General features: G+C 45.5%; 3 protein-coding genes across 3 annotated transcripts; 1 reads left to right on the top strand and 2 right to left on the bottom strand.

Moving 5' to 3' along the window:
• Positions 1 to 35186: 35186 nt before the first annotated feature.
• Positions 35187 to 99911, top strand: LOC311118417 (solute carrier family 35 member F3-like; the record flags this gene model as incomplete). Its single annotated transcript, XM_084193219.1, has 9 exons — positions 35187 to 35270; positions 72179 to 72405; positions 72558 to 72679; positions 80225 to 80333; positions 80607 to 80717; positions 93681 to 93806; positions 98413 to 98605; positions 98836 to 98925; positions 99673 to 99911. The coding sequence occupies exons 1-9, from the start codon at positions 35195 to 35197 to the stop codon at positions 99909 to 99911; spliced, it is 1293 nt and encodes a 430-aa protein (XP_084049345.1). The 5' UTR covers positions 35187 to 35194.
• Positions 99912 to 103355: 3444 nt separating this feature from the next.
• Positions 103356 to 112570, bottom strand: LOC311118419 (5-hydroxytryptamine receptor 1D-like; the record flags this gene model as incomplete). The annotated part of the gene is made up of 5 exons (XM_084193221.1): positions 103356 to 105885; positions 106166 to 106288; positions 108137 to 108252; positions 109222 to 109382; positions 112405 to 112570. 5 exons carry the CDS (start codon positions 112568 to 112570, stop codon positions 104619 to 104621), a joined length of 1833 nt encoding a protein of 610 aa, XP_084049347.1. The 3' UTR covers positions 103356 to 104618.
• A 377-nt stretch (positions 112571 to 112947) lies between these two features.
• Positions 112948 to 122854, bottom strand: LOC311118418 (putative methyltransferase TARBP1). Its single transcript, XM_084193220.1, has 3 exons — positions 122569 to 122854; positions 122253 to 122389; positions 112948 to 114450 (listed from the first exon to the last, which is right to left on the bottom strand). Exons 1-3 carry the CDS (start codon positions 122758 to 122760, stop codon positions 114282 to 114284), a joined length of 498 nt encoding a protein of 165 aa, XP_084049346.1. The 5' UTR covers positions 122761 to 122854; the 3' UTR covers positions 112948 to 114281.
• Between the last annotated feature and the right edge of the window lie 4646 nt (positions 122855 to 127500).

Genomic DNA, 127500 nt, shown 5'->3' with positions numbered 1-127500 from the left:
AAGTCTAAGATACATTATGGGAAAATGTCTAAACTAAAGCGACGTTTACCTAAACAGTGAATTCAACCTCACAATACTATACAGGAAGCTGCCCACTGGGCACAGACGTGAATTCAACGTCTATTCCCTGTTGGTTCAACGTAATTCCATTGAACTGAAGTGGAAACAGCGTTTATTCAACCAGTGTGTGCCCAGTGGGTGTGTCCTCTTCATACAGGACCACCTGGTTGTGCCTGGTTGGCCAGAACAAGCTGATTTGAAAATAACTGTGTGAAAATGTGAGTTAAGGACAGAGGGGGAAATGAATGAGAAAGTGTTGCTAAGGGATAGACAAAAAATGATTCTGCATGAATAAGCATGACTAGGACTAAACGCTTGAAACTGAGGCTTGATAAAGAATACAGCTTTTATAATGAGCAACAGGAGAAACGGAGTCCCCCTTTAACTTGAACTGCACACACACACACACACACACACACACACGCACACACACACACACACACACACACACACACACACACACACACACACACACACACACACACACATATAAAACCACTTTCAGTGGTTTTCACAAATAGACTAAGTCTAAAGTCTAAAGTGGCTCTAAAATATAGAGCATCTATCTTGTTGTGTCCCAGATGGCACCCTATTCCTTATATAGTGCACTACTTTTGACCAGGGCCCATTTGCAGGGTGAAATGAATTTAGGGTGATTACTGAAGAGTAGGATGGGTTATTATTTCAGGTCACATTTGTGTAGGAGGTGCAGCGCTCCTCATTTCACATATTGGCAACACATCCCACGTATCATTTGGCCACGATGCATTACTTCACTTTATCATATTAACTGGCGTTATTTACGGAAAACAATGGTTTTCCTTATTATTTCTGGTGACATAGCTCTCCATTTTGTTGGTGTGATGAATTGCTATTCTTTGCCTTTATTTACGGAAATTGTTGTTTGTTTTCTTCCAAATTCGTTAGAAGGGCTCTCCGCTCTCTGATCCAGGTGTGAGCTTGGGCTTTGGACTATACAACGTTGAGACACACAACACAGAAAACAGCTTTGCCTTAGTAAACCATATGGAGAATTGAATGGGTTTTTTGTTTTCTCACAATACTGTTAGATTGATATAGTCTCCACACTGAGGGCTGAGGAGTAGATTTGGGGGAGGGCTTTGGGGGCATCTCAATTGCATTTCCTTGATTCCTCGCGTCATCTCTCCTTGCATCCTTCTCAAAACCCATTGGATGAGAAGGTCAGAGGGGAGGGACATCTGAACTTCACATCCAATGAATTTTGAGGAGGCAAAGAGAGAGGACGTAAGGAATCAAGGAAATGCAATTGAGACTCCCCCTAGATTCATCTCAGAGAGTCAGAAGGCTATCCTCTGTTGTTCTAATCGAGTGCACTATAAAGGGAATAGGTTGCCATTTTGGACACAATCTGAAGCCAATCTGATAATAACATCAAATAAAAACATTCTGATTATCCATGAATGAAGTTCTCACCTCCCTCCTTGGTTTGGCACCTCATCCTCAGCTAGTAGCATCCATGAATGAAGTCCTCACCTCCCTCCTTGTCTTGGCACCTCATCCTCAGCTAGTAGCATCCATGAATGAAGTCCTCACCTCCCCCTTGTCTTGGCACCTCATCCTCAGCTAGTAACATCCATGAATGAAGTCCTCACCTCCCTCCTTGTTTTGGCACCTCATCCTCAGCTAGTAGCATCCATGAATGAAGTCCTCACCTCCCTCCTTGTTTTGGCACCTCATCCTCAGCTAGTAGCATCCATGAATGAAGTCCTCTCCTACCTCCTTGTCTTGGCACCTCATCCTCAGCTAGTAGCATCCATGAATGAAGTCCTCACCTCCTCCTTGTCTTGGCACCTCATCCTCAGCTAGTAGCTATTCTACTCCTCTAATTACTAGAATGTTCTCCTCACAACAGCTGTATGTGTAGACTGAGCTACACCACTTCTGTCCCAGTCTAGTGTGAAGTTATGGCAGGTGTGTTTTGTAGCTTTAGTCTGTGAGCTATGCCGGTAGGTTCCTTGCCCGTGTAGTGTGCGGTCGGTGTGTGTGCGTGTGTGTGTGTGTGTGTGTTGCGTGCGTGAAGTGTGTGTGCGTGTGCGCTCATTCCATGCTGGTGTGTTTTGTTACAACTTGTTCCCTGACTAAGTGTGAATTATTTACCACAAAACCAATTTTACCATGCAGCAATGTTAGGATCGAGCTTCAATACCTTCCCTCTACCTCCATCACTAGCTCTGCCAGAGGGAACTGTGTAAAACCAGTCTACATGGTTCTTCAAAGGGTTCTCCAATGGGGACAGCCGAAGAACCCATTTAGGTTCTAGATAGCACCTTTCTTTCTGAGTGTACCATGCAGCAGCCCCATGTTAGGACCAAACCCCAACGCTGCCCCTCCATCTCCTCTCCTCCATGTTAGGACCAAACCCCAACGCTGCCCCTCCATCTCCTCTCCTCCATGTTAGGACCAAACCCCAACGCTGCCCCTCCATCTCCTCTCCTCCATGTTAGGACCAAACCCCAACGCTGCCCCTCCATCTCCTCTCCTCCATGTTAGGACCAAATCCCAACGCTGCCCCTCCATCTCCTCTCCTCCATGTTAGGACCAAACCCCAACGCTGCCCCTCCATCTCCTCTCCTCCTTTCTACACCTTTTCTCACCCAAGTAACACTCCAGCCTCTCATTCTAAGTCCTCTCCATCACTCCAACCTAAAATGTATGAATGAATCGTCTGCTAAACGGCATATATTATATTACTTATTTGTGTTATAATTTAGCCTTTTAAAGCCTGTTGGGTATTAATTCAATATGTATTCCCCTGGTCTAATTTGCCTCTGTACTGGCAGTAACAGTTTGGGCTGTCTCGATCTCCCGACGGAGGGGTGTGTGTGTGTGTGTGTGTGTGTGTGTGTGTGTGTGTGTGTGTGTGTGTGTGTGTGTGTGTGTGTGTGTGTGTGTGTGTGTGTGTGTGTGTGTGTGTGTGTGCGTTTGTGCATTTGTGCGTGTCTGTGTGGCTGTAAAATGAGTCACCCTCTCGGGGCTGGCTGTGCCTGAGTATGACAGGGAGACAATTAGCCCTGACTCCAGAGGGTAGGGAAGTGACACGGGCAGGGAAGGGAAGTGACATGAGGCACCAAGAAGTCATTTCTCCACTGTCCTCTTCACTGTCCAACAGGGCCTGTCTCTGTCCTCGTCACTGTCCAACAGGGCATGTCTCTGTCCTCTTCACTGTCCAACAGGGCCTGTCTCTGTCCTCTTCACTGTCCAACAGGGCCTGTCTCTGTCCTCTTCACTGTCCAACAGGGCCTGTCTCTGTCCTCGTCACTGTCCAACAGGGCCTGTCTCTGTCCTCTTCACTGTCCAACAGGGCCTGTCTCTGTCCTCTTCACTGTCCAACAGGGCCTGTCTCTATCCTCTTCACTGTCCAACAGGGCCTGTCTCTGTCCTCTTCACTGTCCAACAGGGCCTGTCTCTGTCCTCTTCACTGTCCAACAGGGCCTGTCTCTGTCCTCTTCACTGTCCAACAGGGCCTGTCTCTGTCCTCGTCACTGTCCAACAGGGCCTGTATCTGTGGCCCAGGAAGTAAGCCTTGTCCCAGCCAGAATCACCCATAGGAGAGGAGACTATCACCTGTGTCTGTAGCATGAGGCAGCTTGATGTACCAGGACACTAGTCTGGACAGGACACTAGTCTGGACAGGACACTAGTCTGGACAGGACACTCTCTGGACAGGACACTAGTCTGGACAGGACACTAGTCTGGACAGGACACTCTCTGGACAGGACACTAGTCTGGACAGGACACTCTCTGGACAGGACATTAGTCTGGACAGGACACTAGTCTGGACAGGACACTCTCTGGACAGGACACTAGTCTGGACAGGACACTCTCTGGACAGGACACTCTCTGGACAGGACACTAGTCTGGACAGGACACTCTCTGGACAGGACACTAGTCTGGACAGGACACTCTCTGGACAGGACACTAGTCTGGACAGGACACTCTTTGGACAGGACACTAGTCTGGACAGGACACTAGTCTGGACAGGACACTCTCTGGACAGGACACTAGTCTGGACAGGACACTAGTCTGGACAGGACACTAGTCTGGACAGGACACTCTCTGGACAGGACACTCTCTGGACAGGACACTAGTCTGGACAGGACACTAGTCTGGACAGGACACTAGTCTGGACAGGACACTTGTCTGGACAGGACACTCTCTGAACAGGACACTAGTCTGGACAGGACACTCTCTGGACAGGACACTAGTCTGGACAGGACACACTCTGGACAGGACACTAGTCTGGACAGGACACTCTCTGGACAGGACACTAGTCTGGACAGGACACTCTCTGGACAGGACACTAGTCTGGACAGGACACTAGTCTGGACAGGACACTCTCTGGACAGGACACTAGTCTGGACAGGACACTAGTCTGGACAGGACACTAGTCTGGACAGGACACTAGTCTGGACAGGACACTCTCTGGACAGGACACTAGTCTGGACAGGACACTAGTCTGGACAGGACACTCTCTGCACAGGACACTAGTCTGTACAGGACACTAGTCTGGACAGGACACTCTCTGGACAGGACACTAGTCTGGACAGGACACTCTCTGGACAGGACACTAGTCTGGACAGGACACTAGTCTGGACAGGACACTAGTCTGGACAGGACACTAGTCTGGACAGGACACTCTCTGGACAGGACACTAGTCTGGACAGGACACTCTCTGGACAGGACACTCTCTGGACAGGACACTAGTCTGGACAGGACACTCTCTGGACAGGACACTAGTCTGGACAGGACACTCTCTGGACAGGACACTAGTCTGGACAGGACACTCTCTGGACAGGACACTAGTCTGGACAGGACACTAGTCTGGACAGGACACTCTCTGGACAGGACACTAGTCTGGACACGACACTAGTCTGGACACGACACTAGTCTGGACAGGACACTAGTCTGGACAGGACACTCTCTGGACAGGACACTCTCTGGACAGGACACTTGTCTGGACAGGACACTCTCTGGACAGGACACTAGTCTGGACAGGACACTCTCTGGACAGGACACTAGTCTGGACAGGACACACTCTGGACAGGACACTAGTCTGGACAGGACACTCTCTGGACAGGACACTCTCTGGACAGGACACTAGTCTGGACAGGACACTAGTCTGGACAGGACACTCTCTGGACAGGACACTAGTCTGGACAGGACACTCTCTGGACAGGACACTAGTCTGGACAGGACACTCTCTGGACAGGACACTAGTCTGGACAGGACACTAGTCTGGACAGGACACTCTCTGGACAGGACACTAGTCTGGACAGGACACTAGTCTGGACAGGACACTCTCTGGACAGGACACTAGTCTGGACAGGACACTCTCTAGACAGGACACTAGTCTGGACAGGACACTAGTCTGGACAGGACACTCTCTGGACAGGACACTAGTCTGGACAGGACACTAGTCTGGACAGGACACTCTCTGGACAGGACACTAGTCTGGACAGGACACTAGTCTGGACAGGACACTAGTCTGGACAGGACACTCTCTGGACAGGACACTAGTCTGGACAGGACACTAGTCTGGACAGGACACTCTCTGGACAGGACACTAGTCTGTGGCCCATTGGACAGCTGTTAAAACTAATGTGACATTGAATCCCAGGTCAGCCATACAGGAATGGTCTCGGTTCCATTTGGGCATCTTTTATATTCTATGAACTGTGGTTGTCTATGGATGATGAATGAAAGCCATTAGGTATTGTCTTTGACTAGATGTAGGTGAATCTTCAGATGGTTGCAGGTGCACTTAATCATATAAAGCAACATGGCAGTTACTAGACTCTCTACATGTATCACCTCTGGATTGCTGGACTGAATGACTGTGGAATGGATGTTGAGTTAGTAAGACTTGAATCATGAAGGCAGCCAGGCGTTTCAAGTTTTGCTTTTAAATCCCTCTCTCTGTTCAGTAGTGATGGTGTAGTGTAGAGAGTAAACAGCAGACAAAGTGATCCAGTCAAGCCACTGTGATTGATTGGAAAGACTCAGTACTCATAGTACATAGTGCACAGTCACAGACTCAATATAATGGACAGACTCAGTACTCATAGTACATAGTGCACAGTCACATACTGAATAGAATGGACAGACTCAGTACTCATAGTACATAGTGCACAGTCACAGACTGAATAGAATGGACAGACTCAGTACTCATAGTACATAGTGCACAGTCACAGACTCAATATAATGGACAGACTCAGTACTCATAGTACATAGTGCACAGTCACATACTGAATAGAATGGACAGACTCAGTACTCATAGTACATAGTGCAAAGTCACAGACTCAATATAATGGACAGACTCAGTACTCATAGTACATAGTGCAAAGTCACAGACTGAATAGAATGGACAGACTCAGTACTCATAGTACATAGTGCAAAGTCACAGACTGAATAGAATGGACAGACTCAGTACTCATAGTACATAGTGCACAGTCACAGACTGAATAGAATGGACAGACTCAGTACTCATAGTACATAGTGCAAAGTCACAGACTGAATAGAATGGACAGACTCAGTACTCATAGTACATAGTGCACAGTCACAGACTGAATAGAATGGACAGACTCAGTACTCATAGTACATAGTGCACAGTCACAGACTCAATATAATGGACAGACTCAGTACTCATAGTACATAGTGCACAGTCACATACTGAATAGAATGGACAGACTCAGTACTCATAGTACATAGTGCAAAGTCACAGACTCAATATAATGGACAGACTCAGTACTCATAGTACATAGTGCACAGTCACATACTGAATAGAATGGACAGACTCAGTACTCATAGTACATAGTGCAAAGTCACAGACTCAATATAATGGACAGACTCAGTACTCATAGTACATAGTGCAAAGTCACAGACTGAATAGAATGGACAGACTCAGTACTCATAGTACATAGTGCAAAGTCACAGACTGAATAGAATGGACAGACTCAGTACTCATAGTACATAGTGCACAGTCACAGACTGAATAGAATGGACAGACTCAGTACTCATAGTACATAGTGCAAAGTCACAGACTGAATAGATTAAAACAATGTGGTGATGTAGATTCATTGATCTGACTTCTACAGGGGTGTGATAGGAGTCAACAGACTAATTGTTTGAGAAAAAACATGAAGTTAGTGGGCCCAAAAGACAAAGTCCAGACACCGTACGATCACACATAAAGTCTGTGAAAAAGTCTGTTATTTCCCTAGACAACCCAGCCGCAAGACAAGAACAATTATAAAACCAATGTTTGGAGTTAAATTTCCAATCTCTATTACTCTCCCTTCTATCTCTCCTCCCCCCTATCTCTCCTCTCCTCTCCTCTTTCTCCTCTCATCTCTCTCTCCTCCTCTCTATCTCTCCTCCCCTGCTATCTCTCCTCCCCTTCAATCTCTCCTCCCCTTCAATCTCTCCTCCCCTCTATCTCTCCTCCCCTCTATCTCTCCCCCCCTCTATCTCTCCTCCCCTCTATCTCTCCTCCCCTCTCTCTCCTCCCCCTCTATCTCTCTATCTCTCCTCCCCCTCTATCTCTCCTCCCCTCTATCTCTCCTCCCCGCTCTCTCCTCCCCTCTATCTCTCCTCCCCGCTCTCTCCTCCCCTCTATCTCTCCTCCCCTTCTATCTCTCCTCCCCTTCTATCTCTCCTCCCCTCTATCTCTCCTCCCCTCTCTCTCCTCCCCTCTATCTCTCCTCCCCTCTCTCTCCTCCCCTCTATCTCTCCTCCCCTCTATCTCTCCTCCCCTTCTATCTCTCCTCCCCTCTATCTCTCTCCCCCTCTATCTCTCCTCCCCTCTTCCCCTCTATCTCTCCTCCCCTCTAACTCTCCCCCTCTATCTCTCCTCCCCCCTCTCTCCTCCCCTCTATATCTCTCTTCCCCTTCTAGCTCTCCTCCCCTTCTATCTCTCCTCCCCTTCATCTCTCCTCCCCTCTATCTCTCCTCCCCTCTCTCTCCTCCCCTCTATCTCTCCTCCCCTCTATCTCTCCTCCCCCTATCTCTCCTCCCTTCTATCTCTCCTCCCCTTCTATCTCTCCTCCCCCTCTATCTCTCCTCCCCTCTATCTATCATCCCCCTCTCTCTCCTCCCCTCTATCTCTCCTCCCCTCTATCTCTCCTCCCCTCTATCTCTCCTCCCCCTCTATCTCGCCTCCCCTCTTTCTCTCCTCCCCTTCTATCTCTCCTCCCCCTCTATCTCTCCTCCCCCTCTATCTCTCCTCCCCCTCTATCTCTCCTCCCCTCTGTCTCTCCTCCCCTTCTATCTCTCCTCCCCTCTGTCTCTCCTCCCCTCTATCTCTCTCTTCCAGTCATAGGCTGTTTCATGTCAGCAGGGAGAGCAGGGTGAAATTGGAACGTAAATCCAGGGAGAAAAGGAGAGAGAGAGAGGCGAGAGAGAGAGAGAAAGAGAGAGAGAAATTGAGAGTGAGAGGGAGAGAGAGAGTGAGAGAGAGAGAGAGAGCGAGAGAGAGAGAGTAGAAATTGAGAGAGAGGGAGCGAGAGAGAGAGAGAGAGTGTGTGTGTGTGAGAGAGAGAGAGAGAGACAGAGCGAGAGAGAGAGAGAGAGAGAGAGAGAGAGAGAGAGAGAGAGAGAGAGAGAGAGAGAGAGAGAGAGAGAGAGAGAGAGAGTGCCTTACTGTGTGACAGATCCTCTCCACAGTGTTTCTCATGCATGTTCACTAGTCTCAACTAGCCACAGTACCTCTACATCTACCCTGCTTCTCTGGCAGCACCATTTCTATTGATTAGTTTTTCTCCCAAGCTGTTTCTGCCCTGCAACATCCAGAACCAGAGCAGGTGTTCCAGTCAGTAGGTGTTTCAGAGCAGGTGTCAGCAGCAACAGATGGGGCCAGAGTGACCCCTGCAGGTATAGCTATGTCACTGCAGCTACCATCGAGCTGTGGGCTGACGAATATCCTCTCAGTGTTTCCCCTGAAAATGTTTTACCATGCTAATTACCATGCTAATCCTATTTTTGAGAGTGGTGGCAACAATTTAGCAATGGCGGCCCGCCACTGCTAAATTAATATAGGGGAAACACTCCCTCTCTCCCCCACTGACTGTCTCCCTCTCTCACCACTGACTGACTCCCTCTGTCCCCCACTGACTGACTCCCTCTCTCACCACTGACTGACTCCCTCTGTCCCCCACTGACTGACTCCCTCTCTCACCACTGACTGACTCCCTCTGTCCCCCACTGACTGACTCCCTCTCTCACCACTGACTGACTCCCTCTGTCCCCCACTGACTGACTCCCTCTCTCCCCCACTGACTCTTCCTCTCTCCCCCACTGACTGTCTCCCTCTCCCCCCCACTGTCTCCCTCTCTCCCTCACTGTCACCCTCTCTCCCCCACTGTCTCCCTCTCTCCCCACTGACTGTCTCCCTCTCTCCCCACTGACTGTCTCCCTCTCTCCCCCACTGACTGTTTCCCTCTCTCCTCCACTGACTCTCTCTCTCTCCCCCAAACTGTCACTGTACCTCATATATAATATACAGTATACTGTATATCTCCTTCTGCTGTCTCCTACTGACACTGTACCTCATATATAATATATATCACCCTCTGCTGTCTCCTACTATCACTGTACCTCATATATAATATATATCTCCTGCTGTCTCCTACTGTCACTGTACCTCATATATAATATATATCTCCTGCTGTCTCCTACTGTCACTGTACCTCATATATAATATATATCACCCTCTGCTGTCTCCTACTGTAACTGTACCTCATATATAATATATATATCCTTCTGCTGTCTCCTACTGTCACTGTACCTCATATATAATATATATCTCCCTCTGCTGTCTCCTACTGTCACTGTACCTCATATATAATATATATCTCCCTCTGCTGTCTCCTACTGTCACTGTACCTCATATATAATATTTATATCCCTCTGCTGTCTCCTACTGTCACTGTACCTCATATATAATATATATCTCCCTCTGCTGTCTCCTACTGTCACTGTACCTCATATATAATATATATCTCCCTCTGCTGTCTCCTACTGTCACTGTACCTCATATATAATATATATCTCCTTCTGCTGTCTCCTACTGTCACTGTACCTCATATATAATATATATCTCCCTCTGCTGTCTCCTACTGTCACTGTACCTCATATATAATATATATCTCCCTCTGCTGTCTCCTACTGTCACTGTATCTCATATATAATATATATCTCCCTCTGCTGTCTCCTACTGTCACTGTACCTCATATATAATATATATCTCCTGCTGTCTCCTACTATCACTGTACCTCATATATAATATATATCTCCCTCTGCTGTCTCCTACTGTCACTGTACCTCATATATAATATATATCTCCTGCTGTCTCCTACTGTCACTGTACCTCATATATAATATATATCTCCCTCTGCTGTCTCCTACTGTCACTGTACCTCATGTATAATATATATCTCCTGCTGTCTCCTACTATCACTGTACCTCATATATAATATATATCACCCTCTGCTGTCTCCTACTGTCACTGTACCTCATATATAATATATATCTCCTGCTGTCTCCTACTATCACTGTACCTCATATATAATATATATCTCCTGCTGTCTCCTACTGTCACTGTACCTCATATATAATATATATCTCCCTCTGCTGTCTCCTACTGTCACTGTACCTCATATATAATATATATCTCCTGCTGTCTCCTACTATCACTGTACCTCATATATAATATATATCTCCTGCTGTCTCCTACTGTCACTGTACCTCATATATAATATATATCTCCCTCTGCTGTCTCCTACTGTCACTGTACCTCATATATAATATATATCTCCTGCTGTCTCCTACTGACACTGTACCTCATATATAATATATATCTCCCTCTGCTGTCTCCTACTGTCACTGTACCTCATATATAATATATATCTCCTTCTGCTGTCTCCTACTGTCACTGTACCTCATATATAATATATATCTCCCTCTGCTGTCTCCTACTGTCACTGTACCTCATATATAATATATATCTCCCTCTGCTGTCTCCTACTGTCACTGTACCTCATATATAATATACAGTGGGGGAAAAAAGTATTTAGTCAGCCACCAATTGTGCAAGTTCTCTCACTTAAAAAGATGAGAGAGGCCTATAATTTTCATCATAGGTACACGTCAACTATGACAGACAAATTGAGAGAAAGAAAATCCAGAAAATCACATTGTAGGATTTTTTATGAATTTATTTGCAAATTATGGTGGAAAATAAGTATTTGGTCACCTACAAACATGCAAGATTTCTGGCTCTCACAGACATGTAACTTCTTCTTTAAGAGGCTCCTCTGTCCTACACTCGTTACCTGTATTAATGGCACCTGTTTGAACTTGTTATCAGTATAAAAGACACCTGTCCACAACCTCAAACAGTCACACTCCAAACTCCACTATGGCCAAGACCAAAGAGCTGTCAAAGGACACCAGAAACAAAATTGTAGACCTGCACCAGGCTGGGAAGACTGAATCTGCAATAGGTAAGCAGCTTGGTTTGAAGAAATCAACTGTGGGAGCAATTATTAGGAAATGGAAGACATACACAAGACCACTGATAATCTCCCTCGATCTGGGGCTCCACGCAAGATCTCACCCCGTGGGGTCAAAATGATCACAAGAACGGTGAGCAAAAATCCCAGAACCACAGGGGGGACCTAGTGAATGACCTGCAGAGAGCTGGGACCAAAGTAACAAATCCTACCATCAGTAACACACTACGCCGCCAGGGACTCAAATCCTGCAGTGCCAGACGTGTCCCCCTGCTTAAGCCAGTACATGTCCAGGCCCGTCTGAAGTTTGCTAGAGTGCATTTGGATGATCCAGAAGAGTATTGGGAGAATGTCATATGGTCAGATGAAACCAAAATATAACTTTTTGGTAAAAACTCAACTCGTCGTGTTTGGAGGACAAAGAATGCTGAGTTGCATCCAAAGAACACATTTACATTACATTTACATTTACGTCATTTAGCAGACGCTCTTATCCAGAGCGACTTACAAATAGGTACCTACTGTGAAGCATGGGGGTGGAAACATCATGCTTTGGGGCTGTTTTTCTGCAAAGGGACCAGGACGACTGATCCGTGTAAAGGAAAGAATGAATGGGGCCATGTATCGTGAGATTTTGAGTGAAAACCTCCTTCCATCAGCAAGGGCATTGAAGATGAAACGTGGCTGGGTCTTTCAGCATGACAATGATCCCAAACACACCGCCCGGGCAATGAAGGAGTGGCTTCGTAAGAAGCATTTCAAGGTCCTGGAGTGGCCTAGCCAGTCTCCAGATCTCAACCCCATAGAAAATCTTTGGAGGGAGTTGAAAGTCCGTATTGCCCAGCGACATCCCCAAAACATCACTGCTCTAGAGGAGATCTGCATGGAGGAATGGGCCAAAATACCAGCAACAGTGTGTGAAAACCTTGTGAAGACTTACAGAAAACATTTGACCTGTGTCATTGCCAACAAAGGGTATATAACAAAGTATTGAGAAACTTTTGTTATTGACCAAATACTTATTTTCTACCATATAATTTGCAAATAAATTCATAAAAAATCCTACAATGTGATTTTCTGGATTTTTTTTCCTCATTTTGTCTGTCCTAGTTGACTTGTACCTATGATGAAAATTACAGGCCTCTCTCATCTTTTTAAGTGGGAGAACTTGCACAAGTGGTGGCTGACTAAATAATTTTTTCCCCCACTGTATATCTCCTGCTGTCTCCTACTGTCACTGTACCTCATATATAATATATATATCTCCATCTGCTGTCTCCTACTCTAACTGTACCTCATATATAATATATATATCCTGCTGTCTCCTACTGTCACTGTACCTCATATACAGTGGGGGAAAAAAGTATTTAGTCAGCCACCAATTGTGCAAGTTCTCCCACTTAAAAAGATGAGAGAGGCCTGTAATTTTAATAATAGGTACAAGTCAACTAGGACAGACAAAATGAGGAAAAAAAATCCAGAAAATCACATTGTAGGATTTTTTATGAATTTATTTGCAAATTATGGTGGAAAATAAGTATTTGGTCAATAACAAAAGTTTCTCAATACTTTGTTATATACCCTTTGTTGGCAATGACACAGGTCAAACGTTTTCTGTAAGTCTTCACAAGGTTGTCACACACTGTTGCTGGTATTTTGGCCCATTCCTCCATGCAGACCTCCTCTAGAGCAGTGATGTTTTGGGGCTGTCGCTGGGCAACACAGACTTTCAACTCCCTCCAAAGATTTTCTATGGGGTTGAGATCTGGAGACTGGCTAGGCCACTCCAGGACCTTGAAATGCTTCGTACGAAGCCGCTCCTTCGTTGCCCGGGCGGTGTGTTTGGGATCATTGTCATGCTGAAAGACCCAGCCACGTTTCATCTTCAATGCCCTTGCTGACGGAAGGAGGTTTTCACTCAAAATCTCACGATACATGTCCCCATTCATTCTTTCCTTTACACGGATCAGTCGTCCTGGTCCCTTTGCAGAAAAACAGCCCCAAAGCATGATGTTTCCACCCCCATGCTTCACAGTAGGTATGGTGTTCTTTGGATGCAACTCAGCATTCTTTGTCCTCCAAACACGACGAGTTGAGTTTTTACCAAAAAGTTATATTTTGGTTTCATATGACATTCTCCCAATCCTCTTCTGGATCATCCAAATGCACTCTAGCAAACTTCAGACGGGCCTGAACATGTACTGGCTTAAGCAGGGGGACACGTCTTGCACTGCAGGATTTGAGTACCTGGCGGCGTAGTGTGTTACTGATGGTAGGCTTTGTTACTTTGGTCCCAGCTCTCTGCAGGTCATTCACTAGGTCCCCCCATGTGGTTCTGGGATTTTTGCTCACCGTTCTTGTGATCATTTTGACCCCACGGGGTGAGATCTTGCGTGGAGCCCCAGATCGAGGGAGATTATCAGTGGTCTTGAATGTCTTCCATTTCCTAATAATTGCTCCCACAGTTGATTTCTTCAAACCAAGCTGCTTACCTATTGCAGATTCAGTCTTCCCAGCCTGGTGCAGGTCTACAATTTTGTTTCTGGTGTCCATTGACAGCTCTTTGGTCTTCGCCATAGTGGAGTTTGTAGTGTGACTGTTTGAGGTTGTGAACAGGTGTCTTTTATACTGATAACAAGTTCAAACAGGTGCCATTAATACAGGTAACAAGTGGAGGACAGAGGAGCCTCTTAAAGAAAAAGTTACAGGTCTGTGAGAGCCAGAAATCTTGCTTGTTTGTAGGTGACCAAATACTTATTTTCCACCATAATTTGCAAATAAATTCATAAAAAATCCTACAATGTGATTTTCTGGATTTCTTTTTCTCAATTTGTCTGTCATAGTTGACGTGTACCTATGATGAAAATTACAGGCCTCTCTCATCTTTTTAAGTGGGAGAACTTGCACAATTGGTGGCTGACTAAATACTTTTTTTCCCCACTGTATAATATATATCTCCCTCTGCTGTCTCCTACTGTCACTGTACCTCATATATAATATATATCTCCCTCTGCTGTCTCCTACTGTCACTGTACCTCATATATAATATATATCTCCCTCTGCTGTCTCCTACTGTCACTGTACCTCATATATAATATATATCTCCTGCTGTCTCCTACTATCACTGTACCTCATATATAATATATATCTCCTGCTGTCTCCTACTGTCACTGTACCTCATATATAATATATATCTCCCTCTGCTGTCTCCTACTGTCACTGTACCTCATATATAATATATATCACCCTCTGCTGTCTCCTACTGTCACTGTACCTCATATATAATATATATCTCCCTCTGCTGTCTCCTACTGTCACTGTACCTCATATATAATATATATCACCCTCTGCTGTCTCCAACTGTCACTGTACCTCATATATAATATATATCTCCTTCTGCTGTCTCCTACTGTCACTGTACCTCATATATAATATATATCACCCTCTGCTGTCTCCTACTGTCACTGTACCTCATATATAATATATATCTCCCTCTGCTGTCTCCTACTGTCACTGTACCTCATATATAATATATACAGTGGGGAGAACAAGTATTTGATACACTGCCGATTTTGCAGGTTTTCCTACATACAAAGCATGTAGAAGTCTGTAATTTTTATCATAGGTACACTTCAACTGTGAGAGACAGAATCTAAAACAAAAATCCAGAAAATCACATTGTATGATTTTTAAGTAATTCATTTGCATTTTATTGCATGACATAAGTATTTGATCACCTACCAAACAGTAAGAATTCCGGCTCTCACAGACCTGTTAGTTTTTCTTTAAGAAGTCCTCCTGTTCTCCACTCATTACCTGTATTAACTGCTCCTGTTTGAACATTACCTGTATAAAAGACACCTGTCCACACACTCAATCAAACAGACTCCAACCTCTCCACAATGGCCAAGACCAGAGAGCTGTGTAAGGACATCAGGGATAAAATTGTAGACCTGTACAAGGCTGGGATGGGCTACAGGACAATAGGCAAGCAGCTTGGTGAGAAGGCAACAACTGTTGGCGCAATTATTAGTAAATGGAAGAAGTTCAAGATGACGGTCAATCACCCTCGGTTTGGGGCTCCATGCAAGATCTCACCTCGTGGGGCATCAATGATCATGAGGAAGGTGAGGGATCAGCCCAGAACTACACGGCAGAACCTGGTCAATGACCTGAAGAGAGCTGGGACCACAGTCTCAAAGAAAACCATTAGTAACACACTACGCCGTCATGGATTAAAATCCTGCAGCGCACGCAAGGTCCCCCTGCTCAAACCAGCGCATGTCCAAGCCCGTCTGAAGTTTGCCAATGACCATCTGGATGATCCAGAGGAGGAATGGGAGAAGGTCATGTGGTCTGATGAGACAAAAATAGAGCTTTCTGGTCTAAAATCCACTCGCCGTGTTTGGAGGAAGAAGAAGGATGAGTACAACCCCAAGAACACCATCCCAACCGTGAAGCATGGAGGTGGAAACATCATTCTTTGGGGATGCTTTTCTGCAAAGATGAGAGGACGACTGCACCGTATTGAGGGGAGGATGGATGGGGCCATGTATCGCGAGATCTTGGCCAACAACCTCCTTCCCTCAGTAAGAGCATTGAAGATGGGTCGTGGCTGGGTCTTCCAGCATGACAACGACCCGAAACACACAGCCAGGGCAACTAAGGAGTGGCTCCGTAAGAAGCATCTCAAGGTCCTGGAGTGGCCTAGCCAGTCTCCAGACCTGAACCCAATAGAAAATCTTTGGAGGGAGCTGAAAGTCCGTATTGCCCAGCGACAGCCCCGAAACCTGAAGGATCTGGAGAAGGTCTGTATGGAGGAGTGGGCCAAAATCCCTGCTGCAGTGTGTGCAAACCTGGTCAAGACCTACAGGAAACGTATGATCTCTGTAATTGCAAACAAAGGTTTCTGTACCAAATATTAAGTTCTGCTTTTCTGATGTATCAAATACTTATGTCATGCAATAAAATGCATATGAATTACTTAAAAATCATACAATGTGATTTTCTGGATTTTTGTTTTAGATTCTGTCTCTCACAGTTGAAGTGTACCTATGATAAAAATGACAGACCTCTACATGCTTTGTAAGTAGGAAAACCTGCAAAATCGGCAGTGTATCAAATACTTGTTCTCCCCACTGTATCACCCTCTGCTGTCTCCTACTGTCACTGTACCTCATATATAATATATATCTCCCTCTGCTGTCTCCTACTGTCACTGTACCTCATATATAATATATATCTCCTGCTGTCTCCTACTGTCACTGTACCTCATATATAATATATATCTCCTGCTGTCTCCTACTGTCACTGTACCTCATATATAATATATATCTCCCTCTGCTGTCTCCTACTGTCACTGTACCTCATATATAATATATATCTCCATCTGCTGTCTCCTACTGTCACTGTACCTCATATATAATATATATCACCCTCTGCTGTCTCCTACTATCACTGTACCTCATATATAATATATATCTCCCTCTGCTGTCTCCTACTGTCACTGTACCTCATATATAATATATATCTCCCTCTGCTGTCTCCTACTGTCACTGTACCTCATATATAATATATATCTCCCTCTGCTGTCTCCTACTGTCACTGTACCTCATATATAATATATATCTCCCTCTGCTGTCTCCTACTATCACTGTACCTCATATATAATATATATCTCCCTCTGCTGTCTCCTACTGTCACTGTACCTCATATATAATATATATCTCCTGCTGTCTCCTACTGTCACTGTACCTCATATATAATATATATCTCCCTCTGCTGTCTCCTACTGTCACTGTACCTCATATATAATATATATCTCCTGCTGTCTCCTACTGTCACTGTACCTCATATATAATATATATCTCCCTCTGCTGTCTCCTACTGTCACTGTACCTCATATATAATATATATCTCCCTCTGCTGTCTCCTACTGTCACTGTACCTCATATATAATATATATCTCCTGCTGTCTCCTACTGTCATTGTACCTCATATATAATATATATCTCCCTCTGCTGTCTCCTACTGTCACTGTACCTCATATATAATATATATCTCCCTCTGCTGTCTCCTACTGTCACTGTACCTCATATATAATATATATCACCCTCTGCTGTCTCCTACTATCACTGTACCTCATATATAATATATATCTCCCTCTGCTGTCTCCTACTGTCACTGTACCTCATATATAATATATATCTCCCTCTGCTGTCTCCTACTGTCACTGTACCTCATATATAATATATATCTCCCTCTGCTGTCTCCTACTATCACTGTACCTCATATATAATATATATCTCCCTCTGCTGTCTCCTACTGTCACTGTACCTCATATATAATATATATCTCCTGCTGTCTCCTACTGTCACTGTACCTCATATATAATATATATCTTCTTCTGCTGTCTCCTACTATCACTGTACCTCATATATAATATATATCTCCCTCTGCTGTCTCCTACTGTCACTGTACCTCATATATAATATATATCTCCCTCTGCTGTCTCCTACTGTCACTGTACCTCATATATAATATATATCACCCTCTGCTGTCTCCTACTATCACTGTACCTCATATATAATATATATCTCCCTCTGCTGTCTCCTACTGTCACTGTACCTCATATATAATATATATCTCCCTCTGCTGTCTCCTACTATCACTGTACCTCATATATAATATATATCTCCCTCTGCTGTCTCCTACTGTCACTGTACCTCATATATAATATATATCTCCCTCTGCTGTCTCCTACTGTCACTGTACCTCATATATAATATATATCACCCTCTGCTGTCTCCTACTATCACTGTACCTCATATATAATATATATCTCCCTCTGCTGTCTCCTACTGTCACTGTACCTCATATATAATATATATCTCCCTCTGCTGTCTCCTACTGTCACTGTACCTCATATATAATATATATCTCCCTCTGCTGTCTCCTACTATCACTGTACCTCATATATAATATATATCTCCCTCTGCTGTCTCCTACTGTCACTGTACCTCATATATAATATATATCTCCTGCTGTCTCCTACTGTCACTGTACCTCATATATAATATATATCTCCTTCTGCTGTCTCCTACTATCACTGTACCTCATATATAATATATATCTCCCTCTGCTGTCTCCTACTGTCACTGTACCTCATATATAATATATATCTCCCTCTGCTGTCTCCTACTGTCACTGTACCTCATATATAATATATATCACCCTCTGCTGTCTCCTACTATCACTGTACCTCATATATAATATATATCACCCTCTGCTGTCTCCTACTGTCACTGTACCTCATATATAATATATATCACCCTCTGCTGTCTCCTACTATCACTGTACCTCATATATAATATATATCTCCCTCTGCTGTCTCCTACTATCACTGTACCTCATATATAATATATATCTCCCTCTGCTGTCTCCTACTGTCACTGTACCTCATATATAATATATATCTCCCTCTGCTGTCTCCTACTGACACTGTACCTCATATATAATATATATCTCCTTCTGCTGTCTCCTACTGTCACTGTACCTCATATATAATATATATCTCCCTCTGCTGTCTCCTACTATCACTGTACCTCATATATAATATATATCTCCCTCTGCTGTCTCCTACTGTCACTGTACCTCATATATAATATATATCTCCCTCTGCTGTCTCCTACTGTCACTGTACCTCATATATAATATATATCTCCTTCTGCTGTCTCCTACTATCACTGTACCTCATATATAATATATATCTCCTTCTGCTGTCTCCTACTGTCACTGTATCTCATATATAATATATATCTCCCTCTGCTGTCTCCTACTGTCACTGTACCTCATATATAATATATATCTCCTGCTGTCTCCTACTGTCACTGTACCTCATATATAATATATATCTCCTTCTGCTGTCTCCTACTATCACTGTACCTCATATATAATATATATCTCCTTCTGCTGTCTCCTACTGTCACTGTACCTCATATATAATATATATCTCCCTCTGCTGTCTCCTACTGTCACTGTACCTCATATATAATATATATCTCCCTCTGCTGTCTCCTACTGTCACTGTACCTCATATATAATATATATCTCCTGCTGTCTCCTACTGTCACTGTACCTCATATATAATATATATCTCCCTCTGCTGTCTCCTACTGTCACTGTACCTCATATATAATATATATCTCCTGCTGTCTCCTACTGTCACTGTACCTCATATATAATATATATCTCCCTCTGCTGTCTCCTACTGTCACTGTACCTCATATATAATATATATCTCCTGCTGTCTCCTACTGTCACTGTACCTCATATATAATATATATCTCCCTCTGCTGTCTCCTACTGTCACTGTACCTCATATATAATATATATCTCCTGCTGTCTCCTACTGTCACTGTACCTCATATATAATATATATCTCCTTCTGCTGTCTCCTACTATCACTGTACCTCATATATAATATATATCTCCCTCTGCTGTCTCCTACTGTCACTGTACCTCATATATAATATATATCACCCTCTGCTGTCTCCTACTATCACTGTACCTCATATATAATATATATCTCCCTCTGCTGTCTCCTACTGTCACTGTACCTCATATATAATATATATCTCCCTCTGCTGTCTCCTACTGTCACTGTACCTCATATATAATATATATCACCCTCTGCTGTCTCCTACTATCACTGTACCTCATATATAATATATATCTCCCTCTGCTGTCTCCTACTGTCACTGTACCTCATATATAATATATATCTCCCTCTGCTGTCTCCTACTGTCACTGTACCTCATATATAATATATATCTCCCTCTGCTGTCTCCTACTGTCACTGTTCCTCATATATAATATATATCTCCTGCTGTCTCCTACTGTCACTGTACCTCATATATAATATATATCTCCTGCTGTCTCCTACTATCACTGTACCTCATATATAATATATATCTCCCTCTGCTGTCTCCTACTGTCACTGTACCTCATATATAATATATATCTCCTTCTGCTGTCTCCTACTATCACTGTACCTCATATATAATATATATCTCCTTCTGCTGTCTCCTACTGTCACTGTACCTCATATATAATATATATCTCCTTCTGCTGTCTCCTACTATCACTGTACCTCATATATAATATATATCTCCTTCTGCTGTCTCCTACTGTCACTGTACCTCATATATAATATATATCTCCTTCTGCTGTCTCCTACTGTCACTGTACCTCATACACTGATCAAAAATATAAACGCAAAGTGTTGGTTCCATGTTTCATGAGCTGAAATAAAAGCACAAAAATTCACAAAAAGCTTATTTCTCTCCACTTTTATGCACAAATTTGTTTACATCCCTGTTAGTGAGCATTTATCCTTTGCCAAGAAAGATCATCCATCCACCTGACAGGTGTGGCATATTAAGTAGCTGATTAAACAGCATAATCATTACACAGGTGCACCTTGTGTTGGGGACAATAAAAGACCACTCTAAAATGTGCAGTTTTGTCACACAACACAATGCCACAGATTTCTCAAGTTTTGAGGGAGCGTGCAATTGGCATGCTGACTGCAGGAACGTCCACCAGAGCTGTTGCCAGAAAATGTAATGTTAATTTGTTTACCTAACCACTGTTTCAAATGCTAACTTTTTTGCATTTGTGGCACAAATCCAAAGGATGTCAATGGTACCTAAATTAGCACTTTCGCGCTTCATGTCCTAATCAAAGTCTTACTCCAGTGTTTTACTCCAGTACAGAGCTACTGTAGTGTTTTATTCCAGTACAGAGCTACTGTAGTGTTTTATTCCAGTACAGAGCTACTGTAGTGTTTTATTCCAGTACAGAGCTACTGTAGTGTTTTACTCCAGTACAGAGCTACTGTAATGTTTTATTCCAGTACAGAGCTACTGTAGTGTTTTATTCCAGTACAGAGCTACTGTAGTGTTTTATTCCAGTATAGAGCTACTGTAGTGTTTTACTCCAGTACAGAGCTACTGTAGTGTTTTACTCCAGTATAGAGCTACTGTAGTGTTTTATTCCAGTACAGAGCTACTGTAATGTTTTATTCCAATACAGAGCTACTGTAGTGTTTTATTCCAGTACAGAGCTACTGTAATGTTTTATTCCAGTACAGAGCTACTGTAATGTTTTACTCCAGTATAGAGCTACTGTTTGTAGTACTCCAGTACAGAGCTACTGTAATGTTTTACTCCAGTATAGAGCTACTGTTTGTAGTACTCCAGTACAGACCACCTCAATGATTTCATACTAATGCATCTACATTACATATAGCTCATATTCATTTAAAGATAATCACTAACCGGAACAGTTCTCATTATCATGAGAAGCTTTTATCTGATTTTGTCTTGAACATATTCTGGTAACGAGCGAGGCTTTCACATCAAAGTGAGATCACAGCACCCTGCCAAGCTGGAACATAATTGCTGCTATTTAGGACCATAATTGGACCATTTGCATAAAAGATGTTAGAAAATATCACTAAGATCAGACAAGTCTGAAGTGCAACTGTGAATTTGAATGAAACTATAGAGAAAGAAAAATACGGAAAGAGAAAAATAGAGAGAGAGAGAGAGAGAGAGAGAGAGAGAGAGAGAGAGAGAGAGAGAGAGAGAGAGAGAGAGAGAGAGAGAGAGAATTGAGAATGTTACGCATTAATGTGTATGGAAAGTTATTGGAGAGTCAAACAGATTTCAGCACCATGGATAGCTCCTAGCACCAACAACACAAAGGATGAAATGCATGGATAGACATTCAAGGTTGTTATACAGTGAAATGCTACCTCACTGAGTGTTAACTAAAATAGTTATGCTGAATTCTGTGTTAGTTATGTGACAAGGTAGAGATGAAATGATATGCAGCACCAGGGCCTGTATTTATAAAGCATCTCAGATTAGGAGTGCTGATCTAAGATCAGGTCCCCCCTGGTCATGTGATCTTATTTATTATTATCTAAAAGGGTAAACTGATCCCAGATCAGCACTCCTGCTCTGAGATGCTTTATGAATACGGGCCCAGAAGGCTTGGCATGGTCCTAAGGAGTGAGTGATTCCATATTCTGTCAACAGAGGGTGCTAGTGTGTGATAAATGGAAACGGAAGGCTGCGAGGTGAAGTTTCAGCCAGGTCACCCGTGATACAAGTCAGGATTAGACGTCCATCCATGTCTGAGGACGTAGGGAGATGATGTAGAAACTGGCCACTAGGGGCAACAGTGAGCGCTTTTACCTTCAGGTAGGTTTCAGATTTGCTTGGGTGTTGTGGAAGAGGGATCTGCCTCTGGTGCAGAAGGTTGCATGTTTGAATCCAGCGATAGAAAGTTGTTTTTGAGATTTTTGTTTTAAGCCTATCCAAAACCTTAAACGTTACCTTAACCATTCGGAGTTAATGCCTAAACATAACCTTAAACACTTCAAAATTTGACTTTGGAACAACTTTGAAATTGGACATTTGAGAAACATGGATGAACGTCTAATTCTGACGTGAGACTGTGAGAGCTAGTTGAAAGTTTACCCTGGGTACAGATCAGCTTCACCTCCCCCGATCATACACTTAATCATTCATGGGGGAAATACCAAACTGACCGAAGATCAGCATCTAGGGGCAACAATCAACATACTCTAAATAGAAGTGTCACATTCTGCCAGGCAGCAAACTTGAATAAGAACCTCCATAAAGTGTAACTAGCAGAGCTGAAGATAAAACGTAACATCTGTCCATAATCACCATTTGATGTGTTGAGCATATTGTCCATTGTCTATGTCCTACTGAATAAAAGATGTAGCACAGAAAAAGGCCAGTATTCAGATTCACACAGTAAGTCAGGGGATGCAGCTGTGGACAGGAGACGATCCTTCTCCCAACAGTCTGTGTGTGTGTGTGTGTGTGTGTGTGTGTGTGTGCGCGTACATGCGTGTGTGTCTGTGTGTTTGCATGCGTGTATGTGTGCGTGCGATTTTGTTTGTGTGTGTGTGTGATTTATAGTATCTGTGACACGGGCTGCAGGGACGTGTCCTTACCTGTCCTCAAGATGTCTGTCCCTGTCATATTGCCAAATCCACTTCCTGCCTGTCAGGTGGAGGAGTCCCACACCACCTCACATCACCTCTCACGGTCACTCTCTGTCTCACGCTGTAGTTACCCATCTTCCTACAGAACACATAACCCTACAGTATTAGCTACGGTATATCATGCACCTTTTTATTTAGTATTTAGTATTTATTAGGATCCCCATTAGCTGCTGCCAAGGCTCTTCCTGGGGTCCACACGGGGTTAAAACAGTTACATCACAACAAAACACCACAACAGCCTACATCGTAAATAAAATAATACATCATACAATAAATGATTAAATTATTAGTCTAATATTACACATTTACAATATAAATCCACAATATTACAATGTGTTAGAGTGTGTGTTAGAGTGTGTGTGTACAGTCGTGGTCAAAAGTTTTGAGAATGACACAATTATTGTTCTTCACAAAGTTCGCTGCTTCAGTGTTATGAGATATTTTTGTCAGATGTTACTATGGTATACTGAAGTATAATTATGAGCATTCCATAAGTGTCAAAGGCTTTTATTGACAATTACATGAAGTTTATGCAAAGAGTCAATATTTGCAGTGTTGACCCTTCTTTTTCAAGACCTCTGCAATCCGCCCTGGCATGCTGTCAATTAACTTCTGGGCCACATCCTGACTGATGGCAGCCCATTCTTGCATAATCAATGCTTGGAGTTTGTCAGAATTTGTGGGGTTTTGTTTGTCCACCCGCCTCTTGAGGATCGACCACAAGTTCTCAATGGGATTAAGGTCTGGGGAGTTTCCTGGCCATGGACCCAAAATGTTGATGTTTTGTTCCCAGAGCCACTTAGTTATCACTTTGCCTCATGGCAAGGTGCTCCATCATGCTGGAAAAGGCATTGGTCGTCACCAAACTGTTCTTGGATGGTTGGGAGAAGTTGCTCTCGGAGGATGTGTTGGTACCAGGAGCAATTAGGGTTAAGTGCCTTGCTCAAGGGCACATCGACAGATTTTTCACCTAGGCGGCAGGTAGCTTAGTGGTTAAGAGCGTTGTACCAGTAACCGAAAGGTCACTGGTTCTAATCCCCAAGCTGACTAGGTGAAAAATCTGTCGATGTGCCCTTGAGCAAGGCACTTAACCCTAATTGCTCTGGATAAGAGCGTCTGCTAATTGACCAATTTATTCATGGCTGTGTTCTTAGGCAAAATTGCGAGTGAGCCCACTCCCTTGGCTGAGAAGCAACCCCAGACATGAAGGCAGTCTGAGGGAGTTTTTCTGAGGGAGTTTGTCTGAGGGAGTTGACACTGAGGACGGAGGAGGAAGTAATGAGTTCTGTAATGTGATGAGGTCTTTGACCCATGACTTCTACTGTAGAGCTGGTGTTCTGTTAGGCCTCACTCTGGGCTCTCTCTCTCTCTCTCTCTCTCTTCCTCATCCCCCCCCCTCTCTCTCTCTCTCGCTCTCTTCCTCATCCCCCCCCCTCTCTCTCTCTCTCTCTCTCTTGTGTTGGGCCTGTCTCTGGGATGGACCAGAAAACAGCTTCCCCTCTCACTCTAACTCACCACCAGTGACTCCCAAAGAGGCTCTGCCTAATCAGAGGATCAGATATGATTATGTTCGCTCCTCTGGATGTGTGTGTGTGTCAGTCCAGTCCGACTGCCCTCCGTTCCCTAGTGTCTGGGGATTGACTTTGGAGCATTTTCAGTGGTCTCGTTTAGCATCTGACTGTTACTGATAGAGAGAGAGAGAGAGAGAGAGAGAGAGAGAGAGAGAGAGGAGCTAGGGAGGTGGAGAGAGGAGGAGAGAGGAGAGGAGAGGTAGATACATAAAAAGGAAAGGGAGAGATTCCAGGAAGTGAGTCATAGACTTATATCACTGACTGAATACGGAGGAAGATCAAACCCATCCACACACAAGCCTCCAGATGACTACACACACACACACACATACTCCCCACCTCAACACCCACCCCTCACTCCCCTGTTGTTTTTCCTCCTCCTCCTTGCCTAGGCATCCTTTCAACCACTATTCTGAGACAGCGAGAGGATAAAAATATAAGAAGCTATTTTTCTTTTCATGCATGGTTATTAGCCTCACAAGGCAGGGTATGGGAAGTGAACCGTTTTTCCAAGTCAAAGCTAGCTAATCTTCTGTAACTCCACCAGGCATCATTACTACATTCTCTCTGATAAAAACGGATAATACTAGCACCTGTAATTGCTATCAACAAGTGAGCCATAAATGCTATAATATAATATGTTTCAATCAATTACGTGTTAACTGCAAGTTAGCTAGGCATGGCTAGGCAAGGGGCAATCTGCGATTGGTACATCCATTTTTGTACTTGAATAAATACTGATATATACCCATTGATTCTCGAAGAATATAACTTCAGCCTAATGAGCTTATAGTAAAATGTTCGTACCTCATCAGAACCCAAAATATAACCTTGTTTTACTCTATTGGTTGTAAACAAACACTGTATAGCCTCAAAAAGCCTTCAAAACTATAATGTTGATGTCATGGATGGTCAGTCCTTGCATCCAGAGCTCTGTCTATGAATTTGAGTCGTTACATTTATCCAGCCATATCCATCAGCTGTCAAACAGTGGCGGGGTGCCTGCTATTGTCGTTTGAAGTGCAGATTGCCCCTTTAAATGCACATATATTTGCCCATACAGTTCAATCACAGATTCTAGGCTCTCCTAAACACGGCAGTGAGAAGATACATCCCCTTCCATTCCTGCCTATTTCACACCATCACCATGGGAAGATTTTAAACCTATTAGTACCATCCAGAGAACATTCCCTTCTGACTCCTTTTATCTGGGCGTCAGCTCCCCTGTGGGTCTGGGGCAGGATGCAGGGATGCAGGGACATAGCCAACGGGGAGAGGTGTTGGCCCGGGAGAGGTGTTCATGTTCAGGCCATATAATCCTCTCAATATTTGGTGGAGCATCCAGAGAGCTCATTAGAGACCTGGCTGGGAGTGGAGCTGTCTGTCTCACTGGGACTCAAGAGCAGAGCAGCACAGCACTTAATAACACCTGTTTATATCTACTGGGAGAGAGGGAGAGAGGGGAGAGTGAGAGATAGGGGGGGGAGAGAATACTGTACATATTCAATCCTCAGTGAGTGATGGCTTCTATAACTTCTGACAGCTCATTTCCTCCTTTCTGATTAACGTCAACTCCTCCCAATCTTCTCCAGCCCAACCATAGCTCACAGGAATAGGAATGTGAGATGTTATTTACGGAGGCAACACACAACACACAGAGGCAATACACACACAAATACATACTCACACACACACACACACTCACACACGCACCCACATACACAGACACACGCACACAAACACACACACACCCACATACACAGACACACGCACACAAACACACACACGCACACACTTCATCATCATCATAGCTCATAGGAATGAGAGCAGAGGGGAAGTGAGATGTTACCTTGGCGGGCTACAGTCTGTCTTTCAATCAGTCTGTCTGTCCTGTCAGAGAGAGAGCTGGTTTGTGATTGGATTAATGACCTCACAAGACACCACTGGGAGTGAGGCTGCATGGAGAAAACCAATTACGGCAATCACTAGTCCCTTTGAATTAAATTAACAAGAGACATGCTGCTCGACAGGGGCTGCATCCCAAATGGACCCTATTCCCTAGCTAGTACACTACTTTTGAGCAGAGCGCTATGGGGCCTGGAATATAGGGAACATGGTGCCATTTGGGACGCACCCAGCTTTTATATTGATCTTTACCCGGTCTGAGCGATTGCATGTGAAACTGTTACACACTGTTTTAGAAGTCAATTATGTATTGTATATGACTCTAAATGCTGTGAAGAATGCTAGGCTATAGTTAAGTGATAATGCCCGAGAAGCCAGTGTTTGGAGGATATACAGTGGGGGAAAAAAGTATTTAGTCAGCCACCAATTGTGCAAGTTGTCCCACTTAAAAAGATGAGAGAGGCCTGTAATTTTCATCATAGGTACACGTCAACTATGACAGACAAAATGAGAAAAAAAAAATCCAGAAAATCACATTGTAGGATTTTTAATGAATTTATTTGCAAATTATGGTGGAAAATAAGTATTTGGTCAATAACAAAAGTTTCTCAATACTTTGTTATATACCCTTTGTTGGCAATGAAACAGGTCAAACGTTTTCTGTAAGTCTTCACAAGGTTTTCACACACTGTTGCTGGTATTTTGGCCCATTCCTCCATGCAGATCTCCTCTAGAGCAGTGATGTTTTGGGGCTGTCGCTGGGCAACACGGACTTTCAACTCCCTCCAAAGATTTTCTATGGGGTTGAGATCTGGAGACTGGCTAGGCCACTCCAGGACCTTGAAATGCTTCTTACGAAGTCACTCCTTCGTTGCCCGGGCGGTGTGTTTGGGATCATTGTCATGCTGAAAGACCCAGCCACGTTTCATCTTCAATGCCCTTGCTGATGGAAGGAGGTTTTCACTCAAAATCTCATGATACATGGCCCCATTCATTCTTTCCTTTACACGGATCAGTTGTCCTGGTCCCTTTGCAGAAAAACAGCCCCAAAGCATGATGTTTCCACCCCCATGCTTCACAGTAGGTATGGTGTTCTTTGGATGCAACTCAGCATTCTTTGTCCTTCAAACACGACGAGTTGAGTTTCTACCAAAAAGTTATATTTTGGTTTCATCTGACATTTTCCCAATCCTCTTCTGGATCATCCAAATGCACTCTAGCAAACTTCAGATGGGCCTAGACATGTACTGGCTTAAGCAGGGGGACACGTCTTGCACTGCAGGATTTGAGTCCCTGGCGGCGTAGTGTGTTACTGATGGTAGGCTTTGTTACTTTGGTCCCAGCTCTCTGCAGGTCATTCACTAGGTCCCCCCGTGTGGTTCTGGAATTTTTGCTCACCGTTCTTGTGATCATTTTGACCCCACGGGGTGAGATCTTGCGTGGAGCCCCAGATCGAGGGAGATTATCAGTGGTCTTGTATGTCTTCCATTTCCTAATAATTGCTCCCACAGTTGAGTTCTTAAAACCAAGCTGCTTACCTATTGCAGATTCAGTCTTCCCAGCCTGGTGCAGGTCTACAATTTTGTTTCTGGTGTCCTTTGACAGCTCTTTGGTCTTGGCCATAGTGGAGTTTGGAGTGTGACTGTTTGAGGTTGTGGACAGGTGTCTTTTATACTGATAACAAGTTCAAACAGGTGCCATTAATACAGGTAACGAGTGGAGGACAGAGGAGCCTCTTAAAGAAGAAGTTACAGGTCTGTGAGAGCCAGAAATCTTGCTTGTTTGTAGGTGACCAAATACTTATTTTCCACCGTAATTTGCAAATAAATTCATTAAAAATCCTACAATGATGATTTTCTGGATTTTTTTTCTCAATTTGTCTGTCATAGTTGACGTGTACCTATGATGAAAATTACAGGCCTCTCTCATCTTTTTAAGTGGGAGAACATGCACAGTTGGTGGCTGACTAAATACTTTTTTTTCCCCACTGTATTGGCACAGGTGTTGTCGGGCCAGCAAACCGTGCCAATATATCCTCCAAACACCGGCTTCAAGGACATTATCACTTTTATACAACGGGTTACCAACATAATCAAATAATGATTGACATATTTTCATTAAAAACATTATTTTCATGTATTTATTTAAACTATTAAATCCTTCCACAAGATATAGTCCCAACACAAATCTAGGGTTGCTACCCAAGCCGGATGGTCGTTCGTTCTATCGGTTCGGTTGCCAGAGACACGACCCAGTCGTTGTCTTTTTGTTCTGTATCCCTGTCGTTCGTTCGAAATGTTCCATTGCTATACTGGCTGGCAACGTTCCTATCCCTTCCTTGCTAGCTAGCCAACTACGGCTAACTTACAGTCAGGTCAAACACTGCAGCCAGAATAACAACAGTAGCTGCATTTGCATTTGTTTAAGCTGTTTGGATGCATCCATAACAATGAGCTAATGAGGCGCGTTTTCGCCTGGTATAGAAAATGTGCTCTCTTGTTAGGACACAGTTGTTCAGCGGAGCTAGCCAACAACACAGCTAACACAATCACTTCAAACTGAAGCTGGACTTAATTTCCTTTTACCTTTTTTCAACTGACATTTCTTTGTATTTCTCCATAAAACTGATGCCAGCTGATTCATGATTTCGACTGGCTGAGAAACGCTGCCTGCCTGTCTGTCTCGTCCTGACTCCCGACACGTTCATTACTATGGGACAGCAGGAGATCGAATTCTGAACACTGAAACAATGTTGCAAATGACGGAGAGACAGACATTTATACAAATCTCTTGAAAACGAAATGTTAGTCTAAAAGAAATGTGAGATAATGTCTAGATGCTTTTATAGTGGAGATCAAGTTTATAAGTTGCCAGGCTGGGCTGATGAGACAGTGGATTGCACAGTCAGATGGAACAGAGTAAATAGACATTTTAACGTCATAGATTTAGCCGTTGGTAACTTGTGGAATAGACACCGGCTGGAATGTGGTTTTGACCAATCAGCATTCAGGACAAGACCCACCCGTTGTATAACAGTCTGTTATACAGCCCATTCACCCTGCTACTGTAATGGTGTTTGGGTGTAAACAGGGTCTAGCTCAACCAGATAAGTAGTGCTCTATATAAAAGCTCTTGGCTGTTTTCTAATGGGGTTTTCTAATGGGGTTTTCTAATGGGGGTTTTCTAATGGGGGTTTTCTGTGAAAAACACAGTGCAGGATCAGCTTTTCCACACACAGGCAGGCACGAGTGTGAACGCAGACACACGTGCACACAAGTACACACACACACAATAACATCCGGACATGCCAATCCTTCTGTAGCCTGCAGGATCGTGAGGTGAGTGACTCTCTCTTATTGGCTCCTGAGGATGTTTATAGTGTGCTTACATTGTCCATCAAACATCCTGATCCCTCTCCCCTCTCTCTCTCTTTCTCTCTCTCTCTCTCTCTCCTCATCCATCCATCCATCCATCCATCTCTCTCTCTCTCTCTCTCTCTCTCTCTCTCTCTCTCTCTCTCTCTCTCTCTCTCTCTCTCTCTCTCTCTCTCTCTCTCTCCTCATCCACCCCTCTCTCTTTCTCTCTCCATCTCTCTCTCTTCCCCTCTCTCCCCCCCCCCCCCCCCCCCGTCCCCCCCCCCCCCCCGTCCCGTCCCGTCCCTCTCTCTCTCTCTCCTCGTCCATCAGCTCTCATCCTCTGTTTCTGTCTCTTCCCCCTAACCCAAACACAGACCCTGACACTGACGCACGGGGAGCAGTGGAAAATGGAAGAAACCGTCCAATAAATTATATTAGTGGGAACAACCTGTAAAGAGAGGACTGGGGAAGAGGGTTTGGCTTTGGAAAGGAAAGGAAAATGCTCTTCTTGCACTAGGGACTCTTTTACAGTCGTGTAGGAAATGGTGAAATGGTGTGTAAGAAAGGCAACAGTGAATAGTAGTTAGTTAGTAGAGCAAGAGATTCATTTCCTTGAACCTCTAGCCTAGCACTTGGTGAGAACTTTGTCTCTAGTGACAGTCTCTTCAAATAAATGTTAGCACACGTGAGATTTGATTCTGTGTTCCAAGGTAAGTGAGTTGGGAGAGAGAGGACTGGGGAAGAGGCAGGTTTGAGTGTCTGGTGTGTTTTTTAGAGCTACGTGGTTGCGTCCCAAATGGCATTATATTCCCTATATAGTTCACTACTTTTGACCAGGGATGAATAAAAAAATCTATGGATCTAGCTTGAAGGTCCAGATTTGAATTTGAGGGATATAGTGCATAGGGTGCCATTTTGGACGCATGCCTTGTCCTAGTTATCAGGTCAGGGGATTCTAGCCTTGAGAATCTAGGGAAAAAGGAGTCAAGCCAGTGAATTATTCAGAGTTGCTTCTTTTAGTCGTGTACACACTCCCCCCACAGCTTTTACACACGCGCATGCACGGGCGCACACACACACACACACACACACACACACGTGCATGCACCCACATACGTGGGCGTGCACACCCACACACACAGACACACACAACCATACACACATAGAGGTTGTCGGGAGGGGGGGGGGGGGGGGCACACACACACTCCGCACAGGTTATCCTCAGTCAGTGGGTCAGAGCTGTCATTCATGAATGATGTGCTGTTGTGAATGCTGTGTGTCTGTCGTTGTGAATGTTGTGTGTCTGTCGTTGTGAATTATGTGTGTCTGTCGTTGTGAATGATGTGTGTCTGTCGTTGTGAATGATACGTGTCTGTCGTTGTGAATGATGTGTGTCTGTCGTTGTGAATGATGTGTGTCTGTCGTTGTGAATGATGTGTGTCTGTCATTGTGAATGATGTGTGTCTGTCGTTGTGAATGATGTGTGTCTGTTGTTGTGAATGATGTGTGTCTGTCGTTGTGAATGATGTGTGTCTGTCGTTGTGAATGATGTGTGTCTGTCATTGTGAATGATGTGTGTCTGTCGTTGTGAATGATGTGTGTCTGTTGTTGTGAATGATGTGTGTCTGTCGTTGTGAATGATGTGTGTATGTCATTGTGAATGATGTGTGTCTGTCATTGTGAATGATGTGTCTGTCGTTGTGAATTATGTGTGTCTGTCGTTGTGAATGATGTGTGTCTGTCGTTGTGAATGATGTGTGTCTGTCATTGTGAATTATGTGTGTCTGTCGTTGTGAATGATGTGTGTCTGTTGTTGTGAATGATGTGTGTCTGTCGTTGTGAATGTTGTGTGTCTGTCGTTGTGAATTATGTGTGTCTGTCGTTGTGAATTATGTGTGTCTGTCGTTGTGAATGATACGTGTCTGTCGTTGTGAATGATGTGTGTCTGTCGTTGTGAATGATGTGTGTCTGTCGTTGTGAATGATGTGTGTCTGTCATTGTGAATGATGTGTGTCTGTCGTTGTGAATGATGTGTGTCTGTTGTTGTGAATGATGTGTGTCTGTCGTTGTGAATGATGTGTGTATGTCATTGTGAATGATGTGTGTCTGTCATTGTGAATGATGTGTCTGTCGTTGTGAATTATGTGTGTCTGTCGTTGTGAATGATGTGTGTCTGTCGTTGTGAATGATGTGTGTCTGTCATTGTGAATGATGTGTGTCTGTCGTTGTGAATGATGTGTGTCTGTTGTTGTGAATGATGTGTGTCTGTCGTTGTGAATGATGTGTGTCTGTCGTTGTGAATGATGTGTGTCTGTCGTTGTGAATTATATGTGTCTGTCATTGTGAATGATGTGCCTGTCGTTGTGAATGATGTGTGTCTGTCATTGTGAATGATGTGTGTCTGTCGTTGTGAATGATGTGTGTCTGTCGTTGTGAATGATGCATGTCTGTCGTTGTGAATGATGTGTGTCTGTCGTTGTGAATGATCTGTCTGTCGTTGTGAATGATGTGTGTCTGTCATTGTGAATGATGTGTGTCTGTCGTTGTGAATGATGTGTGTCTGTCGTTGTGAATGATGTGTGTCTGTCGTTGTGAATGATGTGTGTCTGTCGTTGTGAATGATGTGTGTCTGTCGTTGTGAATGATGTGTGTCTGTCATTGTGAATGATGTGTGTCTGTCGTTGTGAATGATGTGTGTCTGTCATTGTGAATGATGTGTGTCTGTCGTTGTGAATGATGTGTGTCTGTCGTTGTGAATGATGTGTGTCTGTTGTTGTATCCTCCAGTGGGTTTAGGAAGAGCAATATGAAAGATAATGAGTGGTGGGGAAGTGGCAGTCAGCAGGGTATTGATCAAATATGTTGAGGAACAACAAGGAGACTATTTCAACTTAGATTCTAAGGTTTAATATGGCCTAAATACAATTTGATTTATTAGATTTATAAGGTGTTGCTATTTAGGTAATGCCTTGTAAATAACATGCTTCTTTGGCAACTTCAATAGACCCTACTACTAGTAATAACACATTGTAATAATGGCAGGTATATTTTTCAACAAGAGCAAAAGCCAAACAAATTCCAGTGGGATAATATATATCAGTATTAAGTGGTTTTATTTTCTCACACTGTGTAAAATCGGTGTGCTAGATGAAATCTGCTGCGTAAACAGCCTGGTCTCATAGACTAAATGTAACATATTACAAGTAAATCAGCGACACTCAAATTAGTATGATATTTTACGTTTGGTATGGTTACATAAGACAGATGGTTACTTAGGGAAAAAATAAAAGTAGGGTGGTTGGTTGGGCGTTTAACACAAACATCTAGAAACCCAAAGGTTGTGAGTTCAAATCTCATCACAGACAATTTTAGCTAATTAGCAACTTTTCAACTACTTAGAATGTTAGCTAATCCTTCCCCTAACCCTAACCTTAACCCTTTAACCTAACTCCTAAATTTAACCCTAATCTTAACCCTAACCCCTAGCCTAGCTAACGTTAGCCAGCTAGCTAATGTTAGCCTCCTAGCCACCTAGCTAGAATTTGTAACATATCATACGTTTTGCAAATTCGTAATATTTAATATGTTTGGCAAATTCGTGGCATATTGATTGTATGTTTTTGCAAATTTGTAACATATAATACGAAATTGGTGATAGACATCCACAAATTAATACATACCATAACATATCATACTAAATGAAGTTTCCAGATTTACATACAGAATAATACGAAATGCTCTGAGACCAGGTTGGCGTAAATTGTATTTTTTCAAGATTCTATTGGGGAAAACTGCCTCCCCATGCAAGCCTGGTGTCTTCATATATCCCTTGTATAGGATGGATAGGCTACAGTATCTTTTCCCTCTGCATCAGCCCCAGTCTCATCAGATCACTCACACTATCCCTGCCACTCCAATGCACAGCAGTTACACCACGGCCCGCCGTGATCGATCCTTCCTCTCTGTTCCAAGCTGCAACCGGCTCTGAGTCACCAACCACCCGCCCCCTGGAACAGCGCTTCAGGGAGTCTGGTGGGCTGGCAGCGGGTAGCGGGCACGGCAGGTCTGGCTTGGGACGGGCAGGGGGGTCCAGGGGAGGATAGATAAATGAAAGTGAGGGAGATGGTGGATGCCAGAGGCACGCGTGCCGTAGCAAATTGCAGCAATTGTCTCTACTGTATTGCATGTGAAGAGAGCGCGAGAGAGAGAGCGAGAGAGAGAGAGAGAGGGAGAAAGAGAGAGAGAGAGAGAGAGAGAGAGAGAGAGAGAGAGAGAGAGAGAGAGAGAGAGAGAGAGAGAGAGAGAGAGAGAGAGAGAGAGAGAGAGAAAGAGAGAGAGAGAGCTCAGCCTCACGCCTTGGCAGGATACTGCAGAACCGGGGAAGGGAGGGGGGAATGAGGGAGGGGAATCGAATTAAAAGAAGAAAAATAAAAAGCGACTGAGGGAGAGCTGTGGAACCGAGGGGCCGGATGTGGATGCACGAGAGAGGACGAGAGAGATAGTGGAAGACTACCGAGCCGAGGTTTAAAGAAGAGTAACAGAAGAAGCATCTAAAGTTCCACAGTCAGTCAAAGAAGAGATTGGTACCACACCAGCTTCAGGGATGTAGGCGAAGAGGGGAGAGCTCAGCCTTTCCGAGCTCATCACTATGAAGAAACATTCGGCCAGGGTTGCCCCGCTGTCCGCTTGCAACAGCCCCGTGCTCACCTTAACGAAAGTAAAAGGTAGGGAGAACTCCGTTCCGTGACTTGACTTGGGTCGTGCTTAAAGCCCGATGTGGTATTTGTCTACCTAGTATTTGTAGCCTATTTTACATTCACCCTTGAAACCTAAATCTTGTAGTGTCCAAGGTTAGGCTTGTAAAGCCTACAAGTTTGGTGTTGTGTGACTGTGGCAGAGAAACTTGGGTCAGTCAGGGGTGATGAATGGTGTTCGTGAACAAGTTGTCCGCTTTGAAGCACCGATTAACTTTTATAGATGTACCGTCGCGTGCCAAGACGCTTTGGATTACCAACGGAATGAAATCCCCCCCCCCCCCCCCCCCCCCCCCTTTACCCTTCACGGTAATTAGAGATGCGTGCAGTAAGACTTTATCGTAATAGACCATCAATGCTTCCAATTACACTTTTAACTACCCTGGGAAAATGTCTAGATCATTTTGGGAGATAATAACGTTGTTGCAGTCATTTATTCGCACAATCTCTTGTTTTGCTGTGTTGTGTAAAAGCCAGACTGTATTCTGTTCTGCACTTTCAAAACGGTAATTAATTAATTTCCCACCAACCTCATCTGCATAATCGTCACAAAATATAATAACACATTAAAATAGATTTGGCGAGGCCTGTAAAATGCAAATCAGACAACAGATTTATGGCCAATGGAAGTTTTGTCCTGTGCAAAATGCAGCGGGCCATTGAAGTGTCGCGCTGCTTGTCCATCATGAGTGAGTGCATGTGGGGAGCATGAAGTTGTTATTGTAGCAGAACAGGGCAGGGACACCCCTCCTCACGCACGCACACACACACATGCACACACACACACACACACACACACACGCACACACACACACACACACACACACACACACACACACACACCCCACACACACACACACACACACACACACACACACACACACACACACTCACACACACATATATATATATTTTTTTATTTTTATTTTTTATTGATAGGCCCCAATGGGATAAAAATGCTACCCAAACTCCTTGCTCTGGCCAAACGCTACGCCACGCCCACGGATGTTAGTTTCTTCTCAGCAATGACTCTGGATCTGAGTACCTCCCCAACGATTTCTAGAACACAAACACATTCTAACCATTCTGATTGGTCCCAGAAACCGATGGGTTTGGGCCATAGCCAGAACACATGTGGGTAAAGCGATGTTTTGAAAATTCATCATTGGCTTTGATACTCACCACAAACGACTTCAACGACGTAAACCTTTATGAACCCTACCAGTAAACAGGTAGTAAACCTTTATGAACCCTACCAGTAAACAGGTAGTAAACCTTTATGAACCCTTAAACAGGTAGTAAACCTTTATGAACCCTACCAGTAAACAGGTAGTAAACCTTTATAACCCTACCAGTAAACAGGTAGTAAACCTTTATGAACCCTACCAGTAAACAGGTAGTAAACCTTTATGAACCCTACCAGTAAACAGGTAGTAAACCTTTATGAATCCTACCAGTAAACAGGTAGTAAACCTTTATGAACCCTACCAGTAAACAGGTAAGTAAACCTTTATGAACCCTACCAGTAAACAGGTAGTAAACCTTTATGAACCCTACCAGTAAACAGGTAGTAAACCTTTATGAACCCTACCAGTAAACAGGTAGTAAACCTTTATGAACCCTACCAGTAAACAGGTAGTAAACCTTTATGAACCCTACCAGTAAACAGGTAGTAAACCTTTATGAACCCTACCAGTAAACAGGTAGAAAACCTTTATGAACCCTACCAGTAAACAGGTAGTAAACCTTTATGAACCCTACCAGGAAACAGGTAGTAAACCTTTATGAACCCTACCAGTAAACAGGTAGTAAACCTTTATGAACCCTACCAGCAAACATGTAGTAAACCTTTATGAACCCTACCAGTAAACAGATAGTAAACATGTAGTATAATGGCTAAGATTAGGATCTTAGATCAGTGTGGGGCAACTTGTCCCCGGAGTCTCAACCAGAGGCTTACTTTACATTATTCACTCTGTAAAATACCTATTCCTTTTATGTCAGACCAATGCTTCCAATGCTTTCTTTGCCTCCTCCTTGGTTAAGTTGCTGTGTGTGTCCTTCCTTCTAGCGTTACCAGTGACCCACAGAGCATTCTAGTGTGTTTTAGAGTTCCACTATGATCACAGAACATTCTAGTGTGTTTTAGAGTTCCACTATGATCACAGAACATTCTAGTGTATATCCTAGAGTTTACAATAATAATAATGTATTGTTATTAACTTCTGTAGCGCTTTTCATAACAGAAATCTCAAAGCACTTCATAAGCAAAAACCAAATAAGCAATATATCATGACAGGTCAACCAATAGTGGTCAAGTCTTTGAATGATGCATCCTCTGCAGATGAATAGGGTCAGTTCATGGCTTGAGCGGATGGAGCTGGTCAGATGATCTTGTAGAGGGCAAGTCTGGGAACCAGCCTGACTCGTATAGCCACTGGACTTTTGTTTTTAGCAGACGCTCTTATCCCTCTTATCCAGAGCGACTTACAGGAGCAATTAGGGTTAAGTGCCTTGCTCAAGGGCACATCGACAGATTTTTCACCTAGTCGGCTCTGGGATTAGAACCAGCGACCTTTCGGTTACTGGCACAACGCTCTCCTCTTCCACTCTGTGAAGCACCCACTTGGGTGATGCCACGGCAGCTCTTGGCGCCAGAAAGCTGACCACACAAAGTTCAGAATAGTAGCCAGTCATCCTCTCTACGAGCCCTCTACCTCACCACTGCTGTAGTCCTCTATCTCCCATTCCTCTCACACTTCAAGCGAATCCTCACATTATTTTTTCAAAAGATCAGGAACTGGCAGCCAGGTGACATAAAAAAGCTGGTAATGTGTCCAGATGCATTTTTCAAACAAAAACATTAGCCAGCTAGTTAGCTAGCTAGCTAGCCAAGCCAAAAAGAGTTGACCTATCAGTCAATCTGTAAGTCCAGCATACTACTAGAAGAAGAAGCTCCACTACTAGAAGATTACAGGAGTACACAGAGGAAACTAAGCATTTCCTGTTGAGATCGTAAGGAAGAGGACGGACTAATTACAGTTTCGCATTCACAGCTGGATGTTGAGTGTGTGTGTGTGTGTGTGTGTGTGTGTGTGTGTGTGTGTGTGTGTGTGTGTGTGTGTGTGTGTGTGTGCATGCATGTGTCCTAAAGCTGTGTTTATATTGCTGAATGGCTCTACAGTCCCAGCGGTCTTTGATGTCTCCAAACCCTGTTGTCCCTGTGTGCTCCAGCAGCGTCTGAAGGGTGAGCGTCTCTCTCAGTGGGATTCCTCTCGTGCTGTTGTGTACAGAGAGACTGACACACACACACACACACACACACACACACACACACACACACACACACACACACACACATTTTGAATCTTGACCTGTAGACCTAGAGCTTTTGTAAAAGAAGCAAGCGTAGCGTCAGTGAATATTCATGAACCTTCTCTGTCCACCCTAGAGAAACTGTTTTACAGTACAGACTGACGTTATCTTTAGCTTTACAGAGGGACATGCAGTGAGAGAATTGGCATTTACTTTTTAATCAACTTTATGAAGTGGAGTAGTTTGATTGTCCCAATGGAGGATTTGTTTAGTAAGTGGACATTGAAGCACAGTCTCATACACATCAACACAGTTACTATGACACCGAAATAGATCCGTGTTCAGTGGCCTCACTGGCTTTGAAGAATGACCTGTCAGCCTTGGAGATATGAGGGTCAGGGTTCAATCTCCAGTGAAATCATATACGGTGTAGTTAGGAAAGAGGATAGAGATTTGTATTCCTATGTGTTTGATAGCCTAGTATATAGTTTGGCCAGTTTATTTTTGATGGATTGCCAGTTGCAGGAAAGAGAGGATGAGTCAGTGTCCACAGGAGAAGCTGACAAGTGTACATTGCTAGAGTGTATTGAAAGAGAAGGAGAGAAGATTAGAGGAGAGGAGAAGAGAGGGGGGACAGGAGAGGGAGAGGGGGAGGGAGAGGGGGAGGAGAGAGGTAGGGAAAGAGGAGGGAAAGTATTACAGAGTGTGGAGAGAAGATGAAAGGACAGAAGAGGAGAGGGTGATGGAAGAGAGGAGAGTACTGAACAAGACAGGAGAGAGTGAACGGAGGGAGGTATTGCAGGGGCATGACCGGGAGGAGAGTGTATGGAGACAATATCCTCTGTAGCTCAGTTGGTAGGGCATGGTGCTTGCACCGCCAGGGTTGTGGGTTCGATTCACGCCACCCATATGTAAACATGTATGCACGCATAAAAGTGTCTGCTAAATGGCATATGTTATTTATATATTAGAAGATGACAGGACAGGAGGGAGTGAGCAGAGGGAGGAGAAGAGGAGAGGGAGGAGGGCCGTTATTACAGAGCAGCAATAGAGATTTCCATGTGAACAGCCTGCTGAGGAGAGGACATGACAGACAGAGGAGAGAAGAGGACAGACAGGTGAGAGGACAGACAGACAGACAGGTAAGAGGACAGACAGACAGACAGGTGAGAGAACAGACGGACAGACAGGTGAGAGGACAGACAGACAGGTGAGAGGACAGACGGACAGACAGGTGAGATGACAGACAGACAGACAGGTGAGAGGACAGACAGACAGAGGAGAGAAGAGGACATGACAGACAGAGGAGAGAAGAGGACAGACAGACAGACAGGTGAGAGGACAGACAGACAGACAGGTGAGAGGACAGACAGACAGGTGAGATGACAGACAGACAGACAGGTGAGATGAGAGAAGAGGAGAGGACATGACAGACAGAGGAGAGAAGAGGACAGACAGACAGACAGGTGAGAGGACAGACAGACAGACAGGTGAGAGGACAGACAGACAGGTGAGATGACAGACAGACAGACAGGTGAGATGAGAGAAGAGGAGAGGACATGACAGACAGAGGAGAGAAGAGGACAGACAGACAGACAGGTGAGAGGACAGACAGACAGACAGGTGAGAGGACAGACAGACAGACAGACAGGTGAAATGACAGACAGACAGAGAGGAGAGGAGAGGAGAGGAGAGGAGAGGAGAGGAGAGGAGAGGAGAGGAGAGGAGAGGAGAGGAGAGGAGAGCAGCAGCTGAGATTGTCCTGTTTTAAACATCCTGCTCCCTCCGTGATGTCAACATACAGTACACCCACTCTGCAGGTGGAGTGAATCACAGGGCCCCTGCGTACAAATACCATTGTGTGTGTGTGGGTGTGGGTGTGTGCTCACCACTTTTCAGACAGACACCCAGCCTGCTTACCGTACAGAGAAGTGAGTCACCCTCTGTCCGCTCATTTTATCCAAAACAACTTATTTCTATTTATTATGGATCCCCATAATAGTCATGCATGCATACATTTTTCGTATGGGTGGCCCCAGTGAGAATCGAATCCACAGAGTCAAAACCAAGCTACTAAATAATGCTGGGTTCCAAATTGACCCCTAGCCCCTGGTCCCTAACCCCTAGTCCCTAACCCCTAGTCCCTAGCCCCTAACCGCTAGTCCCTAACCCCTAGCCCCTAACCACTCCTGTAGATTTGGGGGGACCCCACCCAGACCATCAAAAGACAAGGTGAAGCAATAACCTCCAATCCTTTCAAAGGAGGGTCTACAGAGGGTCAGAACTGCACTAATATCTTTCCCTATAGTGGTATGATTACTATTTAAGCCTGAGAATGAATTTGGTAAAACACACCTTGACCACACAGGGGCTGTCTGAATCGACACCCCATACAGGACACTACTATTGACCAGGGCCCAAGTCCTGTGTAGCTCAGCTGGTAGAGCATGGACACTACTATTGGCCATAAGGTCACAAGGTAGACACCCCATATAGGACACTACTATTGGCCATAAGGTCACAAGGTAGACACCCCATATAGGACACTACTATTGGCCATAAGGTCACAAGGTGTTGATTGTTTAGGAGCACAGAGACAGACTTAAGTCTATGTCTGTTCTAGGTCTATAAGCTGGCAGGCCATCCATGGTTTGATTCGCTATCCTCTCTCTCTCTCTCTCTCTCTCTCTCTCTCTCTCTCTCTCTCTCTCTCTCTCTCTCTCTCTCTCTCTCTCTCTCTCTCTCTCTCTCTCTCTCTCTCTCTCTCTCTCTCTCTCTCTCTCTCTCTCTCTCTCTCTCTCTCTCTCTCTCTCTCTCTCTCTCTCTCTCTCTCTCTCTCAGCCAGTCCACTCCAGTCCTCTGTGGAATAACGAAATATGGATTTGTCTTAAAATATATTTAGTCTTCAAAGCGCTTTAAAACACTCCTGCCTCCCAGGGGAAGATCACATTTCATTGGCTGCCACAGCTGGACGGGGATGGTTACCACACGGTTACCACACTGTGATTGGCCATATCCCCATGGGTCCGGTTACCTTGACCACAGGTTATACAGCGATCCATTGATAACAGATGTGTTTACTAACAAAACTCAAACACCAGTCACTGGAGCTCACACTCACCACTTGTATGATACCTTTTTTTGGCACATATAGTACTTAAAAAACTGAAATACATTGAGATTAAAGTCGAAATTTAGAGAATAAAGTCTAAATAATATTTATAAAATGAAGTCAAAATATTTCAAGAATAGAGTAAAAAACGTTTAAGGTTTTTAGTAGGCTACAGCAGGATATCTTTCTCACCCATAATCTCAAGCAACCGCTGCGATCAGCACAGACCACGTACACAGCTGTACGGAATACATATTAGGAACTTTGTCATTCTCCCTCCTCAGACTTCACCACTCACTTAGTCAAGGATCAACCCTGCACTTGTCAAGTGTCACCCCTCTTTCTGCCCCCTCCCCTAGTCAAGTATCAACACTGCACTAGTCAAGTGTCACCCCTCTTTCTCAACCCTCTCCCCTCCCCTAGTCAAGTATCAACACTGCACTAGTCAAGTGTCACCCCTCTTTCTCCCCCCTCCCCTAGTCAAGTATCAACACTGCACTAGTCAAGTGTCACCCCTCTTTCCCCCCCTCCCCCCTCCCCTAGTCAAGTATCAACACTGCACTAGTCAAGTGTCACCCCTCTTTCTCCCCCCTCCCCTAGTCAAGTATCAACACTGCACTAGTCAAGTGTCACCCCTCTTTCTCCCCCCTCACCCCTGAATTTGTCAGTTATCACCCCTGCTCTGGTCAAGCCTCACTTCTCTTTCCCACCCCTCACCCTTGCACTCACTTAATCACAATAAATAACTTTTCAATTGGCCGAAATAAATGCTAAGAGCCGACAACAACAACAAGAACAAGGCATGTGAAGGTATAAGATTGAGAAATATAGCTGGCCATTATGAATGATCATCATCATAATTAGCTATGATTCAATTAATTGAATGGCAATGTTGTTTGCTAATATGGATGTTGTTGGCACTCCACTGGCCGCATGTAAACACAACCACTCCACTTCCTGGATCTTGGCTAACATATTGCAATCTTAGAATTCGGGTACACCACCATTGCTAAATAACATGGGTTGGTTTAATCAATTAAAGCAATCCATGCCCATTTCAAACATATTACCTAAATGTAAACAAATGAATTGTCTATAACTCAGTGATCCTGCTTTGTAGCTAGACCTACCCCATCTAGTTTAGATACTAGCTAGCCTTTAAATAAAAGAGCATAGCTGCCACAGCTGGACAGGTGAAGTTCTCTATTTTGTGTATGGTATTTATTTCCATAAACTATTGTTGCTAGTATCTTTGAAATGAATTGAATCATCATATGATCATACATGATCATTGCTAGCTGTCTCTTTGAAATGACATGTGTTTTGGCCAATAGCCATGCTCATTGTGAAATGACATGTGTTCTGGCCAATAGCCATGCTCATTGTGAAATGACATTTGTTCTGGCCAATAGCCATGCTCATTGTGACATGACATGTGTTCTGGCCAATAGACATGCTCACTGTGAAATTACATGTGTTCTGGCCAATAGACATGCTCATTGTGACATGACATGTGTTCTGGCCAATAGCCATGCTCATTGTGACATGACATGTGTTCTGGCCAATAGACATGCTCATTGTGACATGACATGTGTTCTGGCCAATAGCCATGCTCATTGTGACATGACATGTGTTCTGGCCAATAGACATGCTCATTGTGACATGACATGTGTTCTGGCCAATAGCCATGCTCATTGTGACATGACATGTGTTCTAGCCAATAGACATGCTCATTGTGACATGACATGTGTTCTGGCCAATAGCCATGCTCATTGTGACATGACATGTGTTCTGGCCAATAGCCATGCTCATTGTGACATGACATGTGTTCTGGCCAATAGACATGCTCATTGTGACATGACATGTGTTCTGGCCAATAGGCATGCTCATTGTGACATGACATTTGTTCTGGCCAATAGACATGCTCATTATGATAAAAAAAAAAAAAAAGTGGTGTACTGAAGGAGGTGAGAATTGACTGATGCAGGATGAGAGAGGAGAGGCAGAGGGGTGATAACTGACCAATGCAGGGGTGAGGGGTGAGAATGAGGGGTGATAACTGACCAATACAGGGGTGAGGGGTGAGAATGAGGGGTGATAACTGACCAATGCAGGGGTGAGGGGTGAGAATGAGGGGTGATAACTGACCAATGCAGGGGTGAGGGTTGAGAATGAGGGGTGATAACTAACCAATGCAGGGGTGAGGGTTGAGAATGAGGGGTGATAACTGACCAATGCAGGGGTGAGGGGTGAGAATGAGGGGTGATAACTGACCAATGCAGGGGTGAGGGGTGAGAATGAGGGGTGATAACTGACCAATACAGGGGTGAGGGTTGAGAATGAGGGGTGATAACTGACCAATGCAGATAACTGACCTTCCCCACTTAGCTAGCAGCGACTGACAGGGCACACACACAAACACCTCACAGGGCACGTTAGGTGAAACTGCTGTTGTGAAAGACACCTGTGGTGGCTGTCTAAAATGCACATCCATGAATTTAACAGGGGAGCCCTGGCACATCTTTATAAAATATTGATCCGTGGAGAAAAGTGCTAATACAGGTAATGAGTGGAGAACAGGAGGGCTTCTTAAAGAAAAACTAACAGGTCTGTGAGAGCCGGAATTCTTACTGGTTGGTAGGTGATCAAATACTTATGTCATGCAATAAAATGCAAATTAATTACTTAAAAATCATACAATGTGATTTTCTGGATTTTTGTTTTAGATTCCGTCTATCACAGTTGAAGTGTACCTACGATAAAAATTACAGACCTCTACATGCTTTGTAAGTAGGAAAACCTGCAAAATCGGCAGTGTATCAAATACTTGTTCTCCCCACTGTACCTATTATGGACACAGCATGTCCCACACTAGTTATTTTGTTGTTATTAGTTGTTATTAGTCCCAACCCTCAGCTCCATTCAACCCCTCCCATCTATCTCTTAACACCATCCATATTGGATTTCTACTTGCCATATATTTTTCAACTCTACTGTGATGTTTCACAAAAGTTCTGAACCCTTCTACTCTCATTGCTTCCACAGATTGTAAATTGTAAATAAACATTTTTGCTAAAAGTATTATTATATTATTAATCGATTGACTATGACTTTTCAGATCACCCAGTAGTGCTATCTGCAGGGTTAGCTCCAGGTAAATATTGCAATCCTTCAGCCATTCCTGGACCTGTGTCCAAAAACAAGCTACAAATGGACAGTACCAAAACAAATGATCTAAGGATTCGGTCTCTTCGCAGCAAAATCTGCAGAGCTGGGAAGATTGTATCCCCCTATAAATAAGATTCGATTGGTTGCAAGAATTTTGTATAATTGAAAAATTCTAAGTTTTGAATCCGGCGGCGTTTTGCGTATCAGTTCATAAACCATTTGCCATGGAATCAGTATGTCAGAAATCTCTTCCCAACTATTTTGCAATCTATATGGGACAGCTGTCAGTCCTTAGGTCCTTAAATGAAACTGGTATACTTTTTTATTTATCACAATTTTCTTTAACCAATTATAGTCTTTAATGCAGGGCAGACAAACAAGTTCCTTACTTTTTCCCCCTTCCACTTTCCTCTTCCATTTTTGCGGTAATGCTGCAATTATTTGGTTGTAATTTTGGGTAGAGCAGACATTTCCATATGTTTTTGTTAGCTGCATGTGCAACATAACTCTACCAGTTCTACCTATGATATCATTTACGAAGATTATACATTTTTCTAATATTTTTTCAAAAAATAATGTTTTTTTATCAATTAGTATATTTGAGTTTAACCACAATATTTGTTGCATTATTTGTTCTGTCATTTCTGGAGGATTAAATTGAAATTGCAACCAACTTTCTATGGCTTGTTTTAGAAATAGTGATATTTGGGAGATTATTTCCTTTTCAAGTAACTGAAAGTGAGAGGTTGTTATCTGAATAAAGGGAAAAGGCCATTCTTGAACATTGGGTGAGACAATCTTACTAATTTGCTAGAGAACCAGTTCGGATTTAAGTATAACTTTTGTATGACTGAAGCTTTTAGTGATAGGTCTAATGCTTTAATATTTAATCCTTTCTGTCCTCCGAATTCATATTCATTATATAAATAGGCCCGTTTAAGTTTGTCTGGCTTGCCGTTCCCAAAAAAAGTGAATATTTTTTTCTCATATAAATTAAAAAACTGTTCGCTTTGCGTAGGCAAGACCATAAGCAAATAGGTAAACTGGGATAATACTAAAGAGTTAATCAGGATGATTTTTCCACAAATAGAAAGGTATTTACCTTTCCATGGTAGCAATATCTTATCTATTTTTGCTAACTTTCTATGAAAATGTATTGGAGTGAGATCATTTATTTATTTTGGGATATGTATTCCGAGTATATCACCATCACACCATTTTATTGGTAAACTACACGGTAGGAGGGAGGGAGGGAGAGGGAGGCTGTTCAATAACAGACATCTTCTCTGTCTGTTCTCTGTCTCCCTCTGGTCCACTGACAGCTGAGTCCAGCCTGGGGGTTGTTGTATTTCTCTCTCTGGTTTTATTTTGTCTGACAGCGTAGGGTAGGGTGGGGCATAGTCTGTTGCTGCACTCTGATAGGCTTTTGAGTGATGGCTCGACCCAGGCCCAGCCTCAGGATCAAACCCAGGCTGCTGGATGCTGTCACTTACTCTGACTGTTACGGTCTGCCTGGCAGGCAGTGGGATAGTAAACAATCTACCTGTCCTGGTCACAGATCCTGGGAAATCTGTTGTGACATGTTGTGTAATGTTTTTAAAAATGAATAACTGCCTTAATATTGCTGGACCTCAGGAAGAGTAGCTGCTGCCTTGGCAGGAACTAATGGGGATCCATAATAAACCCCAGGAAGAGTAGCTGCTGCCTTGGCAGGAACTAATGGGGATCCATAATAAACCCCAGGAAGAGTAGCTGCTGCCTTGGCAGGAACTAATGGGGATCCATAATAAACCCCAGGAAGAGTAGCTGCTGCCTTGGCAGGAACTAATGGGGATCCATAATAAACCCCAGGAAGAGTAGCTGCTGCCTTGGCAGGAACTAATGGGGATCCATAATAAACCCCAGGAAGAGTAGCTGCTGCCTTGGCAGGAACTAATGGGGATCCATAATAAACCCCAGGAAGAGTAGCTGCTGCCTTGGCAGGAACTAATGGGGATCCATAATAAACCTCAGGAAGAGTAGCTGCTGCCTTGGCAGGAACTAATGGGGATCCATAATAAACCCCAGGAAGAGTAGCTGCTGCCTTGGCAGGAACTAATGGGGATCCATAATAAACCCCAGGAAGAGTAGCTGCTGCCTTGGCAGGAACTAATGGGGATCCATAATAAACCCCAGGAAGAGTAGCTGCTGCCTTGGCAGGAACTAATGGGGATCCATAATAAACCCCAGGAAGAGTAGCTGCTGCCTTGGCAGGAACTAATGGGGATCCATAATAAACCCCAGGAAGAGTAGCTGCTGCCTTGGCAGGAACTAATGGGGTTCCATAATAAACCCCAGGAAGAGTAGCTGCTGCCTTGGCAGTGTTAGAAATTGCGTAATTCAAATCTGGTATTGGAATAAGAATCATGAGATCTTCAATCCAAGCTTAATTTATTATATGCAAAATGTATGTATGATAAGTATGAAGGTTCGTATATACGGGTCCACTGAAATACCACGCAGGGCACTCAGAGAACTAAAACATTGTTTACAGGTTCTTTCTCAAATACTCTGACAGAGAGTTCCCACCTCTTCTGTTGGCCAATCAGAGTAAAGGACTGAGTGTGGTTTAGACTTTACTCAGCCAATCCGTTGGTGCACGGGTTAGTCCCACCCCTTGGCGCTCCACCCCTTGGCGCTCCACCGTTCCCAGGCATAAGTTGCTATCGTAATAACCTGTGGAGTCAGCACCCAAAAGACACCCCTCCAATCTGTACTCCATGTACCCATGTTCAAGGACAGTTTCACAGACAACAAAGAGAGAGTGTTCGTATCTGTAAGAAATACAAGTCTTATCTGTCCTACCCCTAACGTTCCTTACATGAATCACAGCCTGTTATGTGAAACAATTTATATCAGTACAGTTCAAACCTATGCTCCTCATTAATGCATTCCTTCTAAGCTATTCATCACATACAGATCCAATTATGAGAAAAATAGAACCCAACAATCCCCCTTTTGACACCCTCTAGGGTGTCACTCATTAAAATACAATACAAACAAAAAGAATGACACTTTTATTAATAGACTATTTGATTATAAAAGGCCTTCAGTCCTTCCATCTACACCCAACTTGCAAACGGTTGGCTACAAGTCACCCAGGCACTTCAAACCTTCACATAAGGAAAGACAAACATTCCCAATGGTTAACTTGATTAATAAAGCATAAAACACAGGATTAATAGAACACAAAACATAAGATTATTAAAACATAAAACACCAACAGGGAAGTACATTTTGGCCCCCTTTAGACACCCTCTAGAGTGTCACTCCTCCAAGTCTGGTAGGTCATATCCTTCATTCCTTAGGTCGGAGTCCGGGATTGGGCCGTATCTCACCATCTGTTTGGAAACCACCTTCTCCATCTCCTTTTCTCACCAACCCTCAGACACAGGAAATAAGACAACATCCACAAAGAACAAGTATACCCATAGAAGCTATAACTTCACCCAGAATAGTTACAACAATAGTTTTCCATTTACCAAATATGTTATCAAACCAACCGTTTATGGAGCTATCAATACCAGAGTTCTCAGCCAGTTCATTCGCCAGCGTGGTGAGTCCCTGAAGCGCTTTGGTCACGGACCCGTCCGGTGCTGTGTTGTTGGAGATGAAAGTACAGCACATATATCCAAACAGAACACAAACCCCGTCCCGCTCAGCCACAAGCATATCTAAAGCTATTTTATTCTGCCATGTCATTAAGCTAGTTGCCGCTGTCTGCACAGCTAATCCCTTTATTGCATCACGAGTGTGGTTAATACATCTTTTGCTGGTTATATTAAATATAATTTATCCAATCTACATTTTTATTAATTGTTGACCACCAGAAAATACTTAATTCAAACCCAGCTGCGATCTGATTCCTAGCTTTGAATTGTTCTGGAACCCCTCGGGGTACTGCTATCCCATCAATATATATCCTTTCATCAAAGGATCCCAGGAGGAGGTCCTACTTTCTATGTGACAACTCACCAGTCTCTGACACGTTTGATTGTTTGCGTATGTAGGTGAGTTCACAATCAGTTATCACCACACAATCATCAGATGTCAGCACGGGCCTGGTTTTGGTTCCTAAAATCCTCTGGCTGCAACAAAGAGGAGAGATTAGTCATGGTCTATTTTAGTTGTGACATTATCTGTGTGGAAGCAGGAGCTAAGATGCCCTACCCTGTATCCTATCTTACTAGTCCTAGAAAAACAATAAGAATCCCCTGTGACTTCAAACTGAGGCAACCCAGGTCGGGATGACTTTGTTATCGGGGGAAACAGATAGTGCAAGTTACCATAAGACTCTTTCACCACATTCCCAGGTGGCTTGCATGGAGGATAAACCTGACAGAGAGTCAAAGCCTGTCAAGGGGAACGGAGTAGTTGTTAACCTTGGTTTGGCTGTCCTACAGGCATAACAGTCCTCTTTAGACCGTATACTGAATCCATTCCAACCACAGGTTAAAATCTATTTACTCCGTCTCCATCTGTACTACTTCCTTCAGGTCTATAGTTTGCACTGTCTCACTACCTCCCTCAGAGAGGTTTACTCTATAGGGTGCCCCAGTTGAAGAAGATATCTCACTTGTCAGGTCTGTAATCTGTTTTAGCATAATTCAGACTTTCAGACAGTACCTACCCTCATATGGGTCGCACTGCCATTTCTGATAATTCCCTACTTTCACAATACTACACCTGTCCCTAAACTGTGTATGGAGATTGATATATCCCCCCCCGCTTGGTATAAGCAACTACATAGTCCCAGGATGTACATGGTGACATACATATGGTGATGTCCTTCCCTAAAGTCCCTAGTATTTCCCCTTTCCCTACGTCTAGCTGTCTTCTATGCCTTTTCAACTTGTGTTAGGTTAACTACCACTTCTGGCTGAAACAGGAGGGTCCGTGTGTGTTAGGAATATTGCCCCCACAATCAGACAGCTACCTACCGTCGGGAGACCTGTGAATCCCCACCCTCGCCCTGAGAACATGTCAGACGCCAGAGGCCAACCCATTGCTTCACCTTCTATCGAACTCACACAGGGATGATCAGACAGGGTAAGGGAATCTTCGTTAAGGAGCCAACCCCCGAGCCCTAGTGGTGATCGGTTCTTTCTCCTAACTCTGTGTTTGTTCGTCAGGTGTAGCTGGGTTTACCTTTTTGTAGTGAGTGACATGCACCCAGATGGATCTCTCAGCTATTCTGCTGGCAAAGGCAGTACTTGGTAGGGCCCTTCCCGCCAGGCCTGCTTCAGTCTCCTGGTTAGATAGAGTGGGTCACCTTCTCCTTTAGTTCACCTGTGGGGCACAAAACCTCTGACATACGGGTGTGGTTAATAAACTATCTTCACACATACATGTTCAGCTCTCAATTTCTAATCTTTTTTTTTTTCTTTAAGTATTTTGTCCTCTCCTTCGTATACATTTATTATTTAATCCTACCATCTCCTACCATACCATCCATCCCCCATTTGACACATGATTTGCCCATGTGTCTATTAAATTTTAATATTATTTACCTACCTAAACAATCACTTAGGTAATATTGGTAATTCATTATCCAATTGCCATCCCTCCACTCTGTCTTCTGTTATTTAATGGTTCAAATCAAATATATTATTACCAAACTATAATCTTCTTCACAATTTGCACAGTATTACAAATTACCCTCAACTTAGTAAAATAAACTATCTTAAAGTCCTCCTCTCATGCCTTTAGAATTTACTAGTGTGGATGTTTAAAATAACACCATGTTAAAACAGAGTTCAGAGGCAATTGAAATCATTTAACGAACTGTTTAATCCCATAGTATACTAAACATTACCATTATTCTAAATATTTCATAAATGTTAGTTATCCCAAGTGTTTATTAAGTCCTCATGACATTCATTCTCATAAGAAATCATATATACCCCAAACTCAGCCAAAAGCTAAAAAACTCCATAAAATTCACTGTGTGCTCCTCTAAGACCTATCACCCTTGACCTGCTGAAACCCCCCCAAAATTGAAACAACAAGGCTTTATAAACATCATACTAGGTGTGTTGTTTTTTGTTTGAAAACCCCAATTTTGAAAAACAACAACCACAAATAGCCAGGCCTTAATTTGGTAGCTCACTTTTATGACCTAAATACTGCCTAACTTCACTACTGCTCCCCTAGCCCTTGGCAACATTCCAACGAGATGAGCTAATCTCTTTCTCCTGGTTATAATCTAAAGATGGGAGTACACACAAAACATGATACAGATATCCCCAGTCTTAACCCATCAATAATTGTTTGTATCAATCTAATTCCTCATAACTAATCTATAAAACCACTCAAAATTCCTAGAGTATACAATTATTATTTAATTGATTACCCTAACTCAGCTACATGTGATCTCATCTCAAATGATCCATTATCAATTATTTGTTCAACCCCCTAGGAAAATCTGTCTCCCCTTCTATTGTTCCTGTCCCCCCTGTAAATGTCATATTTGAGTTTTTAGCCAATACAATCACGGTTACATCAAATGTTCCCTCATTTAATGGTATTTTCTTCCTAATATAACTTCCCTAAATGAGATTAAATCCCCTGCCTTCCTCTACTATCCTTATATCATTACTGGATCAATGATAATAATTGTAATAACTATTTCACATTAAATTGTGTCTTTTTTCTGATAATGTTATAATTGTAGCCTATTCCATCACTTTAGTTTAAAATATAAGTTTATGTAACAAATCCAGAACCCACCACAGGCTGGCGCTATTCCCCCATCACAACAGCCAATGTCACTTGCATCCACTTAACCAAAATACATTATCGTTCTAAAATGTACCAAAAATTTATATTTTCCCGCTAAACCATTTCAGTTCGCTATTCAATTTATTTAACTGTTCTCTCTGATTATGGCCTAATTAATAAAACAAATACTTGCTATCGTTGATTAGCATACATTTAATGATGTTCCTACCATCTCACCCTCCCCTTGCTCCTTCGGGGAGAGCGCATGGTAACCTTATAACATATTTTCATAGACTTTTCTAGAATACTTCTATTTAAGCTATCTAATTCAACCTTTCACATTTCTCAATCCACACAGTAATCTAGGTATATAGCCCCACTGCGAAAGCTTTGTCTACTGTCCCTACCTGTGTTCGAACCAGGGACATCGCCAGTCACTCCACACCATCTGCGATGCTCTCAAAGTAACTACTCCCAGTTCATAGAGCACGTGACGTCACCAAATGAAAATCGCAGTAGCTTTCACCTCAGCAAAAAACTCTCTCTCCCTTTGATTCCCTATTGAATAAGTTAGTTTTTCTATTTAACCCCAAAACACGCTACAAATAGTCCATTCAACATTACCAAACTAAATACTCAGTAGCATCCGGTCACCACCCACACCAGCCGTTGACTTCGCATCATGCCACCGAAATGCCAAATAAACCATAATAGTTCAATGGAGGCCCCTATTGGCTCTCCCCTACCTATACATTACTTCCATAACCACATTAGTTATGGTCCGATTAGCAATTAAACCTTATCACATGATCAAACAACGCCACAACCTTAAACTCATATGGGGCGGCAGGCAGCTTAGTGATCAATAGCGCCGCGCCAACAACCGAGAGGTCGCCGGTTCCAATCCCCGAGCCGACCAGGCGAAAAATCTGCCGATGTGCCCTCGAGCAAGGCACTCAACCCCAATCGCTCCTGCAAGTCGCTATGGACAAGAGCGTCTGCCAAATCACCAAAAATGCAAATGTAAATATTCTCTACTTTCTCACCCATCTCATCCCTCGTCAGAAACACACATGCACCTCTCAAATAATCACCCCGTGGTGTTCCCAGCAAACTCCAGTCTTTCCTGGCTCCAAAAGCCACACTTTCGCTCTCTCCAGCCCCTCCCCTCGCAACTCTCTCTCCAGTGCTCGGGTGGGAGCAGGCTCCTTTGAAGAGCTGCTTTCGTTTTAGTGTTCCCAATATTCTGCCGTTATTCAAAGCACTTTAGTCCATCCATTTAAATCAAATCACTCCCACCTAATTAGTCAAAGCTGGTGCATATTTATATTTCAACGATAAACCAAATTATTTCAGTCTAATTGTTTAACCAGTATTTTGCAGGGTCAAACATCAAACGCTACATCAAATAATCAACAAAAAAGCCTCAACCCAAGCACCTAAAACCAGTATTATGCTATGTCTAACACCAAACGCCACAGTTCAATCATATCAGCTCAAACGTTTCAGTTCAGTCACACTAGTCATTCATCACTTTAGCTTTATGTTCCTAATTGTTATTAACGGGTTATATGGTTTAAGCAACCACAAACCCAACAGTTATCCCCAAATTATACAGTTTGGACAGGCACAGACGTCTTTGATTCCCAATTAGTTTTCTATCAAGGTATACTGGTTTATCATTCACACTCTCATTCATACGACCACACTCACACTGTCTAACCTTTTATCATGCTTCCTATGATTTTTAAGTCATAAACCGTACTGTCACACCACTTGTGTAGAATAACTTCTATGGGAGTCACACCCTCTAACCATAGTTCACTACTTATTTAAAACACCTCCTATGGGAGTCACACCCTCTAACCATAGGTCACACCATTTATTTAAAATACATCCTATGGGAGTCACACCCTCTAACCATAGGTCACACCATTTATTTAAAATACATCCTATGGGAGTCACACCCTCTAACCATAGGTCACATCATTTATTTAAAATACATCCTATGGGAGTCACACCCTCTAACCATAGGTCACACTGTTTATTTAAAATACATCCTATGGGAGTCACACCCTCTAACCATAGGTCACACCGTTTATTTAAAATACATCCTATGGGAGTCACACCCTCTAACCATAGGTCACACTGTTTATTTAAAATACATCCTATGGGAGTCACACCCTCTAACCATAGGTCACACTGTTTATTTAAAATACATCCTATGGGAGTCACACCCTCTAACCATAGGTCACACTGTTTATTTAAAATACATCCTATGGGAGTCACACCCTCTAACCATAGGTCACACTGTTTATTTAAAATACATCCTATGGGAGTCACACCCTCTAACCATAGGTCACACTGTTTATTTAAAATACATCATATGGGAGTCACACCCTCTAACCATAGGTCACACTGTTTATTCGCTTTAAAGTGCCACCTATGAACCTCTAGTCATAGTTTGCACTCCCATGGGTTTAACCATCACAAGTATCAAACATTTGCATAGTATATTATGAAATCGAAATAGTATACTGTAATTGTTATTTATAGTACAATAGGGTTCACTTACATCAAACAGGTGTTTCACAAAATTAATTTGGATAAAGCCAATATGCAGATCTTTAGTTATTTAACAATGTGTGTCTGCTTACCAGTGTTTTTAGAAGCCCGGGCACTTTGTGAAACACACAGTTCGACGACAGCGGTGTCCAATGGGCTGGATGAATTCCAGCGAAGTTCCGCCACCAGATCACAGTCGGAGGTCACCAATTGTTAGAAATTGCGTAATTCAAATCTGGTATTGGAATAAGAATCATGAGATCTTCAATCCAAGCTTAATTTATTATATGCAAAATGTATGTATGATAAGTATGAAGGTTCGTATATACGGGTCCACTGAAATACCACGCAGGGCACTCAGAGAACTAAAACATTGTTTACAGGTTCTTTCTCAAATACTCTGACAGAGAGTTCCCACCTCTTCTGTTGGCCAATCAGAGTAAAGGACTGAGTGTGGTTTAGACTTTACTCAGCCAATCCGTTGGTGCACGGGTTAGTCCCACCCCTTGGCGCTCCACCCCTTGGCGCTCCACCGTTCCCAGGCATAAGTTGCTATCGTAATAACCTGTGGAGTCAGCACCCAAAAGACACCCCTCCAATCTGTACTCCATGTACCCATGTTCAAGGACAGTTTCACAGACAACAAAGAGAGAGTGTTCGTATCTGTAAGAAATACAAGTCTTATCTGTCCTACCCCTAACGTTCCTTACATGAATCACAGCCTGTTATGTGAAACAATTTATATCAGTACAGTTCAAACCTATGCTCCTCATTAATGCATTCCTTCTAAGCTATTCATCACATACAGATCCAATTATGAGAAAAATAGAACCCAACAGCAGGAACTAATGGGGATCCATAATAAACCCCAGGAAGAGTAGCTGCTGCCTTGGCAGGAACTAATGGGGATCCATAATAAACCCCAGGAAGAGTAGCTGCTGCCTTGGCAGGAACTAATGGGGATCCATAATAAACCCCAGGAAGAGTAGCTGCTGCCTTGGTAGGAACTAATGGGGATCCATAATAAACCCCAGGAAGAGTAGCTGCTGCCTTGGCAGGAACTAATGGGGATCCATAATAAACCTCAGGAAGAGTAGCTGCTGCCTTGGTAGGAACTAATGGGGATCCATAATAAACCCCAGGAAGAGTAGCTGCTGCCTTGGTAGGAACTAATGGGGATCCATAATAAACCCCAGGAAGAGTAGCTGCTGCCTTGGCAGGAACTAATGGGGATCCATAATAAACCCCAGGAAGAGTAGCTGCTGCCTTGGTAGGAACTAATGGGGATCCATAATAAACCCCAGGAAGAGTAGCTGCTGCCTTGGCAGGAACTAATGGGGATCCATAATAAACCCCAGGAAGAGTAGCTGCTGCCTTGGTAGGAACTAATGGGGATCCATAATAAACCCCAGGAAGAGTAGCTGCTGCCTTGGCAGGAACTAATGGGGATCCATAATAAGTACAAATACACTGTAGCCTGGTCTAAGATCTGTTTATGCTTTCTTGCCAACAGATCTGGGACCAGGCTATACCTGACTCTGACTTTCTTTATTGTCATAGATTTCTGGATAAAAGCTCAATGTGCCTGCTACAGACTGGTGATTGACAGATTGGTATACCAGTGCAGCCAATGAATATTCAACACAACATCAGAAGCTAGTCAGGCAAGGGCAGCGCTAGACACGTGGTGAAGACTGTGTTGGCCAGGGAGGAAGGGTTAGAGACTAGGTTTCTCTGTGGTGAAGACTGTGTTGGCCAAGGAGGGAGGAAGGGTTAGAGACTAGGTTTCTCTGTGGTGAAGACTGTGTTGGCCAAGGAGGGAGGAAGGGTTAGAGACTAGGTTTCTCTGTGGTGAAGACTGTGTTGGCCAAGGAGGGAGGAAGGGTTAGAGACTAGGTTTCTCTGTGGTGAAGACTGTGTTGGCCAGGCAGGGAGGAAGGGTTAGAGACTAGGTTTCTCTGTGGTCAAGACTGTGTTGGCCAGGCAGGGAGGAAGGGTTAGAGACTAGGTTTCTCTGTGGTGAAGACTGTGTTGGCCAGGCAGGGAGGAAGGGTTAGATACAAGGTTTCTCTGTGGTCAAGACTGTGTTGGCCAAGGAGGGAGGAAGGGTTGGAGACAAGGTTTCTCTGTGGTCAAGACTGTATTGGCCAGGCAGGGAGGAAGGGTTGGAGACAAGGTTTCTCTGTGGTCAAGACTGTGTTGGCCAGGCAGGGAGGGTTAAAACAAGGTTTCTCTGTGGTCAAGACAGTGTTGGCCAGGCAGGAATGAAGGGTTGGAGACAAGGTTTCTCTGTGGTCAAGACTGTGTTGGCCAGGCAGGGAGGAAGGGTTAGGGACGAGGTGTCATCTGTGGTGAAGACTGTGTTGGCCAGGGAGGAAGGGTTAGATACGTGAATCGTTTTTCTAGACTGTGTTTATGGCATCCAGTGTTGGTGGGGATTGATCTGTTTACTCCCTGGATCACTGAGGCAGAACTGAGCAGAGCAGCCTGCCTCCCACTTCACCCTCCAACACAGACCCCCACACCCTGATAGACTTCACCCTCCATCACAGACCCACACACCCTGACAGACTTGGAGGTGAGTAGAGCAGGTCCCACTGCAGTCTCTGTCCGATCTGATCCAATGATGAGACACTACATGACCAGAAGTATGTGGACACCTGCTTGTTGAATATCTCATTCCAAAATCATGGGTATTAATATGGAGTTGGTCCCCCCTTTGCTGCTATAACAGCCTCCACTCTTCTGGGAAGGCTTTCCACTAGATGTTGGAACATTGCTGGGAGGACTTGCTTCCATTCAGCCACAAGAGCATTAGTGAGGTCGGGCACTGATGTTGGGCGATTAGGCCTGGCTCGCAGTCGGCGTTCCAATTCATTTCAAAGCTGTTCGATGGGGTTAAGGTCTGGGCTCTGTGCAGGCCAGTTAAGTTCTTCCACACCGATCTCAACAAACCATTTCTGTATGGACCTTGCTTTCTGCACAGGGGCATTGTCATGCTGAAACAGGAAAGTGCCTTCCCCAAACAGAATCGTGTAGAATGTCATTGTATGCTGTAGAGTTATGATTTCCCTTCAATGTAACTAAGGGGCCTAGCCCGAACCATGAAAAACAGCCCCAGGCCATTATTCCTCCTCCACCAAACTTTACAGTTGGCACTATGCATTCGGCAGGTAGCGTTCTCCTGGCATCCGCAAAACCCAGATTTGTCCGTTGGACTGCCAGATGGTGAAGCGTGATTCATCACTCCAGAGAACATGTTTCCACTGCTCCAGAGTCCAATGGCGGCAAGCTTTACACCACTCCAGCAGACGCTTGGCATTGCGCATGGTGATCTTAGGCTTGTGTGCGGCTGGGAGAGAGGGAGGGAGGATAGGGTTCTGCAGGCAGGGAGGGAGGGAGGACAGGGTTCTGCTGGCAGGGAGGGAGGGAGGGAGGACAGGGTTCTGCTGGCAGGTTTGGGATTTGCAGCTATCAGCAGGAGAGATCTGCACTGCAGAGCAGAGCCTTACTGCTGGGGATAAAATAGAGGGAGGGAGAGGACAGAGAGAGAGAACCACACCGAGCAGGGAACTGGGGAAGAGACTAAGAATAAGGAAACCCAGGGAGGTATCGAGGAGGACAGAGAGAGATGGAGGGAGCGAGGAGGACAGAGAGAGATGGAGGGAGTGAGGAGGACAGAGAGAGATGGAGGGAGCGAGGAGGACAGAGAGAGATGGAGGGAGCGAGGAGGACAGAGAGAGATGGAGGGAGCGAGGAGGACAGAGAGAGATGGAGGGAGCGAGGAGGACAGAGAGAGATGGAGGGAGCGAGGAGGACAGAGAGAGATGGAGGGAGGGAGGAGGACAGAGAGAGATGGAGGGAGCGAGGAGGACAGAGAGAGATGGAGGGAGCGAGGAGGACAGAGAGAGATGGAGGGAGCGAGGAGGACAGAGAGAGATTGAGGGAGCGAGGAGGACAGAGAGAGATGGAGGGAGCGAGGAGGACAGAGAGAGATGGAGGGAGCGAGGAGGACAGAGAGAGATGGAGGGAGCGAGGAGGACAGAGAGAGATGGAGGGAGCGAGGAGGACAGAGAGAGATGGAGGGAGCGAGGAGGACAGAGAGAGATGGAGGGAGCGAGGAGGACAGAAAGAGATGGAGGGAGCGAGGAGGACAGAGAAAGATGGAGGGAGCGAGGAGGACAGAGAGATGGAGGGAGCGAGGACAGAGAGAGGTGGAGGGAGCGAGGACAGAGAGAGAAGGAGGGTGGAGGACAGTGAGAGAAGGAGGGAGGAGGACAGAGAGAGATGAAGGGAGCGAGGAGGACAGAGAGAGATGGAGGCAGCGAGGAGGACAGAGAGAGATGGAGGTATTGAGGAGTACAGAGAGAGATGGAGGGAGCAAGGACAGAGAGAGATGGAGGGAGTGAGGACAGAGAGAGAAGGAGGGTGGAGGACAGAGAGAGAAGGAGGGTGGAGGACAGTGAGAGAAGGAGGAAGGAGGACAGAGAGAGATGGAGGGAGTGAGGAGGACAGAGAGAGATGGAGGGAGCGAGGAGGACAGAGAGAGATGGAGGTATAGAGAGGACAGAGAGAGATGGAGGTATAGAGAGGACAGAGAGAGATGAAGGAGCGAGGAGGACAGAGAGAGATGGAGGGAGGACAGTAAAAGAAGGAGGGAGGAGGACAGTGAGAGAAGGGGGAGGAGGACAGAGAGAGAAGGAGGGAGGAGGACAGTGAGAGAAGGGGGGAGGAGGACAGTGAGAGAAAGAGGGAGGACAGTGAGAGAAGGGGGGAGGAGGACAGTGAGAGAAGGAGGGAGGGAGGGAGGACAGAAAGAGATGGGGAAGAGATTGAAAAAACCTTCCCTCAGTACTTGGCTCATCCTTTGTTCTAATCAGTACTGTATTTAACATGAGTGATTGGTGAACAAATAGGAGATTGGCCATTGACTATAGTAGTATTTCTTCAGAATCCCTCCACTGACCTTGATAATTGAAGTAGCCAGTGATGTAGCTAAGTGTCCCATGCTGTATCATTCAGTGATTAGTGTGTAGCCTGCTCTCCACCTTTAAAAGGCCCAGTCATTTAGTGGAGGACAATCTTCATCTCACACAGCTACTCTACCTTCCCCATTCACACACACACACACACACACACGCACACACACACACACACACACATACACCGTGTAGTTTAGTGGTCACCAACCTCTTCTGAGTCAAGATCACTTTGTGAGACAAAATGCAGGCCGAGATCTACTGCATAGATAAAAAAAAAAAATACATAAGCCTATGCTTACAGTACTGTAGCAATGAGGTTTGTGCAGTAGGCTAAATGCCCAATACATTATATCACTATGCTTGAATTGCCCTGCCAATGTTGTTCTTCTCAGACCATTTGAAAATTATATTTGAAAAATGTAGGTATATGATCACACTGGTAATAGATCATTTGTTGTATTACTTGTGAGGCAAGCTAAGTGAGCATAATAATTACTTTTTATTGTTTCTGGATTGATGCCCTGCATCTGATGGTCAGTCTGAGGGGAGGGAGGGAGCAGCGGTGAGGCTGCCTCTCACCCAACGCACCGTCCCTCCACTCTCCCTCCCTCCGCTGAGAAAAGGGGATACAGTCTTCCAGCTGATGGCGAAACTCAAGTCACACTGCATTATTTCTGCCTCGTGCACCAATTCATGTTGTTACTCCTATCCCCAGATAATGTGAAATATTCACTGATATTAAAAAAGACCCAAGACGCTAATAATAACAACGCAAGCTTATCGGAACACTTTGCTATACTCATTCATTACAACTACAGTTCTGGTTGTAGTGTGAGTGGAAGTAGGGAGAATGCATATTTTATTGCTTATAAAAGTGTTGACAGTGCTGAATAACTTAAACATGAACTTACTCATAAAAACAGCAGCTCTTTGCTGTATTCGTTGACAGTCTCTCTCTAGTCATGGTTTTAAAAGTTTTGCTTTGCGTTCAAGGCTTATTTTTATAGTCTGTGGCTCGAGGAAACTGTGCTTTCCTATAGGTGCGCTTGATTTGCTCTCTGGGCCTGCCGGGTAGGCAGAGTTCTACCTTCAGACACATGAAATGGTTCAAAATGGGAACACTTTGCCTTCCCGGTGCTAGGGCTGCTGAATCAAGTGCACCTACCACCAACAGGTCGAAATGGATGAAAATAAATTGGAACGCAAGGCTTTATCGTTGGGTTTTTTACAGAAGTGTTTGGTGATCGACTAGGAATGCGTTGGAGATCGTCCAGTCGATCACGATCGACCAGTTTGTGACCACTACTGTAGTTACAGTGGCTTGCGAAAGTATTCACCCCCTTGGCATTTTTCCTATTTTGTTGCCTTACAACCTGGAATTAAAATATATTTTTGGGGGGTTTGTATCATTTGATTTACACAACATGCATACCACTTTGAATATGCAACATATTTTTTTCTTGTGAAACAAACAAGAAATAAGAAAAAAAAAACAGTAGGTTGTGGCATGCATGCTTGCATTCCTGTTAATGTAATATTAACGCAGAAGTAAAAAGGAGCTCCATGTACGGAATGAGAAAAGCTTTTATGCGTATTAAAAGATGCTACAGTATGAGGAAGATATGTCACTATAGAGATATATTTATGTTCTAATTCTATTTGTCACCATGGTAATATAAAGAATGTCACCATAACATTAGACAGTAACTGTGTCCAAATAAAATAAGGCGGCCTGCCTGACACTGAAAGTACTACTTAGAATGCGTGCTTAATACATCGCTTCATACTAAGTGGTATCTTAGAGTGGGTTTTGGAACAGACTGTATGGGGAGATTGTCACCATGGTTAGTATGAGTAATATCACCATGACACAGTAACTGGGTCCAAATAAATACCGTCCTGAAACTGAAAGTCTCACAATAGTTCATAATGTCACCATAGCACTACAGCACTGTAACTAACTGTCCACAAAGTCTATTAAATACAGCCAGGCTGACAGTGAATACAGTGCTTAGCCCTGTCTCTGTCTCGGATTCTCCCAGGGTGTTGATTGGCCGGCTTGGCCCGTAGCTGCGTTTGGAAGATTAAACAGTGCTGCGGTATGGACTGATGGCCAGGGTTCTGCTCACACACACATGCACGCACGCGTACACACACACACACACACACACACACACACACACACACACACACACATAGTCTGCAGTAAGGAGTCAGTGGCCAGGGCCACAGGATGTGAGAGGGATGGAGGCCCAGGAAGGACAAACTGAGCAGAGTGGAGATGACCTTCAGCATGAAGACAAAGAGACGCTCACAGCTCAGAATAGAGACGGAGAAACACGACTCTCATCATCGTCGGTGTTGTGTGTGGAACAATTCGATAAACATCTGTGTGTGTCTGTGTCTGTGTGTGTGTCTGTGTGTGTTCCCATTCCCTTAGCTGATTCATCCCGACAGCCCAGACGTTCTTTCATCCCAATGCCAAATCTAGTGTAGTGTCTCTGTCAAGTCAAAAGCTCTCACACAAAAATCGTTTATGTTTATGGTTGGAATGGCAAACAAATATTGAATTAGTTTCAATTCCTCAATCATTCATCTACTTCAGCATGTAATCTAAACCGTATCGTTTCAGTCAGGCAGTGATGATGAATTTAGAATCAGAGCATGATAACAGGTTTATTGCTCATGAAACAATGCAATTTGCATAGGCTGCCTCTCCTCACTAATATAACAAGGACTTGCCTACTGCATGAGTTAAAGCCAATTGAATTTAAAGTGCATCATCACAAAGTCTCAATAGAAGACTGTAGCAGCTCTAAACACAGAATGGGTTGCTGGCCTTCTGCAGGCATTGGGGTCGATAGCAATCAGAGACTCTAATCTGTGTTGTAATGAAGCAGCAAGGTCAAAGGCTGCAGAACTACAAATAAGAAAAGAGTCCCTTCCTAAATGAAGCTGTTTAGAGAGAGACTCTCTCTCTCTCTCCCTCTCTCTCTCTCTCTCTCTCTCTCTCTCTCTCTCTCTCTCTCTCTCTCTCTCTCTCTCTCTCTCTCTCTCTCTCTCTCTCACACACACACTCAGATGCTGAGTGGAACAGTAAGGAAAGAGTCACTTCTTAAATGAAAATGTCTCAGACATATGAATAGAATTAGCCTACTGGAATTCATTCCACTGACGGGACGAAACAGGGATCAACCTACCTGAATTTGTCCAATAGAAACTCTTATATGCAACTGTTTGGACTAATGATTACACCTTGCAGGCAAGAGTGTGCAAGGCAGTATTGAATGTGTCAATGTCTGTCACCTTGATTACTCCAATTTGTCTCTCAACCAGTACACCTACTGTATGTTGTAAACTTTCATTAGTAGGCTAGGTTGTAGCAACCTCATGATGTGTATAGGGAAAACGGGAGTATCATGTAGTAGCCTAAACCTATCAATGTTACATTGAACTGGGTGAATGGAATATGAATCACAGTCATCCAACATGCTGTAAAATAAATAAGGCCATGCTCATTAAAAAAATGGTCCTCCCTAATCTTAAACAGCACCGGTCGCCACTGGTGTAGGCCTATTGAAACAAGCTGACATTCTTAATAATTGGCTATTTCACACATGAATACAGATTCAATATTGAGTTACAGACATTTACAGTACATTTACATTTACATTTTAGTCCATGACTAGAGTATCTAATGTTGGCACTGCAGTATCTTTCTAATGTTGGTGTTTTGACATTAGTCAATAGCTAATGTGTATGTCATTAGTGAGAAGGTAAATCCTGGTTTCAAGCTGCCTTGACAGAAGTTATATAATGTTATTTTGTTTCCAAGACTCTGCATGAGGAGTATATTCTGTAGCTAACGACTGGAGATGAGTAGGCCTTAGCTTCCGTGTGGCACACACACACAGATACACACACACACACACACACACACACACACACACCCTGACACACGCACACACACACACAAACCACGTCATTATCTTTAGAGTGAAAACACCATTAGGGAAATCCCTCATGTTAATGTGATGGAGAAAAGGCCACACAGAAAGACAGAGAAGGCAGGTGCTCCGTGCAGATAGACGATAGCTTGGGTTATGAAACAGTGTAACTTGGTGAACCATAAGGGATCTTGTCTTGTTCTATTATCTTTGGGTTCGTTGTTATGATGTTATTATTCTGGGTGCTTTCTGTGTGTGTCTGTGTGTCTGTGTGTCTGTGTGTGTCTGTGTGTCTGTGTGTTTGTGGGGTGTTTGACTCTGCACATTAGTAGGTCTAAAGTGGAGGACATCTTTCACTTTGGATGTGTGTTACCCACAGACTGTATCTAGCCCTGTTGGTGATGTTGTTGCCCTGTTGGTGATGCTGTTGCCCTGTTGGTGATGTTGTTGCCTTGTTGGTGATGCTGTTGCCCTGTTGGTGATGCTGTTGCCCTGTTGGTGATGCTGTTGCCCTGTTGGTGATGTTGTTGCCTTGTTGGTGATGCTGTTGCCCTGTTGGTGATGCTGTTGCCCTGTTGGTGATGCTATAGCCTTGTTGGTGATGCTGTTGCCCTGTTGGTGATGCTATAGCCTTGTTGGTGATGCTGTTGCCCTGATGGTGATGCTGTTGCCCTTTTGGTGATGCTGTTGCCCTGTTGGTTTTGCTGTTGCCCTGTTGGTGATGCTGTTGCCCTGTTGGTGATGTTGTTGCCTTGTTGGTGATGCTGTTGCCCTGTTGGTGATGCTGTTGCCCTGTTGGTGATGCTGTTGCCCTTATGGTGATGCTATAGCCTTGTTGGTGATGCTATAGCCCTGTTGGTGATGCTGTTGCCCTGTTGGTGATGCTATAGCCCTGTCGGTGATGCTGTTGCCCTGTTGGTGATGCTGTTGCCCTTCTGGTGATGCTGTTGCCCTGTTGGTGATGATGTTGCCCTTTTGGTGATGCTATAGCCTTGTTGGTGATGCTGTTGCCCTGTTGGTGATGCTGTTGCCCTGTTGGTGATGCTGTTGCCCTGTTGGTGATGCTGTTGCCCTGTTAGTGATGCTATAGCCTTGTTGGTGATGCTGTTGCCCTGTTGGTGATGCTATAGCCTTGTTGGTGATGCTGTTTCCCTGTTGGTGATGCTGTTGCCCTGTTGGTGATGCTGTTGCCCTGTTGGTGATGCTGTTGCCCTGTTGGTGATGCTATAGCCTTGTTGGTGATGCTGTTGCCCTGTTGGTGATGATGTTGCCCTTTTGGTGATGCTGTTGCCCTTTTGGTGATGCTATAGCCCTGTTGGTGATGCTGTTGCCCATTTGGTGATGCTGTTGCCCTGTTGGTGATTATGTTGCCCTTTTGGTGATGCTGTTGCCCTTTTGGTGATGCTGTTGCCCTGTTGGTGATGCTGTTGCCTTGTTGGTGATGCTATAGCCCTGTTGGTGATGCTGTTGCCCTGTTGGTGATGCTATAGCCCTGTTGGTGATGCTGTTGCCCTTTTGGTGATGCTGTTGCCCTGTTGGTGATGCTGTTGCCTTGTTGGTGATGCTGTTGCCCTTTTGGTGATGCTATAGCCCTGTTGGTGATGCTGTTGCCCTGTTGGTGATGCTATAGCCTTGTTGGTGATGCTGTTGCCCTGTTGGTGATGCTATTGCCCTGTTGGTGATGCTGTTGTCCTGTTGGTGATGCTGTTGCCCTTTTGGTGATGCTGTTGCCCTGTTGGTGATGCTGTTGCCTTGTTGGTGATGCTGTTGCCTTGTTGGTGATGCTGTTGCCCTTTTGGTGATGCTGTTGCCCTGTCGGTGATGCTATAGCCTTGTTGGTGATGCTGTTGCCCTGTTGGTGATGCTGTTGCCCTTTTGGTGATGCTGTTGCCCTGTTGGTGATGCTGTTGCCCTTTTGGTGATGCCGTTGCCCTTTTGGTGATGCTGTTGCCCTGTTGGTGATGCTGTTGCCTTGTTGTTGATGCTATAGCCCTGTTGGTGATGCTGTTGCCCTGTTGGTGATGCTATAGCCCTGTTGGTGATGCTGTTGCCCTTTTGGTGATGCTTTTGCCCTGTTGGTGATGCTGTTGCCCTGTTGGTGATGCTGTTGCCCTTTTGGTGATGCTGTTGCCCTGTTTGTGATGCTGTTGCCTTGTTGGTGATGCTGTTGCCTTGTTGGTGATGCTGTTGCCCTTTTGGTGATGCTGTTGCCCTGTTGGTGATGCTATAGCCTTGTTGGTGATGCTGTTGCCCTGTTGGTGATGCTGTTGCCCTTTTGGTGATGTTGTTGCCCTGTTGGTGATGCTGTTGCCCTTTTGGTGATGCTGTTGCCCTTTTGGTGATGATGTTGCCCTGTTGGTGATGCTGTTGCCTTGTTGGTGATGCTATAGCCCTGTTGGTGATGCTGTTGCCCTGTTGGTGATGCTATAGCCCTGTTGGTGATGCTGTTGCCCTGTTGGTGATGCTATTGCCCTGTTGGTGATGCTGTTGCCCTGTTGGTGATGATATTGCCCTGTTGGTGATGCTGTTGCCTTGTTGGTGATGCTATAGCCCTGTTGGTGATGCTGTTGCCCTTTTGGTGATGCTGTTGCCCTGTTGGTGATGCTGTTGCCCTGTTGGTGAGGCTATAGCCTTGTTGGTGATGCTTTTGCCCTGTTGGTGATGCTGTTGCCCTTTTGGTGATACTGTTGCCCTGTTGGTGATGCTGTTGCCCTTTTGGTGATGCTATAGCCCTGTTGGTGATGCTATAGCCCTGTTGGTGATGCTGTTGCCCTTTTGGTGATGCTGTTGCCCTGTTGGTGATGCTGTTGCCCTTTTGGTTATGCTATAGCCCTGTTGGTGATGCTATAGCCCTGTTGGTGATGCTGTTTCCCTGTTGGTGATGCTGTTGCCCTGTTGGTGATGCTGTTGCCCTTTTGGTGATGCTGTTGCCCTTTTGGTGATGCTATAGCTATGTTATTTATAGAGGTTGTTTATGTGAGTGTTGGTCTGGATCTGTTTTCATGTATGGAAGAATGTACAGTACCAGTCAAAGGTTTGGACACTCCTACTCATTCAAGGGTTTTTCTTTATTTTTACTATTTTCTACATTGTAGAATATAAGTGAAGACATCAAAACTATGAAATAACACATATGGAATCATGTAGTAACCAAATAAGTGTTAAACAAATCAAAATATATTTGAGATTTGAGATTCTTCAAATAGCCACCCTTTGCCTTGATGACAGCTTTGCATACTCTTGGCATTCTCTCAACCAGCTTCATGAGGTAGTCACCTGGAATGCATTTCAATTAACAGGTGTGCCTTCTTAAAAGTTAATTTGGGGAATTTCTTTCCTTCTTAATGCTTTTTAGCCAATCAGTTGTGTTGTGACAAGGTAGGAGGGGTATACAGAATATAGCCCTATTTGGTAAAATACCAAGTCCATATAATGGCAAGAACAGCTCAAATTAGCAAAGAGAAACGACAGTCCATTATTACTTTAAGACATGAAGGTCAGTCAATATGGAAAATGTCAAGAAATTTTAAAGTTTATTCAAGTGGAGTTGCAAAAACCATCAAGCGTTTTGATGAAACTGGCTCTCATGAGGACCGCGACAGGAATGGAAGACCCAGAGTTAACTATGCTGCAGATGATAAGTTCAGTAGAGTTACCAGCCTCAGAAATTGCAACGCAAATAAATGCTTCACAGAGTTCAAGGAACAGACACATCTCAACATCAGCCATTCAGAGGGGACTGTGTGAATCAGGCCTTCATGGTCGAATTGCTGCAAAGAACCCACTAAAAAATTATACCAATAAGAAGAAGATACCTGCTTGGGCCAAGAAACATGAGCAATGGACATTAGACCGGTGGAAATTTGTCCTTTGGTCTGAAGTCCAAATTTGAGATTTTTGGTTCCAATCGCCGTGGCTTCGTGAGATGCGGTGTGGGTGAACGGATGATCTCCGCATGTGTATTTCCCACCGTAAAGCATGGAGGAGGATGTGTTATGGTGTGGGGGTGCTTTGCTGGTGACACTGTCTTTGATTTATTTAGAATTCAAGGCACACTTAACCAGCATGGCTACCACAGCATTCTGCAGCGATACGCCATCCCATCTGGTTTGGGCTTAGTGGGACTATCATTTGTTTTTAAACAGGACAATGACCCAACAGACCTCCAGACTGTGTAAGGGCTATTTTACCAAGAAGGAGAGTGATGGAGTTCTGCATCAGATGACCTGGCCTCCACAATCCCCCGACCTCAACCCAATTGACATGGTTTGGGATGAGTCGGACCACAGAGTGAAAGGAAAGCAGCCAACAAGTGCTCAGCATACGTGGGAACTCCTTCAAGACTGTTTGCATTCCAGGTTAAGCTGGTTGAGAGAATGCCAAGGGTGTGCAAAGCTGTCATCAAGGCAAAGGGTGGCTATTTGAAGATTCTTAAATATAAAATATGCTTTGATTTGTTTAACACTTTTTTATTTACTACATGATTCCATATGTGTTATTTCATAGTTTTGATGTCTTCACTATTATTCTACAATGTAGAAAATAGTAAAAAATAAAGAAAAACCAAACCCTTGAATGAGTAGGAGTGTCCAAACCTTTGACTGGTACTGTATGTTTATATGGCTCTAGAAAGAGAGACAGTATGTTTGTATAAAGACATTTACTGGCTCTTTCCCTCTCCAATAATATCTGTGTGTTTTCAAGCACCTACAGTACGTTTTGTGTGCACACAAGTTTTCTCTAAAACATGAATCACTTCTTCAAAGTCACAGTCAGACAAAGTCAGTCCGGACATGTTCCAGACAGACGGAATGATGGAAGAGACATGAAGGAGGTGTGTGTGTGTGTGTGTGTGTGTGTCTGTGTGTCTGTGTGTGTGTGTGTGTGTGTGTGTGTGTGTGTGTGAGTGAGTGTGTGTGTGTGTGTGTGTGTGTGTGTGTGTGTGTGTGTGTCATTGTAAGTCAAGTTGCAGAGACTCCTGAGTAGAAGTCGTCTCAGATTGGGTATCAGCCCCTGCCCTCTCCTGTCCTCTGTTTGGCTGCAGACTGACTGCCACACACACTGCCACACACACTGCCACACACACTGCCACACACACTGCCACACACACTGCCACACACACTGCCACACACACACTGCCACACACACACTGCCACACACACTGCCACACACACTGCCACACACACTGCCACACACACTGCCACACACACTGCCACACACACTGCAAAAACATCAACCTAGAGTACGTTGAGGGGAGTTACTGACTTAAATTCATGTAAAAACGTAAACCTAGAGTACGTAGAGGGGAGTTACTGATTTAAATTCATGTAAAAACATCAACCTAGAGGGGAATTAATGATTTAAATTCATGTAAAAACTGTCACGGTCGTCAATGAGCGAAGGAGACCAAAACGCAGCGCGTTGAACGAACATGACTTTATTAGAGAAAAGTACACGAACGACAAAAACAATAAACCAAGACGACTAGTGAAGTCCACAGTTACAAATACTGTACAGGAACATGGAACAAAAACCCACAAACCAAGGAGAAACCACACAGTTTAAATATGGCTCCCAATCAGAGATAACGAGCCGAACAGCTGACACTCGTTACCTCCGATTGGGAGTCATATGACTAATCAAACACAATCACCCAACATAGAAATGAACAACTAGAATCCCCAACATAGAAATACACCCAAACAATGAAAATGAACAACCCTGGCTCAATAATCAAAGTCCATGGAGCCAGAGTGTCACAGTACCCCCCCCTAAAGGTGCGCACTCCGGGCGCACCAGCATACAGTCTAGGGGAGGGTCTGGGTGGGCGTCTGTCCATGGTGGCGGCTCTGGCCCAGGTCGTGGTCCCCACCCCACCTTAGTCACTATCCGCTTCCGTAGCCCCCTCCACCTGACCACCCCCCAACTAAACCCCACTGGATTAAGGGGCGGCACCGGACTAAGGGGCAGCACCGGACTAAGGGGCAGCACCGGACTAAGGGACAGTACCTGACTAAGGGGCAGCACCGGCCTGAGGGGCAGCACCGGACTGAATGGCGGATCCTGGCTGGCTGGCTCTGGCGGATCCTGGCTGGACGGCTCTGGCGGATCCTGGCTGGCGGAAGGCTCTGGCTGATCCTGTCTGGCAGAAGGCTCTGGCTGATCCTGTCTGGCGGAAGGCTCTGGCTGATCCTGTCTGGCGGAAGGCTCTGGCTGATCCTGTCTGGCGGAAGGCTCTGGCTGATCCTGTCTGGCGGAAGGCTCTGGCTGATCCTGTCTGGCGGAAGGCTCTGGCTGCTCCTGTCTGGCGGAAGGCTCTGGCTGATCCTGTCTGGCGGAAGGCTCTGGCTGCTCCTGTCTGGCGGAGAGCTCTAGCGGCTCCGATCTGGCGGACGGCTCTGAAGGCTCATGGCAGACGGGCGGCTTTGCAGGCTCAGTACAGACGGGCAGTTCCTGCGGCGCTTGGCAGACGGACAGTTCAGACGGCGTTGGGCAGACGGACAGTTCAGGCCCCGTTGGGCAGACGGACAGTTCAGACGGCGTTGGGCAGACGGGCAGTTCAGGCGCCGTTGGGCAGACGGGCAGTTCAGACGGCGTTGGGCAGACGGACAGTTCAGGCGCCGTTGGGCAGACAGGCAGTTCAGACGGCGTTGGGCAGACGGACAGTTCAGGCCCCGTTGGGCAGACGGCAGACTCTGGCCGTCTGAGGCGCACCGTAGGCCTGGTGCGTGGTGCCGGAACTGGAGGTACCGGGCTGAGGACACGCATCTCAGGGCTAGTGCGGGGAGAAGCAACAGGGCATGCTTGGCCCTGGGGACGCACCGTAGGCCTGATGCGTGGTGCCGGAACTGGAGGTACCGGGCTGAGGACACGCATCTCAGGGCTAGTGCGGGGAGAAGCAACAGGGCATGCTTGGCCCTGGGGACGCACCGTAGGCCTGATGCGTGGTGCCGGAACTGGAGGTACCGGGCTGAGGACACGCATCTCAGGGCTAGTGCGGGAAGCAGCAACAGGGCATGCTCGGCCCTGGGGACGCACATAAGGCCTAGTGCGGAGAGCAGCAACAGGGCATGCTGGACCCTGGGGACGCACATAAGGCCTAGTGCGGAGAGCAGGAACAGGCCGGGCTGGGCTGGCGACGCGCACCGTATCTCTGGTGCGAGAGGCCGGAACAGGCCGGGCCGGGCTGGCGAAGCGCACCGTATCCCTGGTGCGTGGAGTAGGAACAGGCCGGGCTGGGCTGGCGACGCGCACCGTATCCCTGGTGCGAGTGGCCGGAACAGGCCGGGCCGGGCTGGCGAAGCGCACCGTATCCCTGGTGCGTGGAGTAGGAACAGGCCGGGCTGAGCTGGCGACGCGCACCGTATCCCTGGTGCGAGTGGCCGGAACAGGCCGGGCCGGGCTGGCGAAGCGCACCCTATCCCTGGTGCGTGGAGCAGGAACAGGCCGGGCTGGGCTGGCGACGCGCACCGCATCCCTGGTGCGAGTGGCCGGAACAGGCCGGGCCGGGCTGGCGTAGCACACCGTGGACCTGGTGCTTGGAGTAGGAACAGGCCGGTCCGTACCGGGAACACACACCACTGGCCTCAACCGAGGATCAGGAACGGGCCGGACCGGACTGGCAACACACATCAGTCTTTCACGCCGTGCCACACACACTTCCCTCCCTCTACTCGCCAATGGCTCCCGTACTCCGTTAGCCTTCTCTCCTTTTCTCCCTGTGGCAGCCTCCTGCTGCCCAGCCGCCCAAGCCATGTGCCCCCCCAAAAAAATTTTTGGGGGTTGCCTCCCGTCCTTCCGACGATGGCCCTGCCGATGCCGTTGCTCCTCTCGCCGTCGCCTCTCCACCGTCTCGTTCCATGGTCGGCGATCCATACCATCCAGGATCTCCTCCCAAGTCCAGGACCCTTTACCGTCCAACAGTTCCTCCCATGTCCAGACCCTTTGCTCCTGGACGCGCTGCTTGGTCCTTTTATGGTGGGTTTTTCTGTCAACGGTCGTCAATGAGCGAAGGAGACCAAAACGCAGCGCGTTGAACGAACATGACTTTATTAGAGAAAAGTACACGAACGACAAAAACAATAAACCAAGACGACTAGTGAAGTCCACAGTTACAAATACTGTACAGGAACATGGAACAAAAACCCACAAACCAAGGAGAAACCACACAGTTTAAATATGGCTCCCAATCAGAGATAACGAGCCGAACAGCTGACACTCGTTACCTCCGATTGGGAGTCATATGACTAATCAAACACAATCACCCAACATAGAAATGAACAACTAGAATCCCCAACATAGAAATACACCCAAACAATGAAAATGAACAACCCTGGCTCAATAATCAAAGTCCATGGAGCCAGAGTGTCACAAAAACATAAACCTAGAGTACGTTGATGGGAGTTACTGATTTCAATTCAAGTAAAAACGTAGAGTATGTTGAGGGGAGTTACTGATTTAAATTCATGTAAATTAATCAACATAGAGGGGAGTTACTGATTTAAATTCATGTAAAAATATATACCTAGAGTACGTTGAGGGGAGTTACTGATTTAAATTCATGTAAAAACATAAACTTAGAGTACGTTCAGGGGATTTACTGATTTAAATTCATGTAAAAACATAAACTTAGAGTACGTTCAGGGGATTTACTGATTTAAATTCATGTAAAAACATCAACCTAGAGGGGAGTTACTGATTTAAATTCATGTAAAAACATAAACCTAGAGTACGTTGAGAGGAGTTACTGATTGAAATTAATGTAAAAACATAAACTTAGAATACGTTTAGGGGTTGAAGGGAGTTTCTAATTTAAATTCATGTAAAAACATCAACCTAGAGTACGTTGAGGGGAGTTACTGATTTAAATTCAAGTAAAAACTTAAACCTAGAGGGGAGTTACTGATTTAAATTAATGTAAAAACAAATAGAACAAATATGTAGTTAGGAGGTAACAAGGTGTTACAAGGTTTTCTTCTGGCAGGAATGATATTCTTAATTAATACATTTTTTTATTTTCTTTGTGCTCAGGAGAAGACCGTCCCAGGGAGAATGTGGTGGGCAGCACAGCGGACGGCCAGGCGGCGAACGGCGGGGCACCGGGGGCGGAGCCTGCTACGGGGAGGCGGAGACTTCGCTGCTGCATCAAAATCACGGCCGTACAGGTGCAGAAGGTGCTGTGGGGCGTCGCCATGGTGATGTGCGTGTGCTCGTCATGGGCCGGGTCCACCCAGCTGGCCAAGCTCACCTTTAAGCAGGTAAAGAACCTGACGAAGCTACATGCTCTAAACGTAACACATACACACACTCAAACTCAGATTCATACGATCCACAACTGAGTGCTAGCAAGTGGCAGATGAAACATGTTAATAAGAATGTTAAAGTCCTTTGTTTTGTTGTGGATACCCAGTTCGACGCTCCCTTCACCCTCACCTGGTTTGCCACCACCTGGAACTGCCTGTTCTTCCCCCTCTACTACATCGGACACCTGTGGAAGAGCCCCGAGAGACAGACCCCCAGACAGAGGTTCAGGTAATCAATCAATCAATACAATGGATTTATACTGTTTACATCAACTGTTGTCCTAAAGGTTCATCGACGGACACCAGGGGACAAAGAAGGAGTGAAAAACTATTTCAGACTGCATTGAGAGGCATAGCGGAGTATCATGGAATTGCCAAATATAGCCTTGTTGTGATTTATAAGCATTGTACCAAGTTTATGCATCATAATAGTGGCTCTGGTGTTTCATGATGGCTGTGGGTTTAATATTACCTCTGGTTGTCTAAAAGTCTAGGTAAAAAGTCATTACTTTCCAAAGTTAAGTGGGAAGTGTAGTGTGTTGAACAGCAGCAGTCTAGTTGAATAAAAGCCAGCGCCTACAGTTAGATCAGCTTAGTCACATGACGTGCTCTTCCTCTGAGAGAAATCCCTTATCTCTATAACCCACTGGGCTGCTGCTGCACACACATTGAGGTGTGTGTGTGTGTATGTGCGTGTGTGTGCGTACGAGTGCGTGTGTGTGCATACGTGCCTGCATGCCTGTGAGTGCTTCCAGTCGTGCGCTCATGCTCGTACGTGTGTGTCTGTGTGTGCGTGTGTGTGCGTGTTTGTCGGAGCTTCTAAAAGTGCTTATGCAAGGATCTGGTTCTGGGCTCTCCCTGCTCCCCTGGCTCTGACTGCGTGGCCTGCATACTGAACAGCCTTTATGATGTTAGCTTTCTAACACTGAGGAAGCAGGGCGCGTGTTATACCATAGTCTGGTCTAATGTATTGAGGAAGCAGGGCTTGTGTTATACCATAGTCTGGTCTAATGGTAGCTCCCCTGATTCTGGACTACATATCGACCTGGGCCACTCTCTATCTGTCCCCCTCTACCTAGTGGCTACGTCCCAAATGGTACCCTATTCCCTTTACAGTGCACATATTTTGACCAGGGATCATAGGGCTCCGGTCAAAACTAGAGCACTAGGCCCTGGTTAAGGGTAATGCACTGTAGGGAATAGGGTACCATTAGGGACACATCCGCAGCGTGTCTCCTGCTCTCCCGTCCCTCTGTCCTTTCATAAAACAAATGAAATATGAACAGAGTTCTGATCTTGTCAAGGGGTGCTGAAGGTGGGTGTGGTGCATGAATCAAGCGCAGGACGCAGAAGCTCAGTCCAAAAGTATTTAGTGCAATATTCACGTAGAAAATAAGCACAATAAGCCCGAAGACGAAATAACGGCGCACACAGGCGTCAAACAAACGGCGCACTAACATGTGGGAAAAACCTCTCCAAAACACTGGAGGGAAGTACGTAGCTCCAACACGAAACAGAAGAGCAATCACACACAAAGACAAACACACACAACAAGAACTAAATAGGACACTAACGAGGACTAACGAGACACAGGTGTACAACATTAAGACAAAACCAAACGAACATGAAACATAGATCGGTGGCAGCTAGTACTCCGGGGACGACGACCGCCGAAGCCTGCCCGAACCAGGAGGAGGAGCAGCCTCGTCCGAAACCGTGACAGTACCCCCCCCTTGACGCGCGGCTCCAGCCGTGCGCCGACCCCGGCCTCGGGGACGACCAGGAGGACGCGGAGCAGGGCGCGCGGGATGGTCCCGGTGGAACTCCGACAGGAGAGATGGGTCTAGGATGTCCCTCCGCGGCACCCAACACCGCTCCTCCGGGCCGTACCCCTCCCACTCCACGAGATACTGGAGACCCCCCATCCGGCGTCTTGAGTCCAAGATGGACCGAACGGTGTAACGCCGGAGCCCCCTCGATGTCCAGTGGGGGCGGAGGAGTCTCCCCTATCTCATTGTCCTGGAGTGGACCAGCTACCACCGGCCTGAGAAGAGACACATGGAACGAGGGGTTAATATTCTTATACTCAACAGGTAGATGTAACCTATAACACACCTCGTTCAATCTTCTCAGGACTTTAAAGGGCCCCACAAACCGCCGACCCAGCTTCCGGCAGGGCAGGCGGAGGGGTAGGTTTCTGGTAGAGAGCCAGACTCGATCTCCGGGTACGTACACCGGCCCCTCACTGCAGTGGAGATCGGCGCTCGCCTTGTGACGAAGGACGGCCCGCTGCAGGTGGACGTGGGCAGCGTTCCACGTCTCTTCCGAGCGCCTCATCCAATCATCCACCGCAGGGGCCTCGATCTGGCTCTGCTGCCAAGGTGCCAGAACCGGCTGGTAACCTAACACACATTGGAAGGGGGTTAGGTTGGTAGAGGAGTGGCGGAGAGAGTTCTGGGCCATCTCGGCCCAGGGAATGTACCGTGCCCACTCCTCCGGCCGGCCCTGGCAATACGACCTCAGAAACCTACCCACATCCTGGTTGACACGTTCTACCCTCCAGTTACTCTCCGGGTGGTACCCTGAGGTAAGGCTAACCGAGACCCCCAAACGCTCCATGAACGCTCTCCAAACACGGGAGGTAAACTGGGGGCCTCGATCAGACACTATATCCTCGGGTACCCCGTAATGCCGGAAGACGTGGGTAAATAGGGCCTCAGCGGTCCGTAGGGCAGTAGGAAGACCCGACATAGGGAGAAGACGACAGGCCTTAGAGAACCGGTCCACAACGACCAGGATGGTGGTATTCCCCTGAGAGAGGGGAAGGTCTGTCACAAAATCCACCGAGAGGTGGGACCATGGTCGTTGTGGAACGGGCAGGGGTTGTAACTTACCCCTGGGCAGATGTCGGGGTGCCTTACACTGGGTGCACACCGAGCAGGAGGAGACATAAACCCTCACATCCCTAGCCAAAGTGGGCCACCAGTATTTAGTGCTAAGGCAATGCACTGTCCGGCCAATACCCGGATGTCCAGAGGAGGGTGACGTGTGAGCCCAGTAAATGAGTCGATCCCGAATCTCGAGCGGAACGTACTTCCGACCCTCAGGACACTGTGGAGGGCTGGGGTCGGTACGCAACGCTCGCTCGATTTCGGCATCGACCTCCCACACCACCGGTGCCACAAGGCAAGACTCTGGTAGTATGGGAGTAGGCTCAACGGACCTCTCCTCCGTGTCATACCGCCGGGACAGCGCATCTGCCTTACCATTCTGGGACCCAGGGATGTACGTGATTTTAAATACGAACCTGGTGAGAAACATACTCCATCGAGCCTGGCGAGGGTTCAGTCTCCTCGCTGCCCGGATGTACTCCAGGTTCCGATGGTCAGTCAAAATGAGGAAAGGGTGTTGAGCCCCCTCAAGCCAATGCCTCCACACCTTAAGGGCTTGAACTACAGCTAACAGCTCCCTGTCCCCAACGTCATAGTTACGCTCCGCCGGGCTGAGCTTTTTTGAGTAAAAAAAACAGGGGCGGAGTTTAGGTGGCGTGCCGGACCGTTGAGAGAGAACGGCCCCTATACCAGCCTCAGACACGTCTACCTCAACCTGAAAGGGTAATGCGGGATCCGGATGCGCCAGCACCGGAGCCGACGTAAACAGGTCCTTCAGTCTCCTAAAGGCCCTGTCCGCATCAGCTGACCACTGCAGGCGCACCGGACCCCCTTTCAGAAGGGACGTGATGGGAGCTGCCACCTGTCCAAAACCCCGGATAAACCTCCGGTAGTAATTCGCAAAGCCCAAGAACTGCTGCACCTCTTTTACAGTGGTTGGAGTTTGCCAATTACGCACAGCGGACACACGATCCACCTCCATTCTCACCCCTGACGCGGACAACCGATAACCCAAAAAGGAGACCGACTCCTGGAAAAACAGACATTTCTCTGCCTTGACATATAGGTCGTGCTCCAACAGTCTCCTCAATACACGACGCACCAGGGTTATATGCTCGGCTCGGGTAGACGAGTACACCAGAATGTCATCAATGTACACGACCACCCCTTGTCCCTGCATATCCCGGAAAATGTCATCTACGAAGGATTGGAAGACTGATGGAGCATTCATCAACCCATATGGCATGACGAGAAATTCGAAATGACCTGACGTGGTACTAAACGCTGTCTTCCATTCGTCGCCCTCCCTAATGCGCACCAAGTTATACGCGCTCCTGAGATCCAATTTTGTGAAAGACCACGCTCCATGCAATGACTCTATCATGGTCGCAATCAGAGGGAGTGGATAACTGTATTTCACAGTAATCTGATTGAGACCACGGTAATCAATGCACGGGCGCAACCCTCCATCTTTCTTCTTCACAAAAAAGAAACTCGAGGAGGCGGGAGAAGTGGAGGGCCGAATGTATCCCTGTCTCAAAGATTCGGCTATGTAAGTCTCCATAGCTTTTCTCTCCTCTTGAGACAAAGGATACACGTGGCTCCGTGGGAGCGCTGCTCCTGCCTGGAGATCAATCGCACAATCCCCCTGTCTATGAGGAGGCAACTGCGTCGCCCTAGTTTTACTAAACACGAGAGCTAAATCCCCATATTCAGGCAGAATGTGCAGTGCGGGCACTTGGTTTGGACTTTCCACCGAAGTCGCCCCCACGGAAACACCCAGACATCGCCCCTCGCACTGAGCAGACCACCCATCGAGAGCCCTCTGTTGCCACGAAATAGCAGGGTTATGGGTGCTTAACCAGGGGATTCCCAGCACCACTGGGTACGCAGGAGAGTCGATCAGATACAGCTGGATAGTCTCTTCATGACCCCCCTGCGCACACATCCTAAGTGGTGCTGTGATCTCCCTAATCAACCCCGACCCCAACGGGCGGCTATCTAAGGCATGAACAGGAAAAGGTTTGTCAACAGGTAGGAGAGGGATCCCTAAATCTAAACAAAACTTCCGATCAACAAAATTCCCAGCTGCGCCTGAATCTACTAGCGCCTTATGCTGGGAATGAGGTGCAACCTGTGGAAAACACACAGGTATACAAAAGTGCGCAACAGAAAGCTCTGGGTAAGTGGGACGTCTACTCACCTGGGAGGCCCCCCCAGTGCGTGGCCTGTTGTCTTCTCCCCCGGAGAACCCTCCCCAGCACCTGGCCGCAGTGTGCCCTCCATGACCGCACTTGGTGCAGGAGACAGGCCCCCTCGGGCTCCTCCTCCTCCTTTCTCTAGCGCTGGCACCCCCGAGCTCCATAGGGCTCGGCTCGGAGGTGCCGGAGGGCGGAATGGACGGACCCCCCTCGGGACGTCCACGGGTGGCCAGCAGGGTGTCCAGACGGATGGACATATCGACCAACTGGTCGAAGGTGAGATGGGTATCTCTGCAGGCCAACTCACGTTGAACGTCCTCCCGTAGGCTACATCGAAAATGGTCGATGAGGGCCCGTTCATTCCACCCTGCGTCCGCCGCTAGAGTCCGGAACTCTAGAGCAAACGCCTGTGCGCTCCTCCTCCCCTGTCTCAGGTGGACTAGACGCTCCCCCGCCGCTTTGCCCTCAGGTGGATGGTCGAACACGGCCTTGAAGCGGCGGGAGAACTCGGCGTAGGAGATGGTGTTGGCGTCCTTCTTCCTCCACTCGGCGTTAGCCCACTCCAACGCCTTGCCCGTGAGACAGGAGATGAGGGCGGAAACGCTCTCGTGTCCCGAGGGCACCGGGTGTACAGTGGCCAGGTAGAGCTCCACCTGCAGGAGGAACCCCTGACACCCGGCAGCTGTTCCGTCATACGCCCTCGGGAGCGAGAGCCGAATCCCCCTGGGTTCCGGACCTGGGACTGGTGGACCGGCCGATGGGGTTGGCAGGGTAGGTGGAGGTGTGGGTACCCCGCTGGCCTCCCATCGGTGCAGGGTGTTGATGACGTCCTGTAGAGCGGTCCCCAGTTGTCGTATCTGGTCATCTTGGCCGCGAACATGCTCCTCGAGCGACTCAGGCGTAACTGCAGATCCTGCTGATTCCATTTTGGTGTGTGATTCTGTCAAGGGGTGCTGAAGGTGGGTGTGGTGCATGAATCAAGCGCAGGACGCAGAAGCTCAGTCCAAAAGACTTTAGTGCAATATTCACGTAGAAAATAAGCACTATAAGCCCAAAGACTAAATAACGGCGCACACAGGCGTCAAACAAACGGCGCACTAACATGTGTGAAAAACCTCTCCAAAACACTGGAGGGAAGTACGTAGCTCCAACACGAAACAGAAGAGCAATCACACACAAAGACAAACGCACACAACGAGAACTAAATAGGACACTAACGAGGACTAACGAGACACAGGTGTACAACATCAAGACAAAACCAAACGAACATGAAACATAGATCGGTGGCAGCTAGTACTCCGGGGACGACGACCGCCGAAGCCTGCCTGAACCAGGAGGAGGAGCAGCCTCGTCCGAAACCGTGACAGATCTCCTGGAAAATGCAGGGGCTGGAGAGCAGCTTTAGCGAGGCTGAAATGTGGAATGCACTGCTTTGTGGGAGATGAGGAGAGACTTCAGTGAAGCTGCCAGATGCTCTCTCCTCTCCTCTCCTCTCCCAGACTCTCCTCTCCTGGCCTAAAGCAGCCCTGCCCTAGCATGTGTTACTCCACACAGTGGGTGGAAGAGCTGGCACCAGTCCACATTACATAACAGATACATGACAATATGGCAGACGCCAATCGCAGTTGTCATCGGGATTCAATATGATTGCAGGTTGTCGACAATGTGGCTTTTGAAGGCAATGTTCCATATTTACGGACATCCCATTCACGGAAAACGCTGCATATGATGGCTCAATCGGAAATTGTCTTTAAAAGCTGCATTGTTGACAACATGAAAACAGATTGAATCCCGGCCTTAATCTGGTGCTTGAGTTTAGTTCCAGGCTGAAGTCCAGGGCTTAGGTTTTAGAGATCCTTGATAAACACTTGCTCCAGAGCGCCCAGGGCCTCAGACTGGGGCGAAGGTTCACCTTCCAACAGACAATGACCCTAAGCACACAGCTAAGACAACACAGGAGTGGCTTCGGGACAAGTCTCTGAATGTCCTTGAATGGCCCAGCCAGACCCCGGACTTGAACCCAATCGAACATCTCTGGAGAGACCTGAAAATAGCTGTGCAGCGACGCTCCCCATCCAACATGACAGAGCTTGAGAGGATATGCAGAGAAGAATGGAAGAAACTTCTCAAATACAGATCTGCCAAGCTAGTAGCGTCATACCCAAGAAGACTCGAGGCTGTAATCGCTGCCAAAGGTGCTTCAACAAAGTACTGAGTAAAGGGTCTGAATACTTATGTAAATGTGATATTTAAGTTTTTTATTTGTAATACATTTGCAAAAATGTCTAATAACCTGTTTTTGCTTTGTCATTATGGGGTATTGTGTGTAGATTGATGAGGCAATTTTTGATGAGGCTGTAACAAAATTTCAGAATGCACTGTACAGTATAATTATAGATATATATATATACTGTATATATGTATTTTTTTTTTACATATCGATGTAAAAAAAAAAGTCTAAGTATCAATATAATATCGTCCAAAATAATATTGTGATAAGTAACTGTATCGGTTCCCCCCATCACTATCATATACTATGTATACTAACACTAACATGTGATTCTGTGTTTGTGTGTGTTTAAATGTACGTGTACCTGTGCGTGCACCTTTGTGTGTGTGTGTGTGTATGTGTGTGCGTGCATGCATGCCTGTGTGTGATCATCTGTGTGTGTTCCTCTATAGGGAGTGTTGTCGGTTCTTCGGGGACGACGGACTGACAGCCAAGGTGTTCTTCAGTAAGGTGGCTCCGTTCGGCTTGCTGTGGATCCTCACCAACTATCTGTACCTACAGGTACTGTGCTGCTTTCCCCTCAACCTGGGATGTGTGTGTGTGTGTGTCAGGTTAGGGACTGTGACAGTATTGTATAGTGACTGCAGGTGTAACAGGCGTCGCTGTGCTTAGCAGTATAGCTTCCTTCACCGTCCCTGTCCCCTTACTGGACTCTATTGACCCTCTGCTTCAAAAACACACGTGACAACATCTTAGCCGACTACGCCACCGAAAATCGAGCAATTGGGCGAAGTGGGTCATTTTAAGGTGTGGCATTTGATCTCTCTAACGCAGGCCCTGAGGAAGATCAACACTACAGACGTGTCAGCTCTGTTCTGCTGCAACAAGGCCTTCGTATTCCTTCTCTCCTGGATCGTACTGAGAGACCGCTTCATGGGCGTCAGGGTGAGTTACTCTGCGTGTGGGTCTGTGTGTGTGTGTGTGTGTGTGTATGTGTGTTTAACGCACAAAGTCTGTCAGGAGATGTCCTGGGAACCTACGAAGAGAGATAGCATTCTGACTGGAGATTCCTCCAGGTATGAGTAGATGAGAGTTCATTTCATGGGTAGATAAAAACGTCCCCTTTCTTTATCTTGTAGAACATTGACTCAGTCTCAGTTGAACTAGCTAGGTCCTACCTAATTAAGACCACAGACTCAGTTTCAGTTGAACTAGCTAGGTCCTACCTAATTAAGACCACAGACTCAGTTTCAGTTGAACTAGCTAGGTCCTACCTAATTAAGACCACAGACTCAGTTTCAGTTGAACTAGCTAGGTCCTACCTAATTATGACCACAGACTCAGTTTCAGTTGAACTAGCTAGGTCCTACCTAATTATGACCACAGACTCAGTTTCAGTTGAACTAGCTAGGTCCTACCTAATTATGACCACAGACTCAGTTTCAGTTGAACTAGCTAGGTCCTACCTAATTATGACCACAGACTCAGTTTCAGTTGAACTAGCTAGGTCCTACCTAATTATGACCACAGACTCAGTTTCAGTTGAACTAGCTAGGTCCTACCTAATTAAGACCACAGACTCAGTTTCAGTTGAACTAGCTAGGGCCTACCTAATTATGACCACAGACTCAGTCTCAGTTGAACTAGCTAGGTCCTACCTAATTATGACCACAGACTCAGTTTCAGTTGAACTAGATAGGTCCTACCTAATTATGACCACAGACTCAGTTTCAGTTGAACTAGATAGGTCCTACCTAATTAAGTTAGAGCAGACAGTAATTAACTGTGTGTCCCTGATTCCCTGTTCTAGTGGGCTTTAACCTGGATGAACCAGGGGCTAATTGCTCCCTGCCTCCCAGACTCTGACACTTCCTTTCTATTAAAACCTCTCTTTGTTGGAGCCTAGTTTGCATCACAAATGGCAACCTATTTCCTTTATAGTACACTACTTTTGACCAGAGTGATATGTGCCCTGGTCAAAGGTAGTACTACATAGGAAATAGGTTGCCATTTGAGACGCAACCTAAACCTTCTCTGTTCTGGAGCCCTGTGTTCCCCAAAGGAATGAAGAGGATTCAGTAAGAAGAGTTGAGGGCATGGAGAGCAGACCTGGGTTCAGAGTTGAGGGCATGGAGAGCAGACCTGGGTTCAGAAGAGTTGAGGGCATGGAGAGCAGACCTGGATTCAGAAGAGTTGAGGGCATGGAGAGCAGGCCTGGGTTCAGAGTTGAGGGCATGGAGAGCAGACCTGGGTTCAGAAGAGTTGAGGGCATGGAGAGCAGACCTGCGTTCAGAAGAGTTGAGGGCATGGAGAGCAGACCTGGGTTCAGAGTTGAGGGCATGGAGAGCAGACCTGGGTTCAGAGTTGAGGGCATGGAGAGCAGGCCTCGGTTCAGAGTTGAGGGCATGGAGAGCAGGCCTGGGTTCAGAGTTGAGGGCATGGAGAGCAGACCTGCGTTCAGAGTTGAGGGCATGGAGAGCAGACCTGGGTTCAGAGTTGAGGGCATGGAGAGCAGACCTGGGTTCAGAAGAGTTGAGGGCATGGAGAGCAGACCTGGGTTCAGAGTTGAGGGCATGGAGAGCAGACCTGGTTTCAGAAGAGTTGAGGGCATGGAGAGCAGACCTGGGTTCAGAGTTGAGGGCATGGAGAGCAGACCTGCGTTCAGAGTTGAGGGCATGGAGAGCAGACCTGGGTTCAGAGTTGAGGGCATGGAGAGCAGGCCTCGGTTCAGAGTTGAGGGCATGGAGAGCAGGCCTCGGTTCAGAGTTGAGGGCATGGAGAGCAGGCCTCGGTTCAAAAACTATTTTAAGTATTTTAAATACTGTTTACAGTTTTGGAACTATTCCATTAAGCCAGGTAAACTCAATCAAGTTTTGGGCATTCAGAAGATAACCTGTACTGCAGTGCAGAAAAAAACATTTGCTTTCAAGTGGATGTAACTGCTCCGTCAGGGCTGGGGGATATTTCATTAAGGGTTATTGTTAGATGATTGTTAATGAACTTGGACCTTGGCGTCACTCTGCGAGAGAGTTTGTCAAATTAACAATGTACCTTGCTGCACCAAAGGTATTCTGAAAAGTAACTATAAGTAAGTTGCTGGATAGAACCAAGCTAAGGATGTCCTGGCTGGCTGAGAGTTCCCTTCTCTCTACAGCGGTACCGAAAAACCTAATGTGGAAACTGAAGTGTGTCCTTCTCTCTACAGCGGTACTGAAAAGCCTAATGTGGAAACTGAAGTGTGTCCTTCTCTCTACAGCGGTACTGAAAAGCCTAATGTGGAAACTGAAGTGTGTCCTTCTCTCTACAGCGGTACTGAAAAGCCTAATGTGGAAACTGAAGTGTTTTATTTTTATTTTTATTTTTTATTTTATTTCACCTTTATTTAACCAGGTAAGGCAGTTGAGAACAAGTTCTCATTTACAACTGCGACCTGGCCAAGATAAAGCAAAGCAGTGCAATAAAAACAACAACACAGAGTTACATATGGGGTAAACAAAACATAAAGTCAAAAATACAACAGAAAATATATATACAGTGTGTGCGAATGTAGTAAGTATGGAGGTAAGGCAATAAATAGGCTATAGTGCAAAATAATTACAATTAGTATTAACACTGGAATGATAGATGTGCAAGAGATGATGTGCAAATAGAGATACTGGGGTGCAAATGAGCAAAATAAATAACAATATAGGGATGAGGTAGTTGGGTGGGCTAATTTCAGATGGGCTAAGATGAGCTAAGATAAGGCGGGGATTTGCCTAGCAGTGATTTATAGATGGCCTGGAGCCAGTGGGTTTGGCGACGATTATGTAGTGAGGACCAGCCAACAAGAGCGTACAGGTCACAGTGGTGTGTAGTGTATGGGGCTTTGGAGACAAAACGGATGGCACTGGGATAGACTACATCCAATTTGCTGAGTAGAGTGTTGGAGGCTATTTTGTAAATGACATCGCCGAAGTCAAGGATCGGTAGGATAATCAGTTTTACGAGGGCATGTTTGGCAGCATGAGTGAAGGAGGCTTTGTTGCGAAATAGGAAGCCAATTCTAGATTTAACTTTGGATTGGAGATTCTTAATGTGAGTCTGGAAGGAGAGTTTACAGTCTAACCAGACACCTAGGTATTTGTAGTTGTCCACATACTCTAGGTCAGACCCGTCGAGAGTAGTGATTCTAGTTGGGTGGGCGGGTGCAAGCAGCGTTCGATTGAGGAGCATGCATTTAGTTTTAGAGTCGAAAGCCTTGGCCAGGTCGATGAAGACGGCTGCACAGTACTGTCTGTTATCGATCGCGGTTATAATATCGTTTAGGACCTTGAGCGTGGCTGAAGTGCACCCATGACCAGCTCGGAAACCGGATTGCATAGCGGAGAAGGTACGGTGGGATACGAAATGGTCGGTGATCTGTTTGATAACTTGGCTTTCAAAAACTTTCGAAAGGCAGGGCAGGATGGATATAGGTCTGTAACAGTTTGGATCTAGAGTGTCACCCCCTTTGAAGAGGGGGATGACCGCGGCAGCTTTCCAATCTCTGGGGATCTCAGACGTTACGAAAGAGAGGTTGAACAGGCTATTAATAGGGATTGCGACAATTTCGGCGTCTAGTTTTAGAAAGAAAGGGTCCAGATTGTCTAGCACAGATGATTTGTAGGGGTCCAGATTTTGCAGCTCTTTCAGAACATCAGCTGTCTGGATTTGTGTGAAGGAGAAGCGGGGGGGGGGGGGGGGGGGGGCATGGCAAGTTGCAGCGGAGGGTGCAGAGCTGGTGGCCGGGGTAGTGGTAGCCAGGTGGAAAGCATGGCCAGCCGTAGCAAAATGCTTGTTGAAATTCTCGATTATTGTAGATTTATCGGTGGTGATAGTGTTTCCTAGCCTCAGTGCAGTGGGCAGCTGGGAGGAAGTGCTCTTATTCTCCATGGACTTTACAGTGTCCCAAAACTTTTTGGAGTTAGTGCTACAGGATGCAAATTTCTGTTTGAAAAAGTTAGCCTTTGCTTTCCTAACTGCTTGTGTATATTGGTTCCTAACTTCCCTGAAAAGTTGCATATCGCGGGGGCTATTTGATGCTAATGCAGTACGCCACAGGATGTTTTTGTGCTGGTCAAGGGCAGTCAAGTCTGAGGAGAACCAGGGGCTATATCTGTTCTTAGTTCTGTATTTTTTGAATGGGGCATGTTTATTTAAGATTGAGAGGAAATTACTTTTAAAGAACAACCAGGCATCCTCTACTGACGGAATGAGATCTATATCCATCCAGGATACCTGGGCCAGGTCAATTAGGAAGGCTTGCTCGCTAAAGTGTTTTAGGGATCGTTTGACAGTGATGAGGGGTGGTCGTTTGACCGCGGACCCGTTACGGACGCAGGCAATAAGGCAGTGATTGCTGAGATCCTGGTTGAAGACAGCGGAGGTGTATTTAGAGGGTAAGTTAGTCAGGATGATATCTATGAGGGTGCCCATGTTTACGGATTTAGGTTTGTACCTGGTAGGTTTGTTGATAATTTGTGTGAGATTGAGGGCATCTAGTTTAGATTGTAGGATGGCCGGGGTGTTAAGCATATCCCAATTTAGGTCACCAAGCAGTACGAACTCTGAGGATAAATGGGGGGCAATCAATTCACATATGGTGTCCAGGGCACAGCTGGGGGCTGAGGGGGGTCTCTAGCAAGCGGCAACAGTGAGAGACTTATTTCTGGAAAGGTGGATTTTTAGAAGTAGAAGCTCAAACTGTTTGGGCACAGACCTGGATAGTATGATAGAGCTCTGCAGGCTATCTCTACAGTAGATTGCAACTCCACCCCCATTGGCAGTTCTATCTAGACGTAAAATGTTATAGTTGGGGATGGAAATTTCAGAATTTTTGAACATCAGGATTGGCGTAGTGTGCTAACGCAGTGAATAACTCAAACTTAGGAAGGAGACTTCTGATATGAACATGCAGAAAACCAAGGCTTTTACGGTTACAGAAGTCAACAAATGATAGCTCCTGGGGAGTAGGAGGGATACTGGGGGCTGCAGGGCCTGGGTTAGCCTCTACATCACCAGAGGAACAGAGGAGGAGTAGAATAAGGATACGGCTAAAGGCTTTAAGAACTGGTCTTCTAGTGCGTTGGGTACAGAGAATAAAGGGGGCAGATTTCCGGGCGTTGTAGAAAAGATTCAGGGCATTCTGTACAGAAAAGGATATGGAAGGATATTAGTACAGTTGAGGTAAACCTAAGCGTTGGGTAACAATGAAAGAGATAGCATCACTGGAGGCACGGATTGAGCCGGTCTCGGCGTGTATGGGGGGTGGAACAAAGGAACTATTTGAGGCAGTTTGAGAGGGACTTGGGTTTCTACAGTGAAATTGTATAATAAGAACTAGCTGGAACAGCAATAAGCAAGGCATATTGACATGGGAGAGAGGCATAAAGCAATCACAGGTGTTATTAAAGAGAGCTAAGACAACAACTGGTAATGGCGATAAAGTTTGGGCTGAGGCTAAACAGAATAAACAGGACAGGGTACCGTGTAAAGGAACAGTCCAGCAGACATCAGCTGTGCAGCTGAGTGATCATAAGGTCCAGTGAACAGCAATATGTGAGTCCGAGAGCAGTTTGAAATTGGTGCTACAGCACAGGCTAGCAGGAAGCACAGTTGTAGTTTGCGTGTGCTAGCGGGCCGGGGCTAGCAGATGGATCTTCGTGGTCGACGTCGTAACGGGAAGCCTGTTAAAACCACATCAGACGATTTCGTCGGCAAACCAGTCGTGTTGGATCGGCGGGGCTCAGTGTCAACACTAGGAGGTCCCGTCCGGTTGACAGAGAGGTAGATAGCCGGGAGATGGGCCTGGCTCGAGGCTAGCTCAAGGCTAACTGGTGCTTGCTAAGGGGCAATGGTAATTAGCCAACAACAGGTTGCAGCTAGCTGTGTCCTTGTAATGACATTATTTATATATGATCCTCTTCTGAACTGGAACAGTTTGCTCTCAGAGAGATAGAGAAGACAGAAATGAGTGTTGATGTAGAGCGGGATTCCCGGGTCGCCAGTGGGACCCGACAGAGAAGTGTGCGGCGCGGTCGGAATGGTTCACGCTGCAGGCGGGCACCGGGCGGTCAGAAAGACACATTCAGGACGAAAATATTATTTTACACCCGCAAATGATTGTATAATGGTTGTATCGCCATTTTAAATGTGTTGCGAATTGGTTATAAAACCACTTATCTATCACATGAATCCCTCTCTGTCATTCTGGCTGCTTGTGTCCCCCCCCCCCCTCCAACTGGGGCTGACACAACCGGCTCGCACGGATGCTTCAAACAGTGGCGGAAAAGACAATTCTCCATGTCATTTAGTTTGTGTAAGCAATTATCAGCTTGCATTTCTCACTGGAAAGTATGTTATTAATCCTTTTCTAAAGGTAATGAAATAATGGTAATATGACTGGGCAATAGTCAGCCTATTAATAGCCTTTCCCTTCTCTTAGTTAGAGTTGAGATGACCCACATTTTCTAAGTGACTTTTTGTCTGGGCTACTTCAAATGAGTTTGTTTACACTGGAGTTTGTTTTAATAAAATGACTTTATTCCAACCAGCAAATGTCTTATGAAATTATGCATTCATTGCACAATATAATGCATAAAATGGTGGTTTTGAAGATGTGTAATTTTAACGTTGTGGGACTGGGCAGGAGCTGGAAGAGATCTGGCGGGAGCAGGTGGGATGTCGGCAAAAAAAACCTGTGGGCGCGGTATGAAATCTCGTGGGAGCGGGCTCAAACTCATTTGAAGCAGCCCAGACAAAAAGTCACGGTACCAAAAAATGTGTCCCGCACAGTCCTGTCTTGATGAACCTGTAGCCTAGATTTAGAACTCCCAAACTAGGTCCCATGCAGTCCCCTTATTCAAAAAGTGCCTCAGAGTAGAAAGGCTGATTTAGCATCAGGTCCCCCTGTCCATATAATCATATTCATTATGATCTCAAAGGTCAAACTGATCCTAGATCAGCCCTCCTATTCTGAGAAGTTCAGGTCTCTCTTGCAAAATACATTTTATCTCACTGTGACTAATCCGGATAAATGAATGAATGTGTGTATGTACTGTATGTGTGAATAACTAGAGGGAAGGTCTGGAAGGAAAACAGCTCATCTGAATGTCTCCCTCGCTCTCTCTCTCTCTCCCTCCCGTCATTATTGGGGCGGCAGGTAGCTTAGTGGGTAAGAGCGTTGTGCCAGTAACCGAAAGGTTGCTGGTTCTAATCCCCAAGCTGACTAGGTGAAAAATCTGTCGATGTGCCCTTAAGCAAGGCACTTAACCCTAATTGCTCCTGTAAGTCGCTCTGGATAAGAGCGTCTGCTAAATGACTAAAATGTAAAAAATGTAATTATCCCTCACTACCCCTGTCTGTGATGAAAGCTCTGAGTAATCCTCCTATTTCTTTCTCTCTCTCTCTCTCTCCCCCATCTCTCTCCTGTCTCCTCTCCCTCCTCCCTCCTCTCTCCCTCATCCCTACTCTCTCTCTAATTCTCTCTCCCTCTAATTCTCTCTCTCTCCCTCCTCTCTCCCTCTCTCTCTCTAACTCTCACTCTCACTCTCTCTCTCTCTCTGACTGGTGATGGATATTGCAGTGTTTTGATGTCTGCAGTAATGCAGAGGATCATGGATGGGCTTTCCTTCAAATGAAATGAAGAGTGAGGGAGAGAGAAGGGGAGAGGGTACGAGGGGGAGAGGCTGGGGAGAGTCAGATCATCCCTCTGAAGTATGGCAGTGTTCTGGTACTTAGCTTGCAGATGGCTCGGGGCCCCAGGGCTATTTCCTGGGTGAGGTGGGTGGATAGCTGTCAGTAGGAGATGCTATATAAGGGATGGCATCTCTCCCATTCTGTACGTACAGCGCCTTCAGAAAGTATTTATACCCCTTGACTTACTCTACATTTTGTTGTGTTACAGCCTGAATTCAAATCTACACATAGACATGTCTAATTGCATTTATTGCATTGCGAATAAGGCTGTAACGTAACAAAATGTGGAAAACAGTCATGGGGTCTGAATACTTTCCGAATGAACTGTATGTACAGGTATCTGCCAAAATAAAGGAAACACCAACATAAAGTGTCTTAATAGGGTGTTGGGCCGCCACGAGCCAGAACAGCTTCAATGTGCTTTGGCACAGATTCTACAAGTGTCTGGAACTCTATTGGAGGTATCCGACACCATTCTTCCACGAGAAATTACATAATTTGGTGATTTGTTGATGGTGGAAAACACTGTCTCAGGCGCGGCTCCAGAATCTCCCATAAGTGTTCAATTGGGTTGAGAACTGGTGACTGAGACGGCCATGACATATGGTTTACATCGTTTTCATGTTCACCATTCAGTGACCACTCGTGCCCTGTGGATGGTGGCATTGTCATCCTATGGGGGCATAGCCATGGTAGCCAAAATAATGGCCAAAATAATGGCCTGCCCAGCATTTTTACACATGACCCTAAGCATGATGGGATGTTAATTGCTTAATTAACTCAGGAACCACACCTGTGTGGAAGCACCTGCTTTCAATATACTTTGTATCCCTCATTTACTCAAGTGTTTCCATTATTTTGGCAGTTATATCTCTGAGTGTATCTCCGAGTCCTGTATCTCCCTCCTGTAGTTTTATGTTGTTATGGAGAGGTGTGAGAGTAACCTTGCCTAGGCTTTAGCTCAGCAAGGTAGCACAGCCTCCCTTGAGGCACACGAGACCCACCCAGGTTCTAACCCAATCAGTCACACACAAATTTCTCCGCTGGAGTTTTGTATTTTCATTTCACCTTTATTAAACTCGGAAAGACCCTTGGGGTTAGAAACCTCTTCTGCGAGTGTGGCCTAGTGTTGTGGTGGAGTGGTGGGAGTGTGAGTGAGAGACTGCCTCAAACCCAGAGCACAGACCCAGTCTTGGTCCATTTCCCCATTCCCTGACCTTGGGTTTGCTGACACAGCAGTGTGTGAGAAAGGAAAACAAAAGGGTCCATGTCCCAGAAACCCATGCAGCAAAGCAGCAGGCTTCTCAGAGAAACTAATCTCGGTAGAAAGGTGACTGACCATAGAAATACATAAATTACCATGTCAGCTATATTGAGTATACCCATGAGTGTTCCAGTCAGATTGCCATGGTATGAGGTGCGTTATATCTTCTAGTAATTATATTTCTATGTGACTGACATAGCTGGCGTTCCTAGAGAATGGACATCCCCATTCAAGTCAACGTTGCGTAATGGGTTGAACTGGCAGGTCATTCTATATTTTATGTAGCTAAAGAGGTGACTGACAGGCAGGCAGCCTGCAATGCAGAAAGAGAGAGAGAGGGAGAAAGAGGGTGATATATAAACGAATTGGCGAGGCCACTAGAACAGTCTGCAGCACCCGGCCTCACCCTACTAGAATCTGAAGTCGAATGTCTACTGTTTGCTGATGATCTGGTGCTTCTGTCACCAACCAAGGAGGGCCTACAGCAGCACCTAGATCTTCTGCACAGATTCTCCCAGACCTGGGCCCTGACAGTAAATCTCAGTAAGACAAAGATAATGGTGTTCCAAAAAAGGTCCAGTTGCCAGGACCACCAATACAAATTCCATCTAGACACCGTTGTCTTAGAGCACACAAAAAAACTACACATACCTCAGCCTAAACATCAGCGCCACAGGTAACTTCCACAAAGCTGTGAACGCTCTGAGAGACAAGGCAAGAAGGGCCTTCTATGCCATCAAAAGGAACCTAAAATTCGACATACCAATTAGGATCTTGCTAAAAAATAATTGAATCAGTTATAGAACCCATTGCCCTTTATGGTTGTGAGGTCTGGGGTCCGCTCACCAACCAATAATTCACTAAATGGGACAAACACCAAATTGAGACTCTGCATGCAGAATTATGCAAAAATATCTGTAAAAATAACGTAAAACACAAAATAATGCATGCAGAGCAGAATTAGGCCGATACTCGCTAATTATCAAAATCCAGAAAAGAGCCATTAAATTCTACAACCACCTAAAAGGAAGTGATTCCCAAACCTTCCACAACAAAGCCATCACCTACAGAGAGATGAACCTGGAGAAGAGTCCCCTAAGCAAGCTGGTCCTGGGCCTCTGTTCACAAACACAAACAGACCCCACAGTGCCCCAGGACAACAACACAAGTAGACCCAACCAAATCATGAGAAAACAAAAAGATAATTACACATTGAAAATAATTACCAAAAAAACAGAGCAAACGACAATGGTATTTGGTCCTAAACAGAGAGTACACAGTGGCAGAATACCTGACCACTGTGACTGACCCAAACTTAAGGAAAGCTGTGATAATGTACAGACTTATGAGCATAGCCTTGCTATTGAGAAAGGCCGCTGTAGGCAGACCTGGCTTTCAAGAGAAGACAGGCTATGTGCACACTGCCCACAAAATGAGGTGGAAACTGAGCTGCACTTCCTAACCTCCTGCCAAATGTATGACCATATTAGAGATACATATTTCCCTCAGATTACACAGACCCATAAAGAATTAGAAAACAAACCCAATTTTGATAAACTCCCATATCTACTGGGTGAAATACCACAGTGTGCCATCACAGCTGCAAGATTTGTGAACTGTAAGGGCAACCAGTGAAGAACAAACACCACTGTAAATACAACCCATATTTATGTTTATTTATTTTGTACTTTAACTATTTGCACATAATATGATATTTTAAATGTCTTTATTCTTTTGGAACTTTTGTGAGTATAATGTTTACTGTTAATTTGGCTCTTTCCAGGTGTAACCAGTGCTTAATTTGAGCCACATCCTGCCGGAACAGGATCTGGCACCTTTTTAGAAATGTTATTATGCGTTCCAGTACCTCAAAGCCCCCCAGGTCACCCCCCTCTCACGACCACAGAGCCCCCCAGGTCACCCCCCTCTCACGACCTCAGAGCCACCCAGGTCACCCCCCTCTCACGACCTCAGAGCCACCCAGGTCACCCCCCTCTCACGACCTCAGAGCCACCCAGGTCACCCCCCTCTCACGACCTCAGAGCCACCCAGGTCACCCCCCTCTCACACTCACTTTTTATTCCGGCACCTCCCGATTTACAAATGAAGCATCATGTTTAATCACAGGTTTGTTTGTCTTCCTGACACCTCTCTAATGCAGTGCTCTTCCACTCAGCTGGCCCAAGCCAAGTCCCTATTCAACTCACACACACACACACACACACACAGCCCATCATTCCTTTCCTGTGTGGTGGAGACTGTCTTTACTGATTGGAAAGCCACTGGGCCCTGGACCAGATAGTATCTGATTATCAGGACTGTGTTTGTGTTTGTGCAGGTGCTTGTGTGTGTTTGCATTGTGTTCACCATTACACCAGCAACATACATCACTGTGGGAGGGACCGGCTGGAGGAAAGGGAGGGGGAACAGCTGGAGGACAGGGAGGGGGAACAGCTGGAGGACAGGGATGGGGGAACAGCTGGAGGACAGATAGGGGGAACAGCTGGAGGACAGGAAGAGGGAACAGCTGGAGGACAGATAGGGGGAACAGCTGGAGGACAGGGAGGGGGAACAGCTGGAGGACAGGGAGGGGGAACAGCTGGGGGACAGGGATGGGGGAACAGCTGGAGGAAAGGAAGGGGGAACAGCTGGAGGACAGGGAGGGGGAACAGCTGGAGGAAAGGGAGGGGGAACAGCTGGAGGAAAGGGAGGGGGAACAGCTGGAGGACAGGGAGGGGGAACAGCTGGAGGAAAGGGAGGGGGAACAGCTGGAGGAAAGGGAGGGGGAACATCTGGAGGAAAGGGAGGGGGAACAGCTGGAGGACAGGGAGGGGTGTCAGCTGCAGGAAAGGGGGGGAACAGCTGGAGGAAAGGGAGGGGGAACAGCTGGAGGAGAGGAAGGGGGAAAAGCTGGAGGACAGGGAGGGGGGAACAGCTGGAGGAAAGGGAGGGGGAACGGCTGGAGGATAGGGAGGGGGAACGGCTGGAGGAAATGGAGGGAAAACGGCTGGAGGACAGGGAGGGGAATGGCTGGAGGAAAGGGAGGGGGAACGGCTGGAGGAAAGAGAGGGGGAACAGCTGGAGGACAGGGAGGGGGAACAGCTGGAGGAAAGGAAGGGGGAACAGCTGGAGGAAAGGAAGGGGGAACAGCTGGAGGACAGGGAGGGGGAACAGCTGGAGGACAGGGAGGGGGAACGGCTGGAGGAAAGAGAGGGGGTACAGCTGGAGGACAGGGAGGGGGAACAGCTGGAGGAAAGGAAGGGGGAACAGCTGGAGGAAAGGAAGGGGGAACAGCTGGAGGACAGGAAGAGGGGAGTGAAAGAGAGGGACACACATATAAACACACCCTGTCACTCTGACACACACAAGGCCATTGGGGCGTGAACCTGTTCAGTGCTACTGTAAGGTTCTCCGACCATAACTTACCTCCCTCGCTGGGCTCAAGGCTGCTCCAGGTTTTACTACCTGTCTTAGGATGTGTTCCAAATTATTCCCTTTATAGTGCACTACATTTGACCAGGGCCCAGGGGAATAGGGTGCCATTTGGGACACATCACACTTACTGATTGATGCTCTGATCTCAGACCAAGTATAAAGTAAATCAGAAGTGGATCCTGGTGTGTCAAGTCAACAGTGACTCTTCTTTCTCAGGAGGAAAATGTATCTGTGGTAGATTTAACTGCAGTTGACATACTTCTAGTTTCACTATGAATATATCCAGATTGAATTCAAAGTGAAAGAATTCAACCATTACCCTAACTATATATTAGCTTCATGTCCACATCCCGGTTCAACCCTAACCCTCCCCTTCCTCCTTCTACACTATCCGATCCAATAACATGTGAGCAGTGGGACTGCCCCACTCCTTATGAAACCTACTAAGTGGTATATATTGTAACGTGTCCTCTCCACTTTTCCCTGTGCAGATCGTAGCGGCCATCTTTGCCATCGCTGGCATTGTGATGATGACGTACGCTGACGGTTTCCACAGCCACTCTGTCATGGGAATCACCTTTGTTGTGGCCTCCGCTTCAATGTCTGCACTCTACAAGGTAGGCTATGAACAAACACGCACACACACATTCACACGCACGCCCGCACGAACACACACGCGCGCACACACACACAGGACGCATTTGTTTGCTTAACTGTTAGACATGCTATAGCCTTCTCTTAAAAGTCGTTTTTATCATATGAAGGACAACATCAAAGGAACACCTCATGCTTTGTGGTTGGAAGGGAGTGTGTCAGTTCTGACACCTTTTATGTATCTCCTTCAGTGAGATGAAGATGTACTCTAAACGTTTCAAAGAATGAATCCCCCAAACATCGTCCTTTATGAGATACAGATTAAGAGCAACGTTAGGTCTGATGAAAGGATTCTTTGTGTATACAGGGTCAGGCTCTCCAGGCTCCTTGTATTTGTTCCTTATATAATCAGGTGACAGGAGACTAGATTAGATATTATGAAATACTATGAAGCATTCTGAAACATCTGGGCTGGGCTAAAAGGGCCGCAATTGCGGTATCTAGTTTGATGTTTAATTTGATAGACCTGCAGTACTTGATGTTCAGACTGTGACAGGCAGATCATTATAGTTTGAACAGACAGATGGATGGATGTGTGGGTATGTAGTTTGGTGTTTAATTTGTGCATTGATAGGCCTCCAGAACCTGACATTCAGAGTCAGTATGATGGTCAAATTGATAGCCAGGTTGGACAGGCAGACAGACAGACAGATAGATTGATGGGTATATACACTGTATCGGCGTTTCCCAAGGGGTGCACGTTTTGGTTTTTGCCCTAGTACTACACAGCTGATTCAAATAATGAACTCATCATCAAGCTTTGATTATTTGAATCAGCTGTGTAGTGCTAGGGCAACAACCAAAATGTGCACTCCTTAGGGTCCCCAGATATATATAATGACTGCCTGTGGAGGACAGACAGACACAAAGAGGGGTTGATGGGTATATAATATGGCTGGTCTGTGGTGTCTCCTGTTCTATAATATGGCTGCTCTGTGGTGTCTCCTGTTCTATAATATGGCTGGTCTGTGGTGTCTCCTGTTCTATAATATGGCTGCTCTGTGGTGTCTCCTGTTCTATAATTTGGCTGCTCTGTGGTGTCTCCTGTTCTATAATTTGGCTGCTCTGTGGTGTCTCCTGTTCTATAATATGGCTGTTCTGTGGTGTCTCCTGTTCTATAATATGGCTGCTCTGTGGTGTCTCCTGTTCTATAATATGGCTGGTCTGTGGTGTCTCCTGTTCTATAATATGGCTGCTCTGTGGTGTCTCCTGTTCTATAATTTGGCTGCTCTGTGGTGTCTCCTGTTCTATAATATGGCTGTTCTGTGGTGTCTCCTGTTCTATAATATGGCTGCTCTGTGGTGTCTCCTGTTCTATAATATGGCTGCTCTGTGGTGTCTCCTGTTCTATAATATGGCTGCTCTGTGGTGTCTCCTGTTCTATAATATGGCTGCTCTGTGGTGTCTCCTGTTCTATAATATGGCTGGTCTGTGGTGTCTCCTGTTCTATAATATGGCTGCTCTGTGGTGTCTCCTGTTCTATAATATGGCTGCTCTGTGGTGTCTCCTGTTCTATAATATGGCTGCTCTGTGGTGCCTCCTGTTCTATAATATGGCTGTTCTGTGGTGCCTCCTGTTCTATAATATGGCTGTTCTGTGTTGTCTCCTGTTCTATAATATGGCTGGTCTGTGGTGTCCCCTGTTCTATAATATGGCTGCTCTGTGGTGTCTCCTGTTCTATAATATGGCTGTTCTGTGGTGTCTCCTGTTCTATAATATGGCTGCTCTGTGGTGTCTCCTGTTCTATAATATGGCTGTTCTGTGGTGTCTCCTGTTCTATAATATGGCTGCTCTGTGGTGTCTCCTGATCTATAATATGGCTGGTCTGTGGTGTCCCCTGTTCTATAATATGGCTGCTCTGTGGTGTCTCCTGTTCTATAATATGGCTGCTCTGTGGTGTCTCCTGTTCTATAATATGGCTGCTCTGTGGTGTCTCCTGTTCTATAATATGGCTGCTCTGTGGTGTCTCCTGTTCTATAATATGGCTGTTCTGTGGTGTCTCCTGTTCTATAATATGGCTGCTCTGTGGTGTCTCCTGATCTATAATATGGCTGGTCTGTGGTGTCCCCTGTTCTATAATATGGCTGCTCTGTGGTGTCTCCTGTTCTATAATATGGCTGCTCTGTGGTGTCTCCTGTTCTATAATATGGCTGCTCTGTGGTGTCTCCTGTTCTATAATATGGCTGTTCTGTGTTGTCTCCTGTTCTATAATATGGCTGGTCTGTGGTGTCCCCTGTTCTATAATATGGCTGCTCTGTGGTGTCTCCTGTTCTATAATATGGCTGCTCTGTGGTGTCTCCTGTTCTATAATATGGCTGCTCTGTGGTGTCTCCTGTTCTATAATATGGCTGCTCTGTGGTGTCTCCTGTTCTATAATATGGCTGCTCTGTGGTGTCTCCTGTTCTATAATATGGCTGTTCTGTGTTGTCTCCTGTTCTATAATATGGCTGGTCTGTGGTGTCCCCTGTTCTATAATATGGCTGCTCTGTGGTGTCTCCTGTTCTATAATATGGCTGCTCTGTGGTGTCTCCTGTTCTATAATATGGCTGGTCTGTGGTGTCCCCTGTTCTATAATATGGCTGTTCTGTGTTGTGTCCTGTTCTATAATATGGCTGCTCTGTGGTGTCTCCTGTTCTATAATAGGGCTGTTCTGTGTTGTCTCCTGTTCTATAATATGGCTGGTCTGTGGTGTCCCCTGTTCTATAATATGGCTGTTCTGTGGTGTCTCCTGTTCTATAATATGGCTGCTCTGTGGTGTCCCCTGTTCTATAATATGGCTGCTCTATGGTGTCTCCTGTTCTATAATATGGCTGCTCTGTGGTGTCTCCTGTTCTATAATATGGCTGCTCTGTGGTGTCTCCTGTTCTATAATATGGCTGCTCTGTGGTGCCCCCTGTTCTATAATATGGCTGCTCTGTGGTGCCTCCTGTTCTATAATATGGCTTGTCTGTGGTGTCCCCTGTTCTATAATATGGCTGCTCTGTGGTGTCTCCTGTTCTATAATATGGCTGCTCTGTGGTGTCTCCTGTTCTATAATATGGCTGCTCTGTGGTGTCTCCTGTTCTATAATATGGCTGCTCTGTGGTGTCTCCTGTTCTATAATATGGCTGCTCTGTGGTGTCTCCTGTTCTATAATATGGCTGCTCTGTGGTGTCTCCTGATCTATAATATGGCTGTTCTGTGGTTTCTCCTGTTCTATAATATGGCTGCTCTGTGGTGTCTCCTGTTCTATAATATGGCTGCTCTGTGGTGTCTCCTGTTCTATAATATGGCTGCTCTATGGTGTCTCCTGTTCTATAATATGGCTGCTCTGTGATGTCTCCTGTTCTATAATATGGCTGGTCTGTGGTGTCTCCTGTTCTATAATATGGCTGCTCTGTGGTGTCTCCTGTTCTATAATATGGCTGCTCTGTGGTGTCCCCTGTTCTATAATATGGCTGCTCTGTGGTGTCTCCTGTTCTATAATATGGCTGTTCTGTGGTGTCTCCTGTTCTATAATATGGCTGCTCTGTGGTGTCTCCTGTTCTATAATATGGCTGCTCTGTGGTGTCTCCTGTTCTATAATATGGCTGCTCTGTGGTGTCCCCTGTTCTATAATATGGCTGCTCTGTGGTGTCTCCTGTTCTATAATATGGCTGTTCTGTGGTGTCTCCTGTTCTATAATATGGCTGTTCTGTGGTGTCTCCTGTTCTATAATATGGCTGCTCTGTGGTGTCTCCTGTTCTATAATATGGCTGCTCTGTGGTGTCTCCTGTTCTATAATATGGCTGGTCTGTGGTGTCTCCTGTTCTATAATATGGCTGTTCTGTGGTGTCTCCTGTTCTATAATATGGCTGGTCTGTGGTGTCTCCTGTTCTATAATATGGCTGCTCTGTGGTGTCTCCTGTTCTATAATATGGCTGGTCTGTGGTGTCTCCTGTTCTATAATATAGCTGCTCTGTGGTGTCTCCTGTTCTATAATATGGCTGCTCTGTGTTGTCTGCTGTTCTATAATATGGCTGCTCTGTGGTGTCTCCTGTTCTATAATATGGCTGGTCTGTGTTGTCTCCTGTTCTATAATATGGCTGCTCTGTGGTGTCTCCTGTTCTATAATATGGCTGCTCTGTGGTGTCTCCTGTTCTATAATATGGCTGCTTTGTGGTGTCTCCTGTTCTATAATATGGCTGTTCTGTGGTGTCTCCTGTTCTATAATATGGCTGTTCTGTGGTGTTTCCTGTTCTATAATATGGCTGCTCTGTGGTGTCTCCTGTTCTATAATAGGGCTGCTTTGTGGTGTCTCCTGCCCTGCTCTTACAATGGCCTAATGTGGTCAATAGACAGCGGTGGCAGAGTGCCAGGCCAGAGAGATGGTTGGCAGGTACTCCCTCTCTCTTTGGTCTGCCCGCATGTTCTCGTTAAGGGGTGGAAAGGGGGGTGGATTTATGAGGTGCCTACTGTACGTGATAAATCCACTCCCTCCCTCCTCTATCTCTTTCCCTGGATCACGGTCTCTCTCTCTCTCTCTCTCTCTCTCTCTCTCTCCATCTCTTTCTATTTCTCTCCCTCTCTGTCTCTCTCTGTCTCTCCACAGGTGCTTTTTAAAATGGTCCTGGGCAGTGCCAAGTTTGGGGAGGCAGCTCTCTTTCTGACGATCGTCGGGGGCGCTAATTTTGTGTTCATCAGCTTTGTGCCAGTCATCCTGTACTTCACCCATGTGGAATACTTTGGTTCTCCTGAGGACATCCCCTGGTTATACCTCTGTGGGGTAGCAGGCCTGCTCTTTGGTAAGCACTGACTTCTGTAGATTAGTTTCAGTGTAGATACTGATGCAAAACTGCAACCAGTGTGGATACTGATGCAACCCCCCCCCCCCTTCCCGCTCACCCAAATTAATTTAGTTAATAAGCTGCATTGAAAAGTTGCCTTTTACTTGCTGACTAGTTCCTCTTTTTGACTGTGAGTAAAATAGTTGTAGTTGCTTAGTAAAGTTTGACTTGACTTTTCTCCTCCACAGCTTTCAATATCCTGGTGAACTTTGGCATAGCCATCACTTACCCCACATTAATCTCTCTGGGCATCGTCCTGAGTGTCCCTGTCAACGCCTGTAAGTCTCTGCTCCTTCTCCTCCAACTCTACTGTGTCCTTTTCTCCAGATCTTTATCCCATCCAGTGAAACAACTTCAACTCAGGCCGATTCAATTATAGGCGTTGCAGTTTTTAAAAACAATGTTACTGCGTTCGCAGAGATCCCATTCACGGTAAATGCTGCATATGTCGGCTCCATTGGAAATCGACTTTAAAAGCCGCAATGCCTATAATCCCGGCCTCAGAAGACTTCTCTTTCACTGGTTAACTTTAGTATTTACAACAGTTTTGCATGTACTGAAAATATTGCGTTCACATGTAATAATAGCTATCAGTGAATTGACAGACTTAGTCTTTGTTAGTTATATAATAGGGGAGAGTGGGGTAAGTTGAGCCATTTTTTACATTCATCATCACTCGGTCAAGGGAAATATAGTATTATTTTTAACAAAGATGTCTACATATATTTCAGGATGCTGTGTATCCCTGGAAATAATCAGAATTAATGTAAACATTACAGTTTTGAAAACATAGCTTGTACAAAAAAAAGTGATCTCTTGGCACAACTTACCCCGGGTGAAACAAGGGTTACTCAACTTCCCCCTTTGACTCAACTTCCCCCACTCTCCCCTAGTGTTGATTCACATTGTTGTGTTGTGTTGTGGACCTGTTTGTGTTACTGTTATATCAGTTATGTCAGCGTTATGTTATGAAGATCATGGGTTAACTTTTAGGTAATATAACCCCTTCTTATGTTGTGTTCCAGTGGTTGACCTGTACACGTGTGAGATCCACTTCAATGCAGTGCGTCTTATCGCTGTGTTTATCATCTGCCTGGGGTTCCTGATGTTGCTACTTCCAGAGGACTGGGACCAGTGCTTCATCCAGCTCCATGCTAAGCTGCAGAGTAAACGGGAGGAACCAGCTGAGGTGGAGTCAGGGCCCGGGTCCAGCCTTAACTGGAGCAGGAGAGCTAGGACCTCCATGTCTACCTTTACGCACTGACCACCGTTAAATGGGGAGGGATGGCTGGATGGACGGACACACACATTTTAAACAGATGGACAGAGGCATGGATGAATGAACAGATGGACAGAGGCATGGATGAATGAACAGATGGACAGAGGCATGGATGAATGAACAGATGGACAGATACTGACACACATACAGTGTACACGCACACACACACACACATAGACATTCCACCTTGGACACTTGATTGCCATGATGACCTGCATGGTCGACCTCTGCCATCAGCCCTCTATTTCACTTTCCCTCTCACTAGTTTCTCCCTGGAAACCTTTCCGTTGGTCTATCAGTCCATCTGGGGCTGCTCAAGACCCTTTCATTTCACTGCAAAAAGCACTGATATCAATGTTTGTTCATTTGTTCATTTCATAATCAACAAACAATTATTTCCTACTTGACCTCCACCATTTTAGAAGTGATCAGAGTTGGTGCATGGGCTCACGTTGATCATGTTCATTTAGCAATACCTCTAAATCATTCCATTGTACTGAGACATTTATTTGCAAACGCCTGGGAAGAGTTGCGAACTTGCCTTTGCTTTTCAAAAGACAAGGGTAGATTGACAGTTACATTTTCTGTCAGTTTAACAAACTGATGATGGACTTACTGGCTTTAACATCATGTTACCATCAACCTTCAAGATCCAAAGGAGAAGAAAGCCTTACCAGGAGAGACTGCCTGAGTTCTAGTGGCCATGTCCCTGGTGTCCTTCAGGTGTCAACTTAATGGCAAATACCTCCTTTTAGTGCACTGTAGATCTCCACGGACCAATTCCAAACAGACCCTAGCCCCTAAACCCTAGCCCCTAAACCCTAGTCCCTAAACCCTAGTCCCTAAACCCTAGCCCCTAAACCCTAGCCCCTACTACCTCAGCAGTTCATGTAGATCTGAAAGGATTAGATAGGTATAATCAGTAAGGTCATGGTTCCATATTGTCCTCTATTAGATAGGTATAATCAGTAAGGTAATGGTTCCATATTGTCCTCTATTAGATAGGTATAATCAGTAAGGTCATGGTTACATATTGTCCTCAGAATTTCCACCATATTGCTTACACCTTTTAAATTGTCTTACATCTCTACAACTGCATAGGGGGTAGGGGGCGATTTGGGATTTGACGTTAATTCACACTTTTGATGCCCTCCAGCTCAGGAGCCTGTAGATGTTAGGGTGTGAAATAATCTGTCTGGGCGTTTCACTATCAAATTGAGCCATGGAATGTCTCGCTGTCCCTCCAGCAAATGAGAAGAGCCAGAGCCATCTACAGCCATACTGATTGGCCACCTGCTGTGATACACTTCCCTCTTAGGTCAGATCTAGAGCTCCAGCTGGTTCCAGACTGACACCCTCAGATCCAGAGCTCCTGCTGGTTCCAGGGCTGACACCCTCAGATCCAGAGCTCCTGCTGGTTCCAGGGCTGACACCCTCAGATCCAGAGCTCCTGCTGGTTCCAGGGCTGACACCCTCAGATCCAGAGCTCCTGCTGGTTCCAGGGCTGACACCCTCAGATCCAGAGCTCCTGCTGGTTCCAGGGCTGACACCCTCAGATCCAGAGCTCCTGCTGGTTCCAGGGCTGACACCCTCAGATCCAGAGCTCCTGCTGATTCCAGGGCTGACACCCTCAGATCCAGAGCTCCTGCTGGTTCTAGGGCTGACACCCTCAGATCCAGAGCTCCTGCTGATTCCAGGGCTGACACCCTCAGATCCAGAGCTCCTGCTGGTTCCAGGGCTGACACCCTCAGATCCAGAGCTCCTGCTGGTTCCAGGGTTGACGCCCACTGCTCAGTTCCATGGCTTCAGTCAAGACATGCCAGACCAGCCAAAATTAACCAAGCAGCCACATTTACATTATTTCAACGTCATTTCAACCTCCTTAGCTACCACTGAGCCTCTGCTTGGATACCTGTCGGTACATTTCCCACCTTTAATGTCACCTTGTCATGAGGCAGACTTCCTATAGTGGTATACTCTGTCAGTTAGCCAGTGTTGCAGCGACACTAGCCTGGCTTCCAGTCTGTTTATGCCCTCTTGCCAACTCCTTATAGAATTGTCATGGCTTGGGAGTTGGAAAGAGCACAACCAGATCTGGGATCAGGCTAATGACACACAAAGACATATCAAACTGCAAGTGATTATCTGTAAGGGTGTTGTCTCCTGTGCAAACCTTATCCCAAGATGCACAGCCAGGGGTGGGTAGATATTGCTACTCTGTCTGTGGCATTTTGGTGGAGGCCCCATTAAGGAAGTCCCATTGAGGTCATAGGAAGATCTGCTACGGCATTTGTTGGCAGTGGTGGGATCCAGCTTTTTCTTAAAGATACTGTTTTTGTTTTCCATTGATCACGTTTCTAAGGCAAGTTAACCACTGTGAGGACTCTTCAGGGTTACTGATGAGGTAACGAACCGAGCAACATGGATGACAATGTAGGCGGGGCTTCAAACAGGAAGTGGGCGGAACCTCTGCCTTGTTGTTGCGAATGTATACATGACCAACCAACCAATCACCAACACTCACCATGTGCTATCTATCTTTTCTATTTCTACGGAGGGAGGCACCATTAGACTGGACATACCACAGCCTCACACTACAACAACAACAACCATTCTTCTTGCACTCATCCTTCTTGAACAAACTCTTTGGTGCATCTTATTTTAAAAAATGGACATGTTTTTCTATTTCTGCGTTTAGTTTGACTACTGATGTGAAGGGACAGTGAGTGACTGACATCTACAGAACAAGCATGCAGAGATGACCAGATATAGCTGAGCAGTCCTGTCCATTCACTTCACTGCCTTTTCTTTTTGTTTTGCAATAGAGTACAGGGTTGGGCTCAGTTCCATTTCAATTCAGTCAATTCTGGAAGTAAAATGAAATTCCAAATTCCAATTCTCCTCATTGAAAAGCATTGAGGAACATTGGAATTGAAGTTTGGAATTGGAGTTTCAGTCCTAAATTGGCTGAATTGTAATGGAACTGAGCCCAATCCTGAATAGAAGTACTACATCAGCACTGTTATCTCCCATTGTCATTCTTTATAATGACAATATAATAATCATATTGTATTCCTCTGGAATTATTGCTAGACATAACTGTAAACCTTTGTAAGGAATGAAGCTGACTTTTACACTGAAATAATAAATGCAACATATGATTACAGCGTGGTTTAATTAAATTAAATTATGAGGTGATTTGATAGATCAGCTAGTTTGCTGTCTTCAAGAAATGTAATCACATGTACTATATAAAAACATTATTTTTGAATACATTTATTTGTTTACTGGATTAGTATAAAATATGTATCTCACGCTGAAGTTTTTTTTTTTTTTTGCATTTGCAATTGTGTGTCTAAGAATGTGTTGAATTGTCCCTATATACCGGAAATGTGACAAGGAAAAAACTAAACAAAGGCACTAGACAGTGTAACAGATTTAATTTACAAAGGCACTAGACAGTGTAACAGATTTAATTGACAAAGGAACTAGACAGTGTAACAGATTTAATTGACAAAGGAACTAGACAGTGTAACAGATTTAATTTACAAAGGAACTAGACATTCCCATAGATTTAATTTACCAATAATAAGAAGGAAACGGCTTGCTGTATCTACAGTACAGTATTTTATCTCTTGATTTTAACATAGCTACAGTCACAACGGATGTCACTAACCTCACTCATAGGGTCAACTTGGCCTTGCAGCAATTCAGACTAGTGCGTTAAAATCATCCAAAATGTTTTGGGCAGAAAGCACTGACCCAGTCTGTCACACAGGCACTCTCAGCCTGTTGTCCCTCCAGTCAATATTTCAGCTACATACTCTTCATAGAATAATCATTTGTCTTCACATCATTACAGATCAGATGTTTGTGGATCAACCCAGTTCTGTTATGAATTAAAGGTGTGAAATGCCTAGAAGACCTCTTTATTGTCCATTGTCACCAGGGTCAATCCCAGTCAATTCAAATTAAACCAAATTCCAATTCCAAATGTTCCTAATTGAAAAGCATTGAAAAGAATTAGAATTTCAGTGTACTTCCTGAATTGACTGGAATTTAAATGGAATTGACCCCAACCCTGATTGTCACAGGGAAACGGAAATTAGGCCTAGATAAAGCGTTAACCGGCGATAGCAGACACCCGCATAGCGGATGTTTTGGCGGTGGAACTGCATTGGAGCTGTCAAATAGGTGAGCAGCTGCTTGTCTAGAAGCCACACCAGCCCCACTCACGTTAGAAGTTCAGAAAGAGAAAGTTTAGGCTATTCAGAAATAATTATGTTCAAATTGATAAAACATTAAATAAAATCATGAAGATTTCTATCATCCTAATGAAGGTGTAGATTACATCTCATATTCCAGTGTTCCAACTGGTTAACAGTAAACAAGTCTGCATGGGATTTCTGTTAATCAGACTCCGTGTCTGCTTTAGGTGTAATGCCGGGAGCCACTTGTGGATTTGAAAGTTCTAACGCAGTTCCACCTCCAACACCATCAAAACAACTGCTATGCTGATGTTGGCTAAAGTGGATCTGATTGAATAGAGCCCTTAGTCTTCTGTTTTACCCCATACCCTCTGAGAATGGAGCGCAGGGTAAGTCATAGTACAGCACCCCTGGAGGGGTTAAGTGCCTTGCTCAAGGGCACAACAGCAGGTCGATGGTTCATACAGATCTTAATCTGTTCTGACTAGCATACATCATGCTCTACCCTCAATGTGATCTGTCCATAGAAGAAGGTTGCCTGTCTGTCTGTGGTGGCTGCAGAGAACGGCAGGCTGCTGCCCTCTGGTGTCCTGGTGGGGACCTGCAGGCACTCCAACCTTCTGTTTGAACTCCTCTCCCCACCTCCTCCTACTGAGTCCTGCCACAGGGAGCAGGAGGAGGAGTATCCAGAGGAGGTGGAGAAAGAGGTGGTGCTACCGGGGCGGAACACACCACACACACGCTCCCTGGAGCTGTCCGCAAAGTTGGAGTCGACCGTGAAGACCGAAGAGCAGTAGGCCCGTCTCAGCCCGTCTCCTGCAAGTGGGTTGTGGATGTCAGACCCAGGTCCAGGACATACTAGGCCAGGATGGGGGTGGGGACACTGGGGGTGGGGATGGAGGGAAGTCAGAGTACATGGGTCACAAGGTTCACTGCTCCTCCCCTCTTCTCTGTCTCCCTCCCCCCTGGTCTTGCCTCCCCCCCTCCCCACCACGTTCCCCCCCAGGCGCGCCCTGATCTTCTGCTTCAGGCACCGCAGAGCCCCCTGGAACCGCTGACTGAGCAGAGCATACAGCAGAGGATTGATGTCTGAGTTCAACAGAACCAGCCAATAAGAGAAGGTGACGGCCGAGGGCGGGACTAAGGAGGACTGACACGCTAGGGCGGTCTCCGTGGCCTGGACTAGCGCGACGCCTATATATGGAGTCCAACACAGGAAGAAGGCAGAGATAACCAGGAAGAGACGTACAACCCCGTGGTGATGGAGGTGATGGGAGTTGGAGTTCTGGTGGGGCGGATGGGAGTGGCCATGGGGGGCGTGTTGGGTCAGGAAGGAGAAGGGTCTCCGGGATGCAGCATTGGAGCTGGAGGTAGAGCCTGGGTGGCTGGAGGTCTGTGGAGCTTCAGCAGTAGGGTCTGACCCTGCAGGAACCCCGTCCCCAACCTCTCCATGGGTCTCCGATACAAACCGCCCACTCAGATGATACACCAGCCTGGCGGTGGAAGGACCATGGGCACCCAGACACCTCGGACTAGTCCGCTCAGACGTACTCTTGGTCGGAAAGGAGGAGCTCGACATCCCACTGTTTCTCTGGAGCTGGTCCTCCAGGTTGTGGATCCTCCTGGCATGGCTCCGCGCTACACGGACAATGATGACGTAACAGAAGAGGATGACTGCAGCAGGTATGAGGAAGGACAGGGCAGCCATGAAGGACGTGTAGCTGGGACTGCTCTTCCAGTTCACCGCACAGCTGAAATTGAAATAATAGTACGTGGTGAGAGTTTACATTACAGGGACCTTATTACTGTGTAATATGTCCTGGAAGTACTGTACAGTGTAACAAGTATTGTAATTTCTCACTGTTGCACAACACTGTAAGAATGAGTCATAGCAATTATTGATACACTGTACTTACAGGAAATATTACACATTAATAAGGGCACTGCATGCTTTCATCCAAAGCAAACATACATTTTAGTGCATACATCGTTAGTATATGTGACCCCAGCGGGAATCGAACCCACACCAACCTGTACATGGGAGCCACGTAGGACACAGTACTCCAGCCCAGCAGAGGAGGACAGCTGGTCACCAGGGCTTGGAGCCAGATCCACAGTACCACAGCACACTTCCTCCACAGGGTGCAGTGGGAACTGAAATAATAATACAAAGAACTAGAAAAGTTACGTTTTCTGAAGGAAATGTCTGTACTTGATTGAACTGTTTCTAATCTAGATGTATAGTCTAATGTGATGTGGTAGGTTTAGATCTGTTTGGTCTAGATCTTCAGTTAGTAGTACAGTGCCTTCAGAAAGTGTTCACACTGTATCATTTGTCTGAATCTATTCTAGTTGGTTCAAATGTACAGTGGGGAAAAAAAGTATTTAGTCAGCCACCAATTGTGCAAGTTCTCCCACTTAAAAAGATGAGAGAGGCCTGTAATTTTCATCATAGGTACACGTCAACTATGACAGGCAAATTGAGAAAAAAAAATCCAGAAAATCACATTGTAGGATTTTTAATGAATTTATTTGCAAATTATGGTGGAAAATAAGTATTTGGTCACCTACAAACAAGCAAGATTTCTGGCTCTCACAGACCTGTAACTTCTTCTTTAAGAGGCTCCTCTGTCCTCCACTCGTTACCTGTATTAATGGCACCTGTTTGAACTTGTTATCAGTATAAAAGACACCTGTCCACAACCTCAAACAGTCACACTCCAAACTCCACTATGGCCAAGACCAAAGAGCTGTCAAAGGACACCAGAAACAAAATTGTAGACCTGCACCAGGCTGGGAAGACTGAATCTGCAATAGGTAAGCAGCTTGGTTTGAAGAAATCAACTGTGGGAGCAATTATTAGGAAATGGAAGACATACAAGACCACTGATAATCTCCCTCGATCTGGGGCTCCACGCAAGATCTCACCCCGTGGGGTCAAAATGATCACAAGAACGGTGAGCAAAAATCCCAGAACCACACGGGGGGACCTAGTGAATGACCTGCAGAGAGCTGGGACCAAAGTAACAAAGCCTACCATCAGTAACACACTACGCTGCCAGGGACTCAAATCCTGCAGTGCCAGACGTGTCCCCCTGCTTAAGCCAGTACATGTCCAGGCCCGTCTGAAGTTTGCTAGAGTGCATTTGGATGATCCAGAAGAGGATTGGGAGAATGTCATATGGTCAGATGAAACCAAAATATAACTTTTTGGTAAAAACTCAACTCGTCGTGTTTGGAGGACAAAGAATGCTGAGTTGCATCCAAAGAACACCATACCTACTGTGAAGCATGGGGGTGGAAACATCATGTTTTGGGGCTGTTTTTCTGCAAAGGGACCAGGACGACTGATCCGTGTAAAGGAAAGAATGAATGGGGCCATGTATCGTGAGATTTTGAGTGAAAACCTCCTTCCATCAGCAAGAGCATTGAAGATGAAACGTGGCTGGGTCTTTCAGCATGACAATGATCCCAAACACACCGCCCGGGCAACGAAGGAGTGGCTTCGTAAGAAGCATTTCAAGGTCCTGGAGTGACCTAGCCAGTCTCCAGATCTCAACCCCTTAGAAAATCTTTGGAGGGAGTTGAAAGTCTGTGTTGCCCAGCGACAGCCCCAAAACATCACTGCTCTAGAGGAGATCTGCATGGAGGAATGGGCCAAAATACCAGCAACAATGTGTGAAAACCTTGTGAAGACTTACAGAAAACGTTTGACCTGTGTCATTGCCAACAAAGGGTATATAACAAAGTATTGAGAATCTTTTGTTATTGACCAAATACTTATTTTCCACCATAATTTGCAAATAAATTCATTAAAAATCCTACAATGTGATTTTCTGGATATTTCTTTCTCATTTTGTCTGTCATAGTTGACGTGTACCTATGATGAAAATTACAGGCCTCTCATCTTTTTAAGTGGGAGAACTTGCACAATTGGTGGCTGACTAAATACTTTTTTTCCCCACTGTATAGTCTTGTAGTTGGTCAGGATCATTGAATTACCTGTAGCGCAGGCAGTCCATGATAGAGTGGTAGCGGTCCAGGGCGATGGCTGCCAGCGTCAGGACTGAGGCAGTACAGTAGACTGAGGAGGTGTACCCCACATACAGACACAGGTCCTAGCAGACAGAAGGTAGGGAGAAAGAGATGAACCAGTCCAGTCACTGTTATGGGACACATTTCTCACACAAAGATTATCAAATAAAGGTTTGAAAGACACACTAGTGTTATGGCAGGGGCACTCACTGACAACCCTGCTCCTGGAGAGCTACTTGCCTGACAACCCTGCTGCTGGATAGCTACCCGCCTGACAACCCTGCTCCTGGAGAGCTACCCGCCCGACAACCCTGCTCCTGGAGAGCTGCCCGACAACCCTGCTCCTGGAGAGCTACCCGCCCGACAACCCTGCTCCTGGAGAGCTACCCGCCTGACAACCCTGCTCCTGGAGAGCTACCCGCCTGACAACCCTGCTCCTGGAAAGCTACCCGCCTGACAACCCTGCTCCTGGAGAGCTACCCGCCTGACAACCCTGCTCCTGGAAAGCTACCCGCCTGACAACCCTGCTCCTGGAGAGCTACCCGCCTGCATACCCAGTAGCTCTCCATTAGGAGGGTTGCCACCCCTGGGTTATGGTACACTGCGAGTTAAAACACTTCAGATGAACTATATGACGGCTTAGAGGCACTATAACAGCAATGACACACACACTCACACACACACATAGATGAATAGAAGCCCCAGGTCAGACTTACAGTACAGTCGACCCATCCACACACATAGATGAATAGAAGCCCCAGGTCAGACTTACAGTCCAGTCAACCCATCCACACACATAGATGAATAGAAGCCCCAGGTCAGACTTACAGTACAGTCGACCCATCCACACACATAGATGAATAGAAGCCCCAGGTCAGACTTACAGTCCAGTCGACCCATCCACACACATAGATGAATAGAAGCCCCAGGTCAGACTTACAGTACAGTCGACCCATCCACACACATAGATGAATAGAAGCCCCAGGTCAGACTTACAGTCCAGTCAACCCATCCACACACATAGATTAATAGAAGCCCCAGGTTAGACTTACAGTACAGTCGACCCATCCGTTGTTCATGATGGAGAGAGCTATGAAGGGCATGACCCCAACCCCGACCAACAGGTCACTGATGGCCAGGTTCATAATGAGCACTGATGTCACGCAGTGGAAGGTCTTGGTGGCTGCCACTATCACAATCACCAGGATGTTACCTACAGACACACATCATATGACAGCATTAGTCACATGGATTTATCCTTTCCATTAAAGGGGCAATCTGCAGTTGCTACAGCCATTTTTTGATGAATAAATTAACAGTGTGAACAGCCATTTTTTGATGTATAAATTAACAGTGTGGACTCGAGTCACATGACTTGGACTCCAGTCTGTCTCCAGTCAGAAATTTGATGACTTGAGGCTAAACTTGACATAAAATAAAATAATTTGAGACTTGACTTGGGCTTGGAGCCTCAAGACTTGGGACTCGACTTGAGTCTGATGCCTTGAAATTATCTGGCCAGGGTTTGTAACGTTTTGTCACCTCTTTTGTGGCACTGAGTCTCAGTGGATTATTCTCCACGCAGACAGACACAGTAGTTTGCAAAAAACGTGCAACAGATTGCTAGTGAAACACACACATGGCCCTCTGATTGGACCAGCAAACTGTCAGTCAACACAGGTCGGGTGAGCTAGTGCTTCTCAAAGTGGCGATCGGTCGCGAGAAGGTTTTTGGTGGTCAGTGTGAACCTGAATGGGGAAAAAAACATATTTTTCATACAAATTGTTTTAATAGGCTATATAGGTATGGCCTACCATCTGTATATTTTATATGTATACCTAAGCCTATTCGATCTGGTCACCAATATAGGCCTATGGCATTACACCAAATTCCTTTCTCATAAACATCTAATCTGTGCTTCAGAACCGAAAAGTTGTGCGTGTTGACTGTTGACCAATGACCAATCAGCAGCATTGGCGCGCAAAGGTGGCTGCACATATCCAGGTAAGTGACCAAAAATCACTTGTTTCATCTTCTCCGGTTTTGCCTGGTAAAAACAGAGTATCCTACGTTTATATTATCCATATACAGTTCAGCAATCTGTTACGGACGCATCTTTGCCAGAACAATAGGCTACCTGGCAATTTCATATTTCAGATAGGCCTAGTTTGGGTGAGTTAATTAGGCTATATATGTAACCGGTGTGAAATGGCTAGCTAGTTAGCGGTGCGCGCTAGTAGCGTTTCAATCGGTGACGTCACACGCTCTGAGACCTAGAAGTAGTTGTTTCCCTTGCGCAGCAAGGGCCGCGGCTTTTGTGGAGCGACGGGTAACGGCGCTTCGAGGGTGACTGTTGTCGATGTGTGCAGAGGGTCCCTGGTTCGGGGCGAGGAGAGGGACGGAAGCAAAACTGTTACATATACAGTACATCAGTTCTGCGTACTGGCTATATGTCTTAAGATAGCTGTAACATCGCACTGCCTTTATGGGATGAATATGTAACATAGGCTCGCGAAGTAATTACGATATTTGTGAGGAAGGAAAAGGTTAGACAGACAGACCCTGCTTTCCGACCTCCACTTCATATAGCGAATGCTGAACCTCCGCTGCATACAGTTGAGAAGTGACATGATATCCCTAGTTGATATTGACTGACATGAATGACTTTCAGCTCAAAATGCAGTTGTGAAACGCAGTTTATTTCTGTGTCTTGCGTTTTGAAAATGCATAACCTCTCATGGCTGTATGAATTCTTATTTCTATGGCAATGACAGGCTCACACATTTGCGCAGAGATTGTGCTCGCGAGTGAGTGAGTGCGCGAGAGTTCGCGAGCGTTGAACCGCTCCTTTTTGGCGGTCAAAGGGCCACAAAGTTTCAGAAACAATGATCTAGCGAACAGATTGCTGATTTGCTGTACAGCTATAGGATCGGGTGCCGGCAAACGTCAAATTGTAGAGAGAGGATTGCCATAAATAAATATGCAGCTCCAAAAGAATATGAACTGTTTACTTTGCAAGCTCACCAACAATGGGCCATCAAGCAACACAATTAATAGCATAGGCCTACTGGTCTTTTGGTATGTCGAAATTGCTTTACTTATGAAGCTTGCATTTGGAATTTGTTGTTCAAATTCATTATTACATAATCAAAATGTGTTGTAGACAAAATAATGAAAATGGGTGGGTGACTGACTGACACCACCACAACTGAGATCTCTCCTAACCATGGTACCATGGTAGCCAAAATAATGGGCAACTGGCCATTTTTATACATGACCCTAAGCATGATGTTGCTTAATTAACTCAGGAACCTCACCTGTGTGGAAGCACCTGCTTTCAATACACTTTGTATCCCTCATTTACTCAAGTGTTTCCATTATTCTGGCATATACCTGTATGTACCCATTGACGCTTGAAGAATATAACTTTATAAATGCCACATTAGCTTAGTTTAACTGTCATACCCCATCAGAACCCAAAATAGAAGCTTGTTTTAATCCAATGTTTGTGAACAAAGTACATGTAAAGACATTATATAGACTCAACATGGTTACAACTATCATTTTGATCTCATGGATGGTCAGTCCTTGCATCCATAGCTACGTCGATGAATTTGAGAGTGTTTATATTTCTCCAGCCCCAGCCGTCAGCTTTGAAGAGGAACAGGGAAAACGCTAATTGCCGCATTAATTTATACAGTACGTTTTAGAGTAGGTCTACTGTAGAGGTTTCAAAGCATTTTTGTAAGAAAAGCCCTTGCTACAAAATCCATCGAAAGAATAAGGCAACATCAAAAACAATATTTAGATGCTTGTGGTGCTTTAATCGCAAACATGCCCATTATCATTCTAAAAGAAAGCTCAGCACACAGAGCGCCATCTGCCACCAATGTATAGCACCCAGCCGGGATTTGCACAGCAGGCATCACGCCAGCGTTTCCCCTTGATTGTTTTACACAGGCATAAAGGCTCTCCAAATCAGGGTTTAGGACCTCTTAAACCCAACATTTCAACTGAAACCATTCTAGGAGCCCATTTCTTGTAGGCAGAGGGGAACATAAGGGGGCAGATAATGCTACAATGAAGATCATGCATAGAACTGGAAAAGTCAGTGAAAATTAAAAAAGTGATTCGCTTTTTAGAAATGATTAAGTATATTTTCATGAGCTGTATGAAAATAAAGGTTTTCCTTGCATTTCGTTGTCGTTGCACATCTCCGTTATGATGACACACACCTGTGACTGCGCCGAGACACATCAACACCATCAGGACCTCCAGAATCAGTTTAGTTCGGGGAGACAAGTTGAGCCGTGCCTCCGCCGTCGCATTCCGGACTGAAATCCGCATCTCATCCGGTAAAGGGGCACTTGGATCCAGCCATGCGCCATCTAGCTGATCCATAGCCTACCCTCTCCTTTTTTGGTGCAATGTAGCCTAGTTGATACTTTTTGTTGACACTGGTTGGAAATAGTTTTGGACGCCAAATATCCATAGGCTATTAATTCTACACAGGGTAAACGACATACATTTTAGTGATCATGTAAATACTTTTCATTATCCATTGTTTCCGCTCCTCTACCGGTCTAGTGTCTCCGCCGAACCGCTCAGTGGTTCATTCACCTGCGCAACGTTATTCTTGATCAAAGTTGGGCGTGGCGCACCACACCTTTCGGTAGGCTACTGTGGGCTAATGTTCTTTCTGCCCTATTTGACAAATAACATGGTTTTGTAAAGAAAAACATAAATCAACCAAATGTGTGTGACAAAAAATAACTGAGTTCTTATGAAACAATTGTTTTATTTGTTTAAAATATGCATTATTTTCTCCGACAATTTCTCCACTCCAAAAAAAGTAATGTACAATTTAATACCACACAGGAAAAAAAAAAAAATACTGCCACACAGATAACGCTGACAAACGAGGAACAACTGAGACTCGGGGAAAATCAAGTGTCTGCTGCTTTACCGGGAAAGCACTCGCAAACATGACCCTGTCCAAAGGACACGCAGCTAACGCATTGGAATATTCTAATGTAATATCTACCCAAGGCTAAAGCGGAAATAAAATACGATGGATCAGGAGATGGGTTGTAGACCTAATAACAAAATCACCACTTCTAAGACTAACATCCATTCTCTACATCTATGGCCCATCGGAGGGTTAAGGCTGCATTTTAATGGATAAAAGTAGGATAAAATGAATTTTAAAATCCTACAAACAGAAACTGTGACCTTATGTTCACAGCATATGGAAGAGGTAAGTAAGGTTTCTCCTTTGATGACTGACTCCTGCCTGAGATGGGACTTTGGCAATAACAATAAACTCTCTGGTAGGAACAGCATCTCAATAGTCTGAGGTCGCTTCCTCTCCTAGTCTCCTTTCCATGACCAGATCTCAGAGGCCTGAAGTAGGGTGAGGTTGGCCCTAGACACTGGGTTTCCATTGGGTCAGTGATCTCAGAGGCCTGAAGTAGGGTGAGGTTGGCCCTAGACACTGGGTTTCCATTGGGTCAGTGGCTCGCTTTCCCCTCAAATGGTTAAGGTTAGGACTTTGGGAGGGCATTCAAGCTGATCCTAGATCTGTGCCTAGGGGCAACTTCACCCCGCAGTTATCACAAAGCGGCTCCAGGTTCAGATGTCACCCAGGCAGCAGGGCCAGTAGCGGATGTACCCCCACACCAGCAGGGCGTTACAGAGAGGGGTCAGTCACCCCAGCAGATCCACTAGGTCTGGGGGGAAGTTGTCTGTAGGTACAGATATAGGATCAGCTTCCCCTGCCGCAATTCTAACCTTAACCATTAGTGGGGAAAGGCCCTGTGTAGCTCAGTTGGTACAGCATGGCGCTTGCAACGCCAGGGTTGTGGGTTCGATTCCCACGGGGGACCAGTACGAAAATGTATGCACTCACTCCTGGATAAGAGTGTCTGCTAAATGACTAAAATGTAAAGGGGCAACTTCACCCTCCTCTGCAGTGGGGCCAGTAGGGGGGAGTACTGGCGGGTGCTAGGGTCGTGTTCATTAGGGCACGCAACGGGAAACATTTCAAAACGTTTTGCAACAGAGTGAAAACGTTTGTTTCTTCTCGGACAAGTCCTGGTAGTCCCTTCCTGTTTCAGTCTGACTGCACCCCAGTAGGGGGGAGGTACTGGCGGGTGTACTCCCAAACCAGCAGGGCGGCGCTCACGTGTACGTTCAGGGAACGGATGACACCTCGCTGAGGGATCTCCACACACACGTCCAACAGCTGGAGCAGGTTAGCTGGGATACCCTCACGCTCATTACTGAAGGAGGAGGGAGGGAGGGAGGGAGGGAGGGAGGGAGGGAGGGAGGGAGGGAGGGAGGGAGGGAGGGAGGGAGGGAGGGAGGGAGGGAGGGAGGGAGGGGAGGGAGGGAGGGAGGGAGGGGGAGGGGGGGAGGGAGGGGAATGAGAGAAAGAATAAATAAAAAGGTGAATAAATAGACAGGAGAAATATGGAACATGGTGCTAGGAGACGAGATAGGATGTTGGTCCATAGAAACAGAACGACTAGAACTCTGGACATTCCCATTCAAGTCAACGTCATTCTATTTCTATAGTGTAAGGACGAAGTTCATTTAGATCCGCGTTAGATCCACCTTATAACGCGACTGACATTTAAAGGTAATTTCCAATTGAGCCGACATATGCAGTGGTTACCTACAATGTGGTCTCCGCAAATGGGGGAACATTGCCTTTAATAGGTGCATAGCCGAAAAGGGGCGATGCGGTTGAATTCTGGCCTTAGTCACTGATCTACAGAACATTTACCCTGGCCTGCTGTGAACAATATGACAGAGACAGATAGAGATAATATGGTTGTAATGGGTTAGATTAAACAAGGACCCTACTGTGCTGGAACACGCACAGCTGGAGTGTTCAATGACTAATGGCTGTGTGTGTGTTTGTGTGTGTGTTGACTGAGTGTGAGATATACTTTGCCTTGTTGTGTCCATTACAAATAGCAGCTCTCCTCCAGCCCTCTCTGCTTAAACAAGCCCTGTATGTTTGACCAAGCTCAACCACCCCACCCAGGAATGATCAACCTCCAATAACAGACTAACAGAGTAGAGAGAAAAACCATGTGTATTACTGAACGATGTGTGTCTATTGGTGAAATATCATTCTGTAGCTTGTGTGTATGTGTGTGTCAGTGAGACACGGCTGTAGTGTGTGTGTGTGTGTGTGTGTCAGTGAGACACGGCTGTAGTGTGTGTGTGTGTGTGTGTGTCAGTGAGACACGGCTGTAGTGTGTGTGTGTGTGTGTGTGTCAGTGAGACACGGCTGTAGTGTGTGTGTGTGTGTGTGTTTCCTGTTCTTCCCTCCACAGAGGACCCATTAGAAACCAGCATGTCTGGGCAGGTCTTCTCACTGCAGCAGGAAGCAGAGCTGTGTGTGTGTGTGTGTGTGTGTGTGTGTGTGTGTGTGTGTGTGTGTGTGTGTGAGTGTGCCTACCTGCTAGGGGCCCAGGGGAACACTCACTCAATTAGTGAGATTCCATTAAAGAGCTTTGTCAGCTTCCTCCATGACCCGTGAGATAGTCCCGGCCATGGCTGTGTATGTACAGTGGGGGAAAAAAGTATTTCGTTAGCCACCAATTGTGCAAGTTCTCCCACTTAAAAAGATGAGAGAGGCCTGTAATTTTCATCATAGGTACAAGTCAACTATGACAGACAAAATGAGAAAAATAATTCCAGAAAATCACATTGTAGGATTTTTAATGAATTTATTTGCAAATTATGGTGGAAAATAAGTATTTGGTCAATAACAAAAGTTTCTCAATACTTTGTTATATACCCTTTGTTGGCAACGACACAGGTCAAACGTTATCTGTAAGTCTTCACAAGGTTTTCACACACTGTTGCTGGTATTTTGGCCCATTCTTCCATGCAGATCTCCTCTAGAGCAGTGATGTTTTGGGGCTGTCGCTGGGCAACACGGACTTTCAACTCCCTCCAAATATTTTCTATGGGGTTGAGATCTGGAGACTGGCTAGGCCACTCCAGGACCTTGAAATGCTTCTTACGAAGCCACTCCTTCGTTGCCCGGGCGGTGTGTTTGGGATCATTGTCATGCTGAAAGACCCAGCCACGTTTCATCTTCAATGCCCTGGCTGATGGAAGGAGGTTTTCACTCAAAATCTCACGATACATGGCCCCATTCATTCTTTCCTTTACACGGATCAGTCGTCCTGGTCCCTTTTCAGAAAAACAACCCCAAAGCATGATGTTTCCACCCCCATGCTTCACAGTAGGTATGGTGTTCTTTGGATGAAACAGTCAGAGGTCACCAAGTGCAACATAGCTTCAGCGTGTAAATCAGCTAGAAAGATGTGTCGGCATCGAGTAATTGTCTCTGGCCCCCTCCCAGTTAGGGGGAGTGACGAGCTCTACAGCAGAGTCTCAGCACTCAATCGCTGGTTGAAAACTGTTTTCTGCCCCTCCCAAAAGATAGAATTTGTAGATAATTGGCCCTCTTTCTGGGACTCACCCACAAACAGGACCAAGCCTGACCTGCTGAGGAGTGACGGACTCCATCCTAGCTGGAGGGGTGCTCTCATCTTATCTACCAACATAGATAGGGCTCTAACTCCTCTAGCCCCACAGTGAAATAGGGTGCAGGCCAGGCAGCAGGCTGTTAGCCAACCTGCCAGCTTAGTGGAGTCTGCCAATAGCACAGTCAGTGTAGTCAGCTCAGCCATACCCATTGAGACTGTGTCTGTGCCTCGACCTAGGTTGGGCAAAACTAAACATGGCGGTGTTCGCCCTAGCAATCTTATTAGGATAAAGACCTCCTCCATTCCTGCCATTATTGAAAGAGATCGTGATACCTCACATCTCAAAATAGGGTTACTTAATGTTAGATCCCTCACTTCAAAGGCAGTCATAGTCAATGAACTAATCACTGATCATAATCTTGATGTGATTGGCCTGACTGAAACATGGCTTAAGCCTGATGAATTTGCTGTGTTAAATGAGGCCTCACCTCCTGGTTACACTAGTGACCATATCCCCCGCGCATCCCGCAAAGGCGGAGGTGTTGCTAACATTTACGATAGCAAATTTCAATTTACAAAAAAAAAAAATGGCGTTTTCGTCTTTTGAGCTTCTAGTCATGAAATCTATGCAGCCTACTCAATCACTTTTTATAGCTACTGTTTACAGGCCTCCTGGGCCATATACAGCGTTCCTCTCTGAGTTTCCTGAATTCCTATCAGACCTTGTAGTCATAGCAGATCATATTCTAATTTTTGGTGATTTTAATATTCACATGGAGAAGTCCACAGACCCACTCCAAAAGTCTTTCGGAGCCATCATCGACTCAGTGGGTTTTGTCCAACATGTCTCTGGACCTACTCACTGCCACAGTCATACTCTGGACCTAGTTTTGTCCCATGGAATAAATGTTGTAGATCTTAATGTTTTTCCACAAAATCCTGGACTATCGGACCACCATTTTATTACGTTTGCAATCGCAACAAATAATCTGCTCAGACCCCAACCAAGGAGCATCAAAAGTCGTGCTATAAATTCTCAGACAACACAAAAATTCCTTGATGCCCTTCCAGACTCCTTCTGCCTACCCAAGGACGTCAGAGGACAAAAATCAGTTAACCACTTAACTGAGGAACTCAATTTAACCTTGCGCAATACCCTAGATGCAGTTGCACCCCTAAAAACGAAAAACATTTGTCATAAGAAACTAGCTCCCTGGTATACAGAAAATACCCGAGCTTTGAAGCAAGCTTCCAGGAAATTGGAACGGAAATGGCGCCACACCAAACTGGAAGTCTTCCGACTAGCTTGGAAAGACAGTACCGTGCAGTACCGAAGAGCCCTCACTGCTGCTCGATCATCCTACTTTTCCAACTTAATCGAGGAAAATAAGAACAATCCAAAATTTCTTTTTGATACTGTTGCAAAGCTAACTAAAAAGCAGCATTCCCCAAGAGAGGATGGCTTTCACTTCAGCAGTAATAAATTCATGAACTTCTTTGAGGAAAAGATCATGACCATTAGAAAGCAAATTACGGACTCCTCTTTGAATCTGCGTATTCCTCCAGGGCTTAGCTGTCCTGGATCTGCACAGCTCTGCGAGGGCCTGGGATCAGGAGAGACACTTAAGTGTTTTAATACTATATCTCTTGACACAATGATGAAAATAATCATGGCCTCTAAACCTTCAAGCTGCATACTGGATCCTATTCCTACTAAACTGCTGAAGGAGCTGCTTCCTGTGCTTGGCCCTCCTATGTTGAACATAATAAACAGCTCTCTATCCACCGGATGTGTACCAAACTCACTAAAAGTGGCAGTGATAAAGCCTCTCTTGAAAAAGCCAAACCTTGACCCGGAAAATATAAAAAACTATCGGCCTATATCGAATCTTCCATTCCTCTCAAAAATTTTAGAAAAAGCTGTTGCGCAGCAACTCACTGCCTTTCTGAAGACAAACAATGTATACGAAATGCTTCAGTCTGGTTTTAGACCCCATCATAGCACTGAGACTGCACTTGTGAAGGTCATTAAAATGACCTTTTAATGGCGTCAGACCGAGGCTCTGCATCTGTCCTCGTGCTACTAGACCTTAGTGCTGCCTTTGACACCATCGATCACCACATTCTTTTGGAGAGACTGGAAACCCAAATTGGTCTACACGGACAAGTTCTGGCCTGGTTTAGATCTTACCTGTCGGAAAGATATCAGTTTGTCTCTGTGAATGGTCTGTCCTCCGACAAATCAACTGTACATTTCGGTGTTCCTCAAGGTTCCGTTTTAGGACCACTATTGTTTTCACTATATATTTTACCTCTTGGGGATGTTATTCGAAAACATAATGTTAACTTTCACTGCTATGCGGATGACACACAGCTGTACATTTCAATGAAACATGGTGAAGCCCCAAAATTGCCCTCGCTAGAAGCCTGTGTTTCAGACATAAGGAAGTGGATGGCTGAAAACTTTCTACTTTTAAACTCGGACAAAACAGAGATGCTTGTTCTAGGTCCCAAGAAACAAAGAGATCTTCTGTTAAATCTGACAATTCATCTTGATGGTTGTAAAGTCGTCTCAAATAAAACTGTGAAGGACCTCGGCGTTACTCTTGACCCTGATCTCTCTTTTGACGAACATATCAAGACTGTTTCAAGGACAGCTTTTTTCCATCTACGTAACATTGCAAAAATCAGAAATTTTCTGTCCAAAAATGATGCAGAAAAATTAATCCATGCATTTGTTACTTCTAGGTTAGACTACTGCAATGCTCTACTTTCCGGCTACCCGGATAAAGCACTAAATAAACTTCAGTTAGTGCTAAATACGGCTGCTAGAATCCTGACTAGAACCAAGAAATTTGATCATATTACTCCAGTGCTAGCTTCCCTACACTGGCTTCCTGTTAAGGCAAGGGCTGATTTCAAGGTTTTACTGTTAACCTATAAAGCGTTACATGGGCTTGCTCCTACCTATCTTTCCGAGTTGGTCCTGCCGTACATACCAATACGTACGCTACGGTCACAAGACGCAGGCCTCCTAATTGTCCCTAGAATTTCTAAGCAAACAGCGGGAGGCAGGGCTTTCTCCTATAGATCTCCATTTTTATGGAACAGTCTGCCTACCCATGTGAGAGACGCAGACTCGGTCTCAACCTTTAAGTCTTTACTGAAGACTTATCTCTTCAGTAGGTCATATGATTGAGTGTAGTCTGGCCCAGGAGTGTGAAGGTGAACGGAAAGGCTCTGGAGCAACGAACAGCCCTTGCTGTCTCTGCCAGGCCGGTTCCCCTCTCTCCACTGGGGTTCTCTGCCTCTAACCCTGTTACAGGGGCTGAGTCACTGGCTTGCTGGTGCTCTTTCATGCCGTCCCTAGGAGGGGTGCGTCACTTGAGTGGGTTGAGTTACTGACGTGATCTTCCTGTCTTGGTTGGCGCCCCCCCTTGGTTTGTGCTGTGGTAGAGACCTCTGTGGGCTATACTCGGCCTTGTCTCAGGATTGTAAGTTGGTGGTTGAGGATATCCCTCTAGTGGTGCGGGGGCTGTGCTTTGGCAGAGTGGGTGGGGTTATATCCTTCCTGTTTGGCCCTGTCCGGGGGTTTCTTCGGATGGGGCCACAGTGTCTCCGGACCGCTCCTGTCTCAGCCTCCAGTATTTATGCTGCAGTAGTTTATGTGTCGGGGGGCTGGGGTTAGTTGGTTATACCTGGAGTACTTCTCCTGTCTTATCCAGTGTCCTGTGTGAATTTAAGTATGCTCTCTCTAATTCTCTCGTTCTCTCTTCTCTCTGAGAACCTGAGCCCTAGGACCATACGTCAGGACTACCGGGCATGCTGACACCTTGCTGTCCCCAGTCCGCCTGGCCTTGCTGCTATTCCAGTTTCAACTGTTCTGCCTGCGGTTACGAAACCCCTACCTGTCCCAGACCTGCTGTTTTCAACTCTTAATGATCGGCTATGAAAAGCCAACTGAGAGACCTGAGCCCTAGGACCATACGTCGGGACTACCGGCCGTGGTGACTCCTTGCTGTCCCCAGTCCGCCTGGCCTTGCTGCTATTCCAGTTTCAACTGTTCTGCCTGCGGTTATGGAACCCCTACCTGTCCCAGACCTGCTGTTTTCAACTCTTAATGATCGGCTATGAAAAGCCAACTGAGATTTATTCCTGATTATTATTTGACCATGCTTGTCACTTATGAACATTTTTGAACATCTTGGCATGGTTCTGTTATAATCTCCACCCGGCACAGCCAGAAGAGGACTGGCCACCCCTCATAGCCTGGTTCCTCTCTAGGTTTCTTCCTAGGTTTTGGCCTTTCTAGGGAGTTTTTCCTAGCCACCGTGCTTCTACACCTGCATTACTAGCTGTTTGGGGTTTTAGGCTGGGTTTCTGTACAGCACTTCGAGATATTAGCTGATGTACGAAGGGCTATATAAAATAAAATTGATTGATTGATTGATTGATGCAACTCAGCATTCTTTGTCCTCCAAACACGACAAGTTGAGTTTTTACCAAAAAGTTCTATTTTGGTTTCATCTGACCATATGACATTCTCCCAATCCTCTTCTGGATCATCCAAATGCACTCTAGCAAACTTCAGACGGGCCTGGACATGTACTGGCTTAAGCAGGGGGACACGTCTCGCACTGCAGGATTTGAGTCCCTTGTGGCGTAGTGTGTTACTGATGGTAGGCTTTGTTACTTTGGTCCCAGCTCTCTGCAGGTCATTCACTAGGTCCCCCCGTGTCGTTCTGGGATTTTTGCTCACCGTTCTTGTGATCATTTTGACCCCACGGGGTGAGATCTTGCGTGGAGCCCCAGATCGAGGGAGATTATCAGTGGTCTTGTATGTCTTTCATTTCCTAATAATTGCTCCCACAGTTGATTTCTTCAAACCAAGCTGCTTACCTATTGCAGATTCAGTCTTCCCAGCCTGGAGCAGGTCTACAATTTTGTTTCTGGTGTCCTTTGACAGCTCTTTGGTCTTGGCCATAGTGGAGTTTGGAGTGTGACTGTTTGAGGTTGTGGACAGGTGTCTTTTATACTGATAACAAGTTCAAACAGGTGCCATTAATACAGGTAACGAGTGGAGGACAGAGGAGCCTCTTAAAGACGAAGTTACAGGTCTGTGAGAGCCAGAAATCTTGCTTGTTTGTAGGTGACCAAATACTTATTTTCCACCATAATTTGTAAATAAATTCATTAAAAATCCTACAATGTGATTTTCTGGATTTTTCTTTCTCAATTTGTCTCTCATAGTTGACGTGTACCTATGATGAAAATTACAGGCCTCTCTCATCTTTTTAAGTGGGAGAACTTGCACAATTGGTGGCTGACTAAATACTTTTTTCCCCCACTGTACATGTGTGTTTATCTAGTAAAGTCAATGAATTGATGTGCAATAAGTATGTAATGCATTGATTGTTCATGTGTGTGGTTTTACTGTTAGTGAACACAGGATAATTGCATTTCATGTCACTTATAATATGACAAAGTTATATACAACTGGACATGACAATGTACTCTGCTGTCATACAGGATAGTGAGCTTTATGCAGTGATGAAGCGTTGTGGTTTTACCCCAGCAGTAACAGAGTCTTCTCAGAGAACCTGTAGTCCTGTAGACTCTGGCTATTGGCTGTCTGCTCCACTCCCACAATGCAGTAGCCCTCTCTCTTCTTCAGCTGCAGGAAGTCAGCTAATTCTACTGGCTTCACCTGGTAGAGACACAAATATATGATGTTAACGTTACACTTTTTAACTGAATAAAAAGTGAGCTGAACACAGTACGCCTTTTTCTCCCCAATTCTGTAATATCCACTTGGTAGTTACAGTCTTGTCCCATCGCTGCAACTCCCGCATGGACTCGGGAGAGGCGAAAAGTTTTGTTACCTACCTCCAGTAGGGGGAGCCATAGCTCAGAGGAGACACTCAGGGCCTGGAAGTGTTTATCACGGACGTGGTGAAGACTGCCCAACACCAGACCACTGGCCCCAAAAATCTCACACGTCCTACACAGACCTACACAGAGACAGAGAGCGAGAGCGAAAGTGTTTATCACTGATGTGGCAAAGACTGTCCAACACATACTACACTGAACAAAATAATAAACGCAACATGTAAAATGTTGGTCCCATGTTTTATGAGCAGAAATAAAAGTTCGCAGAAATGTTCCATACGCACAAAAAAGCTCATTTCTCTTAAATGTTGTGCACAAATTTGTTTAAATCCCTGTTAGTGAGCATTTCTCCTTTGCCAAGATAATCCATCTATCTGACAGGTGTGGCATATCAAGAAGCTGATTAAACAGCATGATCATTACACAGGTGCACCTTGTGCTGGGGACAATAATAATAATAAATAATATGCCATTTAGCAGACGCTTTTATCCAAAGCGACTTACAGTCATGCGTGCATACATTTTTTGGTGTATGGGTGGTCCCGGGGATCGAACCCACTACCCTGGTGTTACAAGCGCCGTGCTCTACCAGCTGAGCTACAGAGGACCATAAAAGGACAATAAAAGGCCACTCTAAAATGTGCAGTTTTGTCACACAACACAATAACACAGATGTCTCAAGTTTTGAGGGAGCATGCAATTGGCATGCTGACTGCAGGAATGTCCACCAGAGCTGTTGCCAGATAATTGAATGTTAATTTCTCTACCATAAGCCACCTCCAACATAGTTTTTGAGAATTTGGCAGTATGTCCAACCGGCCTCACAACCGCAGACTACGTGTAACCACGCCAGCCCAGGACCTCCACATCCGGCTTCTTCACCTGCAGGATTGTTTGAGACCAGCCACCCGGACAGCTGAGGAAACTGTGGGTTTGCACAACCGAATAATTTCAGCACGAACTGTCAGAAACCGTCTCAGGGAAGCTCATCAGTATGCTCGTCGTCCTCACCAGGGTCTTGACCTGACTGCAGTTCGGCGTCGTAACCGACTTCAGTGGGCAAATGCTCATCTTTGATAACCACTGGCACGCTGGAGAAGTGTGCTCTTCACGGATGAATTCCGGTTTTAACTGTACCGGGCAGATGGCAGACAGCGTGTATAGTGTTGTGTGGGCAAGCAGTTTGCTGATGTCAACGTTGTAAACAGAGTGGCCCATGGTAGCGGTGGGGTTATGGTATGGGCAGGCATAAGCTACGGACAACGAACACAATTGTATTTTATCGATGGCAATTTGAATGCACAGAGATACCGTGACGAGATCTTGAGGCCCATTGTCGTGCCATTAATCCGTCGCCATCACCTCATGTTTCAGCATGATAATGCACGGCCCCATGTCGCAAGGATCTGTACACAATTCCTGGAAGCTGAAAATGTCCCAGTTTCTCCATGGCCTGCATACTCACCAGACATGTCACCCATTGAGCATGTGTGGGATGCTCTGGATTGACATGTACGACAGTGTGTTTCAGTTCCCGCCAATATCTAGCAACTTCACACAGCCATTGAAGAGGAGTGGGACAACATTCCACAGGCCACAATCAACAGCCTGATCAACTCTATGCGAAGGAGATGTGTCGCGCTGCATGAGGCAATTGGTGGTCACACCAGATACTGACTGGTTTTCTGATCCATGCCTCTACCTTTTTGTTGTTGTTGTGACCAACAGATGCATATCTGTATTCCCAGTCATGTGAAATACATAGATTAGGGCCTAATGAATTTATTTCAATTGACTGGTTTCCTTACATGAACTGTAACTCAGTAAAATCTTTGAAATTGTTGTGTTTATATTTTTGTTCAGTGTATATGGTAGATATGGTAAATCTACAGACCACTGGCCCCAAAGATCTCCCACGCCCTACACACACATGCACGTATGTACACATTAACAAACAATTACACAACCACTATTTACATGTTTCAGTTATTTGTACGCTACAGGTCTCAGGTAATATTTTCTTCAGACAAAGATTTTATTTTGTTATGCTCTAATGGCCCAGTGCAGTCGGAATTCTGTTTTTCCTGTGTTTTGTATCAGCTGATGAAACTAAAAGTGTGAAAACATTTGATAGTTGCTGTTTGAAAATACAATCTACAAAGGACTTTCTAATCAACAGGTTTTGCATGGGTTGAGTTTCAGCTTAATTAGTAACAATAACAAAGAGTTCCAAACCTCTCTGCCAATAACAGCTAGTTTTCGGTTTTCCCCTCCCCATTCAGACAACTCCCAGACAGTCCTATAAAAATCATTGCTTGAGATTTTTTTGTTGCTAAAAAGCTATTTTTGTCAGTTTTAATGGAAAACTATTCTATTACAGTAAGGTACTTAATTGTTAATTGTTATATAAAAATAGCTGCCTTGGGCCTTTAAACACTACTATGTACACAGCCATGCAGACAGACAAACATGCACACACAGAAATATAGATCAAACAAAAACACAACAATGATTTACACAATCATTATTTAAATGTTTCAATTATTCATATGCTACAGGTATAGAGCCATCATTTCTTTATGTAAAAGAGCCCAGATCAGCACATAAAATACTGTAAAACTCATATTTTGTAGTGCGGTTTAACTTGTCAACCTTCTGTTAATGAAGTGCATTATAAGGCGATGATTATTTAACTAGAGGTTAATCAGCTTTGTGATTCTGTGGGATGCACAAGTTGCAGCCTTGGGAACTCACATTTAATCTATCTGTTTTGAATCTAACACCCTGTATAAAATATAATATTGTTGAAAATCCACCTTAAAAATATCCATCTTTACCCAAAGACCATGTGACTGCATTAAAGCCAATCACAGTCCACAGTTCACACCCATCTTAAAACTGAAAGTAAGTCTCAGAGGGAACGGCTACTTCACAGCAGTTCTCTTCTTTGTTGGTTTGTTTTGTTTGGACATTCTTTCGTTGTCTGTTAGGTGTGGAACTAACTGAGATTGGGAGAGGAAGCAAAATTCACAAGGTGACGTTTGGACAATAAAAAGGGAAACTGGCTAGACATTTCCTGTAGGAAGTGGATTACAACTGATACACAGTAGTGGATACCTTACAACACATACCAGAGGATATTTCTTTTTTCACGTTTTGAAGCTATACCGTGTTTGTTTACAATTACAATGTTTACAAAATGTTGCCATAAAACAAGCTTCTATTTTGGGTTCTGATGGGGTACGACAGTTGAACTAAGCTCATGAGGCATTTATATGTTATATTCTTCTAGGATCAATGGCGAAGCCTGAATATTACTGCTTTTTAATCCCAAATTGGATGTAGCAACTGCAGATTGCCCCTTTGGAGTGAAAATGGCCACATCAAAAGATCAAGATGATGATGACTGTGAACCTAGCACTCCTGAACAGTCAAATCCTTTCCTACCCCAGTTGTCACGACTTGAAGAGCTCTCAAACGCCATTGAAAGGGAAGAACCTAGTGAAGAGGAAATGACACAGCGTTTAGCTGCACTTATTCACTCTATTGGTGATGAATTGCACCAGCATGAGTCACTACAACAGCACTTAATGATATATAGGCTTAACGTAATACAGACAAATATTAAGGACAAACTTACGGATGGTAGTAACTTCATCACTGGAACAATTAGCGAGTTATACAACAAGGCACTGGATACAGTAGGAACAATCATCACTAAACTGACCAAAGAGATTGGAGTCAAATATTCAGAGTCAAATATGTGTCTCCAAAAAGAGTTTGGCCTTAAAACCGATAGTCCAAAGGGATGTTTGAGTTGCAACCATATGAAGTGCTCAATGTCTTGGATTCAGGTTGAACCCTCCGTGTCTACAGAGGATGAGACCACTGTCTACACACTTGACTCTTCCGCAGCAGGGCATTATGAGTGCAGCTTATCAGGGCTGCGGTGGGTATGTGAGAGCAAAGTCAGCCTGCGATATCAGTTTAGCTCCTGGGAGCTTCACAGGACCACTCTGAAAAAAATGCGGTTGGAAGAAGGAGGTCCATTACTGGACATCACAATGATTTCTGGCAAACTAGAAGAAATTCATCTGCCACACTTTGTCTGTATAGAGCCAGACTACCCACAATCCTCCTTGAGAGAGGAAATGAAGGTTCTACATGTGAAAGACAACAGAGTGCTTGTGGAAGAGGTGGATGAGGTGACGTGGTTCCATGCCAAACTGCTTCATCCCTCTTTCTCTGGCAGGGGTTTGGTACTGAGACGTGGGTTGTGTTGGAGATTGCACTGTGACATTCTGATCTTTAGGTCCACCAGAGCATTGCTTACCTTACACACCTATCTGATCCAATGTGATCCTTCTCTAGCACGGGAGGTGGAGGCACAGGAGAAGTCATATGGATTCTTAAGACTTCCAAAGCCAAAGCCGGAGAAGTCTGTTCGGAAGGGGAGTCGCTTCACCCTCAAGACCTCGTGTCGATCCTCGATTACGCCTGAAGAGATGAAGCTGAGAAGCACCATGCCAAACTACTTTGAAGTGTACATAAAGGACGCTGCGATGGACTTTGAGATGGAGTTGATAAGTGAGAAGGGAGAATCTGTATGGAAAGCTGAAATACGAACAGATGAATACAGAGATGATACATCCACAAGAGACATTGAGTTTGTAGATGAATTCAGACCACAGCTCATTCAAAGAGTCAATAATGTGTCTGCCATAGCAGATATTCTCTTCACAAAGGGCATGATCAGTGAAGAGATCAATGCAAATATCAGCGCCGCGAAGACCCGCCAGGCCAAGATGAGAGTGATATATGAGGCACTGAATTCAGGTGGACCACAAGTGAAAGGTGCATTCTTTACTGCACTCAAAGAAAAGGAAACGTTTTTAGTGAAAGACTTGGATAAATAACACCTTATCGCTC

The sequence above is a fragment of the Coregonus lavaretus genome (assembly GCF_964263955.1).
Source record: "Coregonus lavaretus genome assembly, contig: HAP1_SCAFFOLD_1328, whole genome shotgun sequence".
Lineage (NCBI taxonomy): Eukaryota > Metazoa > Chordata > Actinopteri > Salmoniformes > Salmonidae > Coregonus > Coregonus lavaretus.
This window is presented reverse-complemented; position numbering and strand designations above follow the sequence as displayed.

What these genes read in the sequence shown, in the direction of transcription:
- LOC311118418 (XM_084193220.1), bottom strand. Translation starts at nt 122,760, where the DNA reads ATGTGTTGGACAGTCTTTGCCACATCAGTGATAAACACTTTCGCTCTC. An exon ending in TATGGCTCCCCCTACTGGAG is followed by an intron (nt 122,390 to 122,568) that starts GTAGGTAACAAA and finishes TGTCTCTACCAG; the next exon opens with GTGAAGCCAGTAGAATTAGC. An exon ending in AAGACTCTGTTACTGCTGGG is followed by an intron (nt 114,451 to 122,252) that starts GTAAAACCACAA and finishes CTCCTCCTTCAG; the next exon opens with TAATGAGCGTGAGGGTATCC.